The sequence below is a fragment of the Drosophila yakuba genome, chromosome 3L, assembly GCF_016746365.2.
Source record: "Drosophila yakuba strain Tai18E2 chromosome 3L, Prin_Dyak_Tai18E2_2.1, whole genome shotgun sequence".
NCBI classification, from domain to species: domain Eukaryota; kingdom Metazoa; phylum Arthropoda; class Insecta; order Diptera; family Drosophilidae; genus Drosophila; species Drosophila yakuba.
The window spans coordinates 16,358,759-16,479,862 of record NC_052529.2 but is presented as its reverse complement, the minus strand read 5'-3'; the positions used below and the strand labels follow the sequence as shown (position 1 = coordinate 16,479,862).

General features: G+C 41.9%; 17 protein-coding genes across 25 annotated transcripts; 4 read left to right on the top strand and 13 right to left on the bottom strand.

Moving 5' to 3' along the window:
• The first annotated feature begins 2,152 nt into the window (after positions 1-2,152).
• On the top strand, positions 2,153-54,318 carry LOC6534295 (basic-leucine zipper transcription factor A). 2 transcript variants are annotated; one of them, XM_015195063.3, is made up of 10 exons: positions 2,153-2,549; positions 23,282-23,370; positions 28,405-28,500; positions 28,602-28,623; positions 34,166-34,245; positions 35,470-35,614; positions 42,007-42,314; positions 42,664-42,816; positions 43,849-44,136; positions 53,147-54,318. In XM_015195063.3, the coding sequence occupies exons 3-10, from the start codon at positions 28,408-28,410 to the stop codon at positions 53,492-53,494; spliced, it is 1,437 nt and encodes a 478-aa protein (XP_015050549.1). In that variant the 5' UTR covers positions 2,153-2,549; positions 23,282-23,370; positions 28,405-28,407; the 3' UTR covers positions 53,495-54,318. The 2 variants fall into 2 exon arrangements, with proteins under 2 accessions (XP_015050549.1, XP_015050550.1); XM_015195064.3 differs by having other exon boundaries at positions 2,153-2,671.
• Positions 29,837-32,643, bottom strand: LOC6534298. Its single transcript, XM_002094943.2, has 2 exons — positions 31,708-32,643; positions 29,837-31,654 (listed from the first exon to the last, which is right to left on the bottom strand). The coding sequence occupies exons 1-2, from the start codon at positions 32,140-32,142 to the stop codon at positions 31,484-31,486; spliced, it is 606 nt and encodes a 201-aa protein (XP_002094979.1). The 5' UTR covers positions 32,143-32,643; the 3' UTR covers positions 29,837-31,483.
• Positions 35,671-41,976, bottom strand: LOC6534297 (phospholipid-transporting ATPase ABCA1). The gene is made up of 2 exons (XM_039374877.2): positions 36,537-41,976; positions 35,671-36,482 (listed from the first exon to the last, which is right to left on the bottom strand). Exons 1-2 carry the CDS (start codon positions 41,675-41,677, stop codon positions 36,464-36,466), a joined length of 5,160 nt encoding a protein of 1,719 aa, XP_039230811.1. The 5' UTR covers positions 41,678-41,976; the 3' UTR covers positions 35,671-36,463.
• Positions 45,477-47,802, top strand: LOC26534987 (spermine oxidase). The gene has a single exon (XM_015195065.3). It carries the CDS (start codon positions 45,973-45,975, stop codon positions 47,431-47,433), a length of 1,461 nt encoding a protein of 486 aa, XP_015050551.1. The 5' UTR covers positions 45,477-45,972; the 3' UTR covers positions 47,434-47,802.
• On the bottom strand, positions 50,405-52,176 carry LOC6534296 (spermine oxidase). Its single transcript, XM_002094941.3, has one exon. The coding sequence runs from the start codon at positions 52,075-52,077 to the stop codon at positions 50,644-50,646; it is 1,434 nt and encodes a 477-aa protein (XP_002094977.1). The 5' UTR covers positions 52,078-52,176; the 3' UTR covers positions 50,405-50,643.
• On the bottom strand, positions 54,311-56,151 carry LOC6534294 (adenosine deaminase 2). The gene is made up of 2 exons (XM_002094939.3): positions 55,041-56,151; positions 54,311-54,954 (listed from the first exon to the last, which is right to left on the bottom strand). Exons 1-2 carry the CDS (start codon positions 56,007-56,009, stop codon positions 54,355-54,357), a joined length of 1,569 nt encoding a protein of 522 aa, XP_002094975.2. The 5' UTR covers positions 56,010-56,151; the 3' UTR covers positions 54,311-54,354.
• Positions 56,152-57,576: 1,425 nt separating this feature from the next.
• LOC6534293 (adenosine deaminase 2-A) lies at positions 57,577-69,732 on the bottom strand. 3 transcript variants are annotated; one of them, XM_002094938.4, is made up of 4 exons: positions 69,613-69,732; positions 58,881-59,839; positions 58,636-58,818; positions 57,577-58,575 (listed from the first exon to the last, which is right to left on the bottom strand). In XM_002094938.4, the coding sequence occupies exons 2-4, from the start codon at positions 59,730-59,732 to the stop codon at positions 57,949-57,951; spliced, it is 1,662 nt and encodes a 553-aa protein (XP_002094974.1). In that variant the 5' UTR covers positions 59,733-59,839; positions 69,613-69,732; the 3' UTR covers positions 57,577-57,948. The 3 variants fall into 3 exon arrangements, with proteins under 3 accessions (XP_002094974.1, XP_039230814.1, XP_039230813.1); XM_039374880.2 differs by having other exon boundaries at positions 58,881-59,835; positions 69,613-69,700; XM_039374879.2 differs by lacking the exon at positions 69,613-69,732 and adding an exon at positions 69,134-69,149.
• On the bottom strand, positions 60,303-62,429 carry LOC6534292 (adenosine deaminase 2). Its single transcript, XM_002094937.3, has 3 exons — positions 61,431-62,429; positions 61,053-61,235; positions 60,303-60,991 (listed from the first exon to the last, which is right to left on the bottom strand). Exons 1-3 carry the CDS (start codon positions 62,325-62,327, stop codon positions 60,386-60,388), a joined length of 1,686 nt encoding a protein of 561 aa, XP_002094973.1. The 5' UTR covers positions 62,328-62,429; the 3' UTR covers positions 60,303-60,385.
• LOC6534291 lies at positions 62,533-65,082 on the top strand. Its single transcript, XM_002094936.3, is given in 3 exon segments — positions 62,533-64,565; positions 64,567-64,888; positions 64,891-65,082. Coding segments are annotated over 3 exon segments (1,539 nt in total). The 5' UTR covers positions 62,533-63,408; the 3' UTR covers positions 64,951-65,082.
• LOC6534290 lies at positions 65,093-68,419 on the top strand. Of its 3 annotated transcripts, none has more exons than XM_015195060.3 (13): positions 65,093-65,433; positions 65,512-65,785; positions 65,840-65,872; positions 65,945-66,142; positions 66,195-66,227; positions 66,285-66,539; positions 66,601-66,708; positions 66,768-66,827; positions 66,931-67,026; positions 67,125-67,361; positions 67,414-67,480; positions 67,542-67,963; positions 68,115-68,419. In XM_015195060.3, exons 2-13 carry the CDS (start codon positions 65,690-65,692, stop codon positions 68,217-68,219), a joined length of 1,710 nt encoding a protein of 569 aa, XP_015050546.1. In that variant the 5' UTR covers positions 65,093-65,433; positions 65,512-65,689; the 3' UTR covers positions 68,220-68,419. The 3 variants fall into 3 exon arrangements, with proteins under 3 accessions (XP_015050546.1, XP_002094971.2, XP_039230812.1); XM_002094935.4 differs by having other exon boundaries at positions 65,927-66,142; positions 67,417-67,480; XM_039374878.2 differs by having other exon boundaries at positions 65,927-66,142.
• A 28,714-nt stretch (positions 69,733-98,446) lies between the features above and the next one.
• Positions 98,447-98,920, bottom strand: LOC6534289 (period clock protein). The gene has a single exon (XM_002094934.3). The coding sequence runs from the start codon at positions 98,876-98,878 to the stop codon at positions 98,567-98,569; it is 312 nt and encodes a 103-aa protein (XP_002094970.1). The 5' UTR covers positions 98,879-98,920; the 3' UTR covers positions 98,447-98,566.
• Positions 98,921-99,393: 473 nt separating this feature from the next.
• LOC6534288 (phospholipid-transporting ATPase ABCA1) lies at positions 99,394-105,751 on the bottom strand. Its single transcript, XM_002094933.4, has 11 exons — positions 105,531-105,751; positions 104,984-105,464; positions 103,708-104,922; positions 102,357-102,992; positions 101,460-102,294; positions 101,154-101,393; positions 100,810-101,098; positions 100,425-100,734; positions 100,031-100,356; positions 99,914-99,979; positions 99,394-99,791 (listed from the first exon to the last, which is right to left on the bottom strand). Exons 1-11 carry the CDS (start codon positions 105,749-105,751, stop codon positions 99,608-99,610), a joined length of 4,803 nt encoding a protein of 1,600 aa, XP_002094969.2. The 3' UTR covers positions 99,394-99,607.
• Positions 105,752-105,869: 118 nt separating this feature from the next.
• LOC6534287 (nucleobindin-2) lies at positions 105,870-108,491 on the bottom strand. The gene is made up of 2 exons (XM_002094932.3): positions 108,119-108,491; positions 105,870-107,661 (listed from the first exon to the last, which is right to left on the bottom strand). The coding sequence occupies exons 1-2, from the start codon at positions 108,356-108,358 to the stop codon at positions 106,192-106,194; spliced, it is 1,710 nt and encodes a 569-aa protein (XP_002094968.3). The 5' UTR covers positions 108,359-108,491; the 3' UTR covers positions 105,870-106,191.
• Positions 108,492-108,960: 469 nt separating this feature from the next.
• On the bottom strand, positions 108,961-110,963 carry LOC6534286 (probable ATP-dependent RNA helicase DDX52). Of its 2 annotated transcripts, none has more exons than XM_002094931.4 (3): positions 110,835-110,963; positions 109,403-110,781; positions 108,961-109,339 (listed from the first exon to the last, which is right to left on the bottom strand). In XM_002094931.4, the coding sequence occupies exons 1-3, from the start codon at positions 110,895-110,897 to the stop codon at positions 108,997-108,999; spliced, it is 1,785 nt and encodes a 594-aa protein (XP_002094967.1). In that variant the 5' UTR covers positions 110,898-110,963; the 3' UTR covers positions 108,961-108,996. The 2 variants fall into 2 exon arrangements, with proteins under 2 accessions (XP_002094967.1, XP_015050544.1); XM_015195058.3 differs by having other exon boundaries at positions 109,403-110,778; positions 110,835-110,934.
• Positions 110,964-111,335: 372 nt separating this feature from the next.
• Positions 111,336-112,905, bottom strand: LOC6534285. The gene is made up of 2 exons (XM_002094930.4): positions 112,464-112,905; positions 111,336-112,258 (listed from the first exon to the last, which is right to left on the bottom strand). The coding sequence occupies exons 1-2, from the start codon at positions 112,791-112,793 to the stop codon at positions 111,359-111,361; spliced, it is 1,230 nt and encodes a 409-aa protein (XP_002094966.1). The 5' UTR covers positions 112,794-112,905; the 3' UTR covers positions 111,336-111,358.
• Positions 112,906-113,210: 305 nt separating this feature from the next.
• LOC6534284 (arylsulfatase B) lies at positions 113,211-115,562 on the bottom strand. The gene is made up of 5 exons (XM_002094929.4): positions 115,387-115,562; positions 115,170-115,329; positions 114,418-114,906; positions 113,446-114,342; positions 113,211-113,389 (listed from the first exon to the last, which is right to left on the bottom strand). Exons 1-5 carry the CDS (start codon positions 115,495-115,497, stop codon positions 113,352-113,354), a joined length of 1,695 nt encoding a protein of 564 aa, XP_002094965.2. The 5' UTR covers positions 115,498-115,562; the 3' UTR covers positions 113,211-113,351.
• A 385-nt stretch (positions 115,563-115,947) lies between these two features.
• On the bottom strand, positions 115,948-120,857 carry LOC6534283 (battenin). 3 transcript variants are annotated; one of them, XM_015195056.3, is made up of 6 exons: positions 120,797-120,857; positions 117,543-117,756; positions 117,345-117,475; positions 117,087-117,245; positions 116,687-117,026; positions 115,948-116,606 (listed from the first exon to the last, which is right to left on the bottom strand). In XM_015195056.3, exons 2-6 carry the CDS (start codon positions 117,744-117,746, stop codon positions 116,172-116,174), a joined length of 1,269 nt encoding a protein of 422 aa, XP_015050542.1. In that variant the 5' UTR covers positions 117,747-117,756; positions 120,797-120,857; the 3' UTR covers positions 115,948-116,171. The 3 variants fall into 3 exon arrangements, with proteins under 3 accessions (XP_015050542.1, XP_015050543.1, XP_002094964.1); XM_015195057.3 differs by lacking the exon at positions 120,797-120,857 and adding an exon at positions 119,506-119,627; XM_002094928.4 differs by lacking the exon at positions 120,797-120,857 and adding an exon at positions 119,519-119,627.
• Between the last annotated feature and the right edge of the window lie 247 nt (positions 120,858-121,104).

Below are 121,104 nucleotides of genomic sequence, written 5' to 3'. Positions count from 1 at the left end.
TATTATTTTTGTTTTTAATAAATAAATTAAATATTTAAGAATATTTTTGAATAATATTATTTTTGAATAGCATTCAGATGTCCCCATAAACTCAAGTGACACCCCGTCAAATGGTCAAATATCAACTATAACTCACCACACAGCAAATATAAATTGCCTGGTGTAATCCACACCAGCACAGCCACTGCGGACAACTAAGGCCACCAAAATCACATAATTCAAACATGTATATAAATGCTTTAGAGAACACACATGGACACACACACACGTGAAAGACAAACAGAAAACAGGGAGAAACTAGAGGGTAATCCCGGCCGACATATTGAAATTCATAACTACATACAGAAACCAATTACAATATCAATTTAAAAGGGATTAAAATGGCCCGGCCGAAGGCTTAAGCGGCTCCCAACGCCACTCGCCATCTAAACTGGCGCTCCTGTTGGTCCTCCATGGTCCGAAGACGGCATACTTTGTGGTGTATTCAAGATTTGTTGCCTTGTAAAATTTGTAAAATTTGTGAAATTGCAAATTGTATTTGCCTGAGCCCGTGACGGGAGCCCCAAACTTTTAAATTAAATTCTGAGCTAGCAGATTTTCATAATAAATAACGAGTCTTACACGCGCATAATCAGCCATAATGCCATTGTGCAGTGCCCAGATATATTGTATTCAGCCAATACAGGGGTGAAATTCTCAACAAGTGGCAAATTCTTGGCGATTTGGTGTGTATTTTTGCATAATTTATTTACCCAGCTAGTTAAATCAAAACTGTTGCACACAAAGAATCGCAATTTATGCGAAAGGACCAGGCCCAGATGCAATTTGGCTAAGTAAAGATGCCGATAAAGTGCAGTCTGTTGGTGTGCAAATAGACTAAAAACATAAACTGCAGACGAGGCTAAGCAGCTCTAATGCATTAAATTTAAACGCTCGAATAAGCGGTTTAATTTATAAAGTAGCAAAAAGCTTTGCCAATCTTTCAATCTTTCATCGTCCAAGAATGCTCCTCCTCCTCGTCTCTGTCCACTCATCGATTCGTCCATCCATCATGTCTATCAATGCCTGGGTCTTAGCCATGAGACAGATAAATCAGTTAAGCATCGTCATGTCAAGTTAACAGGCGATTACAAGGGCTTTACCTGACCAGATACGCAGCTCAAGACCATTGCAAAAGGTCAGCAGGGTTTACGAGGCTGTTTCCGTGAAGCATTCGCTTCGCATTCACTTCTCTTTCACTAACGTTTAATTTAAAATAGTTGCTTAACCAATAAAGCTTAACCAGCCTTAAAAAGAAATCGCTTTCGATTACCAATTTAAGAGCAAATTAGCGGTTGTGGAAAAAGTGCTTGGTCCCAATTAACTCAAGCAGATTCTTGTAACCAGAAACGAGGGCAAAGTATCACATTAGCTGGCGATTACAAAAGGCCATCTGCATGCATACATACATATATACATCGATATTTGATAACCAATAGAGCGTAGGCGCAGCAACAAGAGGATATCACGAAGGACATGAAGGATGTAAGCCTGCAGACCTCCTCGCCTGTTGATAAAGGAAAAGAAATTAAACAGACGGCGCTGGAATAAAAGGGAAAACACAGAAGCAAAGGAGAATTAAGCCCACAAGACAATTGACAATGGGTGGGCCTGAAAATGGTTCAAGGATTCAAAGAGGGGGGTCCTTTTTTGGCAGGGGATCTGTGGCATTTGTCTCGACTGTCTCGTTGACATGACGTTGCGCGAATTGTGCGCCACGATTGCCGTTGTGCGTTCTGTAGGCTGTGTTTTTGGTTTGGCGAGTCGTCTGCCAACGCCAACAAAGTGAGCAACACGCGCCGATGATTATGTTGCCGCTGACAACGACAACTACCACAGGAACATGGGCAAAAGCAGCAACACCAGCAGCAGCAACAGCAGCAACAGCAACACCAGCAGCAAAAACAGCAAAAGCAGTAAAAACAGCAAAAGCAGCAACAGACTTCTCCGAAAACGAGGCCACTTTTCGGAGTCCAGTTGGCGGCAAATGTCTTGTGGCACGAAGCTTTTCATTGACTAAAAGTGACGCATGCGCCGTTTTCCAACCGACTTGGACTCCGATTTGAATTCAGTCCTCAGTCCTTCTTCCTCACTGTTAGTTTCAGATTCAGTTTCAGTTCGTTATTGTCACTCGTTCGAGCTGCACGGCACACGCGTCGTATTAACGATATCACCATCACCTGGTCTTCTAAGACTGTTTTATTGGATTTTGGCGCAAGAAGGCAAAAAGCCGGCTAAAGTGTCCCTCGTGGATGTGTGTGTGTGTGTGCGTGTGTTGCCGGAAATACTTTGAGTAATCGAAGCGACAAGAAGCGAGGCGAAAAAAAAAGATAGAAACCAAAACAAAAGCCTAAGCAAATTAACTTGGTCCAATCGTTGAACTGCGAGTATTGTGGTTCTGGTGGTTATATTATGTTTGGTTTTTTGCCCAGCCCTCCTGCCAGCACGAAAGTAGGTTAATTGACGTGTGTTGCGGGCGTATCTACAAGGAAATAATAAAAAAGTACCAAGTACGTACAAGTAGAAAAACAAATACCAGGGCAGCCAGTGAAGTGGTCAATTGCCACTGCCAGGGGCCTTCGAACCCTCTAGATAAATCAAAAGAGTGGGCAGAAAGCCAAGCTAATTTAAGGTATGTGTTTGTCATGTGGTATACTTTTCATTGAATATTTTATCATTTTAAAAATGTTGTTGCGCTAAAAATACAAGTTTAATCAACACTGACCGCAGTGTTAATGCGTTTATTATTACGTTTAAGCCGTTGGCTTAAAATTTACATAATGTGCTGCTAAATGAGGTTCAATGCACTAGCCAATATCTATTGTTTTTAGTTGAACGCATTTTGTGCTGATTATTTGTTTTCGGCTTGACTAATTTTAATTAGTTTGTGCACTGAGCAGACATCGATTAATAGACAATGCAATCCTGAAAAAATATGAAGCGCAAGTGTGGAAGTTATTCTAAAGGCAGTTCAATTTCGAACTTCATTGTTTTATCTTTGAAAAAATGTCCACATTAAAGCGATATGCTTTATATGATAATGAGATATAATGATAGATATTTTTTTAGCCAGCTTACTCCTTTTTTGTGGTATGAGCTCTATGTGAGAAAAAAAGTTTCCTTTATTATTATAATGCGGCAATTTATGCATTCCGTTTATAAAAATTAAAATGCGGTATACTTTTTTCCAATTACCCTTCGAAAAAAAGTTTCACATGCCAGTGCGACAATTGACACTGCAGCAAACAGTAAAAAAAGGACATCATACAAGGGGGAATAACATTGCGTAAACAAAAATAAACATATGCAAAATAAACTTCAAACAAATGTGGCCGCTCCGAGTTTTGGGCCATCAAAACAAACTCCAAATAGAAAAAAACAGAACAGAAAAATAAAGTGAAGCGAAGTTGGGGGTGGGGGTTCATGGTCGGTTGCGATTCGGTGCCTTAGAGGCAACTTTGTTGCACAATATTTATTAATTTTTTTTCGCCAAGTGTGTGCTTGTGTGTGCATGTTGGGTGTGCGTTGGGTGTGTGTGTGTGTTGGGTGTGTGTGTCAAATTTAAAAGCATTCTTGCCCGTTGCCTTTAGACGGGCGATGTCCTGGCAGCTGCCTTTTTGTTTTATTATTTTGCGGAAGCTGCGAACCAACATTTATAAAAAGGTTTTCCTTGCTCGTCCTGCTACGTGAGCCATGCACACACACAAACACACAACCCCACACACACACACACAGCAAACATGCCCACACCCACAGACGCACATTGCTGTGCATTACCGTTATTTTATGACGGAAGTACATTTAAGCAGATTTTTTCTCACAGAACTCCCGCTCCCTTCAACCGAACTGGAAAAAAGGGCTGCCAAAAATGTACAAAAAATTGGGCAACCGAGGAAAAATTTAAATATTTTCTTTTACGTTGTGCTTTTCATTTGCCAGTCTCGCTAAAATTTATGGCCAACAAAATTGGAATATTCCCCAAAACAACAGCAGCAACAATAAGGCCAAGACAAACTTCACCCCGATAGCCATAAAAATAAGAAACCTTTACGACCCGTTTCGATGAAAAATACCTATTCAGAAATTTATTCAAGCAAAAAAACATTGAAACACACACAATAATTAAAAAATTGCAACAGAAAACATTTTTTGGTTGAATAGATTAGTTTCCATGGGTCTATTTGATGGCCATGATTTCAAAAATGATTTATTCATTTCAACTGCGCTATTAAAGTCACCACAGAATGTTTGATGGCATATCATATAATATATACTACGCCATTCCTTAAATTGAACCCAAGAAGTTATGAATACGATAAGTATCATAAACCAAATACTTTTCAAATTCCCACCTCCACACCCTGTACAATGTGCACATATTATATTAATTGAAATTTAATACAATTACCAGGCGAATGTGTGGAAAGCCAAGTGAAAGTCGGCAGCCAAAACACACATAAATTCAGGCCACACACACATTGAATGTTAGAAAGGCGAGGGGAGGCGAGGAGATTTCTTGCCAAGTAAGTGACTCAATAAATAAATTTACTTGCCAACTTTTTGCCTTGTTGTTGTGGCCTTGGGGGACTGATTGTTGCTTTCTCAAGGTAGATTTGCGTCGAAGGATCTGAAAAATACTGAAGCCGTAATAAACAACACTTGATCGAGGACGGGGGCACAAAGTTAAGTGTGTTTTACTGAAGCACGCGAAATAAATTCCAGGAATTTAACAAGATGAACGAGAATTTGGGGACACCATTCTTTTTCAAGGGCTTGCTTATAGGAGGAAAATAGAAAATGTAAAAATTTTATGCAATGATGCCTATGTAGATATATGAATATGTATTTAAAAATTAATAGTTCTGTTAGGTTAATTTGTTTAGAGTAGCATAAGATACAAGAATGAAATAATATCTATTAAATATCTAATATCTATAAAAAATTAAAGTGTTTTTCCCAACAACTTCCAACTTATGACCCCGACTTTTCACTTATTTTTCATGAGCCACTTTAAGCTTTGAATTATCCCACGCCAAGTATGATGATCTGATCTGAGCGAGGGTCGTAAAGCGGAATGCTCAAGAAGACGAACTTAAATTTGCACAGTATTAGCACATCTGAAAAACAAAGAATGGGGGGAAAGCGCAGCTCGCGCTCTTATTAAGTAAGTGAGCTATTCAAAATCAAAGCAGCGGAAAAATCCGCATCGCCAAGGGGCGAATGGTGTGGCAAAATGTGTCCGCCGATTGTCAGGCAAATGTCAAGCTCAAGCTGCAGGCGTCTTTCAGCTTGTCTCACGTCCCGTTTCGGGCCCTTTTCCGCATTTCCCGCAGATTTTCCCAGCACCAGAAGCAGGCACTTTCACCTGCACTTGCACCAGCACCTGCGCCTGCAACAATGTGCAGACATTTATGGCACCAGATGCCGCCGGCAGCAGGCAAATGCCTTGCCATCCTTGAGTGGCATTGCGATGGCATTGCGATGGCATTTCCATGGCATTTCCGCGGTGCGTTTGCCGTTGCGATGAAAGCGCATTAGCTTTGTCATTTATCGTTGCCTGCAATCCGCCATCTTTGTTGCCAATTTGAAAGGGCAGAACGAATGAAAGCTTAAAATGCCTGCAGTCGGAGTTAGGGCCTGCATTTTAACTTAATGCTAACTTTGGGTTTGTTCAATGTGACCTCAACTCTTTGTCTCTGAGCCAATTTACATCTGAATAGATGACATTATACAGTGGTGTATTTCATGATTTTTATGAATGCATTTTGGCTCATGCATATAGTTGCCTTTTCATGTCACTTTTTAAATATTTATTATATTTATATATTGAAGGTATAAGCATGTTGAAAGTTTATTAAATCTTTAGAGAATATTTTCTTCTTGATGCTACAGTTATAAATCAGCATTTAATGTTTAGTATTATTTATCTAGACTTATTGTAGCTGACCACTATGCTCCATTGTGTTTTAAGGAATAAATTCATTTACACCACTGTTCACATTAAGCACATCTGAATTTATTTTCAATATGCATTCGAGGGCGTTTCCTTGTGTCCTTTCTGTTGATGATGTGTGCTGGCATGTTTTGCTTATCACAGTGCCACGAACAGACTTCGACCGACGAGAATGTTGGTTTTGGCCATCGAAAAGTCAAGGTTTCGCTTGTCTCGTTGGCTGCATTTTTAAAAGCCCTAATTAAAGGCTTGCATTTTCACTTTTCATGCATTCTAATACATTTTGTATGGACAAAAGGACTGCGCCTTCACATTTTCACCTGTCGCCCCTTTGTGCATAAAAAGTGTGAGCAATTTTATTGTGTGGAAAATTCGCTTGCTCACAGGTGATGGTTGGTGGAAGGCACGGAAAAAAAACACGTGCATAATTTAAAAATTCATGCATCACTCATACGCAGCGTTGCACGCTCCTTGTGGCAGGATATTCCGTGCCTGGCGGCCAAGGTAACAATGGAAAGGTCGCAGTTTCGACGTAGTCAGAGTTTGTCTGCCTTTTTGTTAGCTTTTGGTTTTCCATTTTTAGTTTAGTCATTGTTTGTTTTAAACTATCTCTTTTCGCTGAACGGTTGCTCAGCTCTGCCGATTGGTGTGGGATTTATAGATATGTGTCAATTTTTTGTTTGTACAAAGTTTTGATACGACTATAAATCATTTCAGCTTGATGGAAATACTGCCTTAGGTGTGCAAAAAAATGTTGAAGCTATTATTTGTTCTTGCTTGCAATTAAAGTTGCGTTTGAGAATAAATCTTCTTGATTATTTTGCAATGTTTGATTATTTTTTAAATAAAAGAGCTCTCTTTAGTTAGAGGACAGCGAAGTTTGGTCAATTTAGACTGCTAAAAAATTCTTAAATCCTCTTTTGAACAAAGCCCAAATCCTTTTCAATTGCCAACGAATCCCCGAGTGCCGCCTGACAATTAAAACGTCCCGAAAAATGTGAAATAAGAGTGGTTAGTGAGAGAAGCCCACTCGAATGCAGCTAACCATGAAAGCGCGTTAAAAAAGCATTGCATGCACATGGCCGTTTTGTAGCCCCCAAAACCCCAGAACACCAAAACCCCAAAACCCCACAGCCCCATCAAATATGCATGTAAAACACCGCACAGCAGGCGGAATGGAGCAGGAGCAGCTCAACAATTTTGCCTGCGGACAAGGTCCCGCAAAAAATCGAGAAAAAATATAAATCTTAAATGCCTTGACATGTGTTCACCGAAAAAAGCTGAAGCTTATGAAAAAATCAAGAGGCGAAAGGTTAACTATGACTCCAAATACTCTTGCAGATTATGGAGCAGCTTAGTTTTTTGACCAAAAATTGTGCCATTCAAGAATTGATAGTTTTTTCACACTGGCCACACAAACATGAAAATATTTTGCTTATATACGCATGGAAATTCTGCTGCAAAGCTAGTTTCCCGGAAAATGAAAATATATTTCTTCACCTTTAAATATAAAATATTCATTTTAGTATGATGAACTAAACAGCAGGAGCTGTTTTTTTTTTAGCAACTATATATCTATATATCTATAAGTTTAAGTGCAAGTGGAAAATGTTCAATTAATAATATGTTATTCGATGAAATAATAGTCATAATTTTCTTGTAATAGTATTATGTTAAAAAGGACTCCACTCTAATTAACATTTCTAAAATCCCTCTCTTTATACACAAAAAATATATATATTTTATTTGATTTTATTCAATAGCTATTTCAAGTAATTTATAGAGAGAGAAGTGGAGTGCTTCAAACTACGACTTCTGCACCCATTGAATGGCTAAAAATAGTGAAATAACAGCCCCGAGCGCTTTTCTTGCTCTGCGAACCCTGTGAAAATCCCACTCAGTGGGTGGTTAAGTGGGTGGGTAAGTGGGTGGTTTGGTAGGTGGTTCGGTGGGTGGTTTGGTGGTTGGAGGTCGTGGAAGCCTTTCGCCTTTGTATTTCGGTGGGTTGCTTAGCAGCAAATTACTTGCATGTCAATTGATGTTGATGACGCGTTGACAAATTCCGAATATGAGCGAATAGTTTTCGTGCTGCTTTTCCTGTTTTCCCAACGCAGCAGGTAGTATTTTATTTAATAAACCATTCTTGGAGCTGCAAGTATGGGCGTACACAGTAATATTTATGTGTTTATTTTGGGGCCTTGAGTATAATATGTAGATTTCGAAGGCAAAAACCGAAGCGGTAAATCAAAATACATGCATTGCGTATGAGTGTTGAGGCAACTGAAGGAGGGTGGAGTTCCTTATGATTTATAAGCACTTTCTCATGTTGCACGAAATTGTGTGTGCTGCAAGCAGTATTCGGCAGCAAACAGAGATGGGCTTAAGAGTTGGCTTAAACCATTTCTACCAAACAAATTCAGAATATAAAGAATTCAAAAGGAAGAAATCAATCATGTACACTTAAGCATAAACGTTAAAAAATATTCTATGCCTATTTCGTGAGTAGGAGTTTAAGATAAGCTAAAAAGTGTTAAAGAATTCAGATTTCTCATCTCTACCGATGGCTTTGGTTGAATAGGCAAAATTCTAGACCTCTGCAGACAGTCACACACACAACACACTTACACTTGGCAGTCAGTGCACCAATACATTTGCATCTAGACAGCCTGGCAAAAATGCTAAGATATTTTTTATGCGCAAAATAAATTGAACTTGGGGCGAAGTGGATGGATGGTTAGAGGGATTCGGGTATTCGGGCAAGGACTTGGGCAAAGGCAAATCATTTCGAGTAGACGAAAAGCGACGAAGCGCATAAATTGTTGCCACACACACCAACATACACACACATACACAGGGATACACCAGCGGTCATACATATAAGGCTCAAGAAGTTTGAAGCAGGCGTACAAAATGCTTGAGTTGTGCTTCTGCTTTGAGGGATTATACCTGCCGGAATACTGGAAGACTGGAGGCAACCCAACCCACATTCCTCGGCCAAGTTGACGCTGAAAGCTCATCTCTGGAGATTTCTGCCTCAAAATTATGATTTATTCTTACGTTATAATTTTCCTTCTCTTTCGCCATTCGCCATTCGGCTTTCGCTCGTTTTGCTGTAGTTACTGATACTGAATTTTGGATTTAAGTCGAAAACTCATGCCTTGTCGTGGCCCCCAAGGCAGTATTTTACCATTTAATCGCCGATGCTATTTCTCTATACATATATACGAGTCCCGTTTGTGTGCTTGATATCCCCATAATGTGACGCAAAGTGGAACCAGAGGTGTTTCCTGTCCCCCGGAGCACATCGATTCTCCTTTCCTGTCAAGCGAAAAGGTTCGAACACTGCAAATCGATAATACACCTCGAGCTCCATATACGTGAATTCAATTTTATTGCACGGCGAAGCACTCAATGTGTTTTTGGATAACTATTCCCGTACTAAAACGCTTTTCTACGGCTGAAACTTTCAACTTTTTGTCACGGCCAAATGTCGATATGATGATGATGGTGATTGCTAAGATGCTAAGGGGTTGTCAATGGATTTGGCCTTGCTGAGTGTGTTTCCCACGAATCGTCGACATTACTTGTGCATCATAATCGACGCTCGAGAACCGCGAGTACAGCGCACAGGTAACGATGGTTAACATAGTTAAGAGTTCATACTTATTGAAGATTGCATAAATTTTAATAATATATTCGCTAAAGTATATATATCTCCACTACGATTTACTCATTGGTAAAGTTTTGAACTTGTCAGTTATACGTTTATGAAGTTTATTATTATTATTATTTATTTATTAAGAACTTAAACAACATATAACAACATATATATAAAATCTTTCGTATGTAGACAAAAATAGAGTATGACCAATTCAATTAGTTGGTGTATCTTAAGTTATGAGCCAGGAGCCAAGTTCAGTTGCCAGGATGCATTATTGACCAGCTCTGCAGACATAATGAATCGGAAAAGTATCCATCAATTGCGGCAGCAGAAAGACACCTGATTTGCCGCTGGTTGCTGGTTGCAGAAGCAGCTAGAATCGATTTGCTCAATTATTGCGAGAGTGCAATGCAACTGCAGGCTGATGCAAGTTTAATGCGCCAACTGCAATGTAGCGTAATCTCTTTGGCCAAGAACTTTAAGGCCAAACAATGCTTGCTGCTGTGTGTGCGGAACCACTTTCATTTTGTTTGTAATGTGTCCAATAATAGTGGCATTACGCTCATTGAACATGCACGCACACACTCAAACGCAGATGGCCAACACACACGCGTGTGTGTGTGTGGGCGCACATACATAAAAATGTCCTTAACCCACTATCGCCAGTGGGGGTAATATTAGCATAATGTGCGTAAGCTTTGCATGATCCTCTTTCACACGTAGTGCGTGTGCTGCTGTGTGTGTCTGTGTGGGTGTGTGTGGGTGTGTGTACGGTGGATAACAAACCCAAAACCGCTTTGGTCCTGCAAACTGTGCCGCTGTTGCCATAAACAGACAAGCCACATCAACCGTAAATTCCTTTGTATACCCTTTGCCGCAGAGCCTATATGACTAAATGACTAATTGGGGAAATGGGCTGAGGTTGCGTAATGCTACTGAGAGTGGAAACAATTTGTTATCTGTTGAGGTTGCTAAAAGTGTGTGATTGCATTTTATTAATTTTAAATAGCGCAATCGAAGTAAGTGAAATATCACTAATATCTAAGTGCACTTCTAATCACCAAATCTAAATGTTGATCAAGTTGCATCAATATGTCCTGTTTTTACAATCCAATCACAACGTTCGAGTTTTATCCTGCATACTTATACATACTTACATAAATATTATTTAATACATTCCAAAAGTGAATATCATATTTGCAAAACTTTTAATCTTATTTTTAAGAGTATCTCTGCACTCCACCATCAAGTATCCGCTTCCTGATGATTAATTGGCCGCCATGCGTCTTTCGCCACATTTTCTTCAATATGCTGAGTGAAAGGCTCTGCTACACATTTGTTTTGTGTGTCATTAAGGCGGTAACTTCAGGACATCTTGTCTTCCACCAAATCAAATGTGGTCGCATGCACTGCGAGTCCTTTTTTGCCCATCGATGTGACGCAAAATGGCGAAACGAGCTGGCTGCATCCGTTTTCCGGTGGCCATTTGTTCCATTACGCCATGACGCTGGCCCCCATTTCGTCCTTTGGCTGTCAGTGTTGTTGTGGAATTTGGCGATGTTGTGCAGGATACCATGTGTGGGAGCATGCCATTCGGGCCTGGTCGGACAAAGATTAAACACATAATGGGCGCGTGCCCGGGCGATTCTATGGCCGCGTTTTTAATAACATTTTATGTCGAGCTGTAGCTGAAACCGAGGCTATGTTCCGCAATAAATGAGCCGTTAAACGCTTTAAGTTGGCCCGGCTAACAAACACAAACACACACACATCTGCTGTGCTAGCCGTTTTATTGCTGCTTTATTGTGGAGCAGTGTGCAGAGACGGTCGGGCGGTTTCGGCCAAGTTAAGCGCCATAAACGGGTTAATGACTTGGAAGTTGCTTTTAATATGAGCAAAAAATGTTCACCACTGTACTGTTCCATCCACTCAAGTGTTTTCCTGGCCGCTCCTTAAGCCTGTGGAAGCGTCTTTATTGCTGATCCGCTCCTCACATGCTGCGTTCTTTATTGGCCACCTTGCCCCTTTTGGCCATTGCCTTTATCAATTTAATGTCGCTTGTTTGTTTTGGCCCCGGCCGCAATATGATTATTTTTTTATGGCCAATTTTTAATTTGTTTACACACATTTCGGGAGCAGAGGCTCAGCCGCTCTTCTTTATCGCCGTTTGTCAGTGCTCGCATTTATTAAACCTTTTTCAAAGTCTTTTTTTTTGCCCTTTTAAATTGACAACCAGTTGCGTAGTTTTTTCTCCGCTCGGCTTTAGATTGCCTTCCCTTTCCGTGCGAATGATCCCACAATTTAATTTAACACTTTGGATTGTGAGTCCCCCTTCATTTTGTTGTGGGTTTTGCTGAATGAGAGGGCGGGCGTAAATATTTTATGAGGCAAGTTTTGATTTATGCCTGCATGTGGCGGGCGTTTAGGTGCTAATAGTGGCGTGTTGTTTGGGTAATATTTCGACCCTTCCCCCATTGCGAGTGTAAATAACTTTGCTGGCTGCGGTCTGTAATTAAAAATAAATAAACATCATAGTTGGTTTTTAATTGGCCTGCTGACTGAAAACGCAACTACAACATTTAGACTCATCTAAACAATCAAATATTATGCATTTTCTAGTAAATACTCTGTGAACTTTGAATTAGTTTCATTTAACTGATGCCTCGGCATGTTATTTTTGTATGTTATTAAATAAAGCAGTGAATATAAATGCGTTTAAGCTTGTTTTGGCCATAAAGTGAATAATATTCCTCCCTAAAAACTCACGGCTCATCAGGCAGGATATGTTCCATTGCAGGCCGTTAAAAGAATTCAAGCAATTCAAACCATATTTGAGAACCGCTTGTGGCGGGGAAATGCGACAACGGTAAAAGACAAATTCATTTGACGTCTTTTATATGCCACCTGCCACGCCCACTGCCTCCTGCCGCCTTCATATCCCTTCCATTCCCGTTTTATGACTCTCTCTTTATTTGGCTTCTTGCCGCCTCTCACGTGCACTTCATTTTGTAATTACCGCGGCCCGAAATGCGGCAGCGTTCTAAAAATTTGTTGACTTAATGACAAAATGTTTGAAATTGCCCCTTATAAAAGACATCAGTGAATAAATTTACACATACACAGAGCGAGAGACAGGACTTCCGGTTGCCATTTGCATTGGTGGATGGAGGGAAAGTCACGTCGCAACATTTTGGCCCGGTCTTTTTCCTCGCCTAAAAGTGTGCACAAGTTAATTTGATTTCGCTGTAAGTCAGACACACAAAACTAAATTCACTGGGACCCTCGACGCCTTTGCCAAGTCGGGCGAAAAATCAAAATTTCCGCACATTGCCTATTTTTCAAAGCAACACTCAAACGGCACGAGGATGCCTCTGTGTGTGTGCGGGTGTGTGAGTGTGTGTGTGTGTCTGGGGGGCAAATTTATTTGGAGTTTCGCACACGTATGGGTCCTGTCTGTTGCTGTGCCCGAGTCCTGGGCCAAATCGCTCCTCCTTCTGTCGCCTGAAAGCCTGCAAATATCACATGCTCGCCAAAATATTGCTATCTGCATGTGTGTCGAAGTTACACGGAAAACAAGTTTAAAGCCCTTTCTAAAGTATAAGTAATGTAACTATTAACACTTTTCTGAACTTAATATTATTTATGTTTGAGCATTGATCTTTGTAAAATAATAATTACTGCATAATTATATATATGGTAATATGGAGAATTCAAAAACTGAATAACCTACCCTTCTTTAGAGTAAACTCATTTCTGTCACGTGCTGCATTCGACTGTCGTCATCCAATGTTGTCAAAAATTTATACCAATCCGCCGCCGAAATAAAAAAGGAAAATTCGTTGGGGAAAACGCAGATTGAGGGACGAGCAGGGCACTTGAACATCTAAAGAAATGAATAAAAGTAAGGCATAAAAGCATGCAAATAAAATTAACAAAAAGGAAATACGAGCATCATTTCCTGCAGTCCCCCATATTTTTGCTACCTTCATTTCATTTCATTTATTCGTTTTTACGTTCGACAAGTTGTTCAAACTTTGGCGAAGGTGTTCTGGAAATTTCGTTGCGCAAAAGTAAACGAAACGAATCAAAATTCACACTAGAGGTGAAGTGATAAAAAGTTTGAGGTTAATAACTTAAACTGAATATATTAGCTTAAGGAGGAATTATTAAAAAGATTTTTATGGATAAGTGAAAATATATTTTTCGCAAATTTAAATTGTAAAGAAGTGAAATAGTTTTTGAAATCAAACTGAAGATTGTGCCTATTCTATTCTCTTTCATATCAATTTAATGATAAAGATAGTTGACTATATGGTTTCATATTATTTTTTTATTATGGTTATATTTTCGTGGAAATCCAAGGAGATTTAGAATATGGGAATGGATTCCGACAGAGTTGTGGGTGATTGCTGCAATATGTGGCTGGCTTGATGTGGCAATTGCTGGCATATTTTCCGACAGTGCCGCCACATATTTTCCCGGGCACGATTTTTCCCTTTTAATTTTTCTTTGGCACCTGCATCCGCTGGCAGAAACATTCTCGCATTTCCTTTGTTAGCATTGAAGATAAAAATCAGTGGCATTTTTTAAGCAGGCGGCGCGCCATAAAAACCAATTACGGGCACAGTGCAAGTTTATTTATTTATCTGCTTATTTGCCGAGTTACGTTGAAAAATGAATTTCAAGAAATGAATTGAATTATGTCATAAATGCGCGCAGACAGAAAGAAGCGCCGCCTGCAAGGAGCCTCGCCGACTGCCAATAATCCCATTTAGCTCCATCAAATGGTTATTGATTTATTATTTTGGTAATGCAATTTGCCGAACCAGCCGGGTCCTGAATTATGAGCCGCAAATGGCGTCCAGACCGCGAATCCTGCGAAACGCTCAGCTCCAAAGAGCAAACGTGGCCGGGTGGGCGGTGATTCGGACACTCAATGAAATGTCTGCGGTTTTGGGATTGGATTCGGTTTGCTTCTGGTTACGGCTTTGACGGCAATCATATTGACCAGATTGAAAGGTCGCTGGGGGAAGATAAACCGAGGCTGCAATCAGTTGCATCAGATTAAATGCATTTTAAATAAAATTATTACAATTTTCACAAGCTGGATACGAGTCTTTAAAGTCTTTTAAGTCTTTAAATGCTTATGCATTTTATCATATACTAAAGAGGAGAAACTTTATTCTGCTTCCAAAATGTTTGCCTACTTTTTCAAGCGCTCCCTTTTATGATTTCCATTTTTCCACACTCGTTAACATAAACATTAAAGAGTTCGACAGCCCTGAAGGCGACCGACCAGCAATACCTTAACAGAAATGTAAATTACTGACCAAAAATTAAATCGTGCATTAAAATATTCAAACGCAACCGACTCGAACCGTTTACACTGGGCGAAAAGCCGCAAAAACAAGTTCCGGACAGCCGCAAATGCCCATAAAGGACCCATCAACTTCGTAACCCTGACCGGAGAGACCAGAGATGGACCTTGTTTAGCTGGCTGGGAAAACTGTCATTTCGGGACTCGAGTTCTCAATGGGCCGTGCAGGGCAATGGGATGATGGAGTGGGCAGTCGAAAGTTGGCAAGGACCTTCACCTATCTGCCGGCCTTTTGCCTCTGGTTAAATGATGTGTGCATTAATCCTTTCAACATGCTTTTCACATTTTTCTCTCCTGCCTGCCTGCTGCTCTTTTCGGTTGCTCGAGAGCCGTGAGCTCCATCACTCAGCTCCTCGGCACCTGTGTGACAAATGTGCCGGATGGGCAGGTGGGCAGGTGGGCCAAATGGAAATGGAAATGGGAATGGTATTGGGCCATGGCAACAAAGGCAAAACGGCAGTCACAAAAACTACTCGCACAAGGTCATATATTTTCGTGTCGCTTTGTTGCTTTGCATGCTAATGAAAAATTAAAATTTCCACTACAAAAACTGTGATTCATTAGGCTGGAGCAGGCGGGCCAGGTCGCTACTCAGGCATTGCCAGTGAGCCAGTGAGCTAGTGAGCCAGTGAATAATAAATAAGGCCGCTGGCTAATTAAGTGAGGAGGCACTGCCATCCCCCCACCCCACCCATGGAGCACACCATTTGCATTATACTTTTGTAATATACATGCCACACGTGTCCTGGAGTGAATTTTGGGTGTGTGTGTGTGTGGGGTGTCCTGTGAGAACATTGCCCCGCTGCAAGGACCATTCGACTGAAATGGCAATCGATACAAGCGGAGAAATGAGAATAATTCGTGTTTGAAGTTAATATAGAGCCTTGTTAGAAATCAATGTGTTTCTTTTAAGTCAACGTTTAAGTCTGTATCAATATCTATAATATTTTTAATATATTTTGGTAAAATAGTTGGGGTAATTTAATCAAAACATTGCTCAAATTATATATATAATAAAAAAATCTAAATAGAAGAATTTATTCGTTTGATAGAAACCACTAAGATAACTTGCAAGATATTTCAAATATATACATGGGTATTAAAGTAGTTCAGGATTATTGTTGAAAGGCATCCACTCTACTTTCTGTGTAGGGCAGCAAAATGAAAGGATGGCACTATAGAAAGCTTATCCAGTGAATTAACCATGACCAGCAGCTGGGGGCCAGCTGTTACCAAGTTGCTGCTGTGTGGCGTCAGCTGCTGGTGAGCTATGAATTATAAATTGCAATTCGACTTAATTAAATTCACACACTCGCCTATGAAAATGCAGATATTTTGCTGCATTGTTGGGACTTAATTTACGTTAGTGCAATATGCCCGTCGAAATCAGAGCCGCAGAATTGCAGATAATTTGCCGGGCAACTTTATTTGGTTCGACCATCATCATTTGCTTTTCATTTTGGCCGGAACGGAACAGCAACGCATAACAGCATCAATTAGCCATAAATTCTCGTTAGCCAACAGGCAAAGTACTTCCATAAATAAGGGTCCTGGAGAGTTGGCAATGGAAGTGGGCGGATGGAAAGCCATCGCTCAGGGCAAGGCGGCAAACCGAAAATAACAGCCAACACTTTCAACACCACAAAACCCAAAACGAAATAACTATGCTTATAAAGCATGAAAGAGGACGTGGGCGCCACCATTCACAATTACAATTATTTTGGCCATGTAGTTGCCAAGAACCAACTGGCCCAGATTGGCGGCTGAGACGCATAAAAATCGCAGCTGTCAGTTCAAAAAGCCAAAAACTTCAGCAGCAGCATCAATTTTCCACACGCCAGCGAATTTTTCGCCACCAATCCGGCAAATAAATACTATATACTCGCAATTCACTCGCACACACAGACAGAATTGCGGAAGACATGTGAACGCAATTTTCACGTGCAAACTTTGCTCTTGCAAAGGCAACAAACAAACGAAGCAAATAAACCAAGTGAAATGTGTATGCGGCAATTGATTTATGCGAAGTAGGAATACACTTTCCTGGGTGAAAATGGCAGGATAAGTTCCTGTTGCATGCGTTTGCAGTCACTAGAAATATGAGTGGGTAACTTAGGTGATTCGATTAAACAAGAAACTATGAAAAGCAATCTTTTATTTTGCAAAAGTACTGTTGATGATTCGAGTTTAATAGTTTCTAATGTTTCTTAAATAAAATAGCGAAGGAGTGCGCATTCAATTAAACATATTTCAGTAGCAAAGCAGAAACTATTTAATTTGGCTCACATATGTAAATATTAATATATGCATCCTACAAGTTGCGAAACGGGAACGCCAAATGCCAAATGAACCCCAATGAACGCTCTTTGTCGTTGAATGGCAAACTTATGGGATTCCCCCACAGACTTAATTGCAGGGCATCCATAAAACAAGTGTAGCGCTGTGGCGTGGCATAAGTTGGCACGAATAAAGTAAAGTAAGCTGCACAATTTTATTTCGTTCGGTGGGGACGCTCCGTTGGGGAGCTGTCAGCAGGGGGGGATTTTGGATGGTGGGAGAGGGGAAATGGGACTGGGACTGGGGAAAATGGGTCCTGGAAGTGGGACTGGATGGGTGCTGCCAGCTAATCTCAACAAACAAAGCGTGAAACTAACAATTCTGCAAATACAGACAAAACCGCACACCCGCACACAGAAGCGGGGTATTGGGCGGAGACACGCCCACTTTGAGGGCGGGCTTGGGTTGGGGGAAAAGTTTGTCTTGCTCATTCGCGGGCCAAGATGAAACTTTATTTTAGCGCGCCGGAGAGCTACAGCCATCGAATTTATTTTCATGTCAGAACAGAAAAGCACTCCCACACCCACTCCCACAGCCAATTCCACTCCCCTTTAAGCTAGTCGCATTTAGGATTGGCGTTAAATTGGCAAAAGGCGATGGCTAAGCAAATAATGAACTTGCTAATTTGGCGTGGCAGTGTGGTTTGCTTTGGCGCCCGCTGCAACGCGGCGTATGAGCGATGTTCGGGCATAAATTGCGCATACGCTGCGTTGCACATCTTAAGCGCGTTAAAGCCTCTTGAAGGCGCTGCCAAGTGGCCGCATAATAAGGCTAAAGATCTAAGGGCGAACTGATGGACGGGGAGAGCAACAAGCGGCTGTGGCTCGAAGAGGCTAAGCTCTAATTTTCTCACGTACTTGTAAATTTTGCGGAAAACCGCAACAAATTCACTTACAAAAGTAATCTAGAAAGCTCGTACACAACCGGAAGCGCGCAAAAGGCGCGGAAAGCACGGCAAAAATCCTGGCCAAAAGGGGATGCGAACACAAACCCAAAAGCGGAGCAAGAAAAAAAGGAAACAAAAAGCGCACAAAACTCGTCGTCGTGTAAAGAATTGCGTTTGTCGCGACACGGCGACAACTTTTTCTCCGCTAAATGTGGAAGGGGAATGGCACTCAGGACGAAGGATGAAGGACGAAGGACGGAGGACGGAGGACCAGGCTTTAAGCGACCCCCACTTTATCACAGATTTAAAACGAAATGAATGTAAGCACATTAAATGGCTTGGACTCGGGACTCCCATTAAAGGTTCATAGTCAAGGACTAGAGAAGATATCACCCGCGGGGTGGCCTGTTTGTCCTGCAGGACGAAGTAAAAAAGTTTCAAATGCAAAGTTAGCTTACGAAGAAAACAAGAAAGGATTTAATTGGAGAGCGATTTGTTGGGCGGTTAAGAACAAGACAAGTTGCTCTTATCATTTCGGCTGATTTTGAGCCCTCAGGGGAAAGAAAATTCCCAAATGGTTGTGTTCAAGAGTGCAGGATTTGAAATTTATTAGAAATTCAAAGGCTTTGAACTACCGAAAAGTATACGAATCAAACGTTCAAATTATTATTTTTCAAGATTAACTAAGTTCAATTATTTAATTAATTTGATTAAGCGATCTAAATATGAATGGGCTTACTCTGAAAAACATGCTGAATTGTTCCAAATGAGATTGCGATCCCCGGCCTACGAGTATATTTGTCGAAAAGTTTTGGCGTTTTAACAAAGTTTATTCCGCTTATCTGGGCTATTAGTTGAAATTCCATTTGAAGTCACACAATTCCAATTGTTGTGGCTTCATTGTGTGGATTATTTGGGCGGTATGTTCTCGTGTTCATTTCTTTGGGTTGCTCGAAATTTTCAGTAAATGAATATTAAATAACCTGATAAAGTTGTACCACACAGCCACCCTCTGTCCAACCGCGAAATATTCCTCCAGCCCCAAAGGCTACGACTGCAATTAGACGAGAGAACACGCTATGGTCGAGTTGCCCGACTATCTGATACCCGTTACATAGCTTTTAAGCGTGGCAGTACTTGCACTGTGTCTATGTTTTTTGGAATCTGCATTCCTAATCCAAACTTTCTAGCTTTTAAAGCTCCTAAGATTTCGACGTTCATACGGACGGACGGACAGACGGACATGCCCAGATCGACTCGGCTAGTGATTCTGATCAAGATTTTACTTTATATGGTCGGAAACACTTAATGTTAGGTAGAATGTTACATACTTTTCAACGAATCTAGTACACCGTTTTAACTAACGAGTAACGGGTATAAAAACAACTTTTTCCTTTCAACATTCGTTACAAGCGTTGAAAGTCTGAAAGTCGGTCGCAACAAATCCAATTTTCAGCTGCAAAGAAAAAAGTTAAATTATCAAAAGAAGAAAATAAATTGTAGCTCAGCAAAAAGTTTGGACTCCGCCAAGGACAATGTCAGGATAGGGCAACCAATCCTGTACTTGACTTCACTTCACTCCATTCCATTCCATAACGAACCCCGAAGCTATGTGTCACAATTTTCCGGCACGGGTCGTCCATCGTTATTAACAGCTGATGGCGAAAAACAGGAAAACTTTCGGCTATGCTTTTAATCAACTTTTCCTTGGCATTTGCCATTTGGTATTTATGCAAATTGCAAGCACACAAATATTGAGTGGAATGGCCCCAGCCAATAGCTACAAATTTCAATTATGCCATCAAATCTATTTAGGTGGATAAATATTTGGGAATTTCCTGCCACCCCATCTCCATCCCCATTCCCATCCCACCCATCATGCTGTAATTGTGGCGTGTAATTTACAGATTTTCTTGTTAAGATTGTGGCCAAAGTTTGGTTCTGCTTCCTCGCCATTGTTGGTAGTTTTTTTTCCCTTGAGCAGGCCTTAATTGGCTTGCCGGCCTGAAGAGTCAATAAGCGGCATGCAAAGTACACAAGTTGCACATAAATTTCCCGTTGAATATTTTAGAACTCATTGTTCGAGTGTTCGTATTGCGGGTGCCCTAAATTTAGCTTGATTTGATTTGGTTTCAATTGTATTCGAGTCGAAAATAAGCTTCTCCCCTCAAGAGACTTTTTCAAGATCATTAACGAAATGAAGAAGGTCCTGGGCGAAGGGCAAAATAAATGTTGCCTACTTACTGGAGCGCAGAGTTAATCAATTATGCGTGTGTGCGGACTTTCGGTGCTGTACTTTGGCCCATTTCGTTAATTAATAAAAACCTAAACAATAAGTAACGCCTTCATTCCTTGAGACAAACATTTCTTACTTTGCTTACCTAAGACATGTTATAAATGCCGAACTTTTTCACTTCACTTTTTTCTAATTTACCCTTACTTAATTAATGCAATATAAACATGTAACAAATTATTAGGAACAGAATACTCTTCGCTTTTAAGTTTCTTTCGTTTTTATAATGCAATTCTATGGTTATTTGGTATTAAAAAACAAGCTTTTCACAAAGAAATCTTAAGTCCCATTTATTATAAATGCCCGACTCTGCCTATGTTTTATTGAAACTAAAGCCAAGTTGATTAGCTAAATATCTGGTGAATTTCTTATGTTACCTTAAGTACCACCTCCCATCTGTACACATCCAAATGCTTATTCCACTCCAAGAAATCAATCATAGCAACACTTGGCCCATTCACCACCACTGCCCTCTATTTGCCAGGATGTGTTCTCTGGTCGTCCCGAAGTGCCTGGGTCATTTACTTTATTGATTACAACTTTCTCTTGTTTTTCGCAACTTATACAGGAACAAGAAAAAAAGCAACAGCAATTTGAGTTTAGCGTGGCAGCCTCCGTGGATATATCCACAATAACTGGCAGGATATCCCCATAGATGACTGCAAAGGTGGAGGGTAAATGGTATCTTGCCACAAATGTAGGTTTTGATTAAAGCTGCTTTATTCCGGGGATGAAAGGCGGTCGGTGGAGGGGAGATATACCTGTTCTGGCTTCTGGTCTTATTATGTAATGCCATGGAATTGCATAAATACATTTTCAATTCGCTTGCAATCACTACAAATAAATAAAGCGTAAACCGAGCACCGGGAGCAGCATAAAACTGTCATAATTTATGAAGTTTATCATTTGGTTCCTGGCCTGTCTTTTTGTCGGGGCCCCCGAAACGCATTTGTGTCAATTTAAATTTATGTAAACATAAAATGGCCAACCAAAAAAATAAACATCCCGTGTGAGGGATGTGGTCCTTTCTGCTGGTGTAGCCCATTTTTCATTCGCGTTTCGTACTCTTTTTTAAGTGGGGTATTTTATTGCAGTAATGTGATTGGAACTTAAAAAAAATTTGATCTGGTGTTAAAATTAGTAGGAAAAAAAAAATGAATACAGAGAGCTTTAAGTTAAATATTTACTTTCATGTAAAATAATTTTTGAATATTTTGATGTCATAAAGTTACATGATTATTTTTTAAATGCTCGTTGCTCCTCTACACTGTATGCTTTACCTTTCCTTAAACCATTTATGATTGCTACAGTTTAAAAGTGGTTTTATGTTTTTAAGAAACGGAAAAGAGTAAATAGAAATCCTTAAACCAAAAAATGTCCAGAAATTGGAGCCTCCTCAGTTATTCCTCGTCGAGCCCCCTTTCCTTGTTTATGATTTAAAGCGCGCGGCACGCCGTGACGTTCACTTAGGCATGGACAACACAATAAGGCTCCACAACAGCCGGAGGAATATCAATGTGAGACTGGGCAGGAGGGTCTGGAGCGGGGGAGAAGAAGAACAGGACAGCGGGATACGCTTTCCGCCTGCGCACTTTTGACATTTCATTATCCTGTTAAGTATTCAAAAGTCAGGGAAGCAGGCACAGCGAGCAGGAACCAGGACGAGCATGGGAATGGGGGGTGGGGACTTGGTGGGGCAGAGGAGGGGATGTCTGGGCCGTGGCCAAGACCTTTAAGAGGGGAATGTCCTGCTGCGTTACCAGCTTATCAGTTATGCCAAACGCGTTCTCTTTGGCTTTTAGTCGCATCCCGTATCCCGCATACCGCCCGGCTTCCTTCTTCGCCATTTGTTTTGTCTGCCCTTAATGCCATGCGGAATTGCCTTTGTGTCCCTGCCGTTTATGACATTGTATTCGAATCTCTGTCTGTATGGGTGTGTATAAATTACATTACATAACAAGCAATATAACAAACGATAACAAACACCTTGCCACACACATACAGGCACACACACTACCAGATGCGAAAGCAACAAGGAAACGACAATGAGCAAATATGAAAAAATGTGGCAGAAAGGCAAAAACAATTTAATAAAAATGTTTCAACGACTTCGATTCGAAAAGATCCGCTTTATGGCCTGCCATTTGTTTGTGCCAAATGTTAATGATAGCTCAATATCTCATTTTTGTGTGCGGCTAATAAAAAACCAAACGCACTCTGTCTTTCGCGAATTTAATTTGCAAAATAGCAAAATTCGTTTAAGTGATTGGAAATGAAGTCAGAAATTTAGCTCTAATTGGATTTGAATAAGCCTGAGCAACAGCAATTAACGTTGCTTTAAATGGTTGTTTTAACCGAACAGATAATATGATTTTGCACGGCCTACTGATTTTAATGCAGAAAGAATAGAAATTCTTTATTTAAACAATTTTATTTATGTCAGATGCAATACTTCCTCCAAAATCTTTCAATAAATTTTATTTCTATGCATTTTTACTTGACCAACCAAATTGTCTGTCAAGTAAATTAAACAATCGATTGAACCGCAAAAAGTCAATTAAAATCTTCACAGAAGCTCCAGTTGAATAGTGGTTTCGGGCAATTTGCCGGCGCATCCTCTCAACGCCTCTCAGTAATCCTTAATGGGTGCTGGAGATGGAGATCTCTGGCCGGGCATCTCAATAAAGCAATCAGTGTGTACCAACTCGCAATATAAATTTCATTTTCCCTTGCAGGTCACTCGGCCAGGAGCTTGGGAATCCTTGGAGCGGGAGCAGCCAATGCAACCTGCACAGACATCATTAGACGTGAATAGCAACCACACGTGAGTAACTCGGGGCCTTTGCGCCCGCAGACAAACACAGACTATATCGACACTGTATATCTCGGACATGTGTCGGCCATCAACTTATGCAATCAACGATTTGGCTTTGACCGGGCAAACTGACTGCCTGCCGCTGGGTGCTATGTAAACGGGCCAAAGACGGTGGCCCAAGGAGGAGCAGCAGGACGAAAGGACGAAAGGACGCAAGGACGACGGGACGAAAGGGACGAATGTTTATTTAAGCATAAAGCCACGTACGCCCTGACACACACACACTCCCATCCCGACACTCAGATTAATATGTTACTAAGAAAGGGGCTTAAAAAATATATATTTTAGATTAAAGCAAACCCAAAACATACCCAATAGATACAATGTGTTTGTAGCTTTCATTGAACTTTTATATGATATATTATTAAAATAGTTTAGAGAGATTCATTCCTCGATATCATTCCAGTTCGTTTATAACAAAGAGTAGTAACAAAGAGTCTCTTTCAACTTTAATAGTACTTCTAATATATTCAGTTTATCTGAGCTAAAAACACCTTAATAAGAATCCAGTATGTATAGTTTAAAAGTGCACATTTTTATATATCCTGTTTATACTCGTATTAGTTTATCAGTATTGAAGCTGAAGTTCAATATTTTATTAAAAATACAAGCGTGCAAATTGCGCTCTCTGTACTTCGGGTGTCCTTTAGTGTGTTCTGTGAGCTTTAGCGAGCTATGTACTTAGGCACAGCTGTACTTGCAGTCCTTGCCTGGTAATTACATACAGACTACGGAAAAGGACTCCTCTCACTGCGAGTTCCACCCGAAGCAGGACCTCTACTCCTCCCTCTCCTTGGGCGGCTGGATAAATATTTGGTTTAACCTTTTTCCTTTTGTGTGGCTTTGTATTTGCCTTTGGTTTTATGGCAGCGCCTGTGTCACTATTTCATTTCGATTTGAGCCGAGTTTGCCGCAGTCCTTAGCCAGATTTGTAGCCTTAATTTATTTGTTTGCGATTTTCTGATATTTTGTAATTGAGTTTTTCCTTTTTTTATGCTGATGAGGGTTTAGCCAAAGCGCCATAAAAGATGTCAAGAAATAGGGAGAGCAAACTGTTGATATTCATTGGACAGGACACGTTCACAGGCAGGATATTTATATCAGGACGTGAATGTGAGCGAAAATATGTCCCCTGGGAGGCTGAAAGGATGGGAGTCTGGGAGGAGGTACTCAGCATCCTTAGTAGTCTTAATTTATCGCTATGAATGAATCACTTGGCCCCAGGCTTTGTTTCTTGAAAGGACACGTACCTTCGGCGACAGGATATACTTTTGACTTAATTTGATTTCGCCAGAATGAATTTCAATTAGCTGCAAATGAAATTTCGGGTCGTTAAGTGATTCGCACTGAGATAAAAGGGTTTTTGAACTAGCTCAAACGAATGATGTCTTAAATTAAAGGCAAATTTCTCTTTCTTCTTCGGATGGATCCCCAGATGGATTGTGATTTGTATCTCAGTAGTTTTCCACACCCATACTCCACTTTTGCTGCCGTAAGCCTTTGTTAAGCACCAACACTTAACTGTGTCATGCTCGGATTTATGGCTCCATGAGGACTTCGCATCCTTCAGATATGTACCTTCTCCACATCCCCCAGCCTCCCACTCTGCACTTCCCCACTTCCCCACATCGAGCTGCTAGTTTTTCCGTTTGAGCCCTGAGTTGATTGATTTCTGTTCTAGTCGGGCCAAAGAGCAGTCTAAGCCCACCCGCTCACATCCGCCACTTCACCAGTCTGACAGTATATTGACGCGCAGTCATAAATAAAAACACTCAGATATTCATGCCAATGATTCCTTCTATTTTTTGCTGCTCCGAATGCGACCATCGTCTGTTGTTGTTCGTTGAGTAGAGCCTGCGGCACAGAAGCCCCAACCAAATAGCAATTGTGTCACTTAATATTGGTAGACTCCAGGCTCCATTGATCTGCACCGGAAAAAAGGATTCAGGATCGCAAGACAATGTTTAATTATATATTATTGTGATTGATTACTGATACTTAAATAAATTGATTTGCCAAACATTCAGGCTAAGAAACAAATGTCAGACATGCGTGAATTAGATTTATAATACATCTTAGTTAACATTTTTTGTCATTCAAAATGTCTGCCTTGACTTATTGCCATTACTACTGATTTAATTATAATTTGAAGCTATTTAAATATCTATAGTTGTGTGCCTGGTTTTGATACATTTGCAGTGTGTTTGGCATGGGATTGGTGTTTTTGGCATCCTTGAGTGCTGAGCGTTTTGTTGATGATTTGCGTGTTCGTGAATAATTGATCGAATGACAATCTTTCGATGTGTCAGCATTGTTACGCGTTGTTATCATCCCGAAAAGTGGCATAAACATGCCGATGAATGTGTTCATCATCATCATCATTATGAGGCGAGTGCCAGTGTTGTCATCGTTGGCATCGTGTGTGTTCTGAATAATAAGATTCTAACGTAGCAATATCCAGATACCACGCTTTATGACTGATGTGCAGTCAAACAATCAGCTTTGCCCTCCACAAATCGGAATTTGTACCGATTTGCATGGGAGTGTGGCATAAACTGGGGCATCAGCTGCTAATGCCAGGCCCATCATGCTCAACTTCACAAATTAAACAAGATTAATTTGTTGGCTCGTTTAAAATGGCTTAACAATATCATTAATTTCATTGGCCAGGCCCGCACCGAAAGTAAACATATTCCGGCGACCAAACATGGCTTAAGCCCCCTTTAAACCGCATTAAACCGTCGAATTATGAGGGAGTGGTGGCCGGGTATGTCATTAATCAATTCTCGTGCAAAATGGCCATTTAAAGAGCTCATAAAACGCCGTCAGCGAAGCCTCAACTTGAGGTCAGATTTTTGCAACTTGTATTTTTAGTGGGTCAAACTTTTTGCTGCATAATTTTTGGGTCCTTTTGGGCCAGCTCCGTCCATTGTTGTTATCTATTCATTAAATTTAATGATATGGCTCCCCAGAGTTGTGACACCCGTTTCTGTTTTGAAATAATCAGCACTCTGTGGCAAGCATTTTTAAACGGACTTGCTCATTTCCGAAGTGACACACACATTTTGCCCCGGATCGCCTCGAGATGAATGGTTGGTCTAGAGTCGGGATCTGCTTCCTTCCCTTTCATCATAATTATAAACACAAAACAGGCAGCAGGATGGATGGATGGCTGGTAAAATGGATGGGTTTTCACTCGGTTTTCGCCACAACGCATGTTGTGCTCCTTTTTCCCTGCACTTTGCCCATTCAAGGCGAGCAACATGTGGCGATATGTGTTGGCCCACATTCGCCTCGCAATTAACAGATCAGAGAGTTGCATCCTCTGAGCTCAGAGCTCTGAGCCACATACATTAAGGGGTTCTTCTAGGACCTGTGATTCCAGCCCTCCTTTGTTAACTGCTCTCATGCGCCTCGTTGGCCTTTATTATTGTTGACTCTGCTGTCCTGCAGAAGTCTCCACGTCCATTTCCATTTCCATTTCATTCCCATTGCCCATTTACATTTCCCCCGTCATCGTTCATTGTAATTGCGATAATTACGACAAGGACTGGGGATAGCTCCTTGGAGCAACACCTTAATGAAGCAGCATTCATGCAGACCATTGATGCAGTGCCTCCTGCATCCGAACGGCCGTTCCACACGAGTATGCCATGAGTGATGGCCACTCATCCGTCGCAGTGCCTCGATGTCCTCGTCCTGTTAATCCATTTAGCAGCTCACGAGGTCCGTGTCGTTAATTGAAATCTTTCGCATTAAACCACCTCCCTTTTCCACATGCCACCTGCCACCTGTCACCTTCCTCCTGCCGCCTGCCATTTTGCTTTTCCATTTTGTAGCCGACCGCTTATTGTTTTTGTTATTAAAGTTTAATTAAATACCTTTTTGAAATGCTCACGCATGAGTGGAAAATATTTTTTAATGAGCTTTTGCGCCTTTTGTGAGCAACACGGAGGAGGCGCCTTCCTCAAAGTTGGCCACACGGCGTATGCGTGTTCTTAGTGCGTAAACTGATTGAAACAAAGGCGCCCGCCCACAGACAACAAGCATGTGAAATAATTACCACTCGCAGACGTAAAAGATCCACCATTAATAAATAGCTTTTCACATTTTTCATTTATCGCGAAAGTGTGAAAATGCTTAAGCCGCGGGGAAAACGGAAATACTATTAAATGTGTTCATCCGCATCAATTGCAGTTTCCTCTGGAAAAATGTAACTTCCGTCGTTCGGTGCGTGAATGCAAATCAATTAGCAATACTATTGAGTGTTGTTTAAACATTTAATTGTCGCGCCGAGAAAAACTTTCATGGGAAAACATTGCGTTTTTTCCTGTTCTATGATATTTGATACACATAAATACCTTTTAGCAATTAATCAATTAAGCCTATTTGCGTAATGATGAATTAATTCTCAAGCTGAGGAATCATTAATTCATTGCAGCTAAGTGGGAATAGCAAAACTTTTATTTTAGTACGCAAAACCTATTATTTCAATTGAATTGTGATAAATTGCGGTTATTTTTTTTCTAATTTTTCTGTAATCCAAATGCCAATTAAAAGGACAAACGGTAATCTTCTGAATAAGTCAGAATAAAAGCAGTATAATAACTATGCAAGTACCTGTTCATTGAGCTTTTTATCCTAGTAACCAGATTAAAACGAATAACACAAAAACTTTGTCTGCCGTCCGTGAAAAAAATGATTCATGAAAATATTAAAGGTGGGTGCGCAGGTGTGAAACCCTGTGGAAAGTTGGAAAAAAAGGCGATGGAAAACCAAACTGAAGTGTAAACAAAAATTTATGGAAGGAGCTTGAAGAGCCGTAACCATGGCCGTAGTCGTAACCATTAGCCGTAACCAAAAACCGAGCCAGACATTGAATTGACCTTAATAAAGTCGACTGAGACTGCGACTGCGACTGCTTCGACCTTTTCTTTTTTACCTTGTTTTGCCAACCGAATAATCCCATCTCTCTGCTTACAGAAAATGCTGATACTGCTGCCGCTGCTTGGAATTTTTGGTAATGGTTTCGTTGCTGAAGTCGAGGCAAATCTAAGTCTGGGCTTTAAGGCCATCAAAGTGAGTTTTTGCACAAAAGCGTAGCAGCCATGAAAATCTTTATGAATACCATTAATGCTCTTTCCTTAATTATGCAATCCCATTCGCCGTCCACGGATCAGTTGCCCAGGCATCCGAATCCGGGTAAGTTCCTTAGGATTTTGGCAGTCTCCACGAACGAAATTGAATTGCACGATGTTGATGCGTATTTGCAATTGATTTAGAAAAAAAGATTCACGAATCACATTTTCTGTGTGCTTCATTTATCAAAGGCCTGTCCTCTCATCATCATCACCATCATTAAATTGGTCGAAGCCGAAGTGATTTTCTTAAAGTGAAACTCCTAGCTAGGACTTTAAAAGCCACAGGGAAATGTATTTATTTCTGTTCTTATTTGTACCAAACTATCAGATTTTTCGCTTTGGGTAGAGTTCATCATTTGTTCTATGTTACTAATTGTTTATTGCTTGTATTATTGGGCCAATTTTGAAGTTGCTCTGGCAGGAAAACGAAATAAAGGGACTATTTTGCCCAATAAAGTCAAATTCAAAGCTTCTTTGGCTGGAAAATGAAATAGGGGGAATGCCAAATAGTCGAATGCGAACCATTTCATTAAAACTTGCAGACAGGAAATGTAATTTCTTGTTCACATGGCCCCAGTGCTTCAGCGAAAGTTGTAGACCCGTTTCCGAACATTTATTCTGCACCTATAGCCATTATATCCCCCATTATATCCAGATCCCATCTCCTGGGAAAGAGTCCCACGCACACCGGCTCAAATGCCTAACTAACGAGTAAAGTGATTTTAATGGTTTTATGTTCGATTCTCTTTCTTCATTTTCCATTTTGCCAAACATTTTTCATTTTTTCGACTAGCTGTGTGTGTTCAATTCGGTTCGACATGTGCCATTTTCCATGCTCTTTTTCCGAACCCAATGCTTTTCATCCACTTCCCCACACGATGTCGTAGAAAGCTGTTCAAAATTAAACAGCAGTAGTCCGAACTGTGCCAGAAACTTTTCGATTCGAGGGCGTTACAACAAATTCAACCCATATCGTGCTGCGGCAGTAGCTGCATATACACTTGTATTTGTATTACACTGGCCCTTATTTCCCTCCGCCCCTCGCCCTCCGCTAGAGTCAAAAGTTTTGAGTCAAATGCCAATACAGTTTGTGTATGGCCGGCTCCAAAATAAAAGTTATCCGGCCAAGCTGAGCTGAGCTCCGGACTCCCCGGCACGTAGTCCACCGACCAGTTGTGCCCCGGGTCCATTTCAATGGCCCACACGATTGCCTGGCATCAGCGCAGGAAAAGAAAAATCAGGTATTGAATATCCAACATCAAATATTGGAAAATGCGAACAGCAAGCTAATTAGAATCTAATCATATTTCAGACAAAAATATCATAACGTCGGAATATATATGGTGTATGTAGTAATAAAATATAATTGATGAATAATAAATACAACTAAAATTTATAGGTATTGCGGTATTGGGTTTTGTAGTTGGAAACGAACATTTTTGCGACTTTTTCCTCTGTGCAGACAACAATTGCTCAGGGCCTTGATGCATTGTCCACTCAATGCTGAACAAGTTTATTTAAACTCGAGAACTTGCCCCTTATTTGCATTTTTTTCCCGGCCAAAATCGGAATGTTATCGGAACACGAAAAATTCAGAAACGCTATGAACTTTGCCAAACATATGGTATTTGCGAATACGTGAAGCAATGAAGAGTTCTTACAAACAAGTCATGGACTAAAAAGTTCAATGAGCTGCAAGGATATCAAGGATATATTCACAGTAAGGCCAATTCACATAGAGCTAATGTCTTGCAAAGTCACTTTTCGAAACTTTCTCGAAATCATTAGAATTGGGACTTGTGATTGTTTGCGTCTTTTAGGTGAATGGCATTTTATATATATTATATATATTAGATATTAAGTCTTAGATATTGATAATTTTCTCTGTAAGACTTTAAATTAATTAACTAATAGAGTTTTGCCAAGCTCTTTTGGGGTCGTTGAGCCTTATAGTACTGGAACGCACCTTTTCACTCCATTCTAAAACCTCTGCCAAGTGTGTCCAAACATATCCCAGGGCCATTGGCAATCTTTAGTGCACATTTCAGTTTGTGAAGTAGAATTGGGCACAGTTTTCAGCTCTCAATCACAACATGTCCCAAGCAAACACTCGAGCAGCAAAAATTGCGCATACGCAGCATGGGCTGCAGATTGAAGAGTTCTTTTCTAACTTTTGTTCGGACTGCCTTTGCCTTTGCCTTTGCAGTAGCCTTTCCATGATCCGCTCGGGGGCCAATGTCGGATGGCACTCAAAACTTGTCGCACACGCTCGAGTGTTGTAAATCTTTGCACAAAATGAAACTTTATTTGGTCATGGTCATCAACGACTTAAGTAAATCTAAAACTCTAAGTAAGGCAAACACTGCACACAGCCCAAGAAGCAACGAGTCCGAAGGCAGAGCCTCGCAGAGGCCGCATAAAACAAATAAACTGCGCACACGTGACCCCAAACAGGGCGCAAGGCTGTGGGCGGGGCCGGTGCTGATGACCCCAACAAAGGAACACGGGGTCCCGAAAAATGTGTCACGCCATCAGAAAGGGTAGACAACCAGAGGCCAAGAGTTCATTTCGCACGGCAGGACATCGAGCTTAAGCAGGAAGTAGTCGGTGTATATACTATGTTTATGGATGGTGGAACTTTTCAGAGCACTCTGCTTCAGAAGAAAAGCTCATACCCCAAGTGATAAGTGGTATCTATAACTATTTATATATATAAATATATCTACGATTGCCAATCGTATCTTGCATCTTGACTTTTTTTATTTTAATGTTTGAAACATTCAACAAAACATTTGTATAAATAAAATGCAAGAAATAAAAAAAACATAAAAAGTTCAAAGGAAAGAATAATAAGTAACTCGTATTACTAGGTAATTAAAATAATAAAATAATAAATAAAAGTAATAGGGAAAACTGAGTTATTAAATCTTAAAAAAATCCCCTCTTATCTCAAAGCAAATTCCGTTTGGTCGCTGAACATCGTTCTCATCAATTGCTACCAAGGTAAATACCATCCGATTTCGTCCAGAAGGAAGGACAAACCCAAGCCCGAAGTGCATTTTTATGACATAAGGTACCACAAAGTAAACAGTCTGCAAAAAAAAACTTGTGAGAATAACATTGAATATCATTGAACCATGCATACTCCTTTGTGGTTGACACATTTTTCTCGAGCCTCGCTCCTGTTTCTAATATGTTCCGGAAAAATACTGTACCAATACTGCTTCGGATCCAGAAAAGATTTGCAAAAATCTCTGACCAACATATTGAGTACCGTCGGTTGCCAAATGCCACGCTCGAAATGAACGATTTTTAGTCGACCCTCAATGCGATCCGTTGGCTGTACATCCCACGTAGAGGTTAGGTATCCGTCCACGTGAACACCTTCTGGACCCATTACAAAGTTGGTGGTGGAAGTATCAAACAATCCGCTCATATTCGCATATCCCGGCGGTGCATCCATACATTCCGAAAACACTGATTCGTCCTCCAAAATGTACTCGAAGTTTTCTCCATTCGAATGTTGTGCAGCGGTTAGAAAAACTACTAATTGCCACAGCACCGAAAACGAAAGAGCCATTTCACACTTTTTCGAAATGATGAAACGTCTATTTGATGGAGCTTTTATATTCTAACTCGTTACCTCGTAAAGCTACAGGGTATGTTGGGTTGTGGAATGTGATGTGATATGTGGAAAAGAAATAACTATATCTATATCTATATCTATGGCATATAACTATCGCTTGCAAATGAAAATCTAGATGGATTACTAGTTAGTTACAAAAGTACTGGGCATAAGTTTCCCTTCATTTTGGTAATATTACAAAAGTACTGGGCATTTTATAGTCGTGACGACGAAAACGCTAATTGTACCTTTATTTATCAACGTTCTCCTATATAGATTATTTTTACATGATTATGTAAAGTTGATCTTGATAATACTGATCAAAACTGTGGTTGTAAATTGGAAAATAGATTTGCGATAAAACGTTTTACCTAACATAAAAAACGAGATAATCAAGTAATGAGCAAGAATTTTTTATTTGATATCTAGATTTTTATAAATACGAAAGGGGAAAAATATATAATAATGGAAAATACAAAAATTACATAAATACATTGAGCAAAAATAAAAGAACACTACACCAAAATCTTAGTGACATGTCAAAGGTAGAATATTCAACCAACATTTAAGAACTAAATAAAGGGTTTCGTGTGGGATCTTTCGCGAATAGTATTTTATATCCTTGTGCAGCTGTGACTCTGTCTAGTCAAGGATAAGGGATCCTTGCAGTAAACTCACCCAGACAAAGCGCCCTTGTCAAGGGGTGCATGTGTATACCGCGTTCGAGGGAAAACACATTAAGATGATTGCACTTCGGAAAATGACGGGATATCGCAGGAGTGAGGAGGGGCGCACTACACGTAGATACTTCCGGCATTGTCCGACCTTCGCAGGCAACTTTTCAATAATAAACGTAGATTGCTAATGTCATAAAGATGCGACAACGTGCCCATATTCATTACAATCAGCTAGCAATGCCAATTTTCGCATTAACCATTGATGCCAAATGAATGATGATGCCCAAGGAGGCGGGCGCCCACGTCCGCCTCGTCCTTTCGCAGAAGTCACGTCGCCAGTGAAATCAATTCAAAGTGGAAAAGTACAGGGCACGTACCCGATCCCCTTGCACACAAAAACACAATTGGGTGGCTCCTCTTTCAGCCCACAATCCCCGTCTATGGGCCACATTCAGCCCCACTGTGCGATTGCAAATGGTCCCCCACAAGCCCGAGTAATTGTGATTGGCGGCTACACATGCGAGTTTTTGGCCAGGCCAAAACAAGAACCTGCTCAAAGGCAGACACAGCAGACAGAGGAACAGTATCTGCAAAAGAACACTGCACAAAACGTAACCAAAGCCATTAAAACAATTAATTCTATTGAAATTAAAGGCGTTGAAATGTAAACATAAAATGTAGTGCACACAGAATTGGTGTAAATCAACAAATATTCGAAATTCGATAGGTTTGCTACCCTCTAATTTTATAAAAAAATCAATTCACATATTTTTCTCTCTGTAGAACAGAGAATGAGGCAAAAACAAACTTTAGCGAGCTAATGGGATGCCATAAAGCAGCGGCATTTGTCAATATCAATTTTGATGAGACACGAAGGCAAACGGTGGAATGGCAGCAGGTCTATTGTTTGTGCTGCAAATATGCGATTCTGGTGAAATTTATAACAAACAGCACTGACATTAATTGGGTTCCCATTCACTGGCATTACACATACGACATGTATTACGCATTTGATGACATAAATTAGCAGTGAAAAGAAGGCGAAGTGAAATGAAATGAAATGTATGTTATAATAAACAAGTCAGAGGTACTGATTGCCGAAGCAATGTTTTGTCTTTAAAGAGATAAGCTGTTTCAATTCAATTTGCCTTCCAGAACTTACCCGTTTTAATGCTCATTTAAATCTTCTATCTTCTATGTTCTATTTTCTATTTTTTCCAACTACGTTTGCTGGTGTCAACGATGGAAACCAATGCAACGTCTGGATGCGCACATGGTCTTTGCTTCGGATTCGCCTGCAGCCAATTGCAGTGTGGGCAACACGACATTCGCACATGGAGTCACATTTAAATTGGATTGTAAAACCCAATGCGTTTGCGAGGTGAGTCGCGGGTACCAAAACGCAGCTTGCAGCCGTTGGCCAAATGCTTGGGGCCATCCGCACAAAAGTTGGCCACAAGCCACAGACATCCAGAGATACGTACTATATGTACTATATATACAGAGACACACAGATACAGATATAGATATTGGGACACAGAAGGCATTCCGGCCAAAAGCCAAATGCAGTTTCGCAGTCGTTGTTGTTTAACCTGTGCTCAGCGTGGCTCCTGGCGCTTTTAGTTCCAGCCTTCATTTTGGCCCTTTATTCCATTTTTGGTGGGATTAGAGGCACCACTTGCACCATCTGAAACCAAATGGCTCTGCAGGGTTGAGATTTTAATTAAAATTTAAATACAGCGTAAAATGCCCGGAACTACGATTGCAAAATCACACAGTAAAATTTGATAGAGACGATAATGGGGGAAAACTGTATTTCGCTAATGAGATTAAAACAGCGCTTAACAGGGATTATCAAACTATGAATAGGGAAGGGAACAAGGGATATTTCGATGAATAAAAATCATAAATTAAATTAAATGGTAAATAATTACTAGGTTGCTGTAAGAAGATGCCCTTGGAGTTAACATATAACCATTGCAATGCATTGTTTAACTTAAAAGTCTAGATAGAACTACACCTTTGGCTATGGTGAATCCTTGCACATGAAACAACGATTAAAGTTCACTTCTAAGTTGCTTTAGCCCAAAATCCTTGACATTGCTTTATGGCCACAATGAAGTTTTTTAACTGCTCCCGGGTTTTGGGGTTTTGGGGGATTCCAAGTCTGGTTTGGTTTTTGCACCTTATTTCCAGCTGCGCTGGTAGTTTATCATGTGGCATAATACAAACACGAGCACATGCAATTTATGCAATGCAATTTCGTGACGATGCGAGAGATACGTACTGGGTATAAAAAGTATCAGCGGACTGTGTGAACGCTTAGAGACGAAAAGTGGATTACAAACAAAGCTGTGAGGGTCTGCACGAAATGTTAATTTTGCCATATACCACATATACCAAAGTACACATAAGGCAGCTAGCTTGAGGCAAAAGTTCGTGCCCCAGTCGAGGACTCAGCCAACTTTCGGTCGTCCTTGTGCGATTGGGCCAATATTTTCTTTACATTATGACTTTATTTTCGGCTGGCTGGCCAAAGCTAAATAAACAACACCACAGCAGCAACAATGGGCCACATTTAATGTATTTTAATGTGGCATTGCAGAATGGCCGCCACGCCTGCTCCACGCTCTGCCCCAACGAGCAGCTCCCGGCGCCGGAGGACACGATTTCCTGCCGATCGCCGCGCCTCGTCGAAGTTCCCGGCCACTGTTGCAAGATGTGGCTCTGTGAGAATCCAACAGCTGATGGTAAGTTGTGCTCTGCACTAAGAGAAAACAAATGTTTAAACGAGATATACTTATGTTCAATCATTTTTATTTGGTAATTACAATTATTTTTAGGATTTAAGATTAAATGTGCTTATACCTAAAGGTACTCCATTCTTGATTACTTTTAGTTTTTATTGTTCTCAGTGCATCCTCGTTTCCACTGCCACTGCCATGGCCTTGTTATTGTTTTATAAGTGTGTTTATGGCTGTGGCCATCCCATTGTGTCCACTTCCTCAACCCGCCCACTGGCCTGAGTTAATGGCGCTCAGGGGCGTGTCGTGCTGTGTCCAATGCGCAACTTAATGCTTTTTAAGCGCCCGAGAACCCGAGTACCCCAGTACTGGAGTACCCACATCCTACCCAAAAACCGAGTGGAGAATGCAGCGCATATTTATGAAGATGAATTATTCCATCACGAGACTGGAGGCCACGAGCAGGCTCCAGTAAATGCTGGAGCAGAAGCGTAATTACTTACACAGGGATTAAGTGTTAATTAAACGCGCAGAATGCAATAAATAAACAAGATATTAAGCGTTCCTGCCAGCAGCTGCGAGGAATAGCCTCAGGCGAATTAACTGTGAAGCATCGAGCATTTGCGGCATCTAGTGAGGGGTTCGCAGGACCTGAGGATTTAGTCCTGGGCAGAAATTAGTACTCATGGTATTGGAGTATGTTTCGTAATATCGCAGAAAAGAGTCTTCTTTGATGATAAACATATGTAGAATACAGAGGCTGCTTAACACAAAAACTCGTGCATATATGAACAGCTTATAAAATGTATTTGCTTTTACAAAATCGATAAAAAACCTAAAAAAACAACAAGTTAATTAGCAACACCAACATTTCCTGAAATTAGAAATATATATAACATGTCTGAAATATGTACATATGAGCACTCACCGTTTAGTAAATATTTGCGAACCATCTCGTTTCGAAGCAAAATCCAAAAAGATTTCCTCCAGTCGCGTTTGCATAATTAGATAATCTTCAATTTTCAGCCTATGCGAGTTAGTTTCAAGGAGTTGGAAAATCGTAGCCAATATTTTTGCGTGTGGTATATAGTATGTTATGAGGCCATTATATTCCTCTTTGAGTTCGGCATCGGGAATCTCTTTCAATATAAATCGATTAACCTTTAAAATTCGATCTGTTAGAGAGCTTTCCAAAACAGAAGCCCTTTGAAGAAACTTTGAATCAGTTTCTGTGATCGATTGTTTATCAGCTGACGAAGATGAGTCTTCCACAACTCTCTGAAAGGTTTTCTTTTTGTGTTTGACTTTGACCTTAAGGATAAGGCCCTTTGAGTACTGATTCTTTAGGCTTTGCACCGTTCCGATGCACTTGAATTCACCATCCACCATTATGGCCAGTCGGCTGCACAGGGCCTCGCACTCATCCATACTGTGGGAGGTTAGGACAATAGACTTTCCAGCAGTTCGAATCAGGCCTATTATGCGCCACAGTTGGCGTCTTGCGGCGGGATCCATGCCACTGGTGGGCTCATCCAGATACAAAACGGATGGATTTCCCAGCACCGATATGGCTGTGCTCAACTTTCGCTTGTTTCCGCCACTGTAATGCTTCGTTTGCTTGTCCATGTGCTTGGCAAATCCGAAGGATATGGCCAGTCCCCAGCATATGGGCTCTACATGTCGACGTTGCACTCCTCGCAACAGACAAAAAATGTTTAAGGTCTCGCGGCCAGTCAGATCCTCAAAGAGTGCATCAAACTGCGGACAATAGCCGATTTTCCGGTACACCTTATGCGTGGATATGTTTGTGCCATCTATGTAGGCTTCTCCCGAGGATATCTTTTCGTCCCCAGCTAGCATCTTAAAGGTTGAAGTCTTGCCAGCTCCGTTGATACCCAAAAGACCAAAACATTCGGCGTGGGGCACGTGGAACGAAATGCCCTTTACTGCAAGTTTGCGTCTATAGCGTTTGGTGATGTTATAGACCAAAAGAGGTGTATCTTTTCGTCCCGCGTTTATCATTTCTCGCACCACCAGTCGTTCTGCGACTACGTCCTCGTTTTCAATAGAAGATCCACCGTCTAAGCGCTTTCTCTTTGAAAGACAATTTCCCAACTTTTCGGCCATAAGATTGTACACCTTGCCGTCGTGCATAACTAATAGCAGAAACAATGTTAAGCCAACCAATATCATATATGTGATTTCGGGCAATACGCCAGGGTTCTGCCAGCCAAAGTAGTCCGGAATATTACAGCATATGGGAACGTTCCGGCAGCGCAGATCTTTCGTTAGTTTCCGGATTCCACCCATACTGCAGCCACGTCGAATATTATGACCTATGTGGATGTTCCGAGTGGAGCTGGCCAGGCTGTAGTGTGGAGACACTCGAAAGTACCAGGCTAGTTGTTCGGCCACCGCCTTCAGCTGAAAGGCCTCGAAGTTCAGGGTCATGAACAGCAAAAAGAGCCCAGTTCCCAGCAAGATGTTTATAATGGCTATACGAGTGAAGCCAGTGGCAGCGTCGGAGAAGCATCCAGATGCCGCGTAACTTAGCATAATTCCGGGAAACCCAAATACCAGCAGCATATAGAAGTATCGACTGAGATCTAGTGCGGTTGTGTAGCCAATCTCCTTGAATGCCGCAATGGTGAGTATGGAGGAAAAGGCTGAGAGTACGAATATTAGGTAATCCCAAACAATGTGACTCGTCCAGTAGGCACACACATCAACTCCACTCAAGAATTGCAAAAGCTTAACGCGCGTTTCGCGTTCTCTGATGATGGGTATTGCATAGAAGGCCGTGACGAAGCACATGGTTAGGGATAAATTAATGGCTATCTCAGCGCCCAGCACTTGTCCCTTATTCAGTCGCAAAGTTCTGGCATCATCGCTATAAGGCAAAGGCTCATTAGTTACGTAGGTGGAGGCTTTCTGGCCGAGCAATTTAATAGCCATGGCGTTGTGCAATAAATTCAGCGTCAGAGGAGCCGTGTGCAGCGGCTTATTGTTAAGCCACACAGTTAAACTATCTTTTGCAATCGTGAGTCCTGCTAGGAAATGGAAATCAATTCGCTTGCTATAATTTCGACCATAGCTCAGTATGTAGTCCTCAAACTTGAGGTCGCCCGTGTTTAACAGCTTGCATCTACTGCCGTAGTGCTCCAAGTGTTTTGAATAAAACTCGGCCAAGGACGAAGATTGATCAGTTGTATTATCCTCCAATATAACATAGGCGAGTCCATACTGATTGATGGATATGGGCATAGCAGGTAGTTCGTAGTAAATCCTGCCACCTCGCGAGTTGAGAATCGTCAGGGTCATGACCACTATGGGCAGGACCAGCTGAATCCCCAGCAGCCAGTAGTTCCTAGTGGTGGTATAAAACTTCTTAAGGAAGAGAGCCTGCCAAAACATAAAGCAACGTGAGACACGTCTGTTTTCTCTCGTTTTGCTGTCAAAAACTAGGTCCTTGAAGCCCGCGCTTCCGTCAGCCGGAGGCACTTCCGCTCCACCTCGAACTCTTTTATCGGTGTTGACTGCCATAAAGACATCTTCCAGAGTGGCTCCACTCAAGCCGTAACCCACCAACTGCAGTTGGGCACACTTCTCATCCAGGTCCTGCAGTAATCCTGCAAACTTCCTTGAGTACTCGGTGGGCAGGCGATAGGTTAGTTCAGTTCCCAAAACTCGCTCTGGAGTTATGTGTGGAACGTACTTTCTTATCAACTGGGTTACGCCTCCTACATCACAGCCACTCTGCATTATGCAGACCAATAGGTAGCCGGTGCCAAATCTCTTTTTCAAATAAAAGGAAGTGCCTTGGCACTGCAACTTGCCCCCAGATAGGATAGAAATGCGATCGCCCAGGACATCGGCTTCATCCATATAGTGAGTGGTCAACAGTATGGTGCGTCCGTCCTTTTCGCTTTGCAATAGATCCCAAAGACTCCTGCGTCCGGCTGCATCGATTCCAGAACTGGGCTCATCGCACAGGACCACCTTGGCATTTCCACATAGAGCACAACAGAGGGCCAACTTCCGCTTCATACCACCAGACAGGTTTTTGGCAGCCACATATGATTTATCCTGCAATGCCAGCATGGTCACATACTTACCCACCTCATTTTCCACCGCAGTGACACCACGGATTCCTTTCAGCTTGCTAAAGAATATAATGTGATTCCGTACACTCATGTCCTTAAAGAGTATATTATTCTGCGGGCAAATTCCTAGTGATTCACGAGCTTTTGCCAAATGGGTGCGTATATCATACCCGTTTACTATGGCCGTTCCACTCGTGGGCTTAACTATGCCAGTTATCATATTGATCGTTGTGGTTTTACCAGCTCCATTGTGGCCGAGTAACACGGTTATTTCGTTGCGATACATCTTTAAACTGATACCATTGACCGCTTTGTGTTTGCCATAGGTCTTTTGCAGGTTGAGCAAGTGAATTCCCACCTCTCTTGCACTTCGACAGCTCCTCACTTTTCGCGATTCATGTGTGATGTTGTGGGAACTGGGAACTACAGCCAAACTTGGCACGAATCGCCGCCAGTAATTTTTGTGGAACAGGAAGTTCCACCTACGAGGCACACCGTATTCTCCAGGGAACACCTGCTCCACATACAAGCAAATAGATAGGGACATTAGTGAACCCAAACTCATGGCCATGATTATATAGAACAGCGTAAGATCATCATCCGCTGAGACGGGGTGAAACATATTCCTCCAAGTGACTCCCTCTCCGGTTCCTTCCCACATGACTATGACGTGGATGCCGAATCCCACGGCCGAGTTCGAAAAGATCAGCGAAATGAGCAGCTTACCCATGAGGCTAAGACGATCGTAGTAATAGAAGCCAAATGAATACGGTATATAGGTCAGAAACCAGACAATGGCGGCCACAGCCGAGGCTGTGCTGGCTTTTGAAAACAAAACGGCTAGCATGAAGCAAAGACATATGCTCGCAACCACATAGGTGTGCAGAAATAATAGAACAGGAACCCAACTGGAATAGGAAAGTACTGCTACCGAAGCGTGGAACTTCACCATGATCAGGAACATGATGAGAAGTACCACCAGCATAAGCATTACATAACTCTTGACGAACCACGCCACCCAATGAAGCCAGTTGTGCACGCCGATCAACTTCATGATCTCCTTGAGCTGAAGTTCCTTCTCGCTGGTCACATACTTGGTCACAGTCGCGGCGGGATAGATGAAGCTCAGCAGGATTATGAAGGGCAGTAGTTGACGCAGGCCACTCAGCAATCGGTCATAGGTATAGGCCCTATAGGGAAAGCGCTGCAGGTGTATGCCTGGAAGATCGTTGTCCTTGATGCCCGATGCCAGAGTCAGCCAGGACATGGTCAGTGCATGCTGGATTGGCAGAAAGCCTTCCCTAACATATCCGACCGGCACTCCTCCATCGCTTTCCAATCTATTGCGGGATCCACTTGTGTCGTAGGACAGAAATAAACGGGACGTACGCCACGTGTCTATGATGGGGCCTTGCATGGTTCGCAGCTCACTGGGAAATCGGAGCGAGTAATTGAGATTAAGTGGATATCCTGCATCATTGGTTTCCACCACGTTCTCTTCAAACTGAATTCCTGCCAAGAAGTTGTGCAACACCATGTCCCGTTCCATGTGCAGAGCGGTGTCATAGGGTCTAGTACCCAAAAGTCGTAGTCTTATCGCAGTGGCACTCACGATAGCACTATTGATGGGGTTATCTGGAGTGAAGCAAAGAAAATTTCTAGGTATATTAATGGATCCATTCTCGTGCAGTATCCTATTTCCATGTGATACCTTCCTCATGTAAAGGTTCAGGTCCGAAATGGACACGATTGGGTAGCGGATCTCATCCTTTTTTTCGGGCATAACAATTATGCGAAGTATTAGAATGAGACAAAGAAATAAAACTGGCAGGACCAAGGCAAAAACAATTTGCATTTTCTGGCTCCACTGAAGAATCCAATTCTTCCACATCAGCAGCTTTAGCTTATCCCAATCTCCAACAGCGTACACCTCACAGGTGGAAAATGATTCCCTCTCGGACTTCATTATTCAGTACAATTCATTTAAGGCGACCAAGTTTTAAAAATTTCCGAAATTTTGATTCAATTTTCTAAGCCGGGTCTTTGGTGAACAGAAAATGCTTTTAGATTATTTTTTTTAGCCATGATTTTTGCTAATTTAAATATTTGTTAGTCCTGTTTTTAATCAATTCCTTGTGGTTTCATATTGTTTACATACTTTTGCCCTATAACGGTTGGTCTTTAGTGCACCAAGAAGCATGTTTCGTAACTGCGTTTTTGGCGGTGATTAATGAGTACCCCGATCATGAGCTGGCTCATTAGTAATCCTCTCTAACTGCCACCCACTCGTTGCAGTTTACGCCACCTGCCACAACAGCACCACCAGCGGCAACTGGACCGCCTGCAGCAGGACCTGCGGCCTTGGCACCGCCACGCGGCACACCACCACCCACGCGGGCTGCCATCAACTGAGCAATTTGCGGCTCTGCCAGAATCGCAGGTGCGACAAGGACGACCACGAGGACAATAAGTGGAGCAGTAGCCGCCCATTGACCCACAAGCGGAAGCAGCATCGCGTCCACAGCCACTCCCATCAGCATTATCATCACCACAAGGAGCACGAGAAGCGTGAGGAACACGAGGAGCCTGCCCACAGGATACGAGTGAGTGTCCTCTTAATGACGAAACACTTTTGCCACTTTGGGAAATACCCACGAAACGGGTAGATCTGTGGTTTAACGAAAGTGTATTTTAATGGGCAGTAACTAGTGCAAAGTATTTTATTTATGTCACGAACTTTACCTATTTAGTTAAGCTAAACTTAAATGGAAGATTAGATAAATAACGAAACCCTAATAACCTTTTATAATATATACATAGATGATATCATAATGCACGTGGCTTAGAATATCCATACCTCTTCTATTTTTCCAAAGAAGCAAACAGTTATACTTAAAGCTGTGCCACTAATATCAGCCTTTTCAACTTTTTTCCGGGATCTTCCTGTCGCAGAAGGGCCACGAGTGCCGGAGCATCCAGCGCCTAGGTCCTGCCAGGATACGACTGGGCGAGTGCGTTTCCCGAAAGCTGTATCGACCCAAGCTCTGTGGCCGCTGCCATCGCGGGGTCAAGTGCTGTGCCCCGTCGGTGTCCACCACGATACAGGTGAGTGGGCTGGGGCTGGGGATTCCCAGGATAGATATCCAACTACTGCCAAGTGGCAACTGGGCTAAGACGGGCTGAGCTTAAAGTCCGACCACCTGACGCCTAACGCGGAGATATGAAAATCCTCGCGGATTGAGTTTGCTGCATTTCGTTTCCTTTTCCATTGCTCCTCTGTTGCAGCTGGCAGAAATTTGCATTTTCCGCATGTTTACCTTGCAGATTTTCCTTACTTGTTTTTCGCCATTCGTCCTTTTCAATTAGATTACCGTTAATTTGAAACAATCCCATGGACAGCCAATCGCCAATGTTTTGTGAGGAATATCCTGTACTTACTAAAATGGTGTAAAAACATGAACAAAGAGGAAAATATGCTTTATGCATATATTATAATTTTGTAAGCATACAAAGATAAAAGAACAGATTACAACAAATTATTTCATTAGTTAATCAAATCAAAATATATTCACTTCCGAAGCCAATCAGCCGAATAATGTATTCCATCAATTTCATTTGTCTGCATAAGCAAATTATTCTGAAATAAATTATTCAGGCCTTATTATTTATATATTCTGCTGTTTGTATTGCCGCTCACCGCGATTATTGTACTTTTTACAAAATTTGTTTATGCACTTGCCATAATTGATTGCCATATTTATTTGATATCCGGAAATTTAATGATACATTTCCCTGCCTGTTATACCCAAAAGACCATCCACTGCCAATGCCGTTGCTGTTTTGTTTATTGGCTCACGCCTTTTCGCCTCCTTTTACTTTTAATTAAAAGGTAAATGGCATTAAAACGTCAATTTGCAGAGCTGCAACAACAAGAGCCAATGCAGAAGGAAGGCAAAATTAAAAGTCAAATGCTGCCCAGATGCCAAAATCAATTAAACACTTTTCACCCGCTCGCATTCTACGAAATGTATTTTTTTTCCCAAGAAATGGAAATCCTCTCCACTGAGATTTCGACATCTTCAATCTCTCTACTAAAATTCTGTTTTCCCTTTATGCACCATTTTGTTCGTCCTTCAGGTCGAGTTGCTGTGTCCTTTAAATGCTGTCGATCCAATTAACTACGTACAGCGACGTCAGCCGAACAAAAAAAGGCAGTTGAAGGAGCCCCAGGATGATGAAGACGATGATGATGATGGGGACGAGGATGTGGATGTGGAGCATGAGCCGTTGCTGCAAAGTGCACAGTTATGGGACACGGTCGCCTTGGAGCCAATCGATCAGGAATTCCTGCAATCACATCAGATACAAATCGAGAATAAATTCATTGCCGTCGAATGGATACTGAAATGTGAATGCAGCACGAAGGTGAGTAAATGTCGGAATTGCGTTTTGCATATTTGGGCTGTTCTTGTCTTGTCTTTGGTGTTTTCTGTTTTTTGTGGCAGCAGGCCCATAATCGATGTCATATTACACTGGCCAACCGAATTCGCATGCCATTTGAGGCAATCATTCGTTTGGGTATCTACATCGGCATTCACTTACCCCTTCCACCTTTTTCCCCGGAATTTTCTGTACCAGATGCACGAAAATTGCTTTCACTTGTCATTTTAATCGCATCTTTTGTTCCCTTCTTGCCATAGGAAATACCCTGTAGATAGCGTGGAGCCAGGGAATGATGTGCTTAGAATGGGAACCACTTTCTTTAACGTTTTTTGATCAACCGACTTTTACTTTGGGATATACTAAATTAAATTTACATTTTACTGAGGCTTTCAAAAAGGAATAATTATAAATAGAAACATATTTCTATAAATATAAACGATATTTATAAGATTAAAAGGAAAACAAGAGAGACGTACCAAATATTTTAACATATAATTAAGATTTAAAAATATTTCTGGGTATCAACCAGTCTTTTCCTGTTAATCGTGTTTATTTAGCTCTGGTTATTTCCCAGTCTATGCACAAATGTGTTTTTGTTTCTAAAAAAAAAAAATTATTGCTGCAATTTTTTTGTTGACTGCTTGGTTGCGAGGAGCTTCGTATTTGCCCTCCCTGCGGGTAAATGGGCCACCAAAATGGGGGGTGGCCAAAGAACGGGGGTTTTTCTGCGCCCAGCTGTCTGTTGTGTTTTCCCATTATTTTGGCGTATTCATCTTGAATGCCTTTGCCTTCGCCGCCCGTATGCGCTGTGCAATTGCAATGATTGGATTTTTATGAATACATTCATCAAAGGACCTCCTCGCTCACTGCGCCACTGGCAAACTGAACGATAACATTTTGTTGCATACATTCAGGCGGCAACTTTAAATCGCTGTGCGAGGGATTGCGTGCGATTGTTTGTGCGCCTAAGCTGAGGCTTTTGTTTCGCCTATCTTTGTAAGCTTTGAATGGTGAATGGGTTTTTCGAAAAATAGTCGAGCACAATAGCAGTTGATTGTCAAAGTATTTTTAAGAATATTACAATGAGTTTATTAAAAACTATTGGAAGAGAACCAAAAGTCATCTCTCTAAATTGAAAATTAGAACATTTTTATTTAAAGCCCTCTATGAGGTAAAGTGTAAGGTACACTTAAAAATACAGTTTTTTAATTTTATTTTTGTGCTCAAAAATGAGGTTGTAATATGTAAAAAACCTGTAATTTAGGCAAACTGATTACTATTTCTACCTTAATCATCATAAAATCCAATCAAATATGCAGATTGCTTATAAGCTGGGGTCATAGTTCTTCTATTTGCTGTCCGCTTGACTTGATGCTAATTTGGTACCGGTGAAATATCCAAAATCGAATGCTATTTTTGCTGGTGAGCGGAATTTAAGAGAAAGCCAGCACTCTCTTTTGACATAGTTGCTGCACGCTTTTTTCTCTTTTACTCTCTTAACGAACTGATAATAAATGCTGATACTGCAGCGTATGCCGTCTGCCAATTGCTTTATTCTCGGTTAAATTGCATTGACATAACACCAATTCGCCGGAGCAATAATGAAAGGCCTGTGCCTGTTATCAGTAAATTACGGCTTATCGCTCACACCCATAAATATTCAGAGATAGAGGAAAAGAGCGCAAAAACTAGAAACAATATATATATAGAACGAGTGAAAGTGAAAAATCCCAAATCAGTTGCCAGCCGAACGTCAAACGTGAAGCACGGTCGGTTGTTATTATCAATATACGAGTATATATCCATTTTTGCACCACCATGAGTTCCGCGTCTTCGCGTCCGTTTGTTAAAACCAGGCTAACTGCTCGCATTGTGATCGTGGGTGCGGGAACCGCCGGAATAGCTGCGGCCACCCGGCTCCTGGAGCTCGGATTCCGGAATGTTGTCCTCCTCGAGGCGGAGGATCGAATCGGGGGTCGTGTCCATACGATTCCCTTTGCCGATAACGTCGTCGACTTGGGCGGCCAGTGGTGTCATGGCGAGAAGGGAAACGTGGTATACGACAAGGTCAAGGATCTGAATCTGCTGGAGGTCACGGAACCCCACTACGAGACCTACAGATGCGTGCGATCCAACAAGGAAGTGGTACCCGACGTCATAGCCGATCAACTGAAAGCTATAGCCGAGATGTCAATACCAGACAGGCAGACGGAGCTCCTGGACTTCGAGGGCTCCTTGGGAGACTACGTCAATATGAAGTACTGGAAGGAGTTGGCCAAGCTGCCGCCCATTGATCGCACCATTGCGGAGGAGTTCCTGGAGGTGTTTCACAAATTCGAAGCATCAGTGGAGGGGGCGGATCACCTGTTCGAAGTGTCCGGAAAGGGTCACCTGGAGTACTGGCTATGCGAGGGCGAGCTGCTACTCAATTGGAAGGACAAGGGCTACAAGAGCTTCTTGAGACTACTCATGAAAGCGCGGGATGATCAGCCCGAAGATCTCGGCATGCTCAAGGATCTTGTGCGGCTCAACAGAGGGGTTGCCGAGATTAACTGGGCAGGAGCTGATGAGCTTACCGTGCGTTGCTGGGATGGCGAGTTAATCACAGCGGATCACGTCATATGTACTGTTTCCGTGGGAGTTCTAAAAGAGCAGCATCCGAAACTTTTTGTTCCCGCCCTGCCAGCTGCCAAAGTGAGAGCCATCGAGGGTATCAACATTGGCACAGTGGACAAGTTATTCCTGGAGTTTGAAAGTCCTCCGCTGCCTGGCGACTGGCCTGGCTTCAATTGTCTTTGGCTGCAGGAGGATCTGAAGGAACTGCGGGCCTCGGAACTCTTTTGGCTGGAGAGCGTTTTCGGCTTCTATCCCGTCTCCAGGCAGCCACGCCTCCTGCAGGGCTGGATCATTGGCCCGCACGCCCGGCACATGGAGACACTTACCGAGGAGAAGGTGCTGGAGGGTCTGCTGTGGCTCTTCCGCAAGTTCTTGCCCTTTGAAACGGCCCATCCTGTGCGATTGCTGCGCACTCAGTGGCATGCGAATCCCAACTTCCGAGGCAGCTACACCTTCCGCTCCACCTACACGGATGCGCTGAGAACTGGTGCCTGGGATCTGGAGGCACCGCTCCAGGATGTGGCCGGCAGGCCACGCCTCCAGTTCGCCGGTGAGTGCACCCACAAGCACTATTACTCCACGGTCCATGGAGCCGTAGAAACGGGATGGCGCGAGGCGGAACGATTGCACCTCTACTACCAGGCGCGAACCTCTCAGCTATGAGCTCACACCTGCTTATTGTTTGATGATGAATGTTTTCCGAAGCTGTGAAATCAAGATTGGCCACAGACCACGGGCCATGAAGCATGGATACTTAATATTTGTCTAGGCACAAGTTACTATTGTGTATTTCAATATTTCTGTGCCTCTCGGGAGATTTTCGCAGTCCACTGAAGAAGTTTTACGGCCGGAATAAACAATTAACTTGTGGAAAAATATATAGGTGCTATGGGTAAATAAAATAAATATAGACTTTTTGATATTTTTATAATTTTTTTGGATAAGCGAATTAGTTTTAAGTATTCATGAATTACAAGATATGGAACAATAAAAAATACAATTAATGGTGTCAGTAATGGTGCGAAAATACAAGATAGTAAATGTTCATAATGTAATAGGCATTTAGTCGAGTCAAAAATCTAATTGGTTCATCGGGTTTAGGGGGTTTTAAAGCCGTATCAATACTTGGTAACCATTTTATAACTATAATTAAGCCTTCTAGATTAGATATACATTTACATCTCACGTGTTGTCGAAAGAGGCGTTTGGTTTTAGTTAGCTCCTAAAACTATGACTGTTCAATGATTCATACAATAAAATATACGATAATTTAGCAATATTTTACTGTGCACGTAGATACTTATGTACTTAAAAAAATACTTACTTACATATTGTTGAATTTGAAATAATGTGTGATGCTAGCCGCTCTCCATGCTCGTAAATTTTTTTACTGGCTTTTCACAGTTCATTTGTAATATTTAACACATTTTTAACTCTTAGCTCAAACTTAAGTATCCGTTTTTCACACGTATTTATAGTTTGTGTGTTTGACTAGAACCCGGTTTCTTAAATTTCACTGCATCCACGGCACTGGTAGCAAATTCAAACGCATTCTAAAAAAGCCGAAATAAAAGCCAAACATGTTGACCAACTCATTTGCAGCAGCGAACAGCAAACAGCATTGTAATTGCGCCTGTTTTTCGGAACATTTACAAACACTCGATGCAAAATAGAGGGTGTGGGTGGTGAGTACAGGGGCAGGGGGCAGAGGGCAGGGGCAGGAGCAGGGGCGTGGCCACTGAGGTCTCACACATGCAAAAGTTCAGATTACGTGCGGAGAAGGGAAAACTAAAATCAGTTTAGCACATGCACCAGTATTTTGTGCTGCAAAAACGCAGTGCAAAGACCAACCAGGCCAGACCAGCCATGGATGGCCACAGAAACCACAACAGTGCAACGGGAGCCAGGAATCAGGAGCAGGATCAGAAGCACTGGCCATGTGATTTCACTGCACCAATGTCCCGGCAATTGCCGTACGGCCAGCACTTTGGCCGAAGCTGAAGCAGAAGCAGAAGCACTTTGGCTGCCCATGTTGAAAATTCAAATTTATGCCAAGCCGGGGCCAAAACATTCAAAATATCCTTGCTGTGCTCCGTCCTTCTGTGACCACCTCCCACTCCACAGCATTCGACAGAAAGAAAGTTCTCAAGTCTCTTAAAGTTCGGATTTTGAATAAATAGCTTTGGATTAATGGACTTTTATTTTAATTGAAAAGCAATACAACTTTTTAAGCTATAGGTAAATACTTAAACGTCTAAATTGTAGAAGCCCGTAAATGACTGAAGCAAGCATTTTTTTTTGCCTAATAAGATATGCATTTGAAACAACATTAAACTAACTAGTTATTCAAATTTAAAGTTTTTGCTATTTAATAATCATGCTGTTTGAAATAATACTACCTGGGGCTAAATTGAAGTTGAATTTGAAATACCCCCTTACGGGATTTTGGAGAACCATTGAGTAAAAGAACAGAGTTTCCTTTGCTGCAACTTATTTTCTTAGTGTATGCTCTTACTGCCTTTGTGAGTTTGCATTTGTTTGTTTGTTTGCATGTCGCCCTGGTGGTCGTAGTCGTAGTCGTGGTCCTTCCTGCTCATAGTTCATCGCCCCTTCCCGAATCGCCACCTCTCAATTACATATGCGACTTTGTCGCCCTTCGAGGCGAAAGGAAAGCCCGACTACAAGTTGGCCACATCTGTTGTAGCTTTTCCGCTGAACCTGCCCCTTTCCGTGTCCGAAAGCCCAGTGCCGATCCCTCGGTTAATGCGCTGCAAGAGCGTCAGTCGTTGGTTCTGTTGCCTTTAGTGTCTAGCCAGCCGGATACGTGGTTTTTGTACCTATGCACTGAGAAAAGAAAGGCTCTGGTAGAGAAAACTTAAATTTTAGCTCAAAGAGGAGGAAATGCTTCACAGGAATTCATGATCCTAATAAGTTAAAAGCTCAAATAACTTCAAGCTATATTTAACTGAGTACTATGTACTTAAAAAAATGTAAAGGATATCAAGGACATAAAAATGCCATATAGAATGAGTTCAATGTATAGTAAAGAAGCTGTGTTTTAACTGCAGCTATAAGTTGCTGCTAAATGACAATTATTTTTGCTCAGTGCCTCCATGTTCGTCCACGTGCTCGTGACTCCTCGAGTGACAATGTTAAACAAGTCTGTGTTTGACCAAAGGACACACATTTGCCTAGCTAGCGGAGCAGTCGTCCTGTTCCTGTTACCGTTTCTGTACTTGGCCCGACTTGTGTTATGGCCCAGGTAATGGTTGTTATGACTGGCAAAGTATTTCTCTGTTCTCTGTGTTTGCTGATTGCGATGGCGACGGGAATGGGAATGGAAAACTGGATGTGAAGGTTCATCGAGATGGGGATAGGGAGCAGGATAGTGAGTGGCTGACAGGTGGAGCCAGTTCACTTCACGTGGTTGCGAGTGGAACATTCGGCTTAATTGCACAACTAACTCACTTGCGCCGGGATTAAATGGGTTTAGTTTGGATTCCTTTTATGCAGAGGCACGGGGCACACTCCTGCATTGTGTAGATTAAATTCCTAGAATTCTAGGTATGTATTAAGGTGTGCTATTTGCATTGGAATTTTAATTGGGCGCTGAAGTGATATATGAAAACCGCACTTACAGTGGTGTTCAATCTTCTAAATGAGGAACTTAGAACTTTTTCGTGCCTTCTTTATTTTTCAAAATATAAGTGAAATAATGTGTAATATGACTAAATTCGAGTATATCTTTTGGAAAAAGGCAATGCTTGATTCTAAGACTCAATTCAAGTTACTAAAGTGTTGGGTTTCAATTTTTCTAACCGTATATCATGATTCCGAATTCAAAAATCCCATTTAAGAGCCTTGGACATTGCCTTAGTTTGCAGCGCGTCCTTCGTAGAATTCATTGAGTCGATCTGCCTCGCGCCATCCCGTTTCAGTGGCTCCGTGGACCGTAGAGAAGTGGTTCCGGCTCGAAGCCTCTCCGGCGAATTGGATCCTCGGTCTTCCAGTGACATCCACCAATGGGGATGCCAAATCCGTGCGTCCCGTGTGGAGTTCATCAGCGTAAGTGGGGTAGTAACTGTAGCTGCCACGGAAGTTCGGATTAGAATACCATTGAGAGCGAATAAAGCTCTTTGGGTAGGGTATGGGGAACTTAAGGAACTTGCTGAAGAGCCACATGAGGCCTTCGAGGACCTGCTCCTCGCTGAGGGTTTCCATGTACCGGGCGTGGGCCCCAATGATCCAGCCCTCCAGCAATCGCGGTTGACAATCCACACGATGAAAATCACAGACACTCTCCAGCCAGAAGTACTTGCCACTTCGTAACTCCTTGAGGTGTTCCTCCAGCCAAAGGAAGGCGATTTCTCTTACGCTATCCGGCACTGGCTGCTCCTCGAACTCCAAGAGGAACTTGTTCACACAGCCCAGTTTGAGACCCTCTATGGACCTGATCTTGGAGGCTGGAAGTGCTGGTTCAAAGAGCTTCTGGTGCTTCTCCTTGAGAACTCCCAATGAGACAGTACAAATCACATGATCCGCTGACACAATTTGACCGTTCCAGCAGCGCAGAGTCAAATCACCATCTCCTTGCCAATTGATCCTAGCAATTCGTTTATTGAGGTGCACATGTCCCTTAAGAATTCCCTGGTCACCGGGCTGATCCTCGCTAGCATTCAGCAGGACACTCAAGAATTTCCAAAAGCCCCTTTGCCGCCAGCTGAGATTTTGATCTCCTCCGGAATCAGTGAAGTTCCTGAAGTTTCGGAACGAAAGCTCGGACAAATTATCGCAAGCATCCATGCTGCAAATGATCCTCTTCAGGCAGTCCTGCGCCTCCTTGGCAATGGTCCTATCATTCGGAACCAACTCATGGCCATCCCCCTTCCAAAATGCATTAAAGGCATCACCTACCGAACCCTCGTCAGGCACATCGAATTCTTTCGTCAATTTCTTGAGGGCACTACTTTGTTCGTCAGTGAGGATTTCCTTGTTGGAGCGAATAAAATGGACGACATAGTCTCCGGTCCTGTCGAGGACATCCAGGTCCTTCACCTTCTCATAGACCACATTTCCCTCTTCACCATGGCACCATTGAGCTCCCAGATCGACGAGGCTGTTGGCAAACGGGATCGTGTTGATGCGTCCTCCAATGCGATCTTCCGCCTCGAAGAGCATGACATTTTTGAATCCTTTTTCCAAAAGTCTAGTGGCAGCTGCTATTCCTGAGGCTCCTGCTCCGATTATTACAATATTGGCCGTCTCCTTGGTTTTTAAAAAAGGAGGTGGTGCTATACAGGCACTCATGATTTAAGGAAAGGGTTAAATTCTTTTTGGGGACTGCTTAAGCTGACTTAAATGCTGAAAGCCAAATTGCGATATAATGTTTGGATATGCAGCCTTTTATAGGTGTGATTATCTCTACATTCGTATTAAATTAGTCCTTGCCCTTTTGCGGTTCCTCTTATCTGTTTAAGCATTGTGCCCATTTATATACTCGTTACACGTCATTTCGATGGGTATGCCGATTCGTTCAACACGTGGAAGAACGCGTGTATGACCCTAATCAGTATATTCATCATTGGGATCACCAGTCGAGTTGATATAGTAATGGCTGATATAATATGGCTGTGTTTAACAACTCTAAGAATCCACTTTGTAGCCTACAATTTATAAAATCCAATTTATGAAACACCCAAAATACTCAGTCCCTCGAACTTCTTTAGGCTGAGCAATGGGTATTCAATAGTCGAGCCACAAGAATAAAGAGTGCTCTTTATTAATAGTTTTTTTGGTTCCTACTTGCGTAATAAGAAGGACGCATTGGTTTCCTTGTGCTTAAATCTCTTCTTGGATGGCTAAACTCTTGTAAAATGCATTCAGTGATCATTCTTTATAATTGAATGGCAATGCATTTACTTTTCGTTTTTAAAAGTCATTGTTTATATAATTTGTACTGTACCTACAACAGTTCAAGTGCATTTGGTGGTTTGAGTGGCACCTTATCAACCTCACAAGCAGAAACCACTTTGCTAACTCGACTAGAACATGAAATCTGTAAACAATGGTGATAATAAATGCACTGGTCAGTGCTTACAAGGAGTAGTTTTTATTTTTATCGATAATAGTAATGCTCTACTATTAAGACGAGTAAAGTGTGGTGTACAAATACAAATGAGAATGCCATCATTGGCAAACTAATTGCTGAACAATTATTAAAACGCGGCAACGTGCCAACTATTCAAAAAGAATACAATATTCTCTAGCAACGGGGTACAGGAATTTAATTAAGCTTCCATTAAAACGAAATATTTTCCTGCCACAAATTTATATTAAAATTTCATACGGCTTTCCTCTTCTCCGTTCCGCCCCACAGAATTGCAACGCAGACAGCAGCAACATCAGCAGCAGCATCAACAGCAACAGCAACGACAATATGGCTAACACGAATAAACATGGTTATTACAATTACAAAAACAATAACCGAGGCCGGAACCACGAAACTAATGGCGAACCAAATGAGCCGACCAACAACAATGCTGGCAACAACAAGGACAACGAAGAGGATGTGGTCGACAGCGGCAACCATTCCGACCACAACGATGTGGACAACATGTCCTCGGAACAGCAGCCGGATATCATTCCATATCCGCTAAGTGTGGGCGAATCCAGCTGGAAGGCCGAAAAGCTACGAAGGCAACAGCACTGGCTGCAGAACACATAGCGTAAACGATTCGCAGGCAAATTATAAGATAGAACTCGATCGTCGGAGGGAGGGCAAGGATATAAGGATATAAGGATATATGGCAGTTATGTGGAGGAGAGTAGAGTTTAAGATTTGTACAGCATAGCGATACTTAGGGCCCCAAGGATGGTTAGGATTGTAAAGGTAAATGGGAGTGGAGTAAATGATGCAAGTAATACTTAGGATTTGAACATATCGAGGCAGTAAGTTTATTTATGTGAACGATAGGGTTAGTACTAAACCAAGGGCGAACAACACAAAAACAGGCCGAATGAAATATAATAAATAATATTTTTGCAAGCATCTATACACAGAAAAGAAAATTGAACATTTTCAGAAGATCATTAGAATGGATCATTGGAATGCTGCCCAATAATGACGTACGTGTATGTGGTAATAATAATTTTAATAATACGAGTATAGATGTAAAAGGCTTAAGCAAATGCAAACAAATGCAAAGTTCGTGTGCATTCAAGTTATAACTGTGCTATATACTCACTTGTATTCCGATCTACACGTATGCCTAAGACTCTGCTTGAACAAAGAATAATGAATTTAGCTGGATGCAAATGGACACCAGCCAGGATGAGTGTCCTGGTCATACTTTCGTTATCCCCCAACCAACCAACCACACATATCCCCGGAAATATCCCGAATCGAGTTCTCTGATTTAGGTCATGTGACGAGCGAGGCTTAGCCATCACCCATATCAAATGTATCGATGTAAGTCAACTCTTAGCTAGCATCAGAGTTATCCGTGTGCAGGCGAGATTCAAAATAAATTAAATGCGAAAGTAAAAAAATAGTAACATGCGTTATTTACTTAAAAAAGGGGGTCATTAACAATACTTCTGCGCCACCACGTCGTCGATCCACTTGTCCCACTTCTCCTGCCACTTCTGGTACGCCACTCGCTTTTCCTCGCCGCCCAGGGCACTGTACCGGATGGAGTTGGTGGCCAGGCTTTTGAGGAACCGCAGATCCGCCTTCATCGGTGCAATGCCCAGGAAGGCGAAGTAGAAGTCGTGCGACAACGGAGCACAGCGCCAGAAGGAAGGATCGTCCGAGGATATAACAATGGGCACATTGGCGGCTAACAGGAGAGCCGCCGGATGATTCCGATAGTCTACGCCCAGCTGCAGCACCTGGTTGGACACCGGACACACCTCGATGGCGATGTCCAAGAGCTTGGCCAGGCGCATCATCATCGAGTGCTTGGTGAGGGCGTATCCATGGCCAATGCGCTTCGTGCCCAACAGGATGGCGTCCACCAGGTTCTCATCGATGGGCGATCCAAACCAGTTCGTCTCGCCCGCGTGAAAGTAAAAATTAATGTGCTCGGGCATTTTCAGCAGGGGCTCCACAAAATCAATCAGCGGTCGCCCCAACTCCTCTTGACCAACCAGATCAAAGCCCACCATGAAGCTGGGGAACTCTTTCTGTTAGGAAATGGGAGATTACTTAGTAGATTCAAAGGCGTAGGTGTTGCTTAGGTAGGGTTATTGGAAATAGTCAATAAACTTACATTGAGTTCGACAGCTGTCTTCACATATTGCTCCACCACACTGGGCTCCACTCCCCTTAGAGGGGCGTATATCAGTTTGGAGCCAATGAAATCTGGATGGTCGGCCTTGAAGCGTTCCAGCTCCGAGTTGTAAATGGCCACCGTGTCCCGAGTGGTCAGCATATCGCCATCGATGCAGTACAGAGGCGGCAGCAGGGATCGCAGCTCCAGATATTGAACTCCGTCCTCGGCAAACTCTTTGAGGGCGTTGTAGTAGTAGTCCGCCCAAATGGGGGCGTGGCAGAGCAAACCGTCGAGCAGAATAAAGATGCCCATAAAGTGAGCCCAGGCTTGGTTGTTTGAAACGAACTTGGAGAAGGGATACATGCTGAATCGACGCGTGAGATATTTGGCCACGTTCTTTTCACCTCGCCGCTCACGGAACTCTTCCATTGGCTCCCAAATACAATCCTCCACGGGTTTTTGCGTGGGCTTCTCCTTGGAAAAGCGGAAAGCAATGGCCTTGCAGCCCTCCTCCGCGGTACAAATCCAAAGATTCTCCCGGTAGGTCAGACTTATAAGATACTCTGTGCTGCAGAGCGCCGTATCGTGGGCATGTAGCACGCCGCCCTTGGGCATCCCCTTAATCAGGTTGAAGATCGGCGACTTTTGGACCTCGGTCAGGGTCTTAAAGATATGCTGACCGGGCGTGAATTGGCTGGGATCCAGTATGCCCTTGGATATCTCTTCCTTCTTCACGGCCATGATCACCTTGTTGGCCGCCAGTTCCCGATCGCTTAGCCGTATCTTCTGACCCATGATGCCCAAGTGCCCCACCTTGGCGATCGCCTGTCGCAGTGTCTTGAACGCCGTGGGAGTCAGTTTCCGCAGGGAGCGACTTACGGACACTGTAGTGTGCCCGATTTTGGCGCATTTGGTCAATGCTCGGCGAGAAGTGATGGCCACATGTTTGATGGCCATATTTGGCATAGTTGCTTGAGCTCCCTTGGCTGGCCACTCTATTTGGCCGAGGGTTTCATGGAGAATTTAGTTGGGATTTCGTTAGCCGAACATGAGATTTACACAATTTATTTACCCTACGAAATGTGTCACGCCGAATGTGTCAATAGGCCGCACATTTGTTTGCGCCCTGCCATGGCCGTTATATACAAAATGGCGCCCAACGCATTTCCGCTTTAACACACTAACACACTAAAGCCGCGACCCCGCCAACTACACACACGTGCGGCTTTTATTAGTAATTTATGGCCTCGTTGGATCGCGGACTGGGTACGGACATCGGTTTTTTATGCATCCGCGCGCCCTCAACACCGCATTAAATGTGCACGACATCAAATTGATGAGGCTGCCACTGCTGGCGGCTGATAGAGCACTAGGGCTGCCGATTTGGCGGTTTTTTGGACCAAACTGGCTACTAGCCATGCCCGTTTACAAGTTATTCAAAAACATTTGTAAAAACATCTTACCGAAAGACAAGTTCAATAATACATAGAAAGTCCGGAACACGGCTCAATCTTCTCTTAAAATTGCAGGTAGTGTCATATGCATATTTAACGTCGCCAAATGCAAATAGGTCATATAGTATATACATATATACCTGATATATATAAATGCTTTTTACTAGCAGAACTAAGCCGCATCCATTTGCTATCGATCCTTAGGCCAAAGTACCTTTTTCAGCCAAACACAATGCGTTGAGAGGAAGAGCTGGCAGCACCAAATGCCTCATCCACACACTCTTGCGATGGCCCATCAATTTTACGGTCGCATACATGTTTGCAGTACCCCCAACCTGACTGCATCCGCCGCCGGCCCATAAAACTCATACAGCTCATTACGGAGACTCCAGTCAAATCAAAATCGAACCCAGTGCCAGCAGCCGCAGCACTAAACAGTGGCACGTAAAATTGAAACATTTGCAGGATTCGGATGGCTCGATCCGTGGCTCAAAGGAGGCCGAGTGATGAGTGGTTATGTGCGGACGTGGCACTGGAGGAGGCTGTGGATGTAGAAGTGGACGGGGCCACGACGACCACATAGCGCATATTCATTAAAATTCGCATCCACTCCTCTGCGAACTCGACGCACCCGACGGCAATGAGAGATTTATGCGGGCTTAGTCTTGAGTGCAATCCCCGCATGGAGATGTCATCGTGACTGGTTGAGATGCAAGATTAGTATCCACGGAAACGGCGAGAACAGTTTGTTATGAGGAGAGACCAACTAAAACCCTTTTGCATTGGGTTTGGATCTGAACCAGGGATTTTTAGTTTATACAGTATTATATTTTGTTAGCTCTCTTAGTATTAGTCTCCCATGGAAGCCTATCAATCACATTCCAAGTTGTGTGAATAATGTTACATATGTATTTCATAGGTCTTACTCATTTAAAGAAAGGAACTTCCCTTCAACTATTTTAGCTATCGAGACCCTCACGTTCCCATCTCTGAGGGATTCGAAACCGCATGGCTGGCTAACTCATTACGATTACGTACAGGCTTCTTTGAGCTTTGAACATAAATTGCATGCACTCTTATTTCGGCTACGACTAAAACGACTTCTTTATTGCTTTCGGATTCTTCGACGCAGGAGAGGATTTCAAGGGGCGTGGCACAGAATCTCATGGGCTTTAAGGAAGGTATTAGTCTAGGTCTAACTAAAGACTAGTCCATAACAATTAGCTTACAACAACGGTTACATTTTGAGGATGATGGCATGAATATGACTTTGAGTGGATGCGGATGCGGATGAGGATGCGATGCATTGGACCCGCTGCAGTTGTTGGTCGAGTTGGAGTGGAGTGGTAGGAGCAGCGGGCGGAGGGGTATTCGGTGTAGTCCGACTAGCGCCAAAGGTTAGAGGTCATCAGGGAGAACGCAACCAGCAACGCTGTCACCACCCGTGCTAGTCAATCGATCCGCTGACTGGGTGCTCCCTGGTTGGAGGCCTCCTCGTTGACATCGGCAATGAACTGGTCCCACTTCACTTGCCACTTCTCCAGCGCCTCGAACTGGGCGTCTCCCGTCAGCGAACTGTATTGGATGGAGTTGAGGGCCAACTTCTTCAGCAGACGCAAGTCAGAGTGCTGGGAGGCGATTCCCAAGAAGGCGATATAGAAGTCGTGCGTCAGGGGAGTGGCCTTCCAGAAGGAGGGATCATCCGAGGATATAACCACCGGATAGCCATCGGCAAAGAAGTGCGAGCACGGATGGTTGCGGAAGTCAGAGACCAGCTGGAGCACCTGATTCGAAATCGGGTTCACCTCAATGGCCACATTCAGCTTTTTCAGCATGTCCAGCACCACGGGATGCTTGACCAGTGCAAATCCATGACCAATACGCTTGGTGCCCAGCAGAATAGCATCGATCAGGTTCTCATCCACAGTGGAACCGAACCAGTTTGTCTCTCCGGCGTGGAAGTAGAAATCAACGTCCTCGGGGATAGACAATATTTCGTCGACAAAGTCCCTCAAAGGACGGCCCATCTCCTCCTGGCCCACCAAATCGAAACCAGCCACAAATTCGGGGTATTGTTCCTATCGATGGAATCAAATGTTAGAACCATAGCTCACCTCTAAGCTTTGAATAAATCTCACCTTGAATTGTTTTAGGTTTTCGATATAGGCATTTACACCCTCTGCATTCGTATTGCGTATGGGAGCGTAGATCATCCGGGAGCCAATGAAATCTGGATGAGCCTCCTTGAACTTCTCCAAGGTTTCCACGTAGATGCGCACGGTATCCATAGGAGTATACTCCTTTCCTTCCATGTCATATAGCTGCAGAAAAAATCAACTCATTTGGTTAAAGCTCCAATAAATATTATCTATGATCCACTTACCGTTGGAACAACTGATCGGAATTCCAAGTATAGGACACCATCCTCGTAGAACTCCTCCAGAGCCTTGTAGTAGTAGTCCGCCCAGACGGGGGCGTACATCACCAGGCCGTCGAGAAGTCTGAAAATGGTCATGAACTTGGACCAGGCGGCGTTGTTGTCTTCGAACTTCTTGATAGGATACAGGGTAAGTCTCTCGGCCAGATAGTCGTCGACCTTGTCGGCGCCGTACTTGGCTCGCACATCCGAGAGCAGACTCCAGTCGCAATCATCCAGGGCCTGTGGCTTCTCCTTGGAAAACTTTAAGGCGGTGGCACCGAGATCTCCATCCTGCTGGCAGGACCAGAGGTGCTCGTAGTAGGTCAGGTTGACGATGGCCGCCGTGCTGCAGAGCGCCGTATCGTGGGCATGAAGCACGGCGCCCTTGGGCATTTTTTTCAGCAGCTTGAAGAGATCGGTGTTGCGGATGCCGTCCAACACATCGAATATGTGCTGGGAGGGCTTGAAAAGGTGAGGTGTAACCAGGCCTTCGTCGAACTCCTTTAACTTGGCGTTCATAATGGTCTCGTTAGCCTTTATTTCCCTGCTGGTCAGCTCCAGGTCGTGGCCCAATGAGCGTGACTCCTCGTACCGGAAGAAGGCGCTTCGCAACGTCTTGTAGGTATCCGGCGTGGGACGACCTGGCCCCAGAAGGGCTTCCACGTGCGGCGAGCTGCCGTAAATGGTCACCAGATTTCTATCAACCAGGTTCTTCGGCCGAGTGCGTGATTCCACCGGACCCGGTAGCCAGCTAAGACAGACGCACAGGCCCAATGCGAGCCAGGCGATAAGATTACGGCGGATGACTGGCGACATGATGAGCGGTAGATTCAGTTAGGGTCCGATCGCGACTAGGTCCACTCTGCGACTGACGTCTGCGGCGATTGAGGAGCTCCGATTTTGGTTTCGATGTGGAGCCCTATCTGAAATTGGAAACAATTGGCGGTTTGGCATTATCTTTGATTTAACACGCGTTCGAATGGATCTCGAGGCGATAAATGCGCGTGTGGGTTGGCAACCTGCCATCCAGATAATCGCCCACAATCGCCCAATCTGGCATCTTGATTTACGAGTAGCCGGAGATTAGATTACCTAACCTTAACTTAGCCCATGGCTATAGCCCTGACATTCGAGTGCCGTGCTGTTGGTCATTTTATGGGCCACTCTCGATAAACCGGAAAGCGATGCCCTCGAAGGCAAAATGGCACTAAAACCAAAAGTAATGCTCTTTTGTACTCCAAAATTGGAATACGGGTACATATAAAAAACTAAAACTTCTTATCATGGGTAAATACGTATGCTAAGCGAATATAAGTGGGCCAAGAATTAAAGAGGTTTTTCCCTTTCAGTAGTAAATACAGATAAAAATAATAAAAAAAAAATGAATAAAATGTATTAGCTAACAGCTTTTTTCACCTATAAATTTTCTTTTATACAATTTTTGTTCTCGATTCGACAATTATTACTTATTAGTATCCACTACTGTTGACAAAGCTTCTGAGCCATCGGTTCCAGTTGCATTGCCACTTGGATACGGCCACATTCCGCTCCTTTTCGCTGAGGGAGCTAAACAGAAACGAGTTGAGGGCAAGCTGCTTGATGAGGCGCAAATTGCCCCACCCACTGACCACGCCCACGAAGGCCACATAGAAGTCGTCGGTGAGAGGGGCGGAGTTCCAGAAACACGGATAGTCCGACCCAATTACAATTGGAAAGCCGGCGGCAATCAGATACGCCGCCGGATGTTGGCGGAAATCGTTGAAGTATTGCAGATAATGGTTGGACAGGGGACAGATCTCCACGGCCATGCTAAGCCTTTTCATGGCCTTCATAATCTCCGGATGAAAGGGTAGATTCACGGCATTCCCAATGCGTTTACTTTGCAACAATAATGCCTCCAAAAGATTCGCATCCGGGCGGGAGCTATCCGGACATCGAGACTCTCCCGCATGGAAATAGAAGTCCATATTCTTGCCGATCCTTAACAGTTGAGTAGCATTTTCCAAAAGCGGTAAGTTGCACTCGTCACCGAAGGTGTTTAGATCAAAGCCAGCTAAGAAATTCGGATAATGCAACTATCAAGGAGGAAGAATAAGGATCAAGGAGGAGGATCAATAGGCTAAAATCACCGACTACCTTAAGCAGACGGGCATTTTCCAAATACTCATCCATGCGACTGTCATTTAAGTCCCTAGAAGGAGCGTAGATCAGCTTGACTCCGATGAAATCTTTGAAGCTGTCCCTAAAAATATTCGATACTGAAACTAAGGCCTGCGCCGTTTCCAAAATAGTAGAGTTATTGCCATCCAGATCGTACATCTAAATAAAGTCGGGGGTAAAGCGGGATTTTAAAAATGGAATGATTGTCAAGGGTCTTTCTGTGTCATGTATCTAAAAGCATTATTAACTGCAAGTATAAACTTATTGCTTTCAAGAAGTATCTACTATCAGGAAGTGTATATTCCAGATGGAAATATATTTCGTTAGATATCCCCAACCCAAATATCCACTCACGATTGGCAGCGAGGAACGCAGCTCCACATACTGCACCCCGTCGGCGTAGAAATCGCTCAACATGCTGAATATAAATTCACTCCAGATCGGCCGGAATGTGACCAGTCCGTGGATGATGCGTTGGTGGCGTCTCAAGTGTCGTGCCAACTCAGAGGAACTCTTATACCCCTCCGGCCGGACACTGAGGATTTTCCTCAACCTGTTCTCGAAGTCAGACCGTGACTCGAACTGGAAGAAGTTGCTCATCAGCATCCAATTGCATTGGTAGTCCTCGGCGGGCGGAATGTGTGGATAGTACCTGGAGAATCGGAAGTCCTCGAAGCCCTGCTCCACGTTCACGCAGACCCACAGGTTATCGCGGTATATCAAATCGATTAGGATGTCCGTTCTCAGCATTCCCGAATCGTGAACGTGAAGGAGTCCGCCTTTGGGCATGCTCTTAAGTGCCGCATAGAGATTCGTATCGATGATGTTGGCATGTTTCAGAAACGGCGGTGGCTGAGCGTGGTAGTTCTTCCAGAGATTATAAACCTCCTCGTCCACCTGCCTGATGGCCATGAGCCGATCATTGGCCTCCTCCTCCAGCGGACTCAGCGCCATTCCGCTGCCAAGTCTTTGCCGCCGCTCCCTTTCAACGTAAATCTGCCTCATTCGAGCGTGCCGCTGCTCGGACGTGCGATTGCCCATGTCCTCGGCAAAGGGAGCCGAACAAATCAGCACCACCAACATCAAACAGAGCATGACAGCTATGCCCACGTGGAAGCAGACGCCACCATATTTACTGGTCGCCATGTGCCGGCGATTCTCCTCCTCGTCGAGTTCCATGCGGATCATTCTCGTTGCTGGCTGCGGAGTGACCCTTAACGCTTGGACATCCTGAAGCTCCACATTCTCCATGGCCCCTCTTTTAAAAAATATCCAATAATTTTGAGATTCGAAGCAATGTTTTTTTTAATTTTGTGCCCGAAAATGCCTTTCAAAACATTTTGTTACTTGACATATTAATCAAGTTTTAATGATTCATGTTACTACATTTCACTTAAGTAGTAACGAATCGTAGCGGATATTGCTAATGTTTTTTAACAGTCGGTTCGAAAAGATTGAATGACATATTCTTTTAAAGTTAATGAATCTCTTTAAACTGAAATGGTATCTATCAAAAATATGACTTATTTTTCCCGTTGCGTAGAAAAAAAGATTCGAATCGCAGTCAGCGAAATCTGTTCAACCTATTAACGAAACATAAGGCGTTATATAAGGGAATCGACTTAAAAGGCGTTCAGAGATTGCCCTATCAGTTGTCAGTAATGGCAGTTCTTTGTTTACGACTGTCCCATTATCGAATTTTAAAACCATCGTGATTTGTTTCGATCCAGGTCTGTTACTCAAAGCCACTTGAAATTTGAACTCCCCGCCGCCAAGTAACATCTATGTGCACCATATCGCCTTGGCCTTGGCCACATACTATGTGTATGTAGCTGGAGTTGTGAGGGGGATTTTTAAAAATAGACCAATTCCCTTTTTTTTCGCTGAAGAGGTCTTCCCATCTCATGTTCTTTGCCTTTCGCCCATCCAGCGATAATACGCAATCTGGGAGAGAGTATCGCTTTGAGAACTCTCTTCAGGCGTGGAAAGTTTGTCGGGGGTTGTACTTATCGACCACCACCAGGAGCGTAGTGAAAAAGGGGGTGGTGTTTACAATTGTGCAGTGGGCACAGTGTGCTCACGGTATTTGTTATTTACATAACAAAGATTGCTTGTCAGGTAAACTCACACTGGATCATGGCTATGCATAGTGGTGAAGGAATAATATAGAATGTTTATTGATTTACGCCTATTTAATGGCTATTAGTAAGAAGAAATATGTATTTAAACACATTACATTGTTGTTGTTCTATAATATGAAAAAAAATATATGTTCTTACCTTATTAATATTTTAATTTGAGTACTAGCACAAAATTCAAAATATATTTGGTCATGACATGTGGTGCACTCTGGTATGTGCTATACTCTGAGCACTTTGCCCCACTGTGCCACGAGATCTGTACAATCGGGGACACATGCGCTGGTTGCACGCACTGCCAGCTGCGATTGCATGCAACCGCGATTCATACGCAACGGGGGTTCAGACAAAGGACGCATGTATATAGCTCAGAAATCGGCCAGACACATGCCACGCGTTTCCTGCTCAGTCGAGTGGGCCTGCTCAGCCACAGCAGATCGATTAGGATGCGATTCAAGACGAGTATTACCATAGGCCATGGACAGCCACACAGGAATCGACGGCTAATGGAGCTGGACGACGACAGTCTGCTGATGATTTGCGAACATCTGTCGCTGGGAGACCAACTGAGACTAATGGAAGTGCAGGAGGAGCGATTGTCCAGCCTGATACTGCACTTGTGGTCCAACAGATACGCCAAGCAGTTTGATTTTCGCCGGGAGCAGCAATTAAAGCTGCTAAAGCCCGACGAGCAGGCTCAAATATTGGATCACTTAGGCCGGCGAACAAGAGCCTTAATTAACCTGCCCGGAACCGGAGAAGGATGCCGGAAGTGGCTCAAACGGATGCGACAAAGCCTCACCCATTTGCAGAGACTCAGTTTCACGAAAAGTAATACATTGGTAATACAGAAGCTCCCCCACCTGTGCCCCAATTTGGTGGACCTTCAACTTGGCGAGTGTGAGGGCTTAACACCCCCAGATTTGGATTTCATGTTAAGGAACCTTGAAAACATAAAAGTATTTGGTATGCGCTCGAGACGGAGGTGCAGCCAAAGGCGGTACCAGTATCCCAAAAATCTGGAGATCCTAAAACTACCGGCTTGTATGGTTAACGCCTGTGCTGCTGAGATCTTTCAATTGCCCCGACTCCGTCAATTGACAGCTTTTCTGTGTCCAAATTTGGGGCACGGCCACCTGGACGATGATGATGGCAAGGCGAGTGGCAGTGGCACAGGAACTTTGTCCGCGTGCCTGCAGCAAATTCGGGGTCGCAATTGTCGGATTGTGGGTCTCCGTTTGCAGTGTCGACTGGATGACTGCATGTCAGTCGTCGACGTCGAAGAGGTATTCCGGCTGCAATCCTTTGCCTGGCACTCGCAGCTGACGGTGCACTATGATGTGGCGGACGGGAGTCAAGTGGATGCCACAGCGACCGCAGGCCGTGCGCTCCCTTCTCCGCTTCCTTGCCACCCAGGCGGCCAGTTTGCGGGAATTGGATTTCACGCGTAACGCACATGCCACGCCCACATTCCTCGCACAACTGGACGCCCACTTGAGGCGGGCCGGCGGATGTCCTTCCAACCAACTGACAAATACGGATGCGGATGTAAAAGCGAATAGGGGTGCGGATGCGAATACGGATGCGGATACAGCTGAGACAAACGATTTGGCGTTTGTCGAGCTGGAATTGCTGCATTTGCCTAATGAACAAACGGAAGCGGGCACCGTAGAGATGACAGCGATGAGGGATTGGGCCAAAAGGATAATGGATTGCTGATGTGGGGGGCGAATTAAGAGCAAATTAAGTAAATCTCCTGTGCTGCCCCTGATAATTTAAAGTCAACATGGAGCTCATTGTGTTAGTCCCTTAAGAAATATTTAATAATAAACATGTCCTTAATTTAGGGCAAAGTCAAACATTTTAAATGTCATTTTGTTGATATTTCTTTGGGTTACATATTATAAAAGTAGTTGACGGAAAGCAAAAGCAGTTGCGATTGAAAACAATTCTAATTCTAATCAAGCATCACCCTTCCTTATCAAAACTTTTCAATCAATTTTTAAAAAAGTTTGTAACCCTGCATACAATGTAAATTCCGGTTTAAAAAGGTTATTGCAAATACTATTTTGCAACAGTTTTGGAATCCAATCAAGTTTTTCTAAATATACCAACGCTTACACATAAAATCCAACTTTTTATTTATACTAAAGGATTATTTTTGTTCACTTAATTGCTTTTAAATCTTTAAAACTGTTCTCCGATTGGTTAGACTGTGTGTAAGTATCTCAATCTTCATCTGATAATGAACCGATTATAATCCAAAAAGCATGAATGTTTACATTGGACAATGTTAGGAATTCTGTTCTGCTGCCCGATGAGCTGTATTTGGCATTCAATCGGTTTTTGGGACACCAGAAGGATCTGAACGAAGCCAGATCCACCCGAAATCCCTGCGAGAGGCCCTCTCCAAGGATCTATCCTATTAGCGACGACGACAGCTTCGATCCTTGTCCCACTGTCAGTCGCTTCTCAATGCCACGCAACTCGGTGGAACCATTTCAAGAACCCCTATACCGACATATCCTCGATGGCAGCAGACAGAATCAATCGTCAATGGCACAGGATGTGGTAATGATGCATGCAGAATACATATATTTTGTAAATTATAATGTAAAACTCTAGCTCTCACCCTGTAGTAATCAGGACGATGAATATGTAAGTATGATCCCATAATTACAAACACTTGTTATGCAAATCTTTGAATTTTAGCAATGTTGCAACTTGCAGGAGTGCCCAAATAATAGTCCCCCTCTTCAGATCACCAACGATACGACTTCACTACAGATTCCACTAAATTCTTTACGTCACTTTCAACCTCTACTAGACCTATCTCAGCAATCACAACGTAATGTCCAACGATCCCAAAGCGTTCCCAGGCACAGTTATAGAAATGATAAATCTACTCATCATAATACTACCCACAAGGTAAGTGAATAAACCAAAAGATTTATGCCATTGTATTAAAAGAAAACTTTAGTCCTCGGTCAAAAGGATCAAACCGCAAACACCGGTATGTTTGAGAGTTACACAAATAAGTTGATAGATACTAAAATACCTACATCAAAAGTGTGAGTTAAGTGTACCGAGCGGAAACCGATGTCCCACCGATCAAAGCTATAAATATGATATGGATAACAGCTGCAGGAATAACACCTCATATGATTGGAATGATAGCTCTGAAGTGGGTATGAACTATGGAGAGTTCCAAAGACGTCAATTGCTGTTGCAAAAAATTCAACAGCAGCAATATCAGCAAAATCAGGCTAGACAGCAGAATCAATCGAAAATTTCTTGGTTGGAAGATGACGAGCCAATTGCATTTGTATGTCCACGTAATCCGAAACCCCTTAAGTCTATCCAATTTTTAACAATATATGAAACAGGAACCTGATCTCAATAGCACGAGAATAGATCGAGATGATCGTCACCAGCAATCCCGCCTTCAACCGAAACCAAATGGTCAGATGTGCAACTCCTGCCAGCAACAAAGTGTATGTAAAAAGTTAAATATGGTTACTAAGTTGAAATATTTGTTTCTATTTCTAAAAAGGTGGCACGATCGATCCTTGAGTGTGATGAACCACTAGAAATGAAACGTAATCCAACGCAGGTACGTTGCGATATCGCAAAAGTCTAATCGTAATCAATAACTAAATCTGTAAAATAATCTGTAACAAATTATTTTAAATTTGGAATTTCTCTTTTAAATTCAGTACGAAATGGAAATTAATGAAACTAGTTATCTTCAGCCACCAGAGGCTCTGCGAAACGCTAGATGTAGACCACAAGCGAACCAGAATCTTAGAAACGTAAGTAAATTCCAACTTTTGTGTACTTCCATATGTTATTTTAGACGCCCGTGAATCTAAATACTAAACTTTTTTATATTAACGTACATTTTGAGCAGTCACAAGATATTTACCCAGAAGCCTTTATGAATCAAACACCGAGCTGTCAGCAATCCATGAGTAAGAATATGAAGTCTTTCTCGGATCCACCCAAAACTCAATATGGTTGCTCTACTGTCGGTGGCAAAATAATGGAAGATAGCCAAAACTGTACGTGTAGTGGTGGTACGTCTGCCTCCAGAAATCAAACCACTTTGGAAATGTCTCAATTATTGTTGAGCAGGTCGGGCTTGAATGTAAGTTCATTATTTGCTGAGCAGCCATGTGAAATAATACTTGCTTTGATAGCAGACTTCATTGGAAAGAACTAGGCGAAATACTTCTTTGGGAGGACGTTCTATGCGAATTGAAACACGTAGGTTATATGCAATACGACCTAATAAAATAATAATATCACCGATTAAAACTCATAAAAGCGGAGGATCGTTTGGTTGAGCGCATTCAGAACGAGTTTCACGAAACCTTGGTGAAGGATCGCTTTTGTCCAGGCATCATACAAGCCAGTCTCGATGGAAGTGAGGACTTCAACGAGTACTCCAGGGAGATTGCTTTTGCAGGACCCGTTCCGGAGCAACCATATCCGGTGGATCCCATCACCATGATAGAAGCCATCAAGTTACGCATCGACCACGAGCGCAAAGAGATCCGCAAGAAAAAGGAGGAGCGAAATGTGGATTTGAGATATCAATCAAAAGAGGGAAGGTCATCAAGAAGACGGCCAACAATTACTGAGGACATTGATATTCATTTTCATTCGAAAAATAGGTCGGAAGTCAATGAGGGCGTGGCTGCCTTTCTGAAAGCCGAGACTGAGTATCACAAGACTAGTGTGGGAAGAGTAAGTATCAGAAATCGTATCAGAAATTTCCGTTTATAAAGAACATATACCTCTATACCTTTCATTAGTCACATAACGTAATCAAATCGTTGTGCATTTTCATTAAAATTCTATTGCAGCGCTTTGTCAATATTTTTTATTCTATTTGCAGGATTCCGCCTTTGATGCCCATATCAATCGCTTTGAAAGTAATCTCTTTGATGAAAAAATTAAAGTCCATTCCTACACAGCCACAACAAAGCCCACCCATCGGTAAATTTAAATGGATTCTCAATCGGGAAAATGCATTTATGCAGCTCACTGGAGTTCATTTAGCACGAGACATATATTTTTTAATGAATGTAGTGTGTTTTGTATAAAACGAGGTAAAAGAGGAATTATTTATTCATTTTTGCAACTGAACCATTCTAAATGCCGACAGAAGTCAACATAATAAAATTTCAAAAAAGTCCCTAAGTAATCTAGAAACTTGTCGGTCAGGAAAAAGAAGTGTACGAGTATATTATAAAACAATTCACCTCCACTCGGTTCAAACTACTTCAGATGGAATTAAAAGTTCTGACCGATAAGGGAAAATTGTTAAGCAATTACTCAGACTTATGAATGACTTGGAAATGAGCAATCTATAAATTGTATTTATACACGTTTTATCTTTATGGAAGGGTCCGACCTCTTGAGGGATTCGTCAGACTACATAAATAATTTAAATTTTAAGTTCTGCTATTTATGGATAAGATGCAATGATAACGTATGAATTTAAACTACATTTCATTAGGCAAATCTGTAAATTCTACTCAGATAAGTGAACTGCAGAAGATTTAAAACAGTAATAAATAATGCTCATTAGCAGTAAACATTTGCAAACAGCAATGGGGGTCTTATATGAAAAACAAACCTTACTGGAAAAGAATAAACAGATTTATTTATTACTACGTAAACTTCGAAAAAGCTAAATGTATTGAGCAAAAAAAAGACCATTAAGTAAGTGTACGCGTAGTTTAAATAATTTTAAGATTTCATATGCGAATATTAAATATTCATGATTGATATTTATTTTATTTGTAACGATGCAGACAATAATAGGCTTAAACTTATTTCAATAAACAGTAAAAGAACACTAAAAGAAAAATGTCTTTGGGTTCCATGAGCAGAAAGTTTATGAATACTTACTCATATCACGTGTGATAACACGCTCTCCCCACACACAATTTTTTAAGAGACTCAACGAAAGAGAAATGACTATTTAAAATAAAAGGAAGACGAGCTAAAAATAAAAAATCAGCTGTTGGCTCTCACACACTCTTTTTTAAATTCTATGTGATTTCCATAGAGCAGACCGATTTTACAACAAAAAAGCAAACATAACAAAGAAACTTAAATACAATAAACAAAATGTTAAATGGCCACCCGTTTGCAGTTTTTGTTGCTATCAAATGGCGAACATGTTGAATATTCATTGATTAATTCCGCTGAGTTGGCATAAACGAATCAATTATGCGACTTTTACTCCCAGGTTTTTTATGCCCCTTGTCTTATCGAGCTTTGTTGTATAGTGTTTTTAAGCAATCTTAATTTCTTAGCTCTCCATCATTATATTTTAATTAAATTAATTTCCACACCACTCAATACTGAATCAAACGAAACTTTACCACGAACGGAGGCACACAACGTGACTGAAAATTCCTGATTCCGAGCACTTCCTCGCCGCGTTCTTCACGCCAAACGCGCGTCCAAAGACTGATCCCAACGATCCCAAACTCGAACCGAAGAACCTTCCCCGATGATCATCATATATGTATGTAGCTATAGCGACGGAGCGCTGACGTCGACGTCGACGTCGGCGCTGGACTTCAATCAATCGTGCTCTGCACAAAAAGAGCCCTGGTTTTTCTTTCTTCGCGTTTTATCAGCGTGTAAAATTGAATGGAGAACAGCGATATTAAAATGCTCACCATATAGTGCTAGATAAAGTTCCCAAGCCGGTCACTTCTCGCTCCGGTTCTCTTTTCGAGACCAAGAGACAACAAGGGTCGCTTCTAATGTTCATAGCCATGATAATACTGTCTTTATAAATTATTTATGCAATTATTTAAAAAAGGTGATATCCACAATATTAAATGATTTATAAAATGAATACTTGGAATCGCTTGCATTAATAGTAAGCAAATCTATTTATAATTAATTTCAAAAATTTGCCTTTTTACATGGGGGGGGTTTGCCTATACATGTCTACAAACTCGACATATTTTTGGTCATTCAAATCATCAAAATTGTGTTTCGGTTGGTTAAACTGTGTTTAAGTATTTGAGTCTTCATCTGATAATACAATCTATCTATCCAATAAGCGTTTCTTGTTCCACCGTAACCAAAAATAATAATGAATAATAATAAATGCGTGAATAATGTCTTATACAGCGGCATGAACTTTCTTATCAACAGGCTCAACAGAGGTCTTAAATTCCTTAAGTTACTTAAATCACTCATTACTTAAATGGGAATTCCCATAAAAACATGTACATACATTGTTAAAATCTATTAAATAATATGTATATTATGAATTTAATTTATGCATAGATGCAATCTTACCACATTCTTAAGTTATATACGTTTCTTCATTGCTCTTGCAAAATAAGCTTTAAACAAATGCTGCTCTCAGTTTTTTCCAAATTCCATTCAAAAATATCAATTATTCAATCAGACAATTTTCGCAAATGGTAATGAACTTTTTTTGTTCTGTAAACAAAACGCATTCGTTTGAGAAATGAGTAAAAAGTTTGGACCACCCATCTTGCAGCAATACTCACAAGAAATTATAGCTGGGAATGAACACAAATCTGCCCACGTAGAGATCTATAAAATTTTAGTGATATTTTGTCGTGAAGAAATATTATTTATCTGAATTCCCAAAAGTGCAAACAAAAACAGCTTTAAAATTTGAGTACCAACATGAATTTTAATGGTAGAGTGCTTAGAAAAGAAGTATGTCTTCAATACAAACGGTCTTCCAAGTTTAATACAATTGAAGTATATATATTCGAATATCTGTGAGACATGTTTTTGTTCAGAATTTTGAACACACCGCGTGCATTCATGAATCCCTTTGAATTGCAGTGCAGATTGTTAATGTGTTTATAATAAAATTGCTGTGATTTGCCTTAGGTTTAAATTAATGGTCTCACAACGAATGTGTTGCACATTGCCCAGATAGATAGTAAAGATTTATTTTTGGCACTGCTATTTTTGGTCATGGATGTGCAAATGTACAATGTGCAAATGTATAAATGTTAAAACGTGTATTTGGAAAGCAAATAAAATTCCAAAAGGATTACAAAACTAAGGAGGACAAAGGAGAGGTAGACCCGATGCACAAGCATCCGGAGAACGAGAGTCATAAATAAATTCATAACTGCATCCCATGCAAATTTCACAGGGCAACTGCTTTGGGCCAGTATTTCCGAGGAAAGCTGAATCAGATCATGAGCACTGTCTGAGCTGATGTATGAATGCCTTACAGTTATGGCCGTGTGTGCATGTAAGGCACGGATTAAGGGGACTTAAATGAATTTATGGCATGTGCTAATCTTGAGGGCTTTGAGACGCCCATCCGCCGAGCCCATAATACAATTATAGCCAATGCCTGCGCACTTTATGACTTATTATTTTTGAGGAACCTAAAATCATGTGAAAGGTAGTCGTCAGTACTGACTGCACCTGCATCAGCAAGTTTTTTTTGTTCATACTGATTAATTATTCCGACTGAACTTTTCTTTATATTTTTTGTTTACGTGTTTTGTGAAATCATCGATCTAGTACTGGGATGAACTGATGACTGAAATCGTAAGCAACCATTCATTATTATGATTCCTCTATTGTGCAAAAAATTTAAATAAATAGCGGAAGCATTAAATGTGTGAAGTAAGACAGCTTATATAAACATAAACAAAAATTAAATCAGCATCCGAGTTCATTTATTTAAGTAATATTCAAATATTTGGAGAATGAAAAATTGTAGTTTTTAAAAAGCAAAACATCCGGCTTAGAATGCATTGTAAAATGTTTAAATATATCGTATGATCTGCTATAAGAAATCTGAAAGTTTCTCAAAGATCATGAAGTTCCTTACTCAACGGTAGTAATAAAATATTAAGAAAATTATAGAGCAATAAGGTAAAGGTTTTAAGTTAATTTACATTCAAAAACAGTCATTAGGGCCTGCTAAAATCTGTGATTTTTGTAGTAACCCAGATAGTATTTGTTTATACAACCAATTTGTGGCAATCGGGTCTTTGCACAAAGCTGGTACAAAATTCGCTTAGTAACATAAACAAAAGCCCATCGCCATACAAAATTGTTTAGCAGTATAATTAGTGCACTCGATGGGTGGCAAGTGGTGCTGGGAAAATCGGGATATTTGATGGGAAAGCGATGGAAACTTAACCAGCCCAGTTGCGTTGATGATGGGGTCAATTTCCAACATTTCTAGTTTGCAACATTTTGCGGTAGTAGATCGTGCAGTATTGGGAACGGAATTTAATTCAGTTACACGGAGAGTGCTCCTTAACCTCACTGAAATAGTCCTACAATAGGGCAAAGGGGTTCATGGAAGTTGATTATGCGTTGTTTTGGCACTTAATATGATGAAATATGCAGAGAGCCATTAGCCCGGGATGGGATTGGGAATGGTGGCGGTAAATAGTGGAAGCACACGATTGCAAAACGCACAGTGCCTGCAGTAAATTATGCATCATGATTCCACCAACTTGCTTCAATTCCGAAGCGAACATTTCACTGCGAAGGAATAATTTCCAAATCAAGGTTTAATTTTTGTTCAACTGCATATTTTTGTGCGCAAACGGAAAATGATTTTGCCAGAAAAGTTTGAACTTTTTTCATACGAAATATTTTTGTTTTTGCTGCAGGCAAACAGAAAACATTGCATTTTTTCCCATACATGCATAAAAGTTGGAAATATATGAAGTAACGTATTTCCCCACATATTTCGTTATAAAATCGAATCGATCGGTAGCTTAATAATTAATTAAAATTCTAAATTGGTTAATCAAGGCGCACTGTGAACCATTTTTGCACATAATCAAAAGCAGGCGAGCAAATTACGAGCTCTGTAGACAGATGTGCTCCCTCTCTTTCGTTGTTTGCTGCTCTATCTCTTTCATTCAACGTCAAGGCAATTAGCATGCAAAACAAGTCGAAGCCATGAATGCACATCTTACGCACACACACACGCCTGGCATTTATGTATAAATGTATAAATATCACCCAAATTCAGTAGTACTTATGTTGGCTTAAGTGTGCATGACTGCAGAAGATGCGCGAAATAACAAAGATTTAGTAGCCCTAAAAAGTACACATCTCTTGTCATTAGGAGTGCATTCAATAAAAATTAAATATTCTTTTATTCTAAATAAATTTTTTACTTTTTCTTTGATTTCTGCATAGAACTTTTTTGGTTTATTGGCTTTTATGCTTTAATTGTGCCCGCCATCAGTGTGTAAAGTTAGAGGAAGTTTGTAAATGGAAATCTACGACGCTCATTGAACTTTTGGTAATATGTGGTATATTTTTGTGACGCACCTTCTCACATACATCCTGGCTTGCCTGCATATTTGTGCGGTTGCTCCGCAATGAAACAATACCAACAACAACAGCAACAGAAGCGGTAATAACAGCGGCAAAAACAGCAAATAGTGGCAGCTGCAATAAACCCGCGGCGATGCCGCCAACGGCCCCAAATGTATGCAACATTATGCGGCATGTGCACTAAACAAGTCATGAATTTCAAACAGTCGCCGGAGATGCCGCCCCCCCATATCACCCAACCCCACCCCCTCTCCCGTGGCGCCTGAAACACGCTCCTTGGTGCATACTTTGCATCAGTAATAAATGCGGAAGGGGGACAAAATGCAACCGCAAATGGCGGTGCGGTGCGGTGGGCTGAGTTTTCCTTCATTTTCCGCACTGACTTCTGCCATCGGCGAAAGAGACCGCGAAAATCGCTCGCCGCATGGTTGGCACTTCCGCTTTTCATTTGCCTCATGTTTAATACATCCACGCAGATGCAAATGGCTGCGGGCGTGTGTTCCTGTGTGAGTGCCACTGGCGCAAATGCATCACCGCCAAATGCCCCTATAAGTATGCTAAGCAAGGCTCCAAATATTCTCCAATGTGGCAAGCTGATCGGACTCGGAAACCCATAGATTTCAGATTGATTTCAGCTAGATTTCTTTTAAAGTGACGAGATGATTAGCTTTATGCCAAAAACTGTTGGTTAGCCCCAATCAAATAATCGTTTTCTCTATTACATTGACCTAAAAAGGTTAAAAAAGTCTTAATCCATTTAAATTACATTCTTAAGTAATAAATGTTCAAGAATATACATATAAATACATACATATATAGAAATATATGAAGAATAAATTCAGTCTACATCGCCAGCCAAACATCGAATTAAATTTGATTGTTTCTTATTCATTTATTTTACTTGATACATAGCTTGAAACATTCTGAGATTATTTTTTTCATTCATCTTATTTATTTGTATAGCAGTAATTTAACATTTACAGTACACACGTATGTACATACATACTTGTAGATATGAATGTGCGATTTTTCTTTCTATTGCAAGGAACTTCATTTAAAAGTTCGGTGCTTTCATTAAAAGTGCACTTGATTGTTATTTGGGGTTCTGCACAAATTTCCATATCAACGACAAGCTGCAAGAAATGTTAAATATCAGGCAGGTGGAAATAACAAAGTGAACTGAGCAACTCCTAATTGCGTGCTTGCTGCATGCGAAATTTCGCTACCACACAGCTACAAATATGGGTATATCTGAAATAGAATGCATGAAGAGGAGGTGTGCGCAAGTGTTGGTGAATGCAACGAACCGGAAGTACGTCACACACACAACACACACACCCATAAACGTATACACCCGCGGAAGGGAGGGGGAAATACTCGTGAGTGAGCTGATGCAGGGACCCAGACAGCGTGTATTTAGTTTAACAGCTTCGCAGGCAGCGACATGCGACACTGACACTACAAGTGTTAATGCCAGCCACGCCCCACCGCCCCCACATCCGGTCACAGACACACACACACACAAGCACACGTTTAGCCGCTGAAGTGCGTGGAGCAGTTTTTGCATACTGCAAATAAAATGATGTTAAAACATTTGTAAGGCCAAACTAACTAGAATTTCGTTGGCACTACAAACGAACCCACCATTTTGCACCCTTATGGAAATGCACCCCGCACTCGTACTTGAAAATCCACTTTCTTGCCTCCGCTGCGGCGGGGCAAAAAACTTTTTAATCAAATTTTTCAATTTAGCTTCGTACATCGTTAATTAAAAACCGGGCTCCCCTCCCCTCGTGCCAAATCGTCAGCCCTTTTCCTCGTTTGGCATAAGTTTGTTAGTTTGACATGCTCTGCAGTTAATTCCCTTTAATTTACTTCCCTTAACGCCGTTTAAATGTTACGCATTCGCCGAGTTGTACCACTTAATCTTTTCGCCCCAATCAGGATATGTTAATGTTTCCGGTTTTAGTTCACTTCCTGCCTTTAATTGGCGTCAATCATCAAGAATTGAAAAACATACATTTCTATTTAATCGATTTGTATTTAAAAAAGCATAATAAAGATGATTAAGCTCCCTTTAAATTGGTATTTTCCTCGCGAAATCACCGATGCAAAGAAGTGTTAATAATCCGACATGTCAGTAATGCCTTTCATTAAGCGGGCTCCTTTTCAACGACTACACACCCATGTAATCGCACGGATTAATTAACCATAAATGAGCGCCGCATTTTCATTTCCTTTCCCAGCCAAGGGAAAGGTAAGACTATGTGCAACATATGCCCTCGCGCATTGGAGTGTGAATAAAAGTAATTTGATGCTAATTAAATGCCCGCAGCAAACACGGGGAACCGAAAGTCCCTCGGGTGCTAGGATTAGCCGGTATATATATGCATTTTTCGCTAATGACACTTAATTGTGCAACACTTGAACGCGCTGAATAGTTATTTGTAATAATTATTTCAATGGCCGGGGAGCCCAGACCTGGAGGACTTGGGGGTCTTGGGGGACTTGGGGGACTGACTTCATAAGCCAATTAAGCCAGTTGAGAGCAGCGGAAAGCCGGCAACAAAATGTTTACCTCACAGCTGGCCACACCTAAAAGTCCTGCCAGCGCAGTTGTTGCAAATTAAGTTAGGAAAACCCTCGACAGCCGTCAAGGGTCGAGTGGCAGACAGTCGGACTGGGCCGCATTTGCAGCTGCTCCTGGCCATAGCCGCCCTTTTTGGGCGTGGCCGTGTCTGGGCCATAAAACCCGCCGTTGGCAAGAGTCATAAAAAGCCAGTCAAGAGACGGCACACGACAAGACAATTGGCAATGAAACAAATTACATCGCGAACAAATGCACTTGCTGCGGCAGATTGTCCTTGGCGCAACTAAATGGAGGAACATTTCGTGTTCTTGCTCGTTGCTGAATTCGCAATGATGGCTCCAGTGTGATGTCACAATTTTCGTGCAATTACACTGGAGGAAGAAGGCGAGGATACTCTTGAAAATGATTTCGTTTCTTGTCAAAAAGACTTATTATTTATATGATATAATAAAAGAACGTATATATGTGCATGTATCTTATTAAGTAAATAATAGTAACTATAAAATTTACCTTAAACTGTCTACAACGACATTTGTAAAATATATGTATGTATATACATATATATAAATTTAAAATAATTTGAAATGCAATTTGCGACCAATCTTAGCAACACTAAGACATCGACTTGATTATCAAATTATTCAAACCTATAAGTATATACAAGCTTTTCTGTACTGACCATCTAATAAGACAGCTTAAAAGAGACTAGAGTTAGTTTTTGAAATAATATTTTATTTTATAAAAACAAGGCCACCGCCATTCAACGGAAACTAATCCCGCGTATTACATGCCACCTATATCCCCCTCGGCTCCGCGAAAGCACTAAACAAATAGAAGCACCCGCAACATGATAATAAGAAAGACAAAAGTAATTTTTTTGCCGGCGAAAAGAAAGTTTGTCTTTTATTACAATGTTCTGGGCGCCGCCCCTTTCCAATTCCACTGTGTTGTAGTTGCATGGCGAAGGCGAGTCAGAACGAGCCATAAGCAGTTAAAATATGCAAAGTACAGCGCCGGCAACAATGGCGAACAACACTATTTAATGAAAATGCACAAGGAACAAAACTTGTAAGGAATCAGGAGCGAAATGTGGGTGGGCAACTTGAGAAAGTGTTGCATACTTTTAGGTGGCCGAGCGATGACGACGACCATTGTGATGCCTTTGGCCTTCACTCCCCCTTTCGACAAACGCCCCATTTATTTAAGCTGCGGCCCAGCGAAAAGTTTTTCCAGACTCCTCTATTTTCTTTGCGCTTTCGGGATTGCCGAAAATATTTGCACAGGCTACAACAACGGGGAATTGCAGCCACAAGCATTTGATGAAGTTGTTTATTGTGTTTCGCTCATTTTTAGACCCTAACTGAGGAGTTGTCCCACTTACCTGAGAGGTTTGCTATACAAGAAAGAGGTAATTATTTGCTCGAGCCTTTTTTTTGATTTGCTGTAATATTCTCAGGGGAATAAATGGGCTCGGAAAAGGGCGTAATGTTGATTCACATATTTTTAGGTGCATAAAAGTGTGATATAATTACTATTTTATTGCGAATGTTAAATTTAAAACGTAAATAATTTAATACACTATTCTAGGTTATAGAAAAGCATGGTTCCATTGCATTAAAATTACATTTACATCTTTTTGCTGAGAAAGGGTATATACAGTGTTGGTGCCAAACTATTTCCCAACTCCACAACGCCCTGCAGTTTTTAGCGGGCCAAAGTTTTTGATCCCGCTTTTGGTTTTTCTCGGTGTTAAGTTGCGTATGGAGCAAATGAATTTAGAAGTCTTATTTAACAAGTTTCGCCCACTTTTTGCCTGACTGCAGGACAAGACAGGGATCTACATCCTTATCGACAGCTTGGCAAAGTGAAAGTTCCCATCGTGCAGCTGGCTTCTTCAGTGTTGTTGTCCGTTTGTGCAATGTTATACCGTTTTATTCGAAAACTTACAGCCAAGAGATGGGAAATTTTTTCAGGCATTATAAGTCTTTTGCAAAAAACACATTTTCTGCTTCTAACTCTTTGTAAGTTTATTGAGCTTTAAACTTGAACATCTTGGAAGTAAACGATATTCGTACTAGTTTTATATCGTTTACTCGTTAGTTAGTTATCAAAAGCGTAGAACATTAACCAAGCTATACATAATATATGTCTGATGAGCCTTTTCAGTTTCAGTCAAACGACACTTGCTCAGAGCGTTAGTCCCATGCATTAAACATTTGCGGCCAACACTTTAATCAAACAAAGAGCAAGGCCACTTCAACCTCAGGACATTACCGAAAGATGTTACCAAAACGTAATGCTGTCCACTGATATATAATTAACCAAATCGAAATAGACAAAGGAGCTCGGCTTGCCAACAAACACAAAGCCCAAGGACCTGCCAGTCGGTTGCCATATCTCATGCCCTGCCTCCGTTGTTTGGGCACGTGTTGGTGCGGTTTCCTGCCAAAACTGTGGCAATCTGTGGCTGCCAAACCCAACCAGTCAAAAGCAAACCGGAGCAGGCCAACACAGACACGCAACCTGGAAAGTGGTGACTTTTGGCAGTTACTTTGCCTTGCCGACGGTCCCAAATGAACCACTCATTAAATGTCTCGCACGGCAAGAAATTTGTATGAATAAGTAAATTTATAATTTAAGTTATAATTTAACGCGCAGCTGACTTGTATTCTATGAGTAAAATTTTATTAATAATTGAAATTTTACAGAAATATATATTACATTTTAATTTAAATCAAAAACTTAATTATTTTTGCTCGTGCAAGATTACGAGCCAGGAGGCGAGACACGAATGAAATTTAAATCCGAAACTGAGTGGTAATTACATCATTCATGGCTCGATAGTTTTCCAAGTGGCGGCAGCTCCACCTCATTATCCTTGTGGGCAACCACCAAGGATGTGGTGATCCCAGCGGTCGCATCTCTACATATCAGCTTACCAATGGAGCTGACTTCTGCCCTGGTTTCGGGCGTCAAGTGGCATTATCGCCAGAACTGTTGTCATCCCCGCCGACAACAATTATTATGCCACTTCTTGGCATTTAATTGCAATTTTCTAGGCAATTCCAGTTTGATTGGTGATCGAGGCACAGCTGCGTGAAATGAAATTGTACGGGTGCCAGCTCGAATTGGGGCATGCTTTGGAATAACCAGACATGGAAAACCCGCCGAGCCCAACCCCTGAACTTTTGTGGTCAGCAAAATTGTTGTTCGCTTTTAATTTGCAACGTACGTGACTCGTTTTTAATTAGACAGACAGCGAAATGCTGGGAAATAAATATATCTGTATTTAAGCATGCGAATGGGTGGGTCTTATTACATTGCAAGAAGGAATTTAATAAGTATTCATTATTCAGCTGGTGGTGTCAAAAATATTACATTAATTTGCTTTCAAAATGCTTGTTATTCTGGTATGAAAATATCCTCTGTTGATACTTTACTCACTTTATAGACTCAACTAATTTAATGGATTTCAAAATAAAACAAGAGAGAACGCTATAGTCGAGTTCCCCGACTATCTGATACCCGTTACTCAGCTAGTGTAAGTGCGAAGGACAGTTTTTGGCGGTTTGTGGGCGTTAGAGTGGGCGTGGCCAAAAGTTTTTTGGCAAATAGATAGAAATTTACAAGACTAATACAAAAATGAAAAAATATCAAAACATTTTTCAAAAGTGTGGGCGTGGCAGCTTTGGGCGGTTTGTGGGCGTTAGAGTGGGCGTGGCCAAAAGTTTTTTAGCAAATAGATAGAAATTTACAAGACTAATACAAATATGAAAAAATATCGAAACATTTTTCAAAAGTGTGGGCGTGGCAGCTTTGGGCGGTTTGTGGGCGTTAGAGTGGGCGTGGCAAAAAATTTTTTTGCAAATCGATAGAAATTTACAAGACCAATACAAAAATGAAAAAATATTAAAACATTTTTCAAAAATGTGGGCGTGGCAGTTTTGGGCGGTTTGTGGGCGTTAGAGTGGGCGTGGCAACCTGAATCGACAAACTTGCGCTGCGTCTATGTCCCTGGAGTCTGTATACTTAATCTCAACTTTCTAGCTTTTGTAGTTCCTGAGATCTCGACGTTCATACGGACAGACGGACAGACGGACAGACGGACGGACAGACGGACATGGCCAAATCGACTCGGCTATTGATCCTGATCAAGAATATATATACTTTATATGGTCGGAAACGCTTCCTTCTGCCTGTTACATACTTTTCAACGAATCTAGTATACCCTTTTACTCTACGAGTAACGGGTATAATGAAAGTGACACTGACTAAGATATGTCTTAAAAATATGCATAATGAAATGGAATTGAACTTAATTTACGGTAGCACACCCAGCAGAGAGTAAAGGCAAATAATTTTTATTGGCCAAGAAGAGCATTTTGAACTTTGAACGCTCCATGGAAATTCATTGGCTTGGAAGCACTTTCTGCGGCAGACACATGTGTGGCAGAGGGTAAAGTTTGGCGCTCTCCGTATTCATAATGGCGCAAAAGTTGAACTCAATTAGAAAATTTCCTTTTTCCTGACTTCCAAACTTTATCAATTTTTTTACTGTCTGCTCGAGCTTCCTTGACCATTCTCACTTTTTGCCAAAGAGTACGGAGAACGAACAAACAAAAGCTTTGGCAACTATCTTTTATTTATTCATTGAATTCTGTACTTCAATTAAAAAGCCATTAGAAATGGCACAGAGACCAGAGAAAGGCAAAGAAGGCAGACGAAGGTCGTCATGCCAATTCGTTGTCCTGGGACAGTCGAGTCAAACAGACTGTAAACACAAAGCTCCGATATCCTTACACCGATCCCACAATCAATATGGTTATCCTTTGCTTTGCTTGTCAAAAGCAACATTTGCATGCAAGGATATCGCACTTGGCTTTTGTTCTCGCCTTGTCTTTGACCTACAACCTTCACAGAAGGCACTCCCTCGTCGACCCGACCTGCCCTAATTTATATTTAATGTTCGAAGGCGCCAGCACTTCCTCAGGCGAAACGGATTGCAAAAATTCTCACAGAGAGAAACAGCCTGGAATATGAGATTTATTAAAGTTATTCCATCTTGTTTTAATACAGTACATACAGACATGACAAATTATTATTGACAAGAATACATAAAAGTGCAAAAGTGTAATTCTCCCTTTTTTGTTTCAGTGTGGCCCAGTTTGACACTCGTAGGTGGCAGACGGGTCAATATGCTGTTATTTATATTTAATTTCCAACTCCCTGTGCTGCTCACCTTGTGCGGCAAGGACACTCTGTGCAAAATGGATTGTAAAAATCTTTCATAACTTTAATCTATATCATGTTACGCAAATCGCATTGAACAACCTGGTCACTTGAACGACAAGATTACACAACATTACGTTTAATTAGATTTTGGCTTGGCTCTGGACATTGCTGCTCTTTTAAAGTGTTTTCAATTTAATTGGGGTTAACATGAGAAATTGAGTTTTGAAAAGTTGGTTTTTGTTTAAGGGCAATGGCTTGGCTTTGCACTGAAGCAAAAGTGAGATGAGCAACTTTATTTAATTGGTATCCGGAAATAACAGTTCAAAATGTCATGGGAATTCGAATTATACCAAAATGCAATTACTATGTCCATAGTCAAGGTTCCCAAATTGAACCCACTTTGGACTGCTCTTTGGCTGCTCTTACAAATTATTCACGGCATAATTAGACACCAAGGCTTCTGGGCAGACGGCTAGAATCGAACAATTATAATTATAGTTCTGCTGGCCATGGCCAACCAAACTATTTACGGAGGTCACAGGCGGTCGCAATGGGACATGTGGCCTCAATGTCAGTGACAAATACGATGGGCAGCCTGTATTGACCTTGCTGATTATGTAACACGCAACACGCAATGTCCGTGTGTGTGTTAGGCGAAAAATAGTGACAAGATATTTACAAATTACCTTTCTTGTTAAACAAGAATTACATTTATAATTTGTGCCCTTAAACGAAATTAAATAGTCATAAGAATTACGTATGCGCCGTGTGTACTGCCACATGCATCATGGGAATCGACAGCTTGCCACTTGTTGGTCGCCAGCAATTTTCCGATTGATGGACGTATTTCATTTGCAAATTTTCCATGACTGCAAATGCGCATATTTATGAGTGAGGGCAGTCAAAAATTCATAAGCCGGCAATTCACCAAAAATCATTTGCAAAATCCGAATGATGCTGTGTCCCAACTGAAAGAATGCATTTCAGCAGTTTAAATCGGCATCTGTTCGACCATAATTTATATAAATATCCGATTCCTGACAAATTAATGGCGAGTCGAATTTGCAGAAGCTTATGGCTAAATGTTTGCAAAATAAAATGGTAAAATATATTTAACAGCCAGAAGCGAAATGATTATCTACGAGTATACTTAATTGCTCAATGGAATACCAATACCAGGAACAGAAAACAAAGGAAAAAACTTTATTTATAAGGATTTGTAGGATTTTTTTTAGACCTCATAACTTTTTTAGTTAATTTCAAGTAATGTAAGACCATAATTTAAAAGGAAAAACTAATTTCTAAAAACTAACTAACTCTCGAGGACCTTGCCAAATGCCAGCCAGATCCGCAAAAGTTTCTTATTAATTAAGCAAATAGCGCTAAGTAAATATAATGAGTATTTAAAAATATATCTGGGCAATAACCAAAAACTTCCAAGAGAAGCTGGATGAGTTGGTGGCAGTCATGTGCGCCAAAGCCAACACTACGACTGTGGAAAAAAGTTTGGCCTTAGCCGTCGCTTGTTGTTGGCTGGGCCATGTTTATGTCCGTTCATTATGCAAAGAGCCAACAACTGGAGCACCGACTACACCTATATATACGTGGTTATGAGCCCCATAAAGTAAAGCGCACGCCACTTTATTCCGGCTCCTTTCCCTTCGCCCCCTTCACTTTGCTCCTTTGCCACGGCCCAGGACTCCGGTCTAGGACTCTGGATGGGCCTGTGGCTGCTTCATTACCCTAATGAACTTGAAAAAAGTATCGGGTGTACGGCGAGTCAAATGCAACTTGAAGACAATCACCAGGTGACCAGCAGCCTGGGCCACCCCTGGGCCACCCAAATGTTCCCGCTTCTCCTCACAGATTTGCCCGTAATGAGGTCATAGTCACGAGTGTTGACTTTAATTAGTGAGTTTTTGAGAGGCAAGTCCGCACCTCGCCCACCACTTCCTTTGAATGCCAGCGAAATGAGCTTGGCCATGTGACGCCGTTGGCCGGGCCACAAATTATCCGTTAATTATGGCCAATGCCGAAGTTTTCAGCCCTGGTAATCAATATCAACTGGGAAACAAGAAACAAATTAGGGAAAATTACAATATTTCGGGCCTTGCACTTACGCCTCTCTAATACTCTTTGGTCAGGCAAAACATTATTAATAGAATGACAACAATTTAAAAGCGCTTTTATTTAAATGCTGAAGAAGACCCGTCATAAATATATCATTCTTTTTTTTCTTATAATGGATAGATGAGATAGTATTGATTGGGCCACTTCCTGAAATACACTTTTCTGGTTTTAACAGCAGTACAAAATGAATACATTTTACGACACATTCATTAGAAACAACCAAATCAACTTATCATATTACCGCTTTAAACCAAAAAAGGACGATAATTGCTTGTTAAAGAGGTCGTATTTGATTTCAATAATGCAGATGGAGCAAACAGCGATGACCAAGTACATATCTTCGGTACTATTAGGAAGGTAAGTAGCCTCGGTGAAATGATAATTTGAAATAAGACGTTGCCAAGATCTTAAGCGACTTACCTGTGGATTATTGAAGGATGGAGTCAGCAGTCATGGCATCCAGCCAAAAGCCCAAGACGACCTCCCTTTCCGGTCGCCAGTTGAAATAACAATCGAGGAAACCCTGGAAAATGCTTATTTACATGCGGAGAAAAGTCCGGGCAGGAAACAGGAAGTTGGTGGCAAGGACAGACAGCCGGGCCAAGAAAGATACCAATAAACCGGCAGCGACATTTGTTGATTTTATTGACATGTTTCGCTGGCAAAGCCAGCATTTCCCTCTGCATTTTCTGATGTTGCTGGCAGTCAAATTTCCTCCATCGCATGTCCTTTTTATTCCTGTATTCCTGCCCAACGGCACTGCCTTGCCCTCTTTTTCTTTTTCTTGGGCCGTGCGTGGTCTTGAAATGCGCCATAAAATTGATAAAATCAGTTGATTGTAAAAATTGATAAATTGAAATTGATTGAGGCAGTCGGAAAACGGAGGAAAAGTCTGGGTCGCCGTGGAAGAGCCAATGAAATGATGCCTCGCTGCCTTGATGCCTTGCACACACAAGCACTTGGCCCTTTGCATACGCAATAGGTACACTGTTCAAAACAATTGGTCATTTAACCATTAATTATGCAAGCCGCATATTGTTTCTTTATAAATGGTTATGTTTTTAATGTCTTATAAAAACTTCTTTTTAAAGCAATGATTGTTTAACGTTTTCAAAAGCGTATATATTTTTGTCGGTGTCTTGGACTGAAGCACATGTTGCCAAGTGAGTTTTGTGGTCCACAAACAACATTAGCGGCCCAAACGCAGTGGATGCTTTTTATTCTGATTCTAGAAAATTGGCAAGGACTTTGCCTTGGGGTAAAAGATATCACGCAAAGAAGGCAGCATTTAATTAACAAGTTGGAAAGAATTCCGGTCGAATAGATTTCAACTGACATACGGAAAGTGCTGAAGAAGGAGATTTAAAATGGGATTCATCCATTAAATTAACATTTTAAATTCCACCAGTAATTATATGCAGCAATTCCTTTAAGTTCGAATATTTAATGGAATATTCAATGAATTTAAAGTTAGAGAGGTGATAAATTTATAGAATAGAATTTTCCTAAAACGAAGTTCTTTTATTATCCTTTTCTTGCCTTTTATTGCACCGAAAACCAGCATATTCGTTATATTAGAAAAAAGGGGCAACTGCTCATATTTGGTTCGGTATATTTGAGCAGCTAAAAATACAAAAATTCTGGGAAACCTTCAATCAGGAACGATGTACTGTAAAAGCATTGACAAATTCACAGATTATTGGATCCTTTGTTGCACTGCGAATCACCAGATGACCTGGGGTCGTTTCATTTCAGCTGTATGAGTGTATCTGTGCTCTTGTTTTCTGTTGGTGTTTGAGCACTTCCTGCAGCCAATACATAGTTAAGTTGAAAATACTTATTTCGGATACCTCTTGGCATGCTCGCCATGTTCAACTTTCCGGGTAAACTCGTATGCGAGTATCCTGCGCAATAACCATAAACCTGGCGATAATTGCAATTGCATAATTAACGTTCTTTTTACGACTGCTTTAAAGTGTCCGCTTTAAGTACTTCACCTGCAGTCGTGTTTCGCTGCCTTCCGCTGGTTTTTAATGCGAGATGAAATTACTTTTTATTGACGCCTGGCAAACACGATTGACATGCACTTACACGCTCGTTGAGTGTCATTTTGCCACTTGCGGTGGCACTGTGTGTGTATCCTGCCAACTTGCGCTTGTATGGGTGCGTGTCTGTGTGCGATACATGCACACATGCGAAATTTATATGTATCACATCCATTGATTTTGCATTATAGAAAGGTGTTTCACTCTGTCATTATTTTTGCCCGAACGGTAGATACTTTCACACATTTTTCGAATTAATACGTTTCGGTTATGTTTTGTCAAAAATATATTGCCCAGAAAGAAATCTTACTATAAATTCAAGTCAAGTGAAAAACCTTATTAAGAGCACCCTTTCGGTGGAAGATTTTTTTCGCTACATCAAGGCGATTATCGGTGACAGTTAACAAGTCAATTGCTGCACGTCGGTCATCGGTATACATACATATATGCGGAATGGAATATAGCCCATTAAAAATACACATATTGATATCGTGTGCGACATTATCTTAATGCTCATTAAAAGCCCTTTTGTGTTTAAGCAATGCTTAATTGCGATTATCGGAGCTATTGGCTTGTGTGGCCACGGAAAAGTTTTTAATTGCTAAAGTTTTGCAGCAAAGTGAAAATGGCAGTTGCAACACTTCCATATTTGCCCGATAAACTGATAGATGTGCAGCCAGTTCTGGCTGCTCACTAGCTCACTAAAAGCGCTGCCCTAAGCGGCGAGCGGTAATATGTCAGGTTGAGCAGCTAAACTTCAACACCTCGTCCTCGAACTCACCACCGCCCCCACTGCAGATGTCTGATGCAGCATTTTGGGGCACAAATGAGCAAAAGTTAACGAGACAGAGCCGGGGCAGACTAGCTGTCTTATTACAGCTGCTGCTGCTCCTTTTGCTTAGCGCTTGCTGCCCCTCCCTTGCCACGCCCAGCGCCCACGGTTACGCCCCCTATGCGGTTCTTTTTGCCAGGCCAGACGCCTCAAGCGCGGTGCATCTTGCTGTGGCAGTTGCACTTAAAACTAAACCCGAAAGTTCCACTGCACTTAAGCCAATAATCCTGATGAGTATTTATTGGACTTAGATTTAAAATGGGTGAAATAAATAAGGTTTTGAGTACAACTATATGCTGCTTAAACCAAAAAAACAATAATGTTGGAATTAACTAAAGCACATTTTACTTTATTAAAATAATTTCCTGGCAATATTTTACTTATTACTTTTCTCAGAGTGTGCTGGAACTGGAGGTGCCTGCAACGCAACTCATCTCATCTCATCTCCATCTCGTGTACGAGTGTGTGCTTAACCGCGAGTGCAATTATTACTTGCAAGTTGCAACAAACGGCAGCAGCCTGGGCAAACTTTCAAGAATGCCCTAATGGCTGCTGTTGAAAGCAAGGATTTGTGGCCCCAGCAGCCGGAAACCTGTAATGAAGAAGCTTACATATCATAAACATCGGTCCATTGTTATGCCAACAGCAGCTGACCAGCCGCACAATCCGGACGGGGAATCGCAACCGGAGTCGCAGCAAACGTTTGACCAGCAGGTTAACAATGACATTTTCATTTCAAAGGAGCCAAACACGAGTCACAATGCCCACAAAGCAGCCGAGCAAGTTGAGTGCACTCCTAAAAATAAGGAGATTTAGTTGTAGCGGAAAGTGCGGCTACTCGGCTAGTTTAATTTATGTACTATTGGACCAACAATTTAAGGATTATACAAAATACATTTCATTTACCTTTTGCGAACATGTTCTTTTAAACTTCGATATATTAGTTCCTGATAACAACTACAGAATATATAATTCCTTAATAATTCCCATGTCCTTTTAGCTGCCTAATTTTTGTATATGCATTTCCGACAAAGCAGGGAGGACAAGTTCCGTTTCCGCTACCGAAGTCAGTTGCAATGGAAACGCAACTGTACCTCAATCATAGTGCTGTTGGTAAACGCGCCTGGAGGAAAATCATTGCCTACCCAGCTACCTGTGAAAGTCGGTAGAAAACGGAGAACAATAAAGTTTCTTGCCGCGTATCGCACTTATCAAATTACACAGCAGACTTTTCTTCGTTTTTCGCACTCGCATTTGCATTTGCATTTGCCGTATTTCGACATTGCACATTGTCAACAGCGGAAAAGTTTTTACCTTGTGCCTCTCAGAAAGGAACAGCGGTAAGAACAACCATAACAGCGGTATTATTAACAAAAACAATAACTTATTACCCATTGCTTTTAGTAGTTTTTATAACTTTTACGACTTTTTAATAAAGTTGCAATGCATTTGCTTGTTGCACAAGGCACAAGGCACAAGGCAAGGTAATGGGGATTTGGGGCTTCAGGAACGCTGCCAACGTCAACTTCAACTCTCAAGACAAAGTTTCAGCTTCAAGGCCTGGGGGCTGCCGATGCTCCCCCAACTTGTAACTCACCAACTCAACCCCCTTCACCCGCTGCCATCCCGTCGGCAAAGTGAGTTATGCAATGTCACGCATCCGCCATGTGGTCGGACTGGCTTCGTTTGAAGGCTTTAAGCTGCAGCTCGCTGACAGCCTAAGCCTCGTCTTGAATGCACGGTAAATTTTTATTTTGAAAACAAATTATACAATAATTATTCATTTCGGTTTCATATCGCATTCGTTCAGAAACATTAGAATTTGTGTACAATGGTACCAGAATATTTACAGCCCAAATAAAAAAGATTTTATTACACAAGAAAAAATATACGGAATATAAAAAAGTTCCTTCCATTCATAATCCAACCGATAACAAACAGCACATCGTGAGTACTCAAGTACTAAAAATAAGAAATAAAAATTAGAATTGAAATACTCTTCTCTCAGCGCAAGGCATCACGTTTTCAAAGACAAACAACAAACGATACCAGACAGTGGAGACAGTGAAGCATGCAACACAAACAACACACACGCACCCGAATTACTGGTGGCAAGCATGCTAATTAGGCCCACACACACAGACACACACACGCACACGCACAGACAAGTGCCAACGAGAGCATCTGCCATGATAGTGCTTCGTAGGGGGATCCTTGAGGGGAGGTGGTTTTGGTTGGGGCTCTCCGGCCAAAGTTTCCACTGTGGCAACCAGCAGCGGCAGCAGCAGCGGCATAATGCATTTAGCCATCTTGCTGTTCGGGGTCCGGCGTAACTTCTCATTCACTTTGCCACATATTAAAATCTAACCACAAAATGTCAAACCGAAAACCAAAAGTTATGCATTCGAGTCTGTGTGCATACATACTCGTATGTACACGGTGCTTGTGCATGTGTGTGCGATTCCTGTGAGTGGTCTTGTGTGCTTGACAGGTGGAACTCAAAAGAATTGTTGCATAAACTTTGATGTTTATTAGCTTCATTGCACTCGGTAGCTGTGGGGCATTCCAGATGTTAACCATCTTAGGCTTTTCTTCGCTCCAAATGGGTAAATTTTATATTTTAATTTGCTTCAGAAATCGTACCTGTTATATTTAAAAAGGTTAGGGAAAATTTAAAAATGTAACTTAACGTATTTATACCCGTTACTCGTAGAGTAAAAGGGTATACTAGATTCGTTGAAAAGTATGTAACAGGCAGAAGGAAGCGTTTCCGACCATATAAAGTATATATATTCTTGATCAGGATCAATAGCCGAGTCGATTTGGCCATGTCCGTCTGTCCGTCCGTCTGTCCGTCTGTCCGTCTGTCCGTCTGTCCGTCTGTCCGTATGAACGTCGAGATCTCAGGAACTACAAAAGCTAGAAAGTTGAGACTAAGCATACAGACTCCAGGGACATAGACGCAGCGCAAGTTTGTCGAATCATGCTGCCACGCCCACTCTAACGCCCACAAACCGCCCAAAACTGCCACGCCCACACTTTTGAAAAATGTTTTAATATTTTTTCATTTCTGTATTGGTGTTGTAAATTTGTATCGATTTGTCAAAAAACTTTTTGCCACGCCCACTCTAACGCCCACAAACCGCCCAAAGCTGCCACGCCCACACTTTTGAAAAATGTTTTGATATTTTTTCATATTTGTATTAGTCTTGTAAATTTTTATCTATTTGCCAAAAAACTTTTGGCCACGCCCACTCTAACGCCCACAAACCGCCCAAAGCTGACACGCCCACACTTTTGAAAAATGTTTTGATATTTTTTCATTTTTGTATTAGTCTTGTAAATTTCTATCTATTTGCCAAAAAACCTTTGGCCACGCCCACTCTAACGCCCACAAACCGCCAAAAACTGTCCTTCGCACTTACACTAGCTGAGTAACGGGTATCAGATAGTCGGGGAACTCGACTATAGCGTTCTCTCTTGTTTTCTTTACAAATAGAGAAACTTAATTTTATTTAAATATATAAAAATGCTCAAAAAAACAAAAACAGTTACAGAAAAACGGCATAAACTAAACCAACTCCTAACAATATTTCTAAATTAAAAACAAATAAAATTAAGGCGTTTAATCTCGGTCACCCTTGAATAAATGCAGTTTATGCAAATCGCATTGTCGAAATCATGGAATTTTGTTGACGCAGCTAAATGAGCGGAATGCACTCATGCTCACACCACCTTCAAGTGTTGACAGATTAATTAAGCCAAAAATAGCAAAAATCAAGTCCACAAAAAATAGCAAACAACAAACAACAAGTTGGGAGCATTGTTTATGACAGTGATGTAGCACAAAATGCAAATATGCATTATGCAAACCTAATTGCAGTCTTTGTAGTTGTTGGCGCTGCAGTTGCGTAATTGTAATTGCGTTTATTGTGTGCATGTTAGCCAATAATTAGCATTGAATTAATTTTCAAACAGCAAACCAATTAGCCGCACCACACCTTATCCTCGACTCCTGACCAAGGCGGCGAAGATGAGCCCACACCCTTTCCCTAAACCCTTTCAATCCCCAGACGTGACCGCACAACATCATAATCACCATTATCATCATAATTGGTTGCCGCAGTATAATTTCATTGAAATTCGATTACCATCTTGGCGAATATCTCAATCAAACACTTCACATGCTCGTTGGAATTACGTGTTTCGCGTTGCCATTTGGGCCAAATGAGTTTGAGGCTCATTTACATGGGATCCTTGACGAATTGCAGCTTGGGGCAAAATTAAATTTATATCGAAACCGAATGGGAAGATGGCTACATCTATAATTCTTTCATCGTTATTTTTAGCTTAATGTTACGTTTAGCTAATATTTTAAATAATTAAGCATTGGATGGCACATTAATAACTATTTGAACTGCAGGGCTATAAAGATTTATGACCTGAGAGTCAGGCCAATGGCCTTGTTGAAATTGCAGCATAGCATGCGTTTGCGAGAGGCGTTTGAAAGAGTTTAAAAGAGTTCCCAAAGTGCAAACGCAGCGCCCCTAGATGCGAATTTCTCAGGCTCTCATACTCACAAATAGTGAGGATTTTGGTAACACAAACACAACACACTGGACATAAAGCACGACACACACACAAACACACCAACAGCCACAGCCAGATGAGTACAATGGATTGCATTTGAAATACACAGACGACGTGCCCAGATAAATTTTACCCAGTCTCGTCGTCCTGAGTCCCATTCCCATTACGAACCACTTTTCCCACACAACCAGAAATTGTAACGTTTGAAAGGGGCATTTCACAATTAGAAATTAAAAATTCCATTCGCAGGGACCTTAAATATTCTTGATGTAAAAAAATTATTTTAAAATTTTAATTTAAGAAATATTTTGAATGACATTTGGTTTCTACCAATCCATTTCCCATGTGTATGAGCATTTCGAAGCAGAAGACGACGACGCTGCAAAAGTTGCAAGACAGTCGAACTGAGAATCGGACCTTCCATGCTGACTTTGAAACTTATGCGCCAGCCGTTAAGCTCAGCTCAATGTGTTGTTTTTCCCCGCTTTTCTCTCCGCTTTCCTCGATTTTCCTATGTGCTCGAGCATGTGTGCGTGGAAAAGCAGCTTTAGCATGCACATTCGCATAAGGAAACGGATGAAGAAGTTGCAGAATAACTAAGCTGCAGCAGCTCATACGACTTGCATACATGTACGTACATAGACACACGAGCGCCGAAAGTGACGGCCAACTAATTACCCTGTTTCAATATATTTTGTATGTTCCTTAAAAATATTTCGATTTTTTTAGGATATTTACAGATAGTTTCTCCAGTATATCTTAAATTAAATTGGGAAAAGGGACTATGTTTTAATTTAGTTTTCACTTACTTACGTTTTTCAATCAATATTTCTATTTCAGAAAATCAAATATCGACCAAAAATATGTTCTCCAACGTTGGCATACTTGAGCATACCTCATAAAAAAACACAGTCAAAGGCCACGGTATGCATAAATGCTCATAAATATTCCTTTCCATAATAATAAAATACCAAGATGGAAAGAGGAAAGCGAATGGCTGCTTTGGTGGTAAGCAATTTTTGAGTACCGCCTGCAAGTATGCAGTTCTTTTTCTGAATAATTTCAACGTGAAAGTGTGTTTCCAGGCTGCAATGATAAGGGAATAGAACAGATTCAATCTAAGTGAAGCCCATATAATCTAAAACAATTATAGTGCGGCTAGAGTAAAATAACTTTAAATTGGTAGAACAAATTTTAGATCGTAAATTATTTAAGAAAAATTACCCCTAAATTCTATGTTTTATAATATCTAATCACAAAATATTTCCGCTTTATTTGCCCTCATTATGTTACGATAGAAAAACTCTCTTGGTTCCGTGCTTAAATGACCAAAACATTTTTATAACTTAATTAAACACTGATTTTGCTCCGCATTTTACGGCCATTTTCACAAAGCCAGCGACAACACAAAACCGAACACGTCGCCCAATACCCAATCCCAAAAAAAAAAAATAAAAAAAAAAAGAAAGAATAAAAGCGAGCAAAAAATTGTTGGAGAAAATGAAGTTCTATTCGATTTGTTTTATTGTCCATCGGTTTGGTTCGGGGAATGGATTGGGTGGCTGGGCGGTTGGATGTTTGGTCGGATGGCTGGTCTGTGGTCAGCTGCCAACTGGGAGTATTAGTTATATATGCTGTGTCGGCTATTTTGGGCCACTGGCAGCGGCAACAAAGTTATTTTGCGAAACTGCCAATTGTCGGACTTACTTTTTGTCCATGCCAGTGTCGCTGCCACATGCCACATGGCAATGTTCTCATTCCCATTCTCGTTCTCGTTTCTCGTTCTGATTCTGATTCTGTTCAGTCTATATAGTAGAGAACCCCGATTTCCGCCTGATACTGACAGCTGCTGGCTGCTCAATAGAAAGTTGCATTTTTTCCCGGCTTATGTCGTTGGCTGTCGAGTTATGATGGAATCCTTTCGACTTGGGCCACTTTAATTACAGCCTCGAGGTGTCAATGGCTGAGATTAATCAGTTTAATGGCTCTCTGTGTTCTGGCCTATTTCAGCGGAATAAAGTCATTAAAATGCAATTAAAAATCGCGGGTATGCCGCCTGGCTTCTTCCTCCTCAAAACGTGTTTGTGAATTTTCTTAGCTTAATTTCATTAATTTAGCACCGAGCAAAGGCAAAGGATGTGGACCAGGGGCTCTTGTGGCCATAATACAAACTTTGTTTCGCTTAAAGTGATTAACATACATTGCTTTCCAGAGGGTGCTATTTCTCGTTGCTGGTTATTGAATCACAGGGGTAAAAGAAAACTAATTGTGCATTGGATAAACATTTATTTCCTTGAAGGTTACTCGAACGTAAATTAATTGTCTATTGCTGAACTTCAATTCAAATACCATTCAGGTAATGCATTTATTTCGCAGTGCAGTTACGTACACTCAATTACGGAGTAAGTAGAATAAATTAAATTTTACAATGTTGGCTTAAGTCGTGTACTTATCATCTAAAATACATATATAGTTGGAAACTGCTGATGGATAATCAAACACCAAAAGCCCTATATACTTGTTAACCTAGTTGTCAACGTGGTATGTTATCAATCTCGTGAATTTAAGTATTCCTTACGGGTACTCCAAATGCATCCAATGCTCAGCTAATGCTAATGTCAGATGACATTATCCAATATAGCACTTCCCTTCAACTCCGAACCATTCTGAAATTCCATATTCAATCTCAGCAGTCCAAAGCCATGACAAATGTACCGCAGGTAACAACCTTCAAGGTGAAGCGGTAACGTGGCGTATGGGTGATGGGAGATGGCAGAGAAAGAGTCAACTCAATCAACGGATGGAAAGACACATAAAATATGCTGCAAACATTGTCGCGCGCAGTTGCACCTGCTAAAGGAAAAAGTAACAGGTACAGAAAGTAAGGGGACACATGACTCGCATTCTATAGGATTTTTGTGCAGGGTTTAAATGTCCTTGCAATAAATTTATTAAGTCATGTTAAGTATGAAAATTCAATCCAATAATTAATTATTGTATAAACAAGAGCGGAAGCTAGCTACTGAAAGCCGAAGATTGTATACCTCTGCAGTAGAGTCGAGTTATCGGATACTATCTCGACTCATTTAACATTCAACATTATTATTGGTATATAGATATAAATGTCCCGCCATGGTTCCTAAGATATTGACGCTCATTCGGACAGACAGACAAACGGACAGACGGGCATGGCCATAATTTATAGAATTACCATGAAATTTAACGCGTTTGCATGACAGTATTTTAGTTAAAGGTAAGAAAGTAAACAGGTATGAACAACCAATTAAAAGCTAGTTCTTAAATTAACTTAGACCAGAAGGACTAAGAACCCTTGCGATCTGTGACATCAAAATTAACACAAAATATCCCAGCAGAAACGAAACCAATTGCACCTCAATCTAAATTAAGCCCGTCGCAGGAATACCGTTGAGAACCCAAGGTATTTTACCAATCATGGCCACAATTTCTCATGCTTCTGCGAACATCGGGGAACAGTTTGCCACATTCCCATTGAGCCGGAAATGTGCAGGAAATGCGAGTAAACACAAAAAGCGATTCGAGGCGAAAGTGGACATCCGCAGGACAGCAGCATCAATGGCGTTGGAGGATGTTGAAGGAGAAGCCACTGGGTCAGGTTATTCGCATTCAATAATCCCCCGCAAACAGCAACAAGGAATCACAGTGCAATAACAAGGCGAGGAGTGCACAGCAAAAAGCATATCAAACTATTGTTACCAACATAAAAAATAGAATTCCCTATATAATGATAATCGTTAATCGTTTTATTACCAAAATATAATTTACCCTTACAATATTTTATTTCAGAATCAGCATTATTTACATCAAGCCATGTATTGCGGTACAATAAAACAATTTTGCCTTCTGAAACACCAAGAGACTCAACAATTTTTGTCAGTTTAAGAAATAACAAGGGGACAGTGGAAAAATGAAGAAAACCAGGGGGAAGAGAGCAATGGACAAGCCTCGATGGCAGCTTGACTTGCTTGATGGTATTTCCCTTTTGTCACTGACATCAATTGCTCTCCACTGTCAATACAGAAATATTGATAAAATGATCCGGTCACTGCAATTTTTCTATGATGCGCCAAAGGAGGAGATAATATTTATTGGTATTTCACGGTTATGGACGCCACATAGTTTTTTTAATCGGTTATTATTGCCTAATTACAATTATTGCTAATCTGATTTAAATCTGTATGTTTTGAAAGCCAAAACCATTTAAGTCACACTCTCTATTTTACCCTCCCGTACAAATTTTAATAAAATTCTTAGCCTTCTCATTTTCATCTATAATTGACCCGATGATTTACATATGTACATATAATATTTATGCCTTTGAGGGTTCAGCGAAGTCAAAAATGACAAAAAACCGCAGCGGACCGTCAAAAATTCGTCATGCATACGATTTCTCCTCCAAATGTGACGCCATCACTAGTCCTACATGCATACACTGAGAGATAAGAGCTATTCCACAAGCTTACCGATAAAATGTATTAACAAATATTGAAATATTTAAATATCAGTTAATACGTGTTAATACACGGTATATAAAATATATTTTCTTTTATTTTTTCGACATGTCAAATTATGAAATATGAAGTTGTTTATGCCTTAGTCTTCGTTCAATGTTTGACAAGCACGATGAGCATTTCAGAATCGAGGGCACAAAACAGTAATCTATTTAATAAACCACGTGATCCACTCGGGGCGACAATGTCAGCACGGTGAAATGCCGATGGCTATGCTATGTACCCGGAATCCTCACCTATGAACTCTTTGCATCCAAACATCACTCCACCAAAATAAATTATTCAGTGCCCTGTGAACGCTTGAATGGATCGCTATGCACAAATATCAAATGGAGGGGCCACGGATAGACTGATAAAATACCATTCATACACTTTTCAAATGCTTTTGCCATTGGCACAAGACTTCGTTTACATTTTGATGTCATACAGACAACTAAGTACATTTCCAGTTGTTAAAGTATTTAAATTTTAAAATCGATTGCATAACTAGTTTAGTCTTTGAAATTGGGCTTCAAGAACAAATTATAGAATTTATAATATAATTTAAAACTGTGTTTCCCCCCAGAGATTACCTGTGCCCAGAACAGAGATACTTCAGAATGGTTTGGTATAGTGCGAATGCTGATTATAGAAATCACACTAACTCAATTATACGCACTCGTAAGCACACACACGTAGTCCAGGGGTCAGGGTATTATAGGTTATATAGAGTATATACGGCAAGTTACAAATGTGGCGAGGGAAGGCATGAAAGGTGGAGCGAGGGACACGCGTAGCCGCAGGACATGATGGCATATGTGCAGCCTTCCGATGATGGGCATCGCTAAGCGGTTAACCGCAGATGGCAGTCGATTCTGTCCTGTGTCGAGTAAGGACCCCAAAACCGGAACTCGACCCATTTTGGGGCACAATTGTAACATTATTTTAATGAAAATGACGCCTGATTGAGGGGGCGGCACTCCAGAATCACTTCCCCTCGAGCCCCACGCCCATGAAATGGGTCCAACTGATGCGGTCAACAATTGTGAGCGTCGGAACAAGGCTTACGAAATAATAATAATGCAAACATCGAATGGAGGAAGTTGCCGGCGAAGCGGCGAATGCGGAGCTCAACCCTTTGGACGCAGCTGCTCCGACAGCATCCAAAATGTAAACAGCAGTGGCAGGAACACAAAGTGCCCTAGGTGCAAACACGTACTGCAATTCAAATAAAGAAAACAATAATAGAGAATGGAGTTGAAGCCACAGACATTGAAGGGCAAAAAGCCAGAGAAAAGCGCAAATATCTACCAGCGCAGAGGACTTACAAATGGACCCACGTGGCTATACCCTATTCAAGAAATAGAAGGACAAGGAAGATTTTAGCACTAGGTTATGTTCCTGGCTGATATTATATAGTATTAATAATATCAATATCAATAAATAGCAATTGAACATAAAAAAGATATTTCGTATTGGGTATGAGTTGCAAAACCAATATTAATTTGAGTCCGAAAATAATAGGCTGTTGTTCAACTTTTTGCCATATACCCTTCCGCCATTTAGAGTATTTGTGGGGCCTGCCACTTTTTCTTGGTGAGTCTTAGTGAAACATTTGCTTTTCGCTGTTGGCTCTCAGGATAACCTTTTTCCTTCCGACCTTTCCGATTTTTTTTCCCTCCCATCAACCTGCCGCCACTCCCATCAGTAAACCGTTCTCACGTTGCACACTTTATTGTGCATTTCAATTGTTTTTCTTGTTATTTTTAAGCTTGCAAGTGCACTTTCCAATATTGATGATGGGGCGCCACAAAAGATATATTATGTAACTATATTTAACGCTTCATTGATCAAGAGCCAATCGAAAATTGAACGCATTTGCCTAATCAATGAATTGAAATAAACGTGAAGCCAACTATATGGAATGAGGTGGCTCTGAAATTCGCTGACAACCAAACAGAACAGTTGTTTATAACAAATAAGGAAAACTTAACTCTTAAAATTGATTTAAAGTTACAAAAAAAATATAATATATTATATATTAATTAAAAAAAGATAGTAAATGATGTTCGCTTTCTTCAGAGATGAAGAGTAATTGGCAATTGATTGGTATTTGGAGCAATAAAGCAAAAAGTGATCATTGAATTACCAATTACTATATTACTTGCACCTTAGGCATTTACACACATACAAAGATTGGATGTCAAGTCTCAGTAGCAAATTGGATAAGAGATGGAGATAAAGGTGTACTTCATGCTCCGTATTATAGCTAGCTGTCAGGTGAATTCCTTTACAAGAGATTGGAATACCGTGGCAGAATCGATTTGAGACAGGACTCCCTTGTGAAACAGATTGCCACTCGAAAATACCAGAATTCGCCGAAAGGGTCTTCCTCATCCTGCACCATAAGTGAAAGCAGCTGCGCGTCCTCAATGTGTACCTTTATAGCACCGTGTTGACTTTGTAATGGGTCATCGTCAAGTAAGAGCCGACGGGCCTGGTGAATGCCGGTCCTTCTGGGTTAAGGTCTGCAACGTACATATACTTCCACCTTTTGTCGAAATCTAATTGCAGACACCAAGAATCTGAGCAATAACTTTATATCCTAATTTATCGACACACTCACATTGAGCGCTTTCTTTTCGTCCTTGCTACTTCTTCAGAGCACCAAACTATGCTAGACAGATGCTTATGACTAAAATAGAAAGCATTCAATAAGATTTTATAAAATAAAATTCTGTTTAATACTTATGCTGAGGTGAAATTAAAAACAGCCGATTCGTATTACTATATTTTTAATATATTTTCAATATACCTTGTCGTGTTATAGGTAATTTAATCGATCGACCTAAAGGACATGTTAAATATGGAATTGCTTTACATATTTTTCTGTCCAATGCACACATGGGTTCGCAGCGTAATCGAAAATTTTAGAAATTTGTTTTTAAAAACTTTAAATTTATTTCGGAACAAGATGCTGGCTGTTTATGGAACAACAGCGAAACGAGACGAACATGTCTGCAGACCTTCAGAAATATATTGTAAACTTTTCACAGACTAGCCCCTTCGGCGTCTTCGCTCGGCTTCTAGGCGCCTGCGTCGAATTCTCCTGAGGATGCGCCTTCTCCGCCGATGTATTCTTCGGTGGTGCTCGGGCGCATCCGTAGTGGTGGTAGTGGTGGTTGTCGGATCAACAGTTGTCGTTGTGGTGGTTGTTCCGGTGCCGGTACCAGTCCCAGTCCCAGTACCAGTTCCAGTTCCAGTGCCCTTCCCAGTAGTGGTTCCTGTGTCGTCCGACAAGGAGCACTCAACAAAAGACAGGCAGCAAAAGGCCATCACTGCAAAAGTCGTAGAAAGTAGTAGCCTCATTTTGAATGAGGTTGGACGTCTGGTACGTTAAGATTTGTGTGCCGTTTGAAGGCGTTGCCAGCCAATTTATAGCCCTACTCGCACCAATACTCTTGCTTTTTTCGTCGACGGTATGGAAAAATACAAGACTTGTTATTCGAACGCAAAATAGGTAATTACAACAATTGGTGTTTACTTCTTTACTTGAAGAAAACTGTTCTGTTAAGTCAAACAAACAGTAGTTTGACTAGCTCACATTAAAGCAAATATGTATTTTTATACACGCTTTATCGCATTTATGCCTCGTTTGGTGCTCGTATACCTGTACTTCTTTATTTCAATACAAAATCAAACCAAATCAAACTGCTTTGCACTATTTATATCCCAACTAATGCTGTAAACAAACATGTTAATATTTTTATTGATTTACCAGGCATCTATCTGACCGAAATTGTTACAAGTCTGCTTAACCCTCTTAAGCATTTTTTCTTTTTAAAAATGATACCTACTTATCTATGAATCTAAGCCAACTTATATTAAATGCGAACATTATACAAACATTGTATTTTATTGTTCACTTCATTTGCAGTAGCTGTGAACAATTTTTGTGTGCAAGTCTTGGCCGAAACATTCTTGTCCTTGGGTGAGATATAGTAGATAAATGACAACCCTGTTTATAATTACCAATAATTAATATGTTGACCCTTCGTCTGTAATTGGAGAAGAGCTATGTATTGTATACTGAGGCTTCTACTTCTTTTTTATTCTCTCCTCAGCAATCTTTTCAAATACGTCTTCCAAAGATGGCTGTGATAGGGAATAGTCGGTCAGCTTCCAGGACCTGCGATTGCCTTCGACGAATTCAAAAATCTGCGACCAACTAGTGCCTTCGGGAATTAAATATGTTAGCCTGCCACTAAACTCGTACTTTTCTCTAGAAGAAAATAATGTATGAAAATCCCGTACGATCATATATATAAATTTTAAAAAGAAACAAAAACTTATTAATGTGATATAAATTGAACTTGAGGGTAATTTAAAAAAAATCATACTTACTTTAGTTCTACCTTGGGATAGGACTTGTTGATGTCCTCCTCAATTCTAGTGAACATCGCCACCATTCTGAAAGGATCGTATACAGATACAAATTCGCTAATCAAGTTTAAATCTTACTTATCGGGCTCTTCATTTACAACCAACTTGAGCACCATTCCCTTGCATATTTTGTTTTTGACGTGCTGATTCGATCCCATGGCGTATATGCTGCCGTCCACCAGGACAACGCTTTTCGAGCAAAGGGCGTTTATCTCGTCCATGTTATGGGAGGTAAGCAAGACGGCTTTGCCCTGCTGAGCCACCTCGTTGATAATATTCCAAACGTGTCGTCGCGATGCGGGATCCACGCCAGCACTGGGCTCGTCCAAACAAATAAGTGAGGTTGCCCCACAGGCAACTGCAGCGTTGATTTTGCGTTTCGTGCCTCCACTGTAGTAAGTAATCTGAGGTGGCCATGAACATATTGATCTATTCCATTGATTAACCAAAGTCATGTTCCGTGTACCCTTACCCTTTTATCCAAGTGCTTCCTGAACCCGAACTGATCGCTCAGTTGTTCACATCTTTCATTCAAGTGTTTGCTTGAACAGCCCTTTAACAGAAGGAACACTTTTAGAAGTTGGCGCCCGGTGAGAAACTCGAAAAATGAGTCAAATTGGGGGCAGTAGCCGATTTCCTTCATCGCCTTATTCCGATTCATTTTCATGCTATAGCCTGCGATATATATGTTTCCTTTATCGATCACGTGCTCGCCAACTATCATTTTGAACGTGCTGGTTTTTCCAGCGCCGTTGGGCCCAAGAAGTCCTAGGCAATGTTTTCTGAAATATATGCACTTCTTTCAGTTCGTAAAACAAAAATGAAATTTTAATTTTTACGAAAATAAGTACACTCACGGTTTCAGAGCAAAGGAAATGTTATTGACTGCTATGGGACCGCAGCAATACTTCTTTGAAACCTCATTAACGACCAATGCCCGCGATCGTATTTGATCAGCATCCATAGCTCTTATTTTCTCGGCCTCTCTAGACACTTTGGGATCCTCAATTGAGCTCTGTGACCTGGTTCTGCAGCACCCTATACATCTGTACCAAATACAGCTGCCGTACTCTAAAAACATTATCAACATAAATATTATGATGGCCTCCAAAAGCATAATCAGCATCTCAGGCCAGATCAAGGGATCTGTTACAAATAATTTGAATTATTGTGAACTAGCACTACGTTCTTCAAGACTCACTTTTGCACACACATCGTGGATCTACGAATACAACTGGGTTTATGCAATTCACTTGGTCAGAAGCTTCATTTGTTTCCGAAATGTAGGACCCGCACTGGTTATTGTAGCCGAGAACTTTTATAATGCTCTGAGAGCAGGCTACGATGGGATGCAAGTTGCAAACATATATTAATACATATAAGATTTCATATTTTGGCGCGAACACTCCGAAAAGCAAAACAAATGACCTTATTATAAGACCTGAGAGAAAGTTAGAGGTTTTAATTAAAATTGGAATGAATGTTTGATTGAAATATTTGATCTTACTGCTAAATATTATTAAAGATACGATTAGAAATGAGGCCGAAAGCGCAACTATCAAGAAATAGGTAAATATCAGACCCGCAAGTCCGGTGACCAAAAGCACGATCAGCATAAGGTACCAGGGCCCATATCTGTACAGGGGAAGCAGCAGGGCCAGCACCAAAATAAAATAGACCACAAAGTCGAAGGTTAGGTGACTCAGCCAGTAAGTGATCATCCCCAAACCAGAAACCTCCTGCTGCATCTTCATGTGCGATAATTTCTCTTGGATTACAGCATTCGAGAAAATAACCAAGGCACACCCCACAAAAAAAGTGACATAGAGTGGAACTTCTAGCATTTCAGGAGTGTAACCCTTCAATTTACTTTTCTCTATAAATGGAGCGCTAGTAACCTCTATGTTTATTTTTGGGCCAATGAGCTCGCGCGCCATGGCATTGTAGACAAGATTAAGGATCATGGGCGCCGCATGAACGTAGTGCATGGGTCCGACCCAGCCTATAAGACCCAGCCGATCCTCAGTGTCGATAGCCATTGGCATGAAGATGATCTCGCGTGTGCCCTCTCTCGACTTCCAGGCATTCTTTACGAAGTCCTTAACTGGTTCGGATATTACCTTAAGTTGGAACTCTCCCTTGATCAACGACGCTATATACTGTAAACGACGTTCTTCCTTATATGACTTTTTTTCCGGTACTGACAACAAAATTGTGGCCCTATCATTCCCGTATTCGGTGATGTTCATGGTCTGCCTGCCCAACTCCTGATGGTTCTTGGCCAATATCAGCATAGTTAGATAGTAAACAATGGGAATCAACATCAATAATATAAAGAAAACCTTTGTACAAAGTAGAAGATACATCAAAGTTCAATTAACTAAAATGTGGTCGGTCACATTACCTTGCTGTCATACAGTGCCAGAATCTTCTTGGTCATCATTGCTCTCCATTGCTTTCCACAGCTGCGAACATTTTCATCCCGATCCTCATCTTCCCCATTACCTTGATCATCATTATCGTCATCTCTTTTGTCAGCACCTCCCGTTTTGCGAGTATCGGCGTCCTCCGCCCCAAAGCTCATGAAAATCTCCTCCAGGCTCACTGAGCTCATGCTGAAACCCCGAACACCCAAAGTATTCATTTGGCGCTCCAAGTCGCGGAAGAGCGAGGAAAAGGAATTTGACTTGCTTAAAGGCAGCTTGTAGCAAATATCTCGGCCCATGATACTGAACGGTTGGATATTACCCACATGGCGAGAAATCAGGGCAGTCAGCTGCTCCACGTCACATCGCTTCCTGGCTTCGCAGGTAAGCAAGCAGCTGGCATCTACCAGTTTCTTGAGAAATGGCAGCGATCCAATGCATCGTAACTGCCCATCGTTGATGATGACCATCCGATCACCCAGGACCTCTCCGTCGTCCAACTGGTGAGTGGTCAGGAGTATGGTACATCCTTCCTTCGCCTCCAGTATTAGTCTCCACAGCTCCCGCCGGGCGCCTGGATCCAATCCGGTACTGGGCTCGTCGCAGATGAGAACCTAACCCATATATGTACGTATGTGTATGTGTTTATTATACTTTTTAATATATTGCACCTGCTGTACGCGTTCGAAGCTGAAGCTTCATGAACAAAAAAGTACAAAATATATTCAGCCCCTTCAGGCCGAAAGAAGTGTTTGTTAAAGGTTGTCACAAACTAGCATAGGTTTTTTTACCCGTTACTCGTAGAGTAAAAGGGTATACTAGATTCGTTGAAAAGTATGTAACAGGCAGAAGGAAGCGTTTCCGACCATATAAAGTATATATATTCTTGATCAGGATCAATAGCCGAGTCGATCTGGCCATGTCCGTCTGTCCGTCCGTATGAACGTCGAGATCTCAGGAACTACAAAAGCTAGAAAGTTGAGATTAAGCATACAGACTCCAGGGACATAGAAGCAGCGCAAGTTTGTCGATTCATGTTGCCACGCCCACTCTAACGCCCACAAACCGCCCAAAACTGCCACGCCCACACTTTTGAAAAATGTTTTGATATTTTTTCATTTTTGTATTGGTCTTGTAAATTTCTATCGATTTGCCAAAAAACTTTTTGCCGCGCCCACTCTAACGCCCACAAACCGCCAAAAACTGTCAGTGTTGAAGACCTCCTTCGCACTTTCACTAGCTGAGTAACGGGTATCAGATAGTCGGGGAACTCGACTATAGCGTTCTCTCTTGTTTTTCGTTTGAAAAGGGTTTACATGACTACTGTACCTTGACTCCACCGCAAAGAGAACAGGCGAGACTTAGACGCCGTTGGGTTCCACCGGACAGATACCGAGCTGCCGATCTCTTCTTGTCCACCAGATTAAGCTTCGTCAGGTAATTTTGCACCTCCTCCTTGACTTTTGCGCCCCGGAGTCCTCGAAGCCGGCTGAATAACTCAATGTGATTGGAAGAGCTGAGGTGCTTAAAGAGGGCATTGTGCTGCTGGCACAGACCAATGCAGCGCTGCGCCTTCCTCCGTTCCTGACGAATGTCAAAGCCATTTATGACAGCCGTCCCCGAAGTTGGCGGAATGAATCCGGCCACCATACTGATCAGTGTGGTCTTGCCTGCTCCATTGTGTCCCATTAGCACCGTGATCTGTCCCTCGAACATTTCGAAGCTAACATTCTTCACGACATCCACCTTGCCGAAGGTCTTGCTGAGACCTCTGATCTGAACGCCGACGATCTTGCCCACGGGGTCTGGCTCAATAAATTTGGGATCGGGACGTTCCTCATCTGGAGCCGCCTTGTATATGCCGAACAATCTATTAAAGAGCGCCCTATAGGGCACGAAACTGTCTGTGGAGCAGCAGTAGGTGCACGGGAAATGCCAGGGACGAGGAACCCCGTAAGGCCCAGGCCGGACTTGCTCGATATATAGACAAAGAAGCAAGAAAAGAAAGCTGACCAATAGCATGACCAGCAGGATATAGCCAGCGCTGATCGCTTCTCCCGGCCATGGAATCTCGAAGAGATTACTCCACTGCAGACCTTCACCATAGTTCTCCCAACTAACAATAATGTTCATTAGCGAAACCAATCCAGAAAAATAAAAAAGGCTGCTGAAAATACTAAGTCCCACCGAATTATCGACGGATGGGATGATCATAACGGGTAATTGGGTTGCCAAAATAACCAAGAACGTGATCAGAATAATTCGATATGTTGTAGAGAAAAAACTGCTCAATAGGAAGCCAAAGCAGATGGCGCAGTGAAATAAGACTAGCAGAACGACCAGTAGCATTGACCAGTGGGTGAAGGGCAGAAAGGATATCTCAGATTCTGGTGGGACGAGTTTCCAGAGCAATGTTATTATCAATAATCCGATAAGGCCAATTATGAAGGTGTGGATGTACCACGCCACCCACTGCAAACAAGAGCCCACACCCATTTGCATCAGTGTCACCTTAAGCTGGAGCTCCTTTTCCTCGACGATGGTCTGCAACATAGAGTATGAGAAACTTTGGATAATCTGAACAATATAGCTATTATTCCGATACCTTTGTCAAATTTATAGTCAAGACGAGGAAAACAAGTTGAATAACTAAAGGGGGCAAAAATTTTAATGGCGTATCCTCAAAAAAGGGCGGGGAAGGAAGGTCCTTGATTAGTGGAAAGTTGAGATCCTTCTGGGTATTATTGACTTCCTTAAGCTTACGCTTGATATGAACTTGGCTCAATGCCTGCTGTATGGCTAAAAATCCGGTTTTATACAATGGATAGTGTCCATCTGCTGCGTACATAATATTGGCCTTAAAATCAAGTGTATGGGGAGAACGAAGAGTGAAAGACAGTTTATCAGGCCATTCATTCCAGTTATCAGAAAATTCGATACCAATCACAGATTTGGATTTCTTCGAAAAATTAACCAACGCATTATTAAGTTTGTACTTGTTTTCAAAGCCTTTGGAATTATTTACTTTAAGCTCTGCCACAATTGACTTGATCAATTTAGTATTGGGTGAGAAATAAATATATGAGCTATAGGAATAGCAACATAAAGTTGTATCTTTAAATAAATGGGAAGTACATGCATGATAGACTTACGGAAATTTAGAAAGACCCAGCGCAGTTGGTTTCGGTTCCTTTATTTGTTTACTGGTTTTGAATGTCGCAAAAAGCCGAAGACACATACAAAGTAAAGGGAAGATGGCAAACACTAATAAAAGAACGGGAATGTAGCGTCTGCGGGCTTTGAGCATTAAGAAGTCTTTCCACACAAGCAACAACACCGTCATAATCCAGTTCGGAGGTTTGTGGTCAGCCATATTGCAAGTTTTTTTTGTAATTTGATTTGATCCAAATACCTTCAATGTCTAACAGTGATGTCAGTAAACTAAAAGCAACTTTGTTTAATTTGTGACTGACTCAATAAACACAGCACGGTTTCGTTTCATTGCATTTATTTTGTATTTGATGTTCAGGTATTAACTCATATGTACACAAAATTCGTTAGAGAATTACATGACGGAAATGCAGAGCTAAGGGATAAGAGAAAAAAGAGTACAAAAAGAATGAAGTAGAATGTAAAAGACAATGCGGTAGTCATTACGACAATCAGTTACTTCTTCGTAAATTTGCTACATAATTATAGTGTGATATTGATTTTGGTGAGCTATTTCAGTCCAATCACATTGTGTTCTCGTTACCAGAAGTGTGTAATGCTTTGCTTACATGCCCCAAAAGAAATGCGTTCGCAAGGGAATGCTTAGTGTTGCTGATTTGATGATTCTTGATGCTGTTTCTGTTGTTGCTGCACCGGCACCTGTTGATTTTGCACGGGCGGAGGACTCTGATTGTTGAGCTGTTGTTGCTGTTGCACAGGTTGCTGCTGCTGTTGTACTGGTTGTTGCTGCTGTTGCACAGACTGTTGCTGCTGTTGCACAGGCTGTTGCTGCTGTTGCACAGGCTGTTGCTGCTGTTGCACAGGCTGTTGCTGCTGTTGCACAGGCTGTTGCTGCTGTTGCACAGGCTGTTGCTGCTGTTGCACAGGTTGTTGCTGCTGTTGCACAGGCTGTTGCTGCTGATAGACTGGCTGCTGTTGCTGATACACAGGCTGATTTTGGTAAACAGGTTGCTGTTGCTGGGGGATCTGTCCTGCGTGCTGGTAAACCTGGTTGGGATGCAGCTGCACCGGCTGTTGTCCGTTTCCGTACTGCTGCTGCTGGTATTGCTGGGCATACTGCTGTTGCTGCTGCGCGTATTGCTGTTGCTGCTGGGCGTGTACTTGGTCAGGATGCTGGTAGTGCAGTTGGGCGCCTGGTGGTGCCTGTTGGTAGGCCACTCCTCCTGGTGGTGGAGCAACGTAGTATCCCTGTGGCATGTTCGGGTGCGGTGGCAGCTGGCCCTGGGCAATCAGGCGCTGCACTTCCTCCTGCCGCCGGCGTTCGTACTCCAGATACTCCTCGTGCGTATACTGTTGCTGTCGGTCGATGGTTTCCCATTCAGGGTCCTTTTGGAATTCTTCCTTGTTAGTCTGCATCATGAACTCCTCCACGCTGATCAGGCCGTCATGGTTCGTGTCCGTTTCCTGGAAGTAATGCTCGCGCATACGCTCCATTTCTTCTGCCCGCTCCCTCATATCATCTTCGGGCAGATCACTTTGATACACTTTATCCAGTTCCTTAACAAACAGAGCCTTAACCTCAGCTTCGTCCCAGTAGCCATTGCTGTCGACATCGTGGATTGAGAAGAAGGTCTTCGGGTCAAAGTCGTTTTTGTCCATGTGGTCCTGTTTCTCCCACACATCCTCTAATTGGGCTTTGTTTCCGGGGTGGTGCAGCTTCTCGTGGTCCTTGTGCTTTTGCTCCTTCTCCTTGATCTCGGCCTCAAACTTCTTTCGCGACTCCTCATCCATCTCCTTTTTCTGCGCCTCGCGCTCAAACTCTTTCTGCATTTCGTACTCCTTAAACTCGCCACGTCGCTTGCGGTCCGCTTCGGCCAGATCGTCGGATGTCTTCTGAATGAGCTTTCGCAGATCCTCGATCTCGAAGGTATGCTCGTTGTCGTGGTCCAGATGCTGAGACACCTTTAGGTGCTTCCGGTCAATGTCGTTGGACAGCTCGTACGCTTGGTTTGCCAGCTCTCGCAGACGCTCCACTTCGCGGCGCTTGATCTCGTCCAGCTTGGTCCGCACATGGTGGTTTACATAGTCCAGCTCCTGTGCGATCTTGCCACTCTGTAAATTAAAATTGATTATTAAGCAACTGCTTGTGTCATATCCAGTTAATAAAGAGACTTAAGGTTATTTAATTACATCTTTACATGTTAATTAGAAAATATAGTTAAAGCGAAGCGCACTTAAATTATAAATTCCATTTAAATGTATATACGATAAGTATATATTTTACATTTTTTAACTGCCTGCAGTTCTACAGTTACAGTTACAGTTCTAAGGAAATACGCTGGACTGCTTACATTTAGGTAAAAGGCGAGCAATCCAACGATTATGGTAACAGAAATGTCTTTATCTGACTATTTGTAAATGCATTTTGGTAAGATAAGCTCCGAATGTAAACGAATCTGCTACTAATCGGTGTATTACTGCAAAGGTAATGTCAATTTAGCAACAAATGACTATAGTTGCGTTTCGAGACGTGGAATACATAGTTCCGGGAAGTCTGCGTCCTACTCACTCGAATGTCGGCCTCGGGCGCTTTGTCCAACTTCTTACGGAACTCGGGATCCGCCTCAAGGGCCTCGACCACCTCCCGCAAGTAGCGCTCGTACTCCAGGGCCGTTTCCACGTCGGCGGTGGCCGGAGTAGAGGACTCCGTCTCCTTGTTAGCCTTCTTGTTTTGCGTTACGGGCAGGGCGAGAATAGAGGCGGAAATCGCAAGCAGTGCCAATCCCAGCAGGGCCACGTTCTGCGACATGGCTGCAAGTACGTGTGTCTGTACTTCCCACTTTTTCCCAATGCAGGCCGACAACTGTGCAAATATCTTCACAAATAACAAATATTCACAAGAATATTCTGACGTGTCGAAATTGCGTGAGACCTTACCGCACCAGCTAGAGAATAAATGCAAGTCCATGCAATAAATACCCAAACATATGGTAAATATACCGGGAATATACCACACTTTCAGCCAAAGACGCACACCATGTAGTGTTGGAAAATATTATTGGTCGTTGCGCCTAAGTACAAGAGCTATTCGGCATAAATTCCTAAATAAAAACTAACCAAGGTAATAGCCATTTCTTTTTTACATTTAATAACATATTTCATTAAATAATGGTAGCCTAAAAGACATACATATATCCGACTGAAGGTAATTGAGCCCCGAATCCCAGTAGGTAGTTCCAGTCTCAAATTTATGTATAATTATATTAAACTGCTTTCCAAATCGTTTTTCGGTAAGATATCATCTGATTTGAAACATAATCGCTACCTTAATGATTCAGTGTGAATCGAAATTCGAAAAAAATTTTTAAGTACAACGTACAAAATATGAAAGCGGTTAAGTCAAAAAGTAGATACATTTTTTAATACACTATACTTTAATTTCGCGTATTAAGTAGGAATATTTTTCCTTTTTGCTTTCGACATATTTCCTTTCTTTTTTTCGGCAGGCTTGAGGTCTGCTTTAATATTGCTCAGCTTTTTCTGCCTTGACTTTGAATCTTTTTCATTGCCGTTCCGATTTTTAAACAATTTTTCGGTTCTTTCAACTTTTTTCAGTTTAGCGGATTTGTGCTTCTCGTTGCTTTTCGTCTCCGGTCGTATCTTGGTCGATATGTCTTCGCGATCCAAAGGTTTCTTGGCTCGCATCTTGGCCTCCGATTTTCGAACCTTCTTCATTTGCAGCATATATTCCGGAACGGATCCCCCAGAGTTTTTAATTATAAGCGCGATGCTGAGGGATAAGAAAGAGTTTTTAAATCGGTCGCTAATAGCTCGTTTTGTAGCGTGGAGTTACCTTCTTAAATTTGATGTGTCCTCTTGTGTGAAAAACGTAATTGCCCGACCAGGACGTCCAGCACGTCCTGTTCTGCCGATCCGATGAATGTACGAGATGGTGGTGGGTGGAAAGTCGTAGTTGATCACCAGATTGACACCCTTAAAGTCAATGCCTCGGCCCATGAGCTCCGTACAGATGAGCACCCAAATGCTGCCCTCTCGAAACGCTCTCACACAGTTGTCGCGCTGATGCTGACTCCTTTCGGCATGGATAACGTCCACGTTGATGCCGTCGTAAAGCAGCTCCTCGAACAGTTGCTTGGCGCGCTCCTTGCTTTGAACGAAAACGAGCACCGGGGGCTGAAGTCCTTGGCGCACAAGGTCTCGCATGGCCACCAGCTTACCGCCCTCGGATCCGACGAACAGCAGCTCCTGTTGAACAGTTTCCGTGGCGCTATTTTGCACTCCAATGGTGATGCGCACTAGGTTTTTGAGGTGACGTAATGCCCATTTTGCAACTGGCACAGTGTACGTCGCACTAAAAAAGGCCACGCACTTTGTTGGATGTGAGCACGCGGCATATATGTCGTCTAACTGCTCTTTGAAGTTGTTTTGCCCTTCCTCCATTAGGCGATCTGCCTCGTCCAGTACAAACCATTCGACGTGGGACAAATCCAGCAAGGGTGGCTCCTGCTGCAGGAGGAACCTCACGCGGTTTGGCGTGGAGACAAGGATGTCGTAGCGTTGCTTGCATTCGGCACCATGTTTCTGCTTGGCCTCGCTCACCTTGCTGATGAAGTGGGTGCTCAGGCCCGTTTGGCGGGTTAGCTCCGCACACTCGCGGTAGATTTGCTGGGCCAACTCGCGGGTGGGAGCAAGGACTAGAGACCTCAGTCCACTGGTCTTGTGCACCTTTAGGCCATTGATGATGGGTGTGAGGAAGGCCAGAGTTTTGCCGGATCCAGTGGGTGCACAGGCCATTAGGGCCCGTCGCTGGAGGAGCACAGGCAAGGCCTGCATCTGAATCGGCGTTGGGCGATCAAAGTTGCGAGACAGTAGGTTTTGCTGCAGGCGAGGCAGCATCTTAAAGTCTTTAGTCAGACTACCGAAACTGTCCACTGGCGGGGGAACATTCTTGCCCAACACACTGATGCCGTACTGCTTCCGCGTTTCGTTCGCCTCATCGACTGCCCTTTGAAGCTCTAATTCCTTGGGGGACAGAGTCTTCTCTTTCTTAGGCTTCTTGCGTTTGGGTTGATTGCTGAATGCCCCGTCCAAGAGGCGGAATTCTGTGGAGTCTTCATCATCCTTATCTGACTCTTCGTTTTTTGCCGGCTTCTCATGTTTAGAAACTTCCAGTCGCGGCTGCGGTTGGGCTGTTTTTTGGGGAGGCACCTTCTGCAACCGTTTTATTCAACTTGTGAGCATTGCTTTTAAGCAAATACACTTACCTTTGATTTCTTGGTGAAGCGAACGCCCGCCGTAATCAATTTAAATATATCGTGCTCATCCATTTTCTCGAAAACAACGCACGTGCAATTGTTTTGATTCTAGTGCTGTGCTACCAGATCGTTAAAACTTGTACATAACAGAGCGCTGTTAACTGCAACAGCATATTAACCCTTAAATGACCCCTTATTTAAATTATTAATATCATACTCATATAATCAAAATTAAGCTATTGTCAAAAAAAAGTTTTAGAACAAATTTTAAAGATTTTTAATGAAACAAAACCATTTTTTTTTAAATGTACCTATAATGTAGATTATTTGAATTTGAGAAAACTTTTTTCTTAACTTAAATATATAAATATATTAAGCTGATATATAATTGAAATATATATTTTATATATATTGGATAATAATTTAAATTATTTGTTTGCTGTATGACAATCCACACTTTAATACTATAAATAAGAGTTCAAAAGCGCCCTTAAATAATAGAAAGCAATATTCATTTTATGAGAAACACTACTTTATTCGCCTGCCTCTATGGCCACCAGTTCATCAAGGAGCTCAACCCTTCGCTGCAGTCCCTTGGAGTCCTTCTCGCTTCCCCTGACACCCGCCACCACCCCGCCCCAACTAAAGGATCTATGTCCAGGGTCCTCCAGTCCATCATCCAGGTACTCCTCGCATATGTTGTGCATCGCACAGATGCTCTCCACAATGAGGCGCACCTCGTTCAAATCTCGGGCCTCTAGGGCGTACAGGGTATTGAACCGTCGGGCTAAGGTATCCAGTACCTGTTCCGCCAGCTGAAAGGCGGGACGTAGCAGTTCATTGAACACCGCATCCTTGCGAAAGCACTCGGCCTCAATGGGCCGCATCAGGTAGGATTTGAGAGGAAACACCTCATTCCCGATGAGATAGCTGCCCGCCGGCATGGTCCTTGGATTCAGGGCCAAGGTCTGGCCAATGGGTGAGTCCTCGAAGCTGTACTCCATGGCCAGCTCTACGTAGCAGTCGACGATCTTCCGCTCGGCATTGCAAATTAACTGGAGAACCACCGGCACATCGGCGTGCTCCGACTCCAGAAATACGTCCAGACGCCTCAGCGTTATGATGCCGAACAGTTCCCGAAAACAGCGCAAGTGCTCTAATTTCTGGTACCCCTGCAGGGTGCTCCGCTGGGCCGCCAGTGAGTTTGGCCACTTGATGAAGCTCTCGTAATTATCGGAGATGCAGTGCCAGAATGCCCGCACTACCTGCTGGCAAAGAGCCCAGGGAAGTCGAAACTTTCGGGCGATTTCCTCGAAGTGCTCGTCGGTGGACAGCTTCCACAGGGCCAAGGACACCATGGTCTGCGCCGGCGGAGCAGGATAGCCTGGCAACGCGATTCCGCATAAAGTTTTCTCAAGGTTTTGCTGTATTTTCTGAAATAAATAAATTGTGCCTTTCATTTATGTTTTTACTTTATGCATTTGCATGCTTGTGGTAATTTTAGGATTAGGTTTTTTATACAAATTATAATTTTAATAGAACGTATAAACGTTGTTGAAAACAAAGAAAATAAAGTATTCATAAATTATAAAGGTTCCAGACATTCCTTGTAGATTCTGAACACCTGTCCATATTTACCAGGAATGTAAGTTTGCGCATGTGGAGGCAGGACTCGAACTGGGCATCCGTGTAGCGGTGCAGGAGGTTGAGTTCCGGGTGGTGCCACTCCAGCTTGGGCAGCTTTAGGTCCTGTTTCTGGTCCTCCGGATCCTGGGAGATCCTGCGCTTCCGACTGGATGCCAACGCCCGTTTCCGCTGCATCAAAGCGAAAATCTCAGCTTCATCGTCGTCCTCGTCGAAGGACAACAGTGGATAACTGCCTGAACTGATGTCCACGGACGGCTGGTCAATAAGCAAATCCTTGGTGATTATAGACGCAATGTTGGCAAGCACAGCGCGTTCCTCCATTACGAGTCCTTTGCAATCTCCGAATTTTTGGTTCGTTTTATGATTTATATCCTGTCACCCGGCTTCATCAACCCCCTTTTTTGATCGATGTGTGTGTATTTTTAATCAGCTGTTTTCGTAGATTCCAGTGTGGTAAACTACGCTTTTTGTAAGCAAAATTATATTTAGAATAATTTGTTTTTTTCGAGGTTGATAGCATTTGCCAATTTTATACTTTCATCCAAGCACTTAAATTATAAAATTCAAAAATGTTATTTTGCTTACATTTTACATTATAAGGAAACAGAGCTGCCATATGAGTTACAGCAAACATATGTTACGGAACTGTTTAACTGTTTAACGCAATGTTAAATGGATTACAGCACAACCGTTATTATTTAAGTATGTTCTTACATTTTTCAGTTGCTTAAAAGAATGTTAAATTTTTAATTTCTCATTTATTTCATTATTCTCATTTATACTAAAAAACTTAAACGAAATATGTATTTGCATCATTGTCTGCTTGCAGACTGGCAATCATTTCTTGCTCTTTTACCTAATTTCTCTATTTTTGGCTTATTAACAAGGTATGCCTTCGTAGTCGCATTCCAAAGGAACTATAAAATACTCGGTTAGAACCGTATTAGAGTACCGATCGTTAACAGGAACTTACCGATTTTTGGCTTCAGCACTTCAAAGGACTCCCAGGCGCAGGTGTGCAATGTGGGATCTGCCTCCGGCATGCTGGCTCGATTTCCCGGGCGGGATGCACTGGCTCTTAGTTCTTGAACACGTCTTCGTAGGGCGGCCAAAACATCGGAGTGCTTCTCGGAGTAAACCAGATTGTTCTGCTCACAGGGATCCGTTGATATGTCGTACAAACACTCCTCTAACAGAGGATTACATGACCTCTGGAGGTCTCCACAACGCACAGCAGCCAATCGACGGGTGATAGAAATCCGTTGTTGCGTCAGTCGTCGCAAATCGTAACGAGAAAGGGCCCTTGAGGTGGCGGAATTGCGCACAGTCACCGCATAGCGACTCTCGCGGGGATCCAGGTCGTCCAGTTCCCGGTAGGTGAGCAACGAGTCGTATCGACCGGCGGCAGTGGTGCCATTCACATACTTCCACTGTCCCAATTGGAGAGCAGCCAGGCGCCAAACGTCGTCCAAGATGTGCAGAATCTCTCGAGGAACGTGGGGAGCATCTGCGGATCCGGATAGCTCGGCCCACAAATCGATTCCGTCCAGTTTCAGGGTGCTATCCAGCTTTATGCCTGCAGCACGGCAAAGTGTTGGCAACCAGTCGGCCACATATAAGGGCTGACTGAAGATGGAGCCGCGTGCCTGAAGCTTGGAGCTCCAAATCGCACCAGCCACCCGTACTCCGCCCTCCCACGGTGTATTCTTCTGCCCACGGAGTGGAAAATTGGAGCCCGTATTCGCGAACATACCCACCGAAGGGGCTCCATTGTCCGAGTAGAAGATCACAATGCTGTTCTCCAGTTGATCCGTGGCGGCCAGTGAGCTCATTATACGGCCCACGCTCTGGTCCAGTTTGGAGATCATTGCTGACGATTAGATCAGTTTTGTGGTAAGTGACAATAAGTTTGACAATAAAAATTATATTTTTAAAGTTTATTTACCTGCATATTTCCTTCGGTTGGGATCCTTAATGTAGGAAAACTTTTGTATCTCCTCCTCGGGAGCTTGCAGAGGATCATCCTCGTTGGCCGTGTGGGCAGCCAGGTGGCTGAGCATCAGGAAAAGGGGTTGCTCCTTACCAGCATGGCCTTTAATCAAACGTTCCGCCTCAGCGGTAAGCAAATCAGTTACATAAACCCCACGATCCCGGCACTCCAGCTCCATGTTCCGCCGGAAATCGTAGCCCAGGCTATAGTTGGCCACCGGCATCTTGGATCGTCTCTGGAAGTAGTCTATATAAGCGCCCCAATAGCCGAAGTGATAGTCAAATCCCCTCCGAGTGGGCGTATATTCCGGGCGGGAGAAGCCCAGGTGCCATTTTCCCACCAGGTTCGTGGAGTAACCAGCTTCCTTGAAGATCTCCGGCATCAATGTGGCATTGAGGGTTAGGGCCCATGGCTCTTCGTTGCTAATTACAAAGTGCTGAGTACCTACGGTAATCGATATATTAATTGCCTTGGCTCGCTCAAATACGTATCTTACAAAATTAGAAAAGGTTTTAATAAACTAATTGTGTCAATAAACCTTAATTTGGAAAAGTCATTTTCGTTTAGTTAAAAATAACCATTTCAAACGATTTTAAATATGTTATTTTATACGAGTATTACATTTAAATTTGAAAGATGGAATCTGGTAATGAAAACTTCCGTCATTTATCTACAATCACTAGTAAAAAAAGATATACGATACTAACCCGTGTGTATTGGGTACCGGCCGCTGAGCAGTGCTCCCCGCGATGGAGTGCACATCGCCGGGGCGTAGAGGCGATCCAGTAGACGACCGTGATAGGCCAAGGCATCGATATTGGGGGTTAGAAACTCCCGGCCGCCTCGAAAGCTCACATCATCGAAGCCCTGAGAGATTGTTTGCTTTAGAAATGGGTTGATTTATGACGGCGAAACTGGTCCCACCATGTCGTCGGCCATAATGATGATTATGTTGGGACGCCGTGCTGCAGCAGATTCGTCCGACTTTACCCGTTGCAGGCAGAGCAAAAGCAGAAACGCTGATAAGCCCCGCATTTTGGTTACTCAACTCACGAATTGGACAAACACGTAATATTCGACTGCTTTGCACAGCCGCTACCGATCAACTGAATCGGCGAGAGCTCCACGTAACATCTCGCCCCGAATCGGTTTGCTTTTCGATCTCCCAATCAGTCTCAGCCGGCATTTCACTTCCAAGCCGAACGTTTGGCGTTCGATTTAAAACCAATCAAACCGAATTAGAAGCGACTAGCAACAAGTTTATTTACTAACCCAGCTCCTCCACCAAAAGTATGCGCAGCAATTATAATGTTTAGGTAGGTAGGTAGTGTAAATACGTACACTTCAATAGGCTTTTTGTTGGAGTCAGTTGAATAAACTCACAGCATATGGAGCATATTCTGTCTGGCATCAGTGTGCTTATCAAAGTGGTTAACCGTGAGCAGCTTGAGCAGAATAATCCAAGAAGACATAAATGCACATCTATTATTATTATTATTATATATGTATTATTATTTTTGGTATTAAACTTTACTTAAGTAGTAGTCTAACAGAAGCATACTAACTATAAAACGATGATTTTGGGTACCGGAAGCCCAGCGATCCAGCTATTAATACTATAGGGACATGCACAGACACACACGCTTAATTAGCTACACACGCACACAGTAAAGGCATAATCTGATCCTGATTCTGATCCTCGATCCGTATCACCAAACGAGGCTCCTGGCCGCGGCCGGAAGACCACAGATCGCGTTGTGCACGGGAATGGCCAGGAATCCGGCCAGGGCAATGCCATAGGAGTCCGACTGAACCACCATGGCCATGGCGAACTGCTGGCGCTCCGGTGAGATTTCCTTGGACATCCGGTAGAAGGTGTTCACGTAGGCACCACCGCCCAGCAGTCCTTCCCACAGAACGATGGCGAACACGATCCAGATGCTGGGGGTGTACCACCAAATGACCTCGGTGAGGAAGTAGACCACGTTGACGAACTGGAATATGGACATCAGCCAGATCTTGTCTAGCTGGAAAAGGTTGACCGAGGAGCGCGAAATAAAGACTCCGATTTGATAGTCCACATTCAGCCAGCGGTACTGCGAGTCTTTGTCCAGGAATATATCTTCAAAGTACACCAATTCGAACTGAAAAATGGATAAGAACGAATTGAAATTGCATAAGTTGGAATAGCTAAAGCTTAAAGCTTAGAGTACATGAAACTCACCAATCCTTGATTGATGAAGTATTCGAAGAAGTAAACCAGGCAAAGAGGCAACATGTACTTGAATAGGTGCTTAATATAGGACAGCTTTTCCTTGAATCCAACTAATGGCTTCTCATCGCTGATCAGGACTTCCGTGGACTCAACCGTCGTAACCGGCAATATATCAATTTGTGGACGACGAAGTAGCAACCAGAAGGCAAAGGCCTCAATCGCAGGGAAGATCAGCATAATCAGCATAGTATCTCTGGGACTGAAGTCTAATGATCTCAAGCTGGCATAGCTCAAGGATCCGATTACTCCGGCGCCACCAGTTCCGGACGACCAAGTGGATATCACATTCCTGAGGAAAACATATGGAAGTAAAGAGATTCTTTTCAGTATTTTAACTACCCAAACTCACTTGTTGTATCGCGAGGAATAGGCCAAGAAAGTGGTCTCTCCTATGCCGCTGCTGGCTGAAGTAATTATGACTCCCAATAGAGCCATCCATTCGGCATTGGCGAATCCAACCAGAAGGAAACCAGCTGCTGAAAAGGCAACGGCAAGAGCTATCCGAAAACTAATATAATAAAATAAATAAAATATCAAACATCAATTTTAATTTTAAAGTAATAAAATTAATCTAATTTCAGGCAAACAAGATATACTATATACTCACTTGACCCAAAATGGAAAGAATGGCATTAGAATCTTGACAAATAATGAGGGCAGCACGTCAGCCAGCAAGATAGCCCCCGTTGATACCAAGTGACAATTTCTTCCCGACAAGCTTTCTTCAGAGTCATCACTCTAAAAAATAAATAATTATTTAGACTGACAATTAATGAAGGCCTTTTATGGTATTTAAAATGCTTACCGGATTAAACTGCTTGATAATATCGTGGGCAGCACTCAACATCACCACGTATCCGTAGTTGTTGCACAGACCGAGGATCCAGTAGGAAGTCAAGTCCCGCCACAAGCCCCTATCTTGGCGAGAGCTGCGAGAGGCATCTCCAGGGGTGACCACCACTTGGGGATCATGTTCGGCCTCGGCCTCTTGTTGCTTGCTTGCCGTCATATTGAGCCGGCTAAATACAAAATGAAAACCCCTTATGTTTAGTACTTTTGGCCAGGGAACATCCAACAAACTATATTTGATTCCTTAAATAATCTTGTCATTTTGCCATTTACTTATCTATACTAAACTCTTTTTGTTTCTCTTAAAAACGCAAAAACTCCATTATCTCTTGAAAATGTAAAATTTTGTTGCTCTTCACAATAACTACTGCTATAGTTGCACATACGCCAATTGTTTAACGGGTTAGGCGTGAACGAAGGTGGTTTTAAAACTTCAAAACGGCAACGATATGAATGTCACGGTTTAATTATATGAGTTTTTCAAGAGCTTTTCTACACCATTTATTTGTTTCGAGAGACAAATGAGTTTATCATCACCTTACCTAAGTTTATTTTAATGGAACGATTATTAATTGAGTTATCTTCTGTAACTATGAGCTATTTTGTACTCTTAAAAAGAAACTGCAATTCACTCTTCGAAGCCGAGCAGCCCACTACTGCTAGAGTCGAATTTAAATAAATTGTTTAATTTTCCAAGCTGAGCATGTGCGTACGCAGTCTTGAACTTGACATAATATGGTCACTGGGGGAAGTGCCTAAAATAAATGGAAAGTACGTGCAATAAATGCTAAAAAATGTACAAATTGTGTTGAAGGTAGTGAAAGACAGCTGTTTAGTTCAGACTCAGGGTTTGACGGGTTAAGAGACTCGTTATTTATATAGTTAAGTGCCTTGCGGCATATTTTCACGGCAAGTGCACACGTATTTCCTATTTAACTATTTGAATTTGTAATAAAGTGAGCCTATTACTTTACACATTTCTCAGGCTCTAACTATACCTTTTAACTAGCTTTTTTTTACAATGCTTGGCGGTCTTAAATAAATAAGATTCTAGAGATCATTCAGCTATAGAGGGAAATTAGCTATGTGGGATTTTACCGGATATATAGATGTATATATGTATATAACAGTATTTTGGCAAAGTTTTGGGTAGTGCAAAGTGCAAATGAATTGATTTGTTTACATCCGACAGAACTTGTGACCGATAATAGATTGAAGAGGAAATGGGGACAACAGATGGGATAAAATAATCTAAACCGTTCAATGCACATATTCCCATTTCACAGAACGGCTTTTATAAGCGCCCTTGACTGACAGCCTTTAATTATCCAGATCATTTAAGTTAACCTTGCAGCAGGCCAAGCAAAATCAAATAATGTAATCAACAATTAGCACGAGCTCTGTTAGCCAACAAAGAAAAGGCACGCCAACTGTAAAATAATTATAACAAATTTAATTATAACTAATTTAATGAATTCAGAAACCAGGCAAATGCTTTTTAGCCGTCCTGCACTTTGTTGGCCACTGACTCATTCTGAAGATTCACTTGATCCATTTGCGCAGTTATGAAGTTGTTGACCCACTTCGAAGTGCACTTTCCTATCCAGTTACTTTTGCTTGCTATCAAAAAATTGGATACCCGGCCGAAATGCATTTCGAAATATCACTGGTAAACTGAGAATGCTATATTCTGAGGCACACAGTTTTTCAATAAGAGTAATGTTACGAAAGTAACAGTACTTTTTTTCGTAATAAATTTTAAGTTTTAGATACATATGTATTTAGTTTGAATTTAATGCAATAAAATAAAAACAATGGTTAATTTACTGCAAATTTAAAATTGTTTCCAATTCGCTATAGAGCTCACTAAATACTTTTCCTTGTACTATAGAATTTTTTAAGGCCCTATGAAGTACAACCGTAAATTCTTGCCACTATTTTTCGGCTTGGTAGTTCTAAGGCTCCGAGAACTGATGAATACGGCGGCGACGACGACGATTCGCACTTCGAGGCGATCGCTGAGTGACTGAACGTGTGCGAACCCTCCCAACGGAACGAGAACCAATAACAATCGGCGACTACAATGGAGCCAAGCGGCTGGGACCCAAAGTATGAGGTATCACGCGAGTTGCCAGCGGCAGCATAAAAACTAAAACAATTAAAAGATGCAACAAGTGCCAAAGTGCCGATCAGCAGGTTGATCGAACGTAGATCGGTAGCAGGTAGCAGGTAGCAGGTAGCACACATTACACACTGCGCATTACACATATCATTTAATTCAATTCAATTCAATTCGATTTGTTTCGATTCGACTTGATTCGAGTGACAAAAGCGGGGGAGTTGAGGCCGGTCAGCGAACGTCACGTTTTTCGGGTTGGCAAGTGCATTCGCATTGCGTTTAGTATGCCCTCTCAAGAGTGCGGAGATTACGATAAGATGTTCGAATTTCTCGATGGCGAGAATCTGCGAACCTTGTGATTCTTTATGGTGGGAAATGCTTATCGGCTGGCGGTCTTTGGCATTCGTAGATCCCGAGCAATCCAAGAATCGAACTGGTATAGATTAGATTATGAAGATATTGTGTCATTACAGCGGGTTCTTAACGATTTTCATTACTTTTGAACGCCGCATGTGCTAGCTCTTGATTGAAGTATTGACATCATATATCTGTCAAGTGATCAACTCTATATGGTAGGGTATTTCAAATTCGTTTTTGTGCTAGCTTTCGGAAATAGCACCTGTTATTGAATAAGTCGAAACCATTTTAATTACGTTTAACTTTCAGTTGGGCAGCGCTGTTAACTGTGTTTTGTGCGGCTCAATATGAAATAAGCACTAATTTATAGTTTTTCTGGCGGAGCACGTGGCGTATGCGTAATATTAAAGGTGCCTTTAAGCTCAAGACCACCTGTTTTCGGTAGTACAACGGATTTGAAAAAGTAGTCTCAATGAAAATATTTTACTTGCTGTTGGTAAACCTTTCTTTATTATTGTTACACAATAAACCAAACGGAGGTTATTTAACTCGATGCAAAACGGTTCGCTTATGCAAATCACATTTACCCGTTTAACTGGAAGTGCTGGCTAATTTTATAACAACGGAATTTAATTGAAACGGAAATCTGAGTTACTTTCTACGGCCATAAATCCGCAATAAAATGTAATAAACATTACTCCCCCGGGTGAATACCAAACACCAGCCGTACGTACACTTTCGAATGATTTCCGGCTGCCACTCAATCCGTTCGAGCAATGAAAATCTACTGAGGACTCGTCGAATACGGGCCTAGATTAGAGCCGGACCAGTTGCAATCGACATTATCATTATCGTTAAGTGGGCAACAGATTAAATTACAGATAAGATGTTCGCAGCATTGGGCCATATAAATCCTAAGATATCACTGGCAATGGCAATTCGTATATGACAGGCTTTAGAGAACAGAAAGTGTAATCAAACTGATGAGGTTTATGGCCATCACCTCATCAGTTTGATTGCCCACTCCTTTTATCTTTACTTG

What these genes read in the sequence shown, in the direction of transcription:
- LOC6534286 (XM_002094931.4), bottom strand. Translation starts at nt 110,897, where the DNA reads ATGGATGAGCACGATATATTTAAATTGATTACGGCGGGCGTTCGCTTC. An exon ending in GCTTCACCAAGAAATCAAAG is followed by an intron (nt 110,782 to 110,834) that starts GTAAGTGTATTT and finishes AAACGGTTGCAG; the next exon opens with AAGGTGCCTCCCCAAAAAAC. An exon ending in GACACATCAAATTTAAGAAG is followed by an intron (nt 109,340 to 109,402) that starts GTAACTCCACGC and finishes CTTATCCCTCAG; the next exon opens with CATCGCGCTTATAATTAAAA.
- LOC6534288 (XM_002094933.4), bottom strand. Translation starts at nt 105,751, where the DNA reads ATGGCTGACCACAAACCTCCGAACTGGATTATGACGGTGTTGTTGCTT. An exon ending in GGAAGCACTTGGATAAAAGG is followed by an intron (nt 100,357 to 100,424) that starts GTAAGGGTACAC and finishes TGGCCACCTCAG; the next exon opens with ATTACTTACTACAGTGGAGG. An exon ending in TATCCCAAGGTAGAACTAAA is followed by an intron (nt 99,792 to 99,913) that starts GTAAGTATGATT and finishes ATTTTCTTCTAG; the next exon opens with AGAAAAGTACGAGTTTAGTG.
- LOC6534285 (XM_002094930.4), bottom strand. Translation starts at nt 112,793, where the DNA reads ATGGAGGAACGCGCTGTGCTTGCCAACATTGCGTCTATAATCACCAAG. An exon ending in TGCGCAAACTTACATTCCTG is followed by an intron (nt 112,259 to 112,463) that starts GTAAATATGGAC and finishes TATTTATTTCAG; the next exon opens with AAAATACAGCAAAACCTTGA.
- LOC6534294 (XM_002094939.3), bottom strand. Translation starts at nt 56,009, where the DNA reads ATGCCAAATATGGCCATCAAACATGTGGCCATCACTTCTCGCCGAGCA. An exon ending in AGACAGCTGTCGAACTCAAT is followed by an intron (nt 54,955 to 55,040) that starts GTAAGTTTATTG and finishes ATTTCCTAACAG; the next exon opens with AAAGAGTTCCCCAGCTTCAT.
- LOC6534298 (XM_002094943.2), bottom strand. Translation starts at nt 32,142, where the DNA reads ATGGCTCTTTCGTTTTCGGTGCTGTGGCAATTAGTAGTTTTTCTAACC. An exon ending in AATGTGTCAACCACAAAGGA is followed by an intron (nt 31,655 to 31,707) that starts GTATGCATGGTT and finishes TTTTTTTTGCAG; the next exon opens with ACTGTTTACTTTGTGGTACC.
- LOC6534295 (XM_015195063.3), top strand. Translation starts at nt 28,408, where the DNA reads ATGCTGATACTGCTGCCGCTGCTTGGAATTTTTGGTAATGGTTTCGTT. An exon ending in TGGGCTTTAAGGCCATCAAA is followed by an intron (nt 28,501 to 28,601) that starts GTGAGTTTTTGC and finishes TCCACGGATCAG; the next exon opens with TTGCCCAGGCATCCGAATCC. An exon ending in CGGTGTCCACCACGATACAG is followed by an intron (nt 42,817 to 43,848) that starts GTGAGTGGGCTG and finishes TTCGTCCTTCAG; the next exon opens with GTCGAGTTGCTGTGTCCTTT.
- LOC6534296 (XM_002094941.3), bottom strand. Translation starts at nt 52,077, where the DNA reads ATGAGTGCCTGTATAGCACCACCTCCTTTTTTAAAAACCAAGGAGACG.
- LOC6534292 (XM_002094937.3), bottom strand. Translation starts at nt 62,327, where the DNA reads ATGGAGAATGTGGAGCTTCAGGATGTCCAAGCGTTAAGGGTCACTCCG. An exon ending in TGCGTTCCTCGCTGCCAATC is followed by an intron (nt 61,236 to 61,430) that starts GTGAGTGGATAT and finishes GACTTTATTTAG; the next exon opens with ATGTACGATCTGGATGGCAA. An exon ending in AAAATGCCCGTCTGCTTAAG is followed by an intron (nt 60,992 to 61,052) that starts GTAGTCGGTGAT and finishes CCTCCTTGATAG; the next exon opens with TTGCATTATCCGAATTTCTT.
- LOC26534987 (XM_015195065.3), top strand. Translation starts at nt 45,973, where the DNA reads ATGAGTTCCGCGTCTTCGCGTCCGTTTGTTAAAACCAGGCTAACTGCT.
- LOC6534283 (XM_015195056.3), bottom strand. Translation starts at nt 117,746, where the DNA reads ATGACGGCAAGCAAGCAACAAGAGGCCGAGGCCGAACATGATCCCCAA. An exon ending in TATTCCTCGCGATACAACAA is followed by an intron (nt 117,027 to 117,086) that starts GTGAGTTTGGGT and finishes TGTTTTCCTCAG; the next exon opens with GAATGTGATATCCACTTGGT. An exon ending in ACTTCATCAATCAAGGATTG is followed by an intron (nt 116,607 to 116,686) that starts GTGAGTTTCATG and finishes TCCATTTTTCAG; the next exon opens with TTCGAATTGGTGTACTTTGA.
- LOC6534284 (XM_002094929.4), bottom strand. Translation starts at nt 115,497, where the DNA reads ATGCGGGGCTTATCAGCGTTTCTGCTTTTGCTCTGCCTGCAACGGGTA. An exon ending in CAACCGAAGGAAATATGCAG is followed by an intron (nt 114,343 to 114,417) that starts GTAAATAAACTT and finishes TCTAATCGTCAG; the next exon opens with CAATGATCTCCAAACTGGAC. An exon ending in AGTGCTGAAGCCAAAAATCG is followed by an intron (nt 113,390 to 113,445) that starts GTAAGTTCCTGT and finishes AGTATTTTATAG; the next exon opens with TTCCTTTGGAATGCGACTAC.
- LOC6534297 (XM_039374877.2), bottom strand. Translation starts at nt 41,677, where the DNA reads ATGAAGTCCGAGAGGGAATCATTTTCCACCTGTGAGGTGTACGCTGTT.
- LOC6534287 (XM_002094932.3), bottom strand. Translation starts at nt 108,358, where the DNA reads ATGTCGCAGAACGTGGCCCTGCTGGGATTGGCACTGCTTGCGATTTCC. An exon ending in CGCCCGAGGCCGACATTCGA is followed by an intron (nt 107,662 to 108,118) that starts GTGAGTAGGACG and finishes TTTAATTTACAG; the next exon opens with AGTGGCAAGATCGCACAGGA.
- LOC6534293 (XM_002094938.4), bottom strand. Translation starts at nt 59,732, where the DNA reads ATGTCGCCAGTCATCCGCCGTAATCTTATCGCCTGGCTCGCATTGGGC. An exon ending in TCCGATCAGTTGTTCCAACG is followed by an intron (nt 58,819 to 58,880) that starts GTAAGTGGATCA and finishes TTTTTTCTGCAG; the next exon opens with CTATATGACATGGAAGGAAA. An exon ending in AAAACCTAAAACAATTCAAG is followed by an intron (nt 58,576 to 58,635) that starts GTGAGATTTATT and finishes TTCCATCGATAG; the next exon opens with GAACAATACCCCGAATTTGT.
- LOC6534289 (XM_002094934.3), bottom strand. Translation starts at nt 98,878, where the DNA reads ATGAGGCTACTACTTTCTACGACTTTTGCAGTGATGGCCTTTTGCTGC.
- LOC6534290 (XM_039374878.2), top strand. Translation starts at nt 65,690, where the DNA reads ATGCCACGCAACTCGGTGGAACCATTTCAAGAACCCCTATACCGACAT. An exon ending in GTAATCAGGACGATGAATAT is followed by an intron (nt 65,873 to 65,926) that starts GTAAGTATGATC and finishes TTTGAATTTTAG; the next exon opens with CAATGTTGCAACTTGCAGGA. An exon ending in ATGACGAGCCAATTGCATTT is followed by an intron (nt 66,540 to 66,600) that starts GTATGTCCACGT and finishes TATATGAAACAG; the next exon opens with GAACCTGATCTCAATAGCAC.